The 144,179-nt window shown below is 44.6% G+C and overlaps 3 protein-coding genes across 25 annotated transcripts; 1 reads left to right on the top strand and 2 right to left on the bottom strand.

Moving 5' to 3' along the window:
* Positions 1-6,345: 6,345 nt before the first annotated feature.
* Positions 6,346-8,709, bottom strand: LOC118387999 (growth arrest and DNA damage-inducible protein GADD45 gamma-like). The gene is made up of 3 exons (XM_035776863.2): positions 7,726-8,709; positions 7,406-7,613; positions 6,346-7,288 (listed from the first exon to the last, which is right to left on the bottom strand). The coding sequence occupies exons 1-3, from the start codon at positions 7,866-7,868 to the stop codon at positions 7,175-7,177; spliced, it is 465 nt and encodes a 154-aa protein (XP_035632756.2). The 5' UTR covers positions 7,869-8,709; the 3' UTR covers positions 6,346-7,174.
* A 3,392-nt stretch (positions 8,710-12,101) lies between these two features.
* On the top strand, positions 12,102-14,114 carry LOC118387498 (growth arrest and DNA damage-inducible protein GADD45 gamma-like). Its single transcript, XM_035775919.2, has 3 exons — positions 12,102-12,729; positions 12,858-13,065; positions 13,183-14,114. The coding sequence occupies exons 1-3, from the start codon at positions 12,629-12,631 to the stop codon at positions 13,294-13,296; spliced, it is 423 nt and encodes a 140-aa protein (XP_035631812.1). The 5' UTR covers positions 12,102-12,628; the 3' UTR covers positions 13,297-14,114.
* Positions 14,115-76,421: 62,307 nt separating this feature from the next.
* Positions 76,422-139,879, bottom strand: LOC118387500 (ephrin-A5b-like). 23 transcript variants are annotated; one of them, XM_052459910.1, is made up of 7 exons: positions 138,772-139,879; positions 89,287-89,579; positions 81,065-81,130; positions 80,844-80,927; positions 78,494-80,545; positions 78,150-78,447; positions 76,422-78,011 (listed from the first exon to the last, which is right to left on the bottom strand). In XM_052459910.1, exons 1-5 carry the CDS (start codon positions 138,879-138,881, stop codon positions 80,421-80,423), a joined length of 678 nt encoding a protein of 225 aa, XP_052315870.1. In that variant the 5' UTR covers positions 138,882-139,879; the 3' UTR covers positions 76,422-78,011; positions 78,150-78,447; positions 78,494-80,420. The 23 variants fall into 23 exon arrangements, with proteins under 23 accessions (XP_052315870.1, XP_052315872.1, XP_052315875.1 ...); XM_052459912.1 differs by having other exon boundaries at positions 76,422-77,965; XM_052459915.1 differs by having other exon boundaries at positions 76,422-77,919.
* Positions 139,880-144,179: the final 4,300 nt, after the last annotated feature.

Here is a 144,179-nt window from a genome sequence, read left to right as displayed (position 1 = left end):
AGTATATCCAAATTGCCATCATACAAACTGAGGCAGCAGACTTTGTGAAAATTAATATTTGTTTCTCAAAACTTTCTCAAAATTCTCAAAACTTTTGGCCACTACTGTAGACCTTACAGTGAGTGAAATGCTTAAACTTAAACTTTCTTTGTAATACATCAAATGTTGAGCAACTATTATAATAGTATAATTCAGTTATGTCATCATACTATTGACAATTGGGTTCTCAAGGTGACTTGATACCGTATTATATTTCCTTTCCACAGTCAGTTCCTTTCCATTACCTGCCATGCCCTGAGTAGCAGTAAGGATGCCAGGGGGCCAGTACCAGATGTCCTCCAGGAGGCCGTGCCCCAGGCTCTATAGCCTGTCAGTCAGCTCAGAAGGTGGGCAGGACGAGGAGGGGGCCGACCCTCCCCAACGCCTCACCCCCCTGGAAAGCCTCACCGCCGAAATGTGTCAGGATGAGTGGATCATCAAGGAGCTGATCGTGGGCCGTAGGATTGGCTTCTACAAGGTCCGTGGTGAGATCGGATATGGAACCTTTTCCCGCGTCAAAATGGCCTTCCCCGTCCTCACCAAAGGTAAAGGTCACACTGCTGACCATACAGAACTTCATCAACATCTTGGATGAATGTATCATCCATGTAATGATGATAACAGCAAAGCAATTCATTAGTGTGTCTGTGAAACCACCACAGTAAAGCATGTTGAAACTGAATTGAGGAAAACACCTGTCTCAAGTTATCCAACTTCTGACTCTCTTCTTCTCACCCCCAGACAAGGTGGCCATCAAGGTGCTGGATAAGACGCGGCTGGATGTTTAGGTCCAGAGGCTACTCTCCAGGGAGATCTCCTGTCTGGAGGCCCTGCAGCCTTCTAATGTTTTGCGTCTTTATGAGGTGGTGGAGTCCCACAGCCGCCTCTACCTGGTGATGGAGTACTCTGGGGGAGGGGACCTCCATACACACATCTGCTCCGATGGTAGGCTGTCAGAAGCAGAGGCCAAGATCACCTTCGCACAAATCCTGTCCGCCATCAAACACATGGTCAGTAATATTCAATTTAAATCACATATAGAATCAGCAATATGATCACAGGTCTTAATAAAGTCCAGTTCAGAATTCAAATTCAAGTGGTGCCACCTGTCCCCCTCAACCCTCTGCGCCTGGCAGATGCAGAGCCTGGAGAGCTGGATGATGATGAGGCGGAGATCAGAGCCTCCCTGGAGGAGCTGGGTGTCAACATGGAACATATACGCAACAACCAGGGCAAGGTCAGCCACAGCCCCATCACCGGACTTTACCGCATCCTATTACACCGCGCCCAGAAGAGGTGTGGCACAGAGACTGTGCCTGTGATCAGAGGGTTGATCCAGGATCCTAAGAAAGAGGGCCTCCTAGCCTCCAGAGGTCTGATGCACTTCTCCAAGTTATGTGTCCTTCAGTAAGTGACCAGCCTGGACATGGGTCCTAATATAAGCCTGCTTTAATCCATTGAACATTCACTCAGCATCATACAGCCACAAATGTTCTATTGAACTTGAATATGGACATTTGTGGTAACACACAGGTACTGAAACATTGGCCTGAGGGACTAATGTCTTTAACAGGTATTTGTGTTATTTTGTTATCTATTGTTTTATATCAACTCAGCATTGCTTATTCTGTTTTTCTATGATCTACTATTGTCTACTGTACACTGCTGTGTTATATTTCTTACATTGCTATTGCACTGTTGCTGAAGAGTTTGCAAGTAGAGCATTTCACTGTTTTGTTTACATCTACTGTGTTCTGTGCACATGACGAATACGCTTTGATTTGAAGTAAGATTGTTATAATACAATAATATAATCCGTTTAGCACACACTTTATTCCTTGGTCATTGTATCTTGTGTTTTCGTTATATGTTTGGGTAGGCCAGGGTGTGACTATCCTGGGTTTATAGCCCTGTTGTATTTCGTATTGGGGTTTGTATGAAATGGGAGTGTGTATTATTAGGGGTGTGTCTAGTTAGGCTTGGCTGCCTATTCGATTCCAATTGGAGTCAGCTGATTCTCGTTGTCTCGGATTGGGAACCGTATTTAGGCAGCCTGAGTGGTTGTTTGCTGGGTGATTGTACCTGTCTCTGTGTTAGTCACCAGATAGGCTGTACTTAGTTTCACTCGTTTGTTGTTTTTGTATTTTCAGTTATTTCATTTACCGCATTATCTTCATTAAAAGTCATGAGTAACCTACACGCTGCATTTCGGTCTGACTCTCTTCAAACAACAGATGACAGAATCACCCACCATTCACAGACCGAGCAGCATGTGAACTGGCAGGATCTAAAGGAGGACGATGTGGGAAGAAATCCACAGGTGGGCGGGACCCAGAGCGAGTGCAGGAGCCCGCCTGGGATTCCCTACAGCAATGCGAAGAGGGCTATACACGTATGGAATCGAGAAGGAAAGCATTGCTATACAGAGCGAAAACCGAAGGTAACGGGAAAGCGCAGAGAGAGTGGCTGAGTCAGAGAATAGACCTGAGCCTACTCTCCTGTTGATCGTGAAGAGCAGTTGCAATGGGAGAGACTGCATCAATTGGAGATTTGGACATGGGAGGAGGAATTAGACGGTCAAGGACCCTGGGAGCAGCCGGGAGAATATCGCCTTCCCAAGGAGGAAATAGAGGCAGTTAAGCGGAGAGGCGCATGTATGAGGAGGCAGCACAGCGACGTGGTTGGAAACCGGAAAGTCACCCCAAAAAAATATTGGGGGGCTAAAAGGGAGAATAGTTATGCCAGGTAGTAAACCTGCGCATACTCCCTGTGCTCACCTTTGGGTTAGAGAGACCGAGCAGGCACCGTGTTATGCTATGGAGCGCACGGTGTTTCCAGTGAAGGGTGCAGAGCCAGCTGCGACACATACCAGCCCTTCTTATTGGCCGGGCTAGAGTGGGCATCGAGCCAGGTAAGCTTGGGCAGGCTCGGTGCTCAAGAGCTCCATTGCGCATGCACGGTCCGGTCTATCCAGAGCCACCTCTACACACCAGTCCTCCGAAAAGCAGCTCCCCGCACCAGGCTTCCTGTGCGTGTCCTCGCGCCAGTACCACCAGTTCCAGCACCACGCACCAGGCCTCCAGTGCGCCTCGCCTGTTCAGCGCAGCCAGTGCCTTTCTCCTCTCCTGCGCTGCCGGAGTCTCCTGTCTGTCCAGCGTCACCAGTGCTCCCAGTCGGCCCAGCGCGTCCAGTGCGCATCGCCTGTTCAGCACAGCCAGTGCTTTTCTCCCCTCCTGTGCTATCGGAGTCTCCAGCCTGTTCAGCGCAGCCAGAGCCTTTCTCCTCTCCTGCGCTGCCGGAGTCTCCTGTCTGTCCAGCGCCGCCAGTGCTCCCAGTCGGCCCAGCGCGTCCAGTGCGCCTCGCCTGTTTAGCGCAGCCAGAGCTTTTCTCCTCTCCTGCGCTGCCGGAGTCTCCTGTCTGCCCAGCGCCGCCAGTCGGCCCAGCGTCACCAGTCTGCCAGGATCCGCCAGAAGTGCCAGTCTGCCCAGCGCCGCCAGTGCCGCCAGTCTGCCCAGCGCCGCCAGTGCCGCCAGTCTGCCCAGCGCCGCCAGTGCTCCCAGTCTGCCCAGCGCCGCCAGTGCTCCCAGTCTGCCCAGCGCGCCGCTTTGCTCCCAGTCTGCCCAGCGCCGCCAGAACCGCCAGTCTGCCCAGCGCCGCCAAACCGCCAGTCCTGCCCAGCGCCGCCAGTGGCCAGTCTCTTCCTCTGCCAGACAACCAGTCTCTTCCAGATCTGCCAGACAACCAGTCTCTTCCAGATCTGCCAGACAACCAGTCTCTTCCAGATCTGCCAGACAACCAGTCTCTTCCAGATCTGCCAGACAACCAGTCTCTTCCAGATCTGCCAGACAACCAGTCTCTTCCAGATCTGCCAGACAACCAGTCTCTTCCAGATCTGCCAGACAACCAGTCTCTTCCAGATCTGCCCGACAACCAGTCTCTTCCAGATCTGCCCGACAACCAGTCTCTTCCAGATCTGCCCGACAACCAGTCTCTTCCAGATCTGCCCGACAACCAGTCTCTTCCAGATCTGCCCGACAACCAGTCTCTTCCAGATCTGCCCGTCTTCCAGATCTCTTCCAGATCTGCCCGACAACCAGTCTCTTCCAGATCTGTCTCTTCCAGATCTGCCCGACAACCAGTCTCTTCCAGATCTGCCCGTCCTCCCTAGATCTTCTAGATCGGCCAGACAACCTGAATCATCCAGGTCCACCAGCCAGCCAGGATTTACCGGAGCCTACTACCTGCCTGAGCTTCCTCTCAGTACTGAGCTTCCTCTCAGTACTGAGCTTGTTTCAGTACTAGGCTTCCTCTCTGTACTGGGCTCCCTCTCTGTACTGGGCTCCCTCTCTGTACTGGGCTCCCTCTCAGTACTGGGCTGCCCCTCTATCCTGAGCTGCCCCTCTATCCTGGCTGCCCCTCTGTCCTGAGCTGCCCCTCTGTCCCGAGCTGCCCCTCTGTCCCGAGCTGCCCCTCTGTCCCGAGCTGCCCCTCTGTCCCGAAGCTGCCCCTCTGTCCCGAGCTGCCCCTCTGTCCCGAGCTGCCCCTCTGTCCAGAAGCTGCCCCTCTGTCCCGAGCTGCCCCTCGGTCCCAGCTGCCCTCGGTCCCGAGCTGCCCCTCAGTTATGTGGGGATCAGGGTGAGGACTATTAGGCCATGGTCGGCGGAGAAGTGGATTATCCTAGGATTTCGAAGGGGAGGAACTAGGACATTTATGGAGTGGGGTCCACGACCCGGCCAGAACCGCCACCATGGACAGACGCCCACCCGGACCCTCCCTATGCTCTTGAGGTGCACTGAGTCCGCACCTTAGGGGGGTTCTGTCACGCCTTGGTCATTGTATCTTGTGTTTTTGTTATATGTTTGGGTAGGCCAGGGTGTGACATGGGTTTATATGTTGTATTTCGTATTGGGGTTTGTATTAATTGGGAGTGTGTATTATTAGGGGTGTGTCTAGTTAGGCTTGGCTGCCTGAGGCGATTTTAATGGAGTCAGCTGATTCTCGTTGTCTCGGATTGGGAACCGTATTTAGGCAGCCTGAGTGGTTGTATTTCGTGGGTGATTGTACCTGTCTCTGTGTTAGTCACCAGATAGGCTGTACTTAGTTTCACTCGTTTGTTGTTTTTGTATTTTCAGTTATTTCATGTACCGCATTATCTTCATTAAAAGTCATGAGTAACCTACACGCTGCATTTCGGTCTGACTCTCTTCAAATACATACGAACTTCGTTACACACTTTATTCAAAGCGACTTACAGTCATGCGTGCATATATTTTTCACGTAAGCCTATGGGTTGTCCCGGGAATCAAACCCACTATCCTGGTGTTGCAAGCCCTGTGTAATATGAAATAGGGGTATAAATGTTCCTGATGAAATGAGCCCCATCAAAGTGAATTTAAAAAGCAACCTTATGTGATATGTATACTTTTATTCATATCACAATAGACTGCATGAAATATGAAGAATGTGCTCAAAGAGTATTGCTTAAAGACACTCCTTGGTTGTTTGCTGAGATCATAGATCGTCTCTGAAATCCAGATGATTTTTTTGTCATTGTGATTTTTTGTTTAATCTGAGAGAAGATTGATTTTACACAGGTGCTTGTCTCTGTATTATATTTGACCACCAAATTGACCTTCTGCCATTGTGAATGTATTAATCCTTGAATACCTAAATATTTTCGAAATACACGCAGGCTTGTTTTGTTAATCTGAAACAGGTGTGTTTCAAATATAGGATAATGCCTATGCAATCAAATTTAGGGCTACTATCAAGTCTCTTTGTACGAAGTGCTTCCAAAAGCCAATGTCCTGCTCGACCCCATGTAAACAAAAGCCCACACCATCTGGCAGAGCAGCAGATGATAGCCAGACCCTATCCAAGCACCCAAACCAGTCTATACCGGTCCCCTTTGCACTCAAACTACCCTCGACTCCTCCTCCGTCCGACCCCAAACTGCAAAGAACGGCAGATGGCGCAGCGTGGCTATGGAGACATCTGCTGGTCCAGCGACGTTCATACAATAGACCCTCTGTGTGGACCGCTGGATGTGACAGCAGAGCGCGCGCAGCTATTGTGCGCCCCCTATACACATGCAGATCAGACGAGAGGAGGCGGATGGAATACAGAATTTTACTGAAGGGATAACAGTGAGCAGATGATAGACTTTAGCGCTTGCTATGCAAATTTTCCCAAAACCTTTGTCAACCCAATAACCTCCCCACATTCTGCCCGTCATAAGTAGGCCTACCGTCCAAACTTAATAAAGAAATTGAAAACACATGACAAAAAATATAATATGCAGTTTTATTAGGTTATTGTTTTTTTTCATAAACATTTCTTAAGTTAAACATTGAAAGCATTATAAATCAATGTCTTGTTTTTTTATTTGAAACATAATGAAATGTTCTTAAGTATAAACAGTGAGAACATTATAAGTTAATATATATATTTTTTTTTACAAAGTTAATAAACACATTCTAAAGTGAAACTCTTAGAGCATTATAAGTTGCCCAATTTATTAAATGTGTATTGGTTTTGACAGCGTTAAACGTTCTAAAGTCAAAACGTCAGAGCATTAGGCCTAGGAGCTAATACCTTTTCTTATATTTTTAAAGGGCTATTCTTTTTTTGCCATGATTACATTTCTAAAGTGAAACCTTTAGAGAATTAAGACTATTCTGGAAAGTGGGAAACATTTCGCTGAATGCAACGGTTGTTATTGCTGCTCAGCAAGAAGACATTTTAAAAAGTCCCTTTAAGAACGCTTCTTCTTGGCACCGCTTCTTCTCCTACTGCGCGTGCTTCAACTTGAGACGTTTGCTCTTTGGACCACAAAATGCAGAACTCGCTTCTCCTTTCTCTCCAAACCTCATCCGCACAATGAATGAGGGCCATCTTTGTCGCTCTCGTGGCATACCTGACCTCATTCACATAAAGAATGGAAGTCATCTTGGTATGGACCCGACAAGAGACAACGAATCGCGGGGGGCACTCGGGCCGGCCTCGCGCTGCCTGGATCGGAATCCTCCTCAGGAGTATCCAGGGATGAGAAACAGTGTCATCCTGTAAACGGATGAGTATTTCCTTATAGGTTGAAGGTTTACAGCATCTCAAGAGAGAAGAGTCAAGTCCCAGATCAGCGCTCAAGAAGGGTGATCTCTGGAACCCAGTCGTTCAGACTGTGGCTCTCCTCACAGAACAGGTGCAGCTTCCCCAGAGCAGCGTCCTCCCAAGAACCATCAGCTGGGTTCTGTTGACAAACAAAAGGGGAAAGGAACATTAGTCACACGGACACAATGAGCAGTTCATAACATTCTATATTATTCAATGTTTGAATTAAATCACTTGGAGTTGTAATATAACATACAGTGATAAGACAGCAGTGGGCATCTTCAAGCTGGCCAGTCTTGTCCCCAACAATCTCGGCCAGGCGCTGCATGTCGTTCACTCTGACAATGCTGATGTCGTTGTCAAAACAGAAAGACTGAATGAGGGTGAAGTGGATCTGGAGAGCAATGTCACACTCCCACTCCTCATCGGTGGCCAGAACGCAGAAAGACACGCTGTCTGGGTCACTGAAAGAAAAAATAGAAGCACCATAAGTATATAACAAAATGACTTCAAAATTATTAAAACATAGATAGAAATTATAAGTTTACATTAGCATTTCAAGAAACTCATACTTACACATTCATAACTTTAGCAGACTCGTAGACACCAACCGTCAGGCAGTCATTTTCTTTAGCAGAGAGCAAAACTTCCTCTAGTGCATTGCCGGTGCACTGGGCACGCTCAGCGAACTTCTGGATCAGAACTTCCTCAAGAGTCATGATGATGCAGAATATTTCAAAAGGAACTTCGTAAGTGAGAGGTAGTGTAGTCGGAGGATAAATCCGAAAAGATTGGTGAGTCTGAAGAGATTGTGCTGCGTTTTAATACCCTTGGGCTCGTGGCCCCTGTAAATACACAGCGCTCTGATTGGTTGACCCGAATGGTGCATTGGTATGCTAATGTCATTGTCCCACTCTAGCTCATGGCAGATTGATAGGGGTCATTACGGCTCGTCTTTTTCTGTGCAAGGCATGCTCTCCAACCGAAAATAAACTATGTTGCATTACGTTCATATGCATTTATAATATTTCTAATGTTATACATGTTAAAAATAGAGATTTGGGCTGTCATATTTTGCATTGCAAGTTTACTTGAGTTTTTATAGTTTCAAATGCCGCACTGATGCCAATGGCATCGAAAGATGCTTTAGGGGTATGCAATTGATCATTTATCAAATCAGACTACAGACTACTACTGAAACTAAACATCCAAAGATTGGCAATTGAATAATACAACTGCGTAAAGTGCATAAAAGTGCCCGAATTGTCTCTGATTAAGATTATGTAGGCTGATTTCAGTTTTAGGTGAAGGTGTCCGAACACCAACAATAGCATAGCATGGTGAAAATAAAGTGTGCATAAGACGCACCATCCCCCCTTTGGAGAAGGCAGGTGGCAATCCGTAGAACCTGATCAAAAACGGCCCCTATTGTGTCTGCAGCAACTCATATTATCACGCTCTCCATACAAATGCAAATTAACCGCGCGTGCCAGGACACCGTGTGTGCCTCACAATATGCACTGCTGGCCTATACTGACCACGTGATCGACATCAGCGGTCGGAACTCTCTGCATGGTTTTATTTATTTACTTTTGACACATGGACAAATGAAGAGCCATGCTTTTCCATAAAAGTAATTCTAAAAGTTGAGCAAGCCTATGCCCAAATCCAGATATTGCACAATTTATTAATGATCCTTTATTAGAATATAACTGTCAACAGGTAGCCTACGTTTAAAGAAACACATATACCTTACAGGCATATTTCAAGCCACTGCATTTGGACACTTTTATCGCATTTGGTGACATTTAAGGTGCATAAAATCATCTAGAATTGGTTTGAGTAATTCTATAATTCTAGAGGGTCAGTGATTGACTCAGCGCCATTGTTTGATGGATAGCAGCGCAGCAGATGGAGGATTGCTATGAGGACACCCCCTGTCACCCTGACTGACCCCGACCCCGAGGCGCGCTGCTCCTGTTGTCCCCGAGTCTTTACATTCACTGGACGAAAAAAAGTTTTGATCCAATTTAAATGTGAATAAAGCGAGCGTATGGTCAAAAGAGGCCACGAGCCTAAATTGCAGCACAGGGTTGAATCCTTCCGAAATGTTTGGAATAAAAACAAAAATATGCTGTTTTGATCAAACAAGGTTATTTTGCTACAAAACAAACTAATTGATTGTGGCAATCATTGGTTTATTATCAGGCTATCATTAGTTGAGAAGTTTAAATGGCTGATGCACGACAACAACCCATAGCTTGCATAGGTTAATGCACAACAGTTTACAAACATAACAGATTGAGTTCCTTGAATCAGAGTTTGATTCATCTGATAGCAGCTCAAAGACTAGGCTCTTTTTTTGGAAGGATCAACTCAGCATGGCAACAGGGCAGGCGCGTGGAAGTCGATATGCAACGCATTGTTCTTGAAGTAGCACATCTGTCGGACGGGGTCCCCCTCCCCAGTAGCGCTTGACAGGTGTTCCTGGCTCAAGTCATGGCTTGCTCGGGCGAATGACATGCTGCACGTTGAGCCATGACTCAAAACGTATTTGTGCAGATGCAAATTAGCCAAAGCACACAACCAGACAAATCATACTTTCCATTAGCAAATAGCAAACAACGTTCTATTCATTTAGTAGTGGCTGACTGCTGTAGCAATCATTTTGGTTCTTAGTAGCCTATACTAAATAATCAAATGGAGAATGGAAGATTAAGTTGGGTTTGTAACTTGCATGTTGAAACCCTGTGATCACAATGTAGGATGCTTTGTGTATACAATGCAATACAATAATATAGGGGAAGCAGTGAGACTATATTACATTCTCCAAGCTATTGTGTTTGCCTCTGTGCTTTTTAAATTAAAATCATAATCAAATCCAATTTTATTGGTCCATACACATATTTATCAGATGTTATTGCATGCTTGTTGTTATGTTCTGTTAATTACTGATGTCCCCTTTAAGGATGAAGCGCCCTCGGTCATGCGCAGTATTGTTCTATGTTATTCTGGTACTAACTAGTTTGAGTCTTTCTTATTACTTATCTTTCTTATCAGAGTCTTTCTTATTACATAAATAAGTACTAAGTGTTAAGACAGTGATCAGTGATCAGATGGGAACAGTAAAAGGCTTCACAGCAAAACTTGTACTAAGAGATGACGCAACCCCAAAATTCTGCAAAGCCAGATCTGTTCCATACTCCCTGAGACCAAAGGTGGAAGCGGAAATCGATCGCTTGCAGGATACAGGGATCCTGACGAAAGTGGACAGAAGCGAATGGGCCACACCCATAGTTCCTATTGTGAAGAAAGGCGGGTCTGTTAGAATGTGTGGGGACTTCAAGGTAACTGTGAATCCAATGTTGCATGTGGACCAATACCCCCTACCACGCCTGGATGACATCTTTGCTGCACTAGCTGGTGGGAAACACTTCAGTAAAATCGATCTGAAACAGGCTTACCTGCAGCTACCGGTTGAAGAGAGTTCCAAACAGTACCTGACAATAAACACACACAAAGGTCTATACAGGTATAACCGCCTGGTGTTTGGCATTGCATCAGCCCCAGCCATTTGGCAACAAACTATTGACCAGATTTTGCAAGGAATCCCAGGAACCCAGTGTATCCTGGATGACATGATCATAACAGGACGCACCGACAAAGAGCACCTGGCTAACCTGGAAGAGGTCCTGAAAAGACTGAAAGAGTATGGTCTACAGGCAAACTTAAAGAAGTGTGAGTTTTTCAAAGACAAGATTGTCTTCTGTGGACATGAGATTGACTGTAATGGTTTGCACAAAACACAGGACAAAATCGAGGCAGTGGTACAGGCACCACGACCACAAAATATCACAGAAGTGAGATCTTTCACGGGACTGATCAATTACTACAGAAGATTCCTCCCAAACCTTTCAGCAGTACTCCAGCCTCTAAATCAGCTCCTGGAAAAGAATAGGACATGGCGGTGGACAGAGCAATGTGAAAATGCATTTCTGGAGGCAAAACGGCTCATAACATCTGAACAGGTCCTGATGCATTACGACCCTGAAATGCCAGTGAAGTTGGCTTGTGATGCGTCCCCTTATGGATTAGGGGCAGTCCTTTCACACACACTGAAAGATGGGTCAGAGAGGCCAGTTGCATTTGCGTCACGAACATTGAATGATGCAGAGAAAAACTACTCACAAATCGACAAAGAAGCACTGGCACTGGTGTGGGGCATCAAGAAATTCCACGCATACCTATATGGCAAGCGTTTCACACTGGTTACAGATCACCAGCCGTTGCTTCCATTTTCAGTCCAAAGAAAGGCATTCCGGCAATGTTAGCAGCCAGGTTACAGCAATACGCCCTGTTCCTTGCCAGTCACATGTATACATGTGTACATGCCTATATACATCAGAAATGGGTAAAACAGTATGAAACATTATTAAAGTGACCAGTGTTCAATTATTGAAGTGTATATGTATGCAGGACAGCAGGCTCTACGGTGAGTACCCAGGTGGTAGCCGGCTAGTGACCATGACTAAGTTCAGGACAGGGTACTGCGTGGAGGCCTGATAGCGGTGGCTATTTATCAGTCTGATTATCTATTTAGTAACGCGCTCTAACAATTTCTTATTCTGAGACAAACTTTTTATGCTGTCTATGCATAATAGCAGCAGCAAGTCATTGTCCATTATGCATTGCGGGTGCAGAATTACGTCTGCTTTTATCATGCAGCAGTAGTTTTCTTTGTTGACCCCTCACCTTCCCCCACAGACAGATGGGATCTTGTTGCTATGGAGAGAGATACAGGCATCTGCAGATGCCACGCGCCTGAAGTGAGCCCTGCAAAGCTGCGACGCATGCCATAATCGGATGCAAATAGAAACGTTGGGCCAATTCTGTTCTCCAATAAATGCCTATTCAGTTATCTGGATATTAAAGTAAGTAACACAATAATATTTTGCGTCTAAATAAATTTAGATTTCCAGAAATCTTTCTGACTACATAAAGTTGGTATATATACATACTCTATTTGAATCATGAAGGGTGCATCAGAAAAATGGAACAAATGTAGAAAATAACGCTGTAGCGATATCTTTATGTAGTTTGGAAGCCCTTAGTGTTACACTTGGATATGGTTGTGGATTTAACAGTAGGTTAATAACCTCATCATTCAAACCGACCCTGCACGAGTCTGAATTCATTAATCCAGTACATCGGATGAAGGTCAGGGAGTTTCGTTTTTGATCCATTCAATCGAAACTGCCCTGTCCTTTCTTCAATAGTTTTGTCTATAGACACGCGCCTGCTAGGGCGGGTCACTCGTGCATTGTCGCCCAGCAGCCAATCACAGAACGCGTGTGTGCCGGGGTCTTGCCTATAAATATGATCTGTTTCTCACAAACAGCACAAACATACTGCACTTCTGTTTTATCCTCATCAACATCTTCTCAATTGAGCTCTACAAACGTAAATATCTATCTTCAAGATGGAAGCTATTGGCAAATCTCTGAAGGAAGCTCTCAAGTCAGCCCAGTGTGAGGATCGCCTCACTGTTGGTGTTTATGAGAGTGCCAAAATAATGAATGAGTAAGTATTTTATCTACTAAACGTGTGCTTTATTTATACCTTTCTTGACATTTACTCATTTACTGACACAATTGTGTTATTTTATGATAATATTAACCAATGAAAGTACATTTTTTCTATCTCAACAGTGACCCAGACAGCGTGTCTCTCTGTGTTCTGGCCACCGATGAGGAGTGGGAGTGTGACATTGCTCTCCAGATCCACTTCACCCTCATCCAGTCTTTCTGTTTTGACAACGACATCAGCATCGTCAGAGTGAACGACATGCAGCGCCTGGCCGAGATTGTTGGGGACAAGACTGGCCAGCTTGAAGATGCCCACTGCTGTCTTATCACTGTATGTTATATTACAACTCCAAGTGATTTAATTCAAACATTGAATAATATAGAATGTTATGAACTGCTCATTGTGTCCATGTGACTAATGTTCCTTTCCCCTTTTGTTTGTCAACAGAACCCAGCTGATGGTTCTTGGGAGGACGCTGCTCTGGGGAAGCTGCACCTGTTCTGTGAGGAGAGCCACAGTCTGAACGACTGGGTTCCAGAGATCACCCTTCTTGAGCGCTGATCTGGGACTTGACTCTTCTCTCTTGAGATGCTGTTAACCTTCAACCTAAAAGGAAATACTCATCCGTTTACAGGATGACACTGTTTCTCATCCCTGGATACTCCTGAGGAGGATTCCATTCCAGGCAGCGCGAGGCCGGCCCGAGTGGCCCCCACGATTCGTTGTCTCTTGTCCGGTCCATACCAAGATGACTTCCATTCTTTATGTGAATGGGGTCAGGTATGCCATGAGAGCGACAAAAATGGCCCTCATTCTTTGTGCGGATGAGGTTTGGAGAGAAAGGAGAAGTGAGTTCTGCATCTTGTGGTCCGAAGAGCAAACGTCTCACGTTGAAGCACTCGCAGTAGGAGAAGAAGCGGTGCCAAGAAGAAGTGTTCTTAAAAAGGGACTTTTTAAAATGTCTTCTTGCTGAACAGGATAACGCCGTTGCATAACGCCGTTGCATTCAGCGATATACTTCCCACTTTCCAGAATTGTCTTAATTCTCTAAAGGTTTCACTTTAGATGATTTAAATATGACAAAAACAAAAAACAGAAATACATTTTTTTTAAATGTACTTAGAATACTCTAAAGGTTTAACTTTAGACCTTTAACATGAGATTTATTAACATTTTTATGAAAGATTATTTCAGTTGTTATTATCGAAAATTTTACAATATTGAACTCCTGATTATGTCAACAACTAAAAAGAAAGATATATTACATTTGTTGTTCTCTAAAATGTTTTGCTGTTGAATTCTTGATTATGTCAAAAAATAAGAAAGAAGATACATGAATAAATACATTTGTTATTTTCTAAAGGTTTTCGCTTTAGACATTTCTTGTACAACAAAAATATTAATAAAAAGTTGAATGTAAATCTTGGGTCTTGAATGTTCTATACATACTAGACACACATTTAAGTGTGGTAACAAATCAGTCTCCCATCCAGCATTTGTAAATAAACATTAGCTCTTACACACTGTTTGGTGCTCTTACCAGTACCCAACACTTGTACATCCCATAGGCCTGATGTACTGTGGTCTATCCTAATTGCCACCTGTCATCATGGCCTGTCATAGCCATGTGTGTGCAGTGTCGTTGTTTACAAACTACTGCCCCTGCAGGCCCATGTCTATTCTAACCTCTTGAAGCATCTACCTGTGAGAGGCATATCACTGTGTTTACAGCATCCCAGGTTCAGTTGAAGGGATGTTAGCCCTAACTCTCAGACCTCTCCTCCACCAACATACAGAGCTTCAGTGATGGGAAGTAGTGAACTACATGGTGTTCAACTAGTTGTTTAATTACATTTGGCTTTATCTTGGTGGTAGTTGAACTAAATTGAAATCTTGGTCGTGTTTTCAGTAGTTCATTACTTTGTGCCAGTGTAGCGATGTAGCTAACTACCTGAACTACCTTATACTTTTATTTTCAAAAATAACAGAAAATATGGGTAAAGTAGGCAAGATGTACATTCTTTTTTAGCATCTGACCTGCCTAACTCTCACTTGAAACAGTTTTTGTGTTTAATAAGCTAAATGACAGATTAAACTCTGACTCCTGAGTGAGCTGCTCTTGCGTTTTGTAGTCTGCCATTTCAGATTTAAATCAAAATGTTCACAAAGTAGTTTGGATTTCGTGAACTACTTTTACAAATAAACTTTAGTTAAGTAAACTATATGTTTGTTAAGGGTAGCTTTAGTGTAGTGTATCTTGTTCCAGTGTGAAGTAAACTATATTGTTCAGAGTAGCTTCCCCAACACTGAAGAGCTTGAGTCTGTGCCTTAAGACCCACCACCACACACAGCTTAGTAGCATATACAGTATAGCAGTACAGGAGAACAATTGGAGTTTCTGTCCACTAATCAAATGGCAGGTAACGAGAGTGATTGATCATTAATACATTGATTATATATTGTCACTTGATGTCCTTAGCCACTTAAGAGTTGAGATATGGTTGAATGCCTTAATCATTGTCTCATATGGTAATTAGGCACATCTATTTACATTGAATTCATCATCAAATTTCCTGACAGTGTTTTATGATGATGGTGCATAGCATTCACACCTACTTCCAATTGCATGTTGCAGCAGGATTAGGATTATAGTTATTTTGGTGCTGTGAACTATAGTTTGCACCTGATTCTAACTTCTATGGTCAAGGTGTGTTTAGGTGTTGTGCCTCAAATCAGTCCTGTGTGTAGACTGCTGCATGTGGTAGCTTTCCATTTTTGGGGAAGCTACTCTTGAAATAAAGTTTACCAGGTGTAACAGTATAACTTTAGTCTGTCCCCTCGCCCATACCCGGGCCATTTCACATCGGCACCCCCCTTTTGACCTCCTCCTTTTCCGCAGCAACCAGTGATCCAGGTCAACAGCATCAATGTAACAGTATAACTTTAGACCGTCCCCTCACCCATACCCGGGCGCGAACCAGGGACCCTCTGCACACATCAACAACAGTCACCCACGAAGCATCGTTACCCATCGCTCCACAAAAGCCACGGCCCTTGCAGAGCAAGGGGAACCACTACTTCAAGGTCTCAGAGCAAGTGATGTCACCAATTGAAACGCTATTAGCGTGTATCACTGCTAACTAGCTAGCCGTTTCACATCGATTACACAAGCTACCAATTTCTTAACGTTGGAAGTAATTTAGCCTATTAAACTCAAAAACTGTTTCAAGTGAGAATTAGGCAGGTCTGAGGCCGAAAAAGAAAGGAAATCTTGCCTACTTTATACGTATTTTCTGTTATTTTTGCAAAAAAAAATGTAGACTGTAGTTCCAGTAGTTAGCTACACTGCTACCTGGCAACAACTACTGAAAACACTACCAAGATTTCAGTTTAGGTCAACTACTACCAAGCTACAGCCAAATGTAATCACATGTAGTTCACTACTCTCCATCACTGGTAGATTTAGAGGCAGTGGATGGAGGATAGGGGTGTTGCTAAATGTCTTTTGAAGATTCATCCAGATCAAGGGTTCTACTTTTTTTGTGCGCTGCCTCATGAGTCTCCTGGCCATAGCTGTGACACTTCCTGGGATTCAAACCATGGTTGTAGTGACACCTCACATACTGTGATGCAGTGCTTTAGACTGCTGTGCCACTCAGGAGGCCAGGTTATACTTTTGTACTGGAGTGTTGATGTGTGGTAGAGGAACCTTTGGTTGTTATTAGCTGACTTATCTATTAAGTTCACTCCTGACCTATGTGCCAGTGTGCTGCCAAATGCCTGCACCACAAAAAGACATGTGCAGTCCATGTGGTGTGTCTGCTTGAAACATTCAGCTGTCACTCTCAAATAAGGAGCAACATATCCTACGGGTGTTTTATGCAATAGTATAAGAGTGACTGAGTAGCTTACGGAAACACCTGAAGATGACACAGAATTACAAGACCACTCCTATATAGTCATTACTCCATGCACAGGTTTGTATGTCACAGATGAACAAAAGAAACAAGAAATATATAAACCTTTTCACTGTGCTCTTTTGCTCTTGCCACATGCCATTTGTGAATAGCTGTCTTTCATTTGAAGTTCAGAACATGGCTTTTTGCTTTTGGAAATAAACTGTGAAGTCATTCTGATCCAGCATGCTTCATGTCATTCATAAGTATTGTGCCTCTCTGTAGTAGTCAACAGTTGCCCCAGCCCTCATGCCCCAACTCTGACCCTCCAGATCTGAATACCCCTCCTCTCCATCTCCTCCCCCTTCAGTAGCACTCCAATCTGACCTCCAGATCTGAATACCCCTCCTCTCCATCTCCTCGCCCTTCAGTAGCACTCCAATCTGACCTCCAGATCTGCGGCCCTGCACTGAGCTGACAAGTGCAGCCATGAAATCAGCCCCCCAGAATGGTTTGTTTAATTAGTGACCAAGCGCAGTGTGTGTCAGTGTGCAGCAGGCGCTATTGTTCCCCTTCAGACAGCGAACGCCTGCAGACTACAAACCCAACCGAACCCCCCAAAACCTACAACCAATACCACAAATATGCCCGGCAATCAGACCACAAACACTGATTCCATCTGCTTCCCCACATAATGAGACAGAAGAGGGAGGAGAGAGGAAAGACAAGGGGAATAAAGAGGGGTAGGGCACTGTGCCTGGCACAAGCCAGCTCTCATTCATCCATTCAACCCCTTCCCCCATCTTTACCACTAACCCCCCCATTGAATAAACAATACAGAGTGTCCTTGCAGGAGAAAATCAGAACATAACTGTAGTAGGAATAGTAGGCTGCTTTGTCCACATATCTGCACGGAGAGAGAGATTGAAGCCCAATGCAATGTTAATAGCAATATCCCCATGAGGTTCATGCACTCATATGAAAGCATGTGCTCTGCAGCTATTCATCCCAACAGGGCTGGTGCTCTCTCCATCTTTCTATCTCTGCACTCCACAGCTGCTCTGATATGTGCAGTGTATATGTGTGGAGGGGGGGTGGCAGAGGATACTTTAATTGCCTTGTGTCACAATATTTCATTATCTGTCCCCCTTCCACCCAACCCCGGTTGCCCCCCGTCTCCGCCCGTTTTACAAGGGCTCTGTTCCAACCACATGGCTCTACTCAAGTGTCTTTTCAACACTAACGGCCCCCTCTCTCTCTTCATAGTGAGCTGAAGATGCCCCAGGAGCAGCAGATGGTGCTGAGGGAGGGGGGTGTGACATCTTCCACTGCCCCTAGTCTGCAGTACTAGTGAGTTTCTGTTTGGTTCTATTTTTAGGGACAGTCAATTAAATGATTTGATTGGAATTATTAAATGGTCAATGAATGACTGCCTTTTAACTTGATAATCTTAATCCCATGGACTACAGCTCTCTCATTGCACGTGGTGCATTACTCAGGGGCTCCCGAGTGGCGCAGTGGTCTGAGGTACTGCATCTGAATGCATAGAGGCATCACTACAGTCCCTGGTTTGAATCCAGGCTGAATCACATCCAGCTGTGATTGGGAGTCCCATAAGGCGGTGCCAAGCATTGCCGGGGTAGACTGTCCCTGTAAATAAGAATTTGTTCTTAACTGACTTGCCTAGTTAAATAAAGGTGAAAATATTTTTTGCTTGCCTTGTGCATTTAGAGCATCACAACAGAGTGTAAACATTGCATCCTCTTGCCAAGTTGTTCATCCTGATTTGAATGATGTGGGTAAAGCTTCCCATAGAATCCAAAGTGTGTTGGGGAAGTATCAAAGGAATAATCCTGTTTCTGAAGTGTTACCTTGGGACTCAATGTGTTTTTTACTGCCATGGTGGTGGTTGTGATGAAACTAGTTGTGTCTGGAGGGATATTCGATTCAGCTGGCTTTTTCTGTAGTGATATGTTGTCCTCTAGTCTGCTGGCTATGCTAATATCACTCCTTACAAACCTGCTGCTGGGGTCAGAGGACCAGAGGTCAGGACCCTAACCAATAAACGTGTGCACACACAAGTACACACACAAACTCTCGCATATGCGCATGTACACACACACATACACACATATACACACAGACACTTTTCCCTGCCTACTCAGCTATTCATATGCATGTCACCAGTGGTTGGCTTTATCTCATATCCTCTTTGAATTCATGATTAATCTGATAATTAAAGATATGCTAAATCCTCGAATTATGTACTGTGTATAATACTGGTCAGCTGCATGACTGCATCACTATAATTTTTATAAAAACGATTTATCCTTATCTTGCTTGCCTGTGCTTGAAATTCTTCCTAATTTACTGGGTTGTACTGTATATCCAAACACCGCTATCTCCCAGACAGAGCAGAATTGCAGCAGGTGGCAGGTGAATGCATTGGTTAAGTGAGTATGTGTGTATGTTACAGTGTATTCAGTACCAATATCAGTGTACGGGTGTGTTTATGAGTGTGTGATGCCGGTGTGCGTGTTTATGTGGTGGGGTTTCTAGTTTGGTCATGTTTGCTGTAACCATGGAGCCCAGTGCTGACATGTTGTCAACTGTTGCCAAAACATGGCTCTTCAACCAGACAATCCTGAGGCAAATCTGAAGCCCCCACCCCCACACACACACGCGTACACTCACTCCTGAACCCCCCTATCCCCTCTTGTAACTCTCCTCAGCTCTATATATGCTGTGTGTGTGTGTGTGTGTGTGTGTGTGTGTGTGTGTGTGTGTGTGTGTGTGTGTGCAGTGTTGGGTGTGGGTGGGTGGGAGGGGAGGGGTCTGTAAGGATTTGCTGAGGAGGCTGGGCTTGCCAGCTGTGCTCTGAGTGCTGCCTGAGGGGCTCCCGGAGGGAGGGGTTGGTCTTGGCCCACATTAGATGGCTAATGTGGTTGTAGGCCCCTCTCCCAAAAACAAAACAAAGATCAGCCACCACTCTTACACCCTCGTCAAAGGGTAGGGTGCGGAAGAGGGGCATTGCACAAAGGTGCATTGATACCCACCTTTTGTTTCAGTTCTGAAAGAATGGTGAGGTCCAGGAGCAGCTGCCGTGGCTGCAGAGGAGATTTGAGACGGTCCTTTTCACAAACACAAAGTCTAGACCAGAGTGTGCAGGGTGGAGGGGTGCAGGGAAGGAGGAAGAGGGGGTAGAGTAGAGGGCGGGTGGGTGGGGGATGTATGTACAAAACGAAAGGCACACTTTGCCAGGACAATGTGGGCTCTCCATTGAAAGGAGAGAGGGGGAGCAGAGGGATGGGTGGAGCTGCTAGTATGGGTTGGGTTGGAAGAGAAAGAGCCTTTAAGGATGGTAGGCATTAAGGGGAGCCCATCAGTCACAGCACAAAGGATTCCCAGAGGAAAGCCATATGGGAGCAGGCATCTCATCTGTTCAAGGATCACTATCACTAGTCTAGTAGAGGCAGGCCTTTACTCACCAACAGCAGCTCAACCCCTGCACCCACTGCACTCCTCAGCCATAACCAATACCACTGGTTCTGATTGGAAATGGATGAAGTGTTTCTCTGCTCTTAGTAAAGCTTCTCTTCAATTAGTTGAGCTATCATGTACCTTTAGTTGGTGATTCGTTGTTTTAATTGCCTCCCTTCATTTTAAGTCTTGTAGTATTCTTAAAAAGTAATGAAAGTCAGTTGTAATTTTTCCTCTTTTGATATTTTAAGTGTTGTACCCCATGCAGATCTATATGGATACAGTAGACAGTTAACTGTCCCTGAGCTTAGCGACATTGATTTGGATCTTTAGATAAATTAAATGTAAAATGTGTATTAACCTGTATATTTTACACTATTAGGAATACATTGAGGAATGACCTATCTGTTTCCTGAGTATATAAAAGTTATTTTGTTTTCAGTATACTGCTCAAACAAACTCAATAATATCCAGGAGAATGTTGAAAACACAGTTCTATTTTCTAAATCAAATCAAATCACTCAGTGCACAATAAACGTTTACAAACTGGTCACGCACTGTAAGTTCAGACTCAAGAAAACGCACCACCATTCAATGATTATACACCTGCCTTCCTGACTAGCTCTGAGATGTGTGTGATCTGCCATCTGGTGAAAATAATCAAGTACTGCAGATATTACTATTGCCAAATCCACTTTGCTGCTTCCCTCTTGTGTTGAATCAGAGAGCTGTCATTGGCTACAACTGACTACAGGGTAAAAGCGCTATCTAGTGGACAAAAACAACACCTAATTTAATTTAGAATTAAATTACTGCTCAGCTAAACCGCTATACTGTATTCATTGCATTTACACAGCTTCAGTTCGTTTACAGAACATTAACCATGATAATTCACATAGATTTTTCTATTGTGTTATTGACTGTACATTTGTTTATATGTAACTCTGTGTTATTGTTTTTGTCGCACTGCTTTGCTTTATCTTGTAAATGACAACTTGTTCTCAACTGGCCTACCTGGTTAAATAAATAAATAAAAAATAAAAAAAATGTAAGGACCAATTATCATATTGTATATAGTAGATCAAGTTAGGGTCATTTCAATGTGACCCTGACACATTTGGTTATATGATGAGCTCAGAGATGGTAAGGAGAAGAAGAGTGATTTCTCATGTCAACAGCTCATCAGTAAGCTATAAAAATAAGTAAAGAGAGTCGCACACTCTATATAAATAAACTCCAAGTAATTTATTGTGTAAAACACCAACGTTTCGCCTTCACTGTGCCTTCTTCAGGGTGATGTCATGAATGCTTGAACCAGGTTGTGTAGACAAACAGTGCAATTAGTGCAACCAATGACAATAGTGAGGGGTGTGTCATTATTAGGTTGATTAGAATTAATTGAGTGAAACTGTTAAAAGACAATAGTTTACAGCATATACAGTGGGGCAAAAAAGTATTTAGTCAGCCACCAATTGTACAAGTTCTCCCACTTAAAAAGATGAGAGAGTAATTTTCATCATAGGTACACTTCAACTATGACAGACAAAATGAGAAAACAATTCCAGAAAATCACATTGTAGGATTTTTAATGAATTTATTTGCAAATTATGGTGGAAAACAAGTATTTGGTCAATAACAAAAGTTTATCTCAATACTTTGTTATATACCCTTTGTTGGCCAAACATTTTCTGTAAGTCTTCATATGGTTTTCACACACTGTTGCTGGTATTTTGGCCCATTCCTCCATGCAGATCTCCTCTAGAGCAGTGATGTTTTGGGGTTGTTGCTGGGCAACACAGACTTTCAACTCCCTCCAAAGATTTTCTATGGGGTTGCCCGGCTAGCCAGATAGCCCGGCTAGCCAATGTGCGGGAGCACTGGTTTGTCAGGCCAATTGAGGTAGTATCTACATGAGTGAATAGTTAAAGTGACTATGCATATATGATAAACAGAGAGTAGCAGCAGCGTAAAAAAGGGGGTTGTGTGTGTGTGGGGGGGGTGCTCACAATGCAGATAGTGCGGGAGTTCAGGAGTTTTATGTCTTGGGGGTAAAAACTGTTGAGAAGCTTTCCTAGGACACCGCCTAGTGTAGAGGTCCTGGATGGCAGGCAGCTTAGCCCCAGTGATGTACTGGGCCGTACGTACTATCCTCTGTAGTGCCTTGCGGTCGGAGGCCGAGCAATTGCCGTACCAGGCAGTGATGCAACCAGATGTTGCAGCTGTTGAACCATTTGAGGATCTTAGGACCCATGCCAAATCTTTTGAGGGGGAATTGGCATTGTTGTGCACTCTTCACGATGTCTTGGTGTGTTTGGACCATTCTAGTTTGTTGGTGATGTGGACACCAAGGAACTTGAAGCTCTCAACCTGCCCACCACAGCCCGGTCGATGAGAATGGGGGTGTGCTCGGTCCTCCTTTTCCTGTAGTCCACAATCATCTCTTTAGTTTTGGTTACGTTGAGGGAGAGGTTGTTATTCTGGCACCATCCAGCCAGGTCTCTGACCTCCTCCCTATAGGCTGTCTCGTCGTTGTTGGTGATCAGGCCTACCACTGTTGTGTCGTCTTCAAACTTAATGATGGTGTTGGAGTCGTGCCTGGCCATGCAGTCGTGGGTGAACAGGAAGTACAGGAGGGGACTGAGCACGCACCCCTGGGGGGCTCCAGTGTTGAGGATCAGCACATTTCTACATTTAACATGGTCGAATTTATTGTCCAATGATTGCACATTGACGAGTAATATTGACGGTAAACGGCAGCTTTCCCACTCGCCTTCTGCGGGTCCTCACGAGGCATCCCGCTCCGTGTCCTTTGTACCTGCATCTCTTCCTCTTGCAAATAACGGGGATATTGGCCCTGTCGGGTGTTTGGAGAATGTCCTGTGTGTCTTGCTTGTTGAAGAAAGATTCTTCATCTAATCCAAGGTGAGTGATCGCTGTCCTGATATCCAGAAGTTATTTTTTTGCTGAAAGATACGGTTGCAGAAACATTTTGGACAAAATAAATTACAACCAACACAAAAAAAAGACATAATAGCACAATTGGTTGGGCTGCTGCATTTCTTCTGGTGCCATTTTATACTATGTGTTGTTATGTGTTGTTTTAATTGTCTTTTCGTTTGTCCTACACATGCTTTCTCACATGAACAGGTGATGAGATAGATTACTCCCTTTGTCTAGCATGAGATGATCCCCCGAACATGGATTTCTTTTTACCTGTATATGGGTGTCTGGAGAAGGATGTTGTTGTAGTGCTATTGCACTGTGCGTATGAGCCACATTTGTAGTTCCCATTTGTAATGGGTGTCAAGAGTGTCTGAGTGGGCTCAGGGGGCAGGTCAGATCTCAGTAAGCTATCCCCAAACAGCTCATCAGTAACATTAGACTGCCTGAAGGCACATTGGACAGGAAATGTCAGAACAGGACACTTCCTGTGTCAAATGGACCATCCCCAGTGAGGAGGAGGAACGGGTGGGTTTTCCACAATGTTGTTTACAGAGACAATACTACAGGCCTGTGGTTTTAGCTCTGAGAGACTGACTATGTTACAGGAAGACAAGGTAAACCATACAGCATAGTTGCTTGCTAGGATGAAAAGATGGAGAAGATGGATGAATCTGAATATTGATGAGAACTATATGTGGAAAAATATATTTATACAGATTAGTCTAAGGCAGAGGAGAAATGTGATTGATGTGTTTGATGCCTGAATCCCACAAAGGGCTAGAAGAAGTCAAGTTTGACTCTTCACCTGTGCCAAATACTCACGGCCATACTGCCTAACATGAAAGATGTAAATGTGATTGGCTAACTTTCCTATTATTTTTCTGTCCACAATTCTTCTGAAGTCAGTCCAGGAGCGCATCTCTTTGCAAATGTATGTGTGCAGCTCAGACACAAATTAAAGCTTACATCACTGTGTGCGTATCATCACGATCATACCTCAAGTAAGTTTTTTGGGCAGTTCAAGGCATTCCAATGCGCTGACTATAATGCTATAGAAGAGAGAGAACCTCAGTAATTCATCACATTCCTCATCATTGCAGAGGGAGGAGAAGACGACCTGAGGTTGCTCTTAGGGGTGTTTCTGTGTCTGAACTGCATCACCATTAGATGGATGTATTTCACTCTGGGCTTATGTCCACCCCAGTTCCCACGCCAACACACGGCTCAGTAGCGACCCTCTCCTCCTTCACAGTCCCTCTGCTCCGCAGATAGACCCAATGGAAGTCATTTCAGAGAGAATTAACACAGGAGGCTAATACTTCCACAGAGCAAATTGGATTTCTGCGCTTGGCTGCCTCCTGAGTATCACTGTATTACAGAAGACCAAAGTTGCTCTCCTCCTGGTCAGAAAGTGGACACATGAGACTAGATCATGACATTTTACCACAATTTATCACTTACATGCTTAGAAAAAGGGTTCCAAAATGAATCTTTGACTTTCCCCCCATAGGAGAACCCTTTTTTTGTTCCATGTAGAACCCCTTTGGGTTCTCCTATGGGGTCAGCCAAAGAACCCTTTTAGGTTCTAGATAATAGTTTTTTTCTAAGAGTGTAATGTGCAAGTGGTCTCAGGCTGTATCCAGCTTACAAGGTGTCGACTGGCCAAACCAGCCAATGGTCACTCTCTCGTCCCAGTCTACAGTATTGGCATTCTGATTTTGTTTAATGGGAAATGAAGCCTCTGGCCCTCATAACACTGTGTGTGTGTGTGTGTGTGTGTGTGTGTGTGTGTGTGTGTGTGTGTGTGTGTGTGTGTGTGTGTGTGTGTGTGTGTGTGTGTGTGTGTGTGTGTGTGTGTGTGTGTGTGTGTGTGTGTGTGTGTGTGTGTGTGTGTGTGTGTGTGCACATGCTAACTCTGTAAATGATCCTCTGGGAAGTCGTTTTTCCTGTCTTTGTCATTCATTTCTATAATTCTCAAAATTCACGCATAATCAAATAAATTAGCCTTTATGCTAATTCCTTATGGCTCAATTATGTTAAAATCGTGGTTTGACTGACAGACTTAATTACAGTCATAATGTTGGCTGAGATATTACCAGCAAATGACTCTGTAATGGATATGAAAGCCTGGTTCCCTCTAGATGAAGACAGGCTGGGATGAGTAAATACACTTTGATGTGTTTGCAGTGATGAGCTGCCTGTGCCCCAAAGCAGTGATAAGACACCACAGAGGTCAGTGCTGAATGAACTAGCTGAAATAGCTCAAACTAAGGATTTGATTTGATGTGCGCAGAAAGACAAGGAAGATAATTTACCCTAAAATGTTTTTTCTGTGTTAGGTAATACTGAGTCATCAGACGAATCGTGTCCAGTCCCATATATCAACATATATAGTTTATTTGTTTACATATCATCCTACTTATGTAAAGGTCCAACTGTAGTACTTACTGTACTTTCCAAGCCCTTTATAAGGTTTTCCCCTTATAGGATAACAGTAACGTTACTACTAGTGTTAGTCCATTCACGAAGATGACAACACCATTTCATTTGTCTCTTTAATTCCATACAATCCCTCATGTCAAAAATGTAACTGATGTTACCCTATAGAATAACATGAATGTGACAACACCTATTTATAAAGTCTGTCTGGTTAAGTGCCTTCAGAATTTGTTGCAGTAAAGTGCCTTTTCCCTTCTCCATTGTAATATCTAGCATTGTTCTGTTAGTATACTGTAGTGTTCTTGGCATTGCATTGAGACCTATGATGAATGTATTCAAAACAAATGTAAAGTCATTGCATATTTTATGCTCCTCAGATGAATCACACAGTGATGGTCTGTTAGCATGATAGTGAAACACAACCCGTCATTTGCAGTGAGGAATGATGCTCAACAGTGGTATTTGGACAACTGCAGGGGGTAATAAATTCATCCAGTGACACAAACACATTAGTTCAACTCTTTCATCACATTCTCAAACAAGGTAGCGTCCTCCTCTCCTGCGGTGTGGATGACAGTAAATACCAGTCTCTCTCTCTCTCCCCCCCCCTCTCTCTCCAGACCAACCACCCTATTTTCATTTTTGTCTTAAGTAACCTTCTGTCTTATGTAACCCTACCAAACGTGACATATCTTACTAATTGAGTATCCCGGATTTACATTTACTATGTTACATCTAGTCTATGAGACCAGGCTGGTCTCTCTAACAACTCATATACTAACTACCCTTCTCCTCCTGAACAGGATATGAATCAACAGTCTCTACTGTGCTGCTGCCTCGCTCCTGATAACTCCGTCCAATTAGATCACACAGGGAACACACAGCCAAAAGCCAGCTCTTCTCTAAAGGTGACAAATATGACAATTACCTGCTGCTGCTGCTCGTGGCTTATTGGCTGATCCATCATGGCACTAATGTTAGGTGACGACAAGGCATATTGGGAACACCTAGATGAATGCATCACTCTGTACTTCAATAAAGGACTGTATACCTGTTTTATTGGAGAATTACCTTGGTTATACAATATAACATTTGTTGTAAGTTGCCTTTATTATGTGCTTACGCCTCTGGCCCTCATAGGTGCAGGGGGTTATGATGACTAGCCGTTTAGAATTATTTCTCTCTCTCTCTCTCTCTCTCTCTCACTCACTCACTCACTCACTCACTCTCAGAATGTGTACTGCATTCATCCAATGAGGGTTGGACATGTTGTTGCATGTGTGGAGTCCATGTGTGGTGTCAGAAAACCATCCAGGGAAAATAAACTTCATGTCCGGGTATGTTTTGATATGAGTGGATGAGTACAGGAGGCATAGGTAGAGAGAGATATATGTATGCCAAAATATACATAGGGTTTTCAGTTACTTTAGTTAGTCTTATAGCAGCCAGTAAGATGATCAGAGGACTCCATTCCATTGAGAGGCCAGATTACATAACACACACGTAAATGCGGAATATAAAACATCTCAGTCTACAGAAAACTGAATCCTTAAAACATAATAGATTTGAAATGATATAGTTCCATAAATCACAAGAACCACACAGAACTAAAAACACACAAGCCACAGCATATACACTCCTTCCTAGCCCTTTCCTGCAGTCAAATGACCTAGTGGCGTCATGGGTGGAATGTTCATATTTTTCATAATTTCATAATTAATAAACATTATTTTTTTAAACACTCTGAAAATCCTGTGATTCTATGTCAAACTGTTTTGTTATATTTCAAGCTTCTGTGATGTATATAAAGTGTAATATTGGGATGAAAACTGAAAATATAATACATTTAAACTCTATATCTGACATGGTACAGGTGTCTTCTTTTTTGTAAGCCCATAACCATGTGTGTAAGGTGTATACGTTTGTTTCAACTTAGATTTGTTTAAGACTACTAAGAAACACTCGATGTGACCCTGATTTAGTCCACTGCAGTAAAAGGTTAATGAGCTGTGGGACAGAATAGCCGACTACGTATATGTGGTCCTCCCTGCGTCCACAGAACTAAAAAACTCTTCTAATATTTTTGTGGACTTTTATTCTTCTTGTCAGTCTGTTAACAGGATTAGAGAATCCAGGACAAACATGTTTATTGGCATAGATTAAAGCACTGGCATGAGAAGGGGGGATTATTGTACTCTGAGCTCTAATATTCACCAAGGTTACACACAGACATGTGTCAGTGATTGTAGGCCCACAATATTTACATAATAAAAAAACAGACAATGAACAACCAACCCATCGGTTGCTGGGACCAATTAGAACGGTTAAAATGTGTTTGTGTTTCAAAAATTGTTGGGGATGTACTCCGTCGGCATGACGTAGCGTTTGGCTGGAGCAAGGAGTCTAGCTAGCCTGGCAAGGTGATGTACATCGGGGAGCTGATAAACTGGGCGAGTACAACTACAGGTAAGGAGTGAAGTTCAAGTTGGAATATGGGAACTATCTTCCAGCATGTACACTTTATCAGAGTGAGTCTTTTCTGTATTTATCTGCATATACTTGGAGAGAGTGACTTTCCCTGTCATTGACTGTTTGATAAGAGTGAGACAATGAATGCATACAGACCTGTCATTGGCCTCTATTAGGCTACTATTTAGTGACTGCATTTTATCAAGCAGTGATATCCCCAGTTGTTGGAGAGTAGCTCAATCTTGACATAGACTTTTTATTATTTAATTTCATATTGACATAATGACAAAAAATAAGTTGGCCACTTGTTTCTGGCAGCATATGGACCTCTATATCAACATATTTTTGTACCATATCTGACTCCTTCCAGATGAGCCCCCCTGACTCCTGCAAGATGGACCTTGACCTATGAGTAATATAACTTGTCACTCAAAACCCAAGTAGACTAAAATAGAACATCATTAGTTCTTAATTCTGAGGTAACTGAAATAGATGAGGGTTAATCCTTTTGATTTGTTTACGTTCGGAATCAAGGAGACCACAGAGTTAGCTAAATCTGTGAATCATTCAGACAAGGATTGATATCCATTCATACGAGTTGGGTATTAGATAAAGTAATGGATGAGCTAGAAATATGGTATGGATTTCTTTACCCACATGCACTGGGTGATTCATTCATCTGGTACATTGGCTGCTGTAACGGTTTTCGTCCTTCTCTTCTGAGGAGGAGTAGGAAGGATCGGACCAATATGCAGCGTGGTAAGTGTTTGTCATATTTTTAATTAAAACTGAACACTACACAAAGTGAAAACGAAACAGTTCCGTGTGGAAAAACACAGACACAGAAAATAATCACCCACAACCAAAATGGGGAAAACAGGCTACCTAAGTATGATTCTCAATCAGAGACAACGATCGACAGCTGCCTCTGATTGAAAACCATACAGAAATACAACATAGAAAAAAGAACATTGACTACCCACCCCAACTCACACCCTGACCAAACTAACACAAAGACATAATAAAGGAACTATGTTCAGAACGTGACAGTAACCCCCCCAAAGGTGCGGACACCGGCCACAAAACCTGAACCTATAAGCGATGGTCTGGGTGGGCGTCTGTCTGCGGTGGCGGCTCTGGCACGGGACGTGGACCCCACTCCACCGTAGTCTTGGCCCACTTAAGTGGCGCCTTTGGAGCAGCGACCCTCGCCGCCGACCTCGGACTGGGGACCCTTGCAGCGGGCCCCGAATAGATGGGAGACTCGGGCAGCGCCGGAATGAAGGGCGACTCCGGCAGCGGCGTGGTGAAGGGCGACTCCGGCAGCTCCTGACTGACGGGCGGCTCCGGCAGCTCCTGACTGACGGGAGGCTCCGGCAGCTCAGGACAGAGGGGCGGCTCTGGCAGCTCAGGATGGGCGGGCGGCTCTGGCAGTTCAGGACAGACGGGCGGCTCTGGCAGCTAAGGACTGACGGGCGACTCCGGCAGCTCCTGACTGACGGGCAGCTCCGGCAGCTCAGGACGGACGGGCGGCTCCGGCAGCTCAGGACGGACGGGCGGCTCTGGCAGCTCAGGACGGACAGGTGGCTCTGGCAACGCTGGACAGGAGGGAGACTCTGGAAGCGCTGGACAGGAGGGAGACTCTGGAAGCGCTGGACAGGAGGGAGACTCTGGAAGCGCTGGACAGGAGGGAGAGTCTGGAAGCGCTGGACAGGAGGGAGACTCTGGAAGCGCTGGACAGGAGGGAGACTCTGGAAGCGCTGGACAGGAGGGAGACTCTGGAAGCGCTGGACAGGAGGGAGCACCTGGAGGGAGGAGACGGAGAGACAGCCTGGTGCTGTGGGGCTGCCACCGGAGGCCTGGTGCGTGGAGGAGGCACCGGATGGACCGGACCGTGGAGGCGCACTGGAGGTCTTGAGCACCGAGCCTGCACAACCTGTCCTGGCTGGATACCCGGCAAGTGCAGCGGGTTGGAACAGACTGCACTGGGCTGTGCTGGTGAACCGGGGACACCGTGCGTAGGGCTGATGTCATATAACCCGGGCCGAGGAGACGCACTGGAGATCAGATGCTTCATAGCTCCTGGCTCGATGCCCACTCTAGCCCAGCTGATACGAGGAGCTGCGATGTAGCGCACCGGGCTATACCTGCGCACTGGGGACATCGTGCGCCTCACGGCATAACACGGTGCCTGCCCGGTCCACCTCTCTCCACGTTGGCTCAGGTCTCCAACCTGACTTAGACACACTCCCCGTGTGCCTCCCCCAATAATTGTTTGGGCTTGCCTCTCGTTCCTGATGCTTCATAGCTCCTGGCTCGATGCCCACTGCCGTGCTAACTCCTCATAATGCCACCGCTCTGCTTTGGCTGCCTGTGCCCAGGGTCCCTTTCCGTCCAAAATCTCCTCCCATGTCAAGAACCCTCTGCTCCTGCTTACCACGCTGCTTGGTCCGGTTGTGGTGGGTGATTCTGTAACGGTTTTCATCCTCCTCTTCTGAGGAGGAGTAGGAAGGATCGGACCAATATGCAGCATGGTAAGTGTTCGTCATATTTTTCATTAAAACTGAACACTACACAAAATTAAAACGAAACAGTTCCGTGTGGAAAAACACAGACACAGAAAATAATCACCCACAACCAAAATGGGGAAAACAGGCTACCTAAGTATGATTCTCAATCAGAGACAACGACATCGACAGCTGCCTCTGATTGAGAACCATACCAGGCCAAACACAGAAATACAACATAGAAAAAAGAACATAGACTTACCCACCCCAACTCACGCCCTGACCAAACTAACAAAAAATACATAATAAAGGAACTAATGTCAGAACATGACAGCTGAATGGGGCCTGAGTGACAAACCAAAACATTACACAAAATGAGATGTTTATCGGGCGTCATTTTAGAATCATATGTTCCAGATTTAATTCAAACTCGTTGGATCCATTTTTCTGAGAATGGATAATGAAAATGATAAAACTCATTTGTGATGGGATCAGTCAGATGCTGCAGTTTGCGAGGTCAGCCATAACTCAGACATTAAAGCACAGTAGGAGGGGATGTGCAAGAGGAGAAGAGACAGGAAATATTCTCCCATAGAGGAAATATAATTTATTTCTAAATGAAGAGAATGTTTTGTCCTCATTCACTCCTTATCTTCCTCATCATAATCTTTAATGTAAATTATATATTTTGTCATAATTACGATCATTATCATGCCCATTACTGTCATTATTACCCTCTTTATGGTCTTCACCATCTTTACCATCATCATCATCCTCCTCCAAAGTCTCCCTATAGGACACACAGAATGTTGAAGTACATGTAAATGTTAAGGTAACTTATAGAATACATGGTTATTTTGCAGTAACTGACCGAATAATGGAAATGTAGGCTTGGCGCTAATCTTTGTACTCTCTGTCACCTCCGGGTCTGCATGGGAAATGTCGCAGGAACACGTGGAAAACACAAAGGACAATGATTTAATGACCAGTACATACCTACTCCGAGGGCACAAAATTAATCTCTCTCTCTCTCTCACATACAGTATCCAGATAACTGATTACTATGTGTGATAGAATAATACTACTGTAGCCATCCTTGAATGAAAGCCTCGCTTGGTTCACCAACGACTTCTCTGATAAAGTTCAGTGTGTCAAATCGGAGGGCCTGTTGTCCGGGCCTCTGGCAGTCTCTAAGGGGGTGCCACAGGGCTCAATTCTTGGGCCGACTCTCTTCTCTGTATACATCAATGATGTCGCTCTTGCTGCTGATCCACCTCTCCCCAGACGACACCCTTCTGTATACTTCTGGCCCTTATTTGGACACTGTTAACAACCCTCCAGACGAGCTTCAATGCCATACAACTCTCCTTCCGTGGCCACCAACTTAAATGAAAGTAAAACTAAATGCATGCTCTTCAACCGATCGCTGCCTGCACCTGCCCGCCCGTCCAGCATCACTACTCTGGACGGTTCTGAATTAGAATATGTGGACAACTACAAATACCTAGGTGTCTGGTTAGACTGTAAACTCTCCTGCCAGACTCACATCAAACATCTCATGGCTTCCTATTTCGCAACAAAGCATGCTTCACTCATGCTGCGAAACATACCCTCGTAAAACTGACCATCCTACCGATCCTTGACTTCGGCGATGTCATTTATAAAATAACCTCCAATACCCTACTCAATAAATTGGATGCAGTCTATCACAGTGCCATCCGTTCTGTCGCCAAAGCCCCATATACTACCCACCACTGTGACCTGTACGCTCTCGTTGGCTGGCCCTCGCTTCATACTCGTCGCCAAACCCACTGGCTCCAGGTCATCTACAAGTCCCCCCTTTATCTTAGCTCGCTGGTCACCATAGCAGTACCCACCTGTAGCACGCGCTCCAGCAGGTATATCTCTCTGGTCACCCCCAAAACCAATTCTTCCTTTGGCCGCCTCTCCTTCCAGTTCTCTGCTGCCAATGACTGGAACGAACTACAAAAATCTCTGAAACTGGAAACACTTATCTCCCTCACTAGCTTTAACACCAGCTGTCAGAGCAGCTCACAGATTAATGCAAAGTACATAGCGCATCTATAATTTAGCCCAAACAACTATCTCTTCCCCTACTGTATTTATTTATTTATTTTGCTCCTTTGCACCCCATTATTTCTATTTCTACTTTGCACATTCTTCCACTGCAAATCTACCATTCCAGTGTTTTACTTGCTATATTGTATTTACTTTGCCATCATTTACCAAATAGAGGTATCTTCGCCATCTTTTACCAAATAGAGGTATCTTCTGTATACCATCCCTACACAACTGATTAGCTCAAACGCATTAAGAAGGAAAGAAATTCCACAAATTAACTTTTAATAAGGCACACCTGTTAATTAAAGGCATTCCAGGTGACTACCTCATGAAGCTGGTTTTGAGAATGCCAAGAGTGTGCAAAGCTGTCATCAAGGCAAAGGGTGGCTACTTTGAAGAATCTCAAATATAAAAATCTATTTTGATTTGTTTAACACTTTTTTGGTTACTACATGATTCCATATGTGCTATTTCATAGTTTTGATGTCTTCACTATTATTCTGCAATGTAGAAAACAGTAACAATAAAGAAAACCCCTTGAATGAGTAGGTGTGTCCAAACTTTTGACTGGTACTGTATATACTGTATATAATTTAGTTATACGATAAATATTACCCCACTAAAGAAACACTTGAGTAATTGAGGAATGCAAAGTATATTGAAAGCAGGTGCTTCCACACAGGTGTGGTTCCAGATTTAATTAAGCAATTTACATCCCATCATGCTTAGTTTGGGTCATGTGTATTTTGACCATTATTTTGGCTACCATGGCTATGCTCCAATCGGATGACAATGCCCCCATCAACAGGGCACGAGTGGTGACTGAATGGTTTGATGAGCATGAAAATGATGTAAACCACATGCCATGGTTATCTCAGTCACCAGATCTCAACCCAATTGAACACTTGTGGGAGATTCTGGAGCGGTACCTAAAACAGCGTTTTTCACCACCATAAACAAAACACCAAATTATGGAATTTCATGTGGATGAATGGTGTCACGTCCCTCCAGTAGATTTCCAGACACTTGTAGAATCTATGCCAAGGTGCATTGAAGCTGTTCTGGCACGTGGTGGCCCTACGCCCTATTAAGACACTTTATGTTGGTATTGCCTTTATTTTGTCATTTACCTGTATGTTGAGAAAAGTTCTTCCCAGAGAACATTATCAAACATCAAACACAAGCCCTAACAACCATGCTAAGGCTACATACATGTTTGTGGCCACACAGTGTCGGAACTAGAGTTTTATACATGGGGTGGCCAGGGGGTGGCCAAGGCTACTTCAGGGGGTCCATAGACCATGACAGAAAATGAGTGTGTAACCCTAACCTGGCATCTAAGGAGCATGAATGAATTATATGATTGCTGATTAGAGGTAGAAGTGATAATTCACTTAACCCTGAGTTCCTCAATGTGGCAGATAGTGAAGTAACCCTTTTGGACCACAATAAAATTCTTTAACATACTATGGACAGTCAGTGTCTCTACCTCGGAACTGCAACTCAATGTATTTCTAACAAACACACACACACACACACACACACACACACACACACACACACACACACACACACACACACACACACACACACACACACACACACACACACACACACACACACACACACACACACACACACACACACACACACACACACACACAGAGAGAGAGGGAGTACTGTACTCACATACTGGAGAGACTTGGGTCACTCTGTTTTCATGAATATATTATCTGGGTCTGTAAGTGTTAAACATCCTAAATATTTTCAGAAAATAAAGCTCAAGCACCAAGGAGATAAGATTGAAATGTTTGTAGCCCACAAATGCTTATTTACAAAAAAAATACATTTACAATAAATCACACTGCAATTTGACATAACAGGTATCAAGCAGAAATGGACATGAAATGTCCATCCATATTACAAACATACAGTATCATATTTATGCTCATATATATTATGTTAACTAACAGCAAAGACAAGTTTTGGAATTGGCCTAATCAAGACCAAATTAAATCTGTGTGACATGATTTTCTTTGGGTGAATCATTTTAGAATGTCAGTGTACTAGTTAGTACACAGTGCAGGTTTTAATCATGACCAGAAGGACCGCCTAAGTGCCAAATTATCCTAGGTAGATTGAAAATAGCAGAATTATGCGGTTCTGGTGAGAACTGGCTAAATGTTTCACAAACTCATACATGTTGAGGGAGCGTGCCCTTCTTGACTCAACACTGAGAATTCCGAGATGACTTAACCTGTGATCAACCATTGTTGTCCTAAGGTGGATTTTTATAATTTTTTCTCTTGCAAGAAGCACTGCTGACTGGTGTAACAACAGAAATCTTACAAAGTTGAAATAGCTCATGAAAGACCTATGTATAAGGTTCTAGAAACACAACAAAGTCAATGAGAGTAGATGGTCTGTCCCTTCCACCTTTCACTCCCCTATCAAGAAGCCTCTTGGTTTGATGAACCTCATGTTTGAGGTCCTCTAAATCTGACTCAAAGGTCTGAGCAAAGGCAAACAGAGGCGCCTCACTAAAAACTGTTGTACTTTTAGGGTTGAGAGACTGGACCCCTTGCATTATCTCACAATTCTTCTTTGAAAAATGCCCCTGCTGCACAGCTGTGAGACTGTCAAGCACCTGATGAAAGATAGCTGTTTGGAAGCTCTCACCATCACTTTGGTCACTATTTTTCTGTGCTACACTGCTCATCATCAATGAGTTGTGAATTCTTAAGCTTGTTTTAGGCTTGTCTTTTACACACTGTTTGTACACTTGTTTTGCAGTGCTCTGCAATCTCTTCAACCTCTTTCCATAGTTCTCCAAAGTAAACCTCACTTCTGTAGTCCTGTAATGTGTCTGTAAGGGCTCCTACTAGATCCAGAGCCCTTGCTAGGTCAAGAGAGCTTGATAGGAGCAAGTCAGAAAGACATTTGGCATCACCAAGCACTTTACAAAAGGTAACCAAAAGCCCTCTGAAATGTACATTTTTCTGAGAACAAAGGCCCCTTGCCTCCACTGATCTATCACCACTATTTTCAAGTGTGATATCCTGTAGCGCTCTCAGAACTGCTGGAAGCCTGTCCCTCAGATTACGGCATGCCATGTATCTGCATGCCCACCTTACATCAGTAAATCTCCGTAGTTCCCTGGGCTGCTGCTGTGGATACAGCTCTTTCTGAACTGCAAGCCACTTGAGATGAACGTACAAGCCAGATACAAAGTTATTAAGCTTCTGCAGGAGAGTAAAAAAGTGAACTGCCTCAGGCACTGATTTTACAGCATCGACAAGAAACAATTTCAAACAATGTGCATTACAGTGTTCATAAAATGCTAATCTTGCACTGTTTTTAATCCGTGCAGACACAACAGAATGCTTTCCAGTCATGACGGATGCACCGTCATAGCTTTGCCCCACAAGATTATTTCTCTAGTCCAAACCATGTTTTTCAAGACAATCAATTATCATTTTGTTAGACCTGCTGCATCTAAGCTTTCAGCTGACTGAAAGTGTAAAAGCTTCCGTGGATGGCCCCGTTGTAATAGCACCTCACGACTAAAGACATCAATTATTTTTTCTTTAAATCTTTGATTTCATCGGCAATTAGACTAAAAACTTCACATTCTTTTACTTCTCTTATTTCACTTTGTACCGTCTCAGCTAAGCCCTTAAGAAGTTCGTTCTGGATTTGGTGGCTTGTGTACTCAGCATTGCCAAATGCTATCATCCTTTTTCTATATGAATCGGTCATGCATTGCTGTTTCTTCTAAGATTGTACAAAAAATGTCCCTTGTTGTGAGAGTCATCAGACTCCCGATGACCTCTCTGCGCTTTATTTTGAGTGGCAGTTAATAGGAGCACATCTGCAGTTGTTTTAATGTAAGTACAGTTTCCCTCCACTTTCTTTTTCCCGTCCTCCTTTATGACATCTAACATTTATGAGTTGCTGTCAATATCCCTTTTATGCTGATTCCAAGCATACATAGCAGGGATATGATGCTCTGCTTTCGAATGGAGCTTAAACCCAGGATCTTTAAACAGCGCCTTTTTCCAGTTACAAAAAACCTGACTGTGATGTGAAGGCAGATTCAGGTGTATTGAACAGAGAAACCTGACTGTGATGTGAAGGCAGATTCAGGTGTATTGAACAGAGAAACCTGACTGTGATGTGAAGGCAGATTCAGGTGTATTGAACAGAGAAACCTGACTGTGATGTGAAGGCAGATTCAGGTGTATTGAACAGAGAAACCTGACTGTGATGTGAAGGCAGATTCAGGTGTATTGAACAGAGAAACCTGACTGTGATGTGAAGGCAGATTCAGGTGTATTGAACAGAGAAACCTGACTGTGATGTGAAGGCAGATTCAGGTGTATTGAACAGAGAAACCTGACTGTGATGTGAAGGCAGATTCAGGTGTATTGAACAGAGAAACCTGACTGTGATGTGAAGGCAGATTCAGGTGTATTGAACAGAGAAACCTGACTGTGATGTGAAGGCAGATTCAGGTGTATTGCAGAAAAAAATGCCTACATGCGAAACAATAAGTCGACTCTTGACTTACAGAATATTCAAGCCATGAATTGTCCTTATACCAGGAGCTTTTGAAATACCTTTTCCTAGTACCATCCTCTGGGAAATGTTTTCAAACATGGATGTTTTCAAAATTAGATCTTGAATGACTGAAATACACGTTAAATAATGTGTCATATCTCTATGGAAATGTATAATTATGTGATCCACAAGATTATATACTAACAGCTGCTAACTAAAATGTGTAGTTTAAAGTATAGGCCTGTCCTACCGTTGGATCCTTCTGGAACAGCATATCTGGTGCTTGATGCAGTTGGGAGGGACTTGATGACACCTCCTGGCAGCTCTGGCTCACTGTCTTGCTCAGAGTCAGAGGTCTCTCTGTCATCCCTTGATACATCTATTACATTAAAATAATATAATAACCATTAGTGTATAATCACAATAAAATGCCACAGCCATCAAAACAAGAACACACATGAATCAACAACCAATATTTTAAAGTGAGGCTTAATCTGACAAAATCATCTATTACAAACTGAAGCTAAACTTAAATTCTGAACTGGACATGTGACTGACTGCCTGGTAGATGCTCTGGTGGTGGTAGACTGGGTCCTTGTGAAGTCTGACCACACTGACTCTGACTAGCCTCAGGTAGGGAGTTGTTCTGGGGTCTGTTTGCACCTGATCTGCCTGTTTGTGCTTCTTTAAAAATAAGTCTCTCCCTTTCTTTTCATGTTGAATTGACCCTATGCAAAAATAAGACAGTCTATGGTTACATCTAAGCATCCAATTACCCTTATTTTAGTCCAATCTCAATCTTAATTACAAATCACATTATCATAAAAGTACCTTAAAATCAACTACCAGCCTAAGTTACTAGTTAGATCATGGCTAGCCCTACTTTGCAGTAAGTAACTTACGGCTATACATTTATTCCCCCTTACGATAGCAAACATTTTATCTGCAAATTGTGGTAATCTTTTCAGTAACATTAACAGATTGATAATAACAATTGTTCGATTTGAGTTCAAGTATGAAAATCTACCTGAGTTAATGGATTTCAAATTTCTGAATGTTAACTTGCTGAACACTGACAGCTGTAGCCTACTAGTTAACCCACATTAGCTAAACATTCGTATACTGTAACTTAAGACACTGCACTGTATATGCGTGTATTACTAGCCCATATGTAAACATAATGTTAGGCTTTCTTATCTGATTAACTGTCTATTAATGGAGCCAAGGGTCTAACGTTAACTTACACAGAGACTCAACTTTCGTAAAAGCTGTTCAGGAAACCTAAACCCGATGCTAAACTTTAAAACTTACTTCAAATATGATGCTTTCACCAATCGCGAAAAGAGCTTGTAGAGCCGTGGAAATATTCTCTCTTCTTCTTCTGTATGTTCTTCTTATTCTTATGTATCTCGCAACCAACATTATTCTCTCTTCTTCTTCTGTATGTTCTTATGTATCTCGCAACCAACATTAATATTCTCTCTTCCTCGTCCTTGATTTGAAAACTTCTAAATAAACGCTACCTTCAACAAGAGGTGAAATGAGATGTCAATCAACATCAAACTGCCACCCCGGGGTGGCAAATCAGATGTCAAGGGTGTCCAGTGCCTCCCCGGAGACCCCTCTGGCTACGCCCCTGCCTCCACAGCCCCTAAAATTGGTTGTGAAGGTCAAATGATCTTGTATTTCTGCTCACCAGTCGCTATTAAATGGCCGTGACAGCCATAAGATACAACAATAGTTTCATTCTGGAGTTGTTTTCATACGTTTCTGATAAACGTTTTTCTCCCATAGTGTGTGTTAATGTTCACCTAAGGAGTCTGTACCCAGGAGCATACCAGACAATATGTGACAATAAGTATATACTGTAAATGTTCCCTCGTTTCATTTTAACCAGACCTCGCTAGACTGTTTATAAGCTTTTAAACATATTATGACTGGGCCTGACTCAAAACATGTTTTTTTTTTATCAGCTAACACAGTTGAGTGGCATTCCTGTGAAACGTTATTCTTCCTTTTGGAAGTTCACTCTCGGTCTACCTGGAAAGTGTTTTTTCCAAATTCTGGGAATGACCAGAGATACATGATCCCATTCCAGGCATTTTGTGATCTTCCCAGCCAAAATTAAGCTCTTGTTTTATGGATAAATAAGGGCCAGGCTAGCTCCACGGGATCACAGGAAACATGATTTGAGTTAGTTATTCGCAGGAAGAGAGGACATAGATACTGCTGGGGATATATGATAAGAGTAGAAATAACATTTATGAGGAAGAGCTAACCATACCGTACATTGTCAAAACCCTGCATAAATCAAGACAGATAAACGGTGTGTATTTGATCTGAATGGAGAGCGATTCTTGTGCTATAAACATGACAGTGATATCATATGAGCTTATAACCTAAAGTATGATAAATCATGGATCTATAGGGAAATGCATATTCATCATACAAAGTCAACTCTATCAGCAATTCAGATAAAGGGAGTTATTTTCATTACTATTCGTATGTGAGCAAGGGCCTCCAGGGCCCTTATACACCAGACCTGTGAGGGTTCCCTTGTCACGACCCTTTACTGTGACCCTCATTGCTTACCACTTCATGTCAGATATTTTCCCACCACTCATGACCCGCTCACCCTGCCAGGATGACCTCGATGGTCATTTTGACGTGACCGCTCGCACCTCACTTAATCGAAACCTAACCTTAGTTCAAAGGTCAAAGTCATTTTGATGATTCCCTCTTTTTGGTATTTGGAATATAAACACTTTCCATGCCTTTCTCATGACAACAGATGACAATAAACAAATTATTAAATGGAAATGGAACACAAACCTTGTGAAAATTGTAATTTGCAGATAAGGATCAAGTGTTTAAGTTTTACCATTGTTAAGATTGCAGGTGAAGTGTGTGTTCACAGGTCATTTCGTGGTTTACACATGGTCAAATAAACATCAAGTTGTAAAAGTGTGACCATTTTACCTTCATTTCCTCAGAGTTGACCACCAAAGTCAAACATGGACTAGACATTTTTTATGATTCCAGTACGCACTTCCCTTGTGAGTTTCATATAGACATGCATACTTGTGCAACTAAATCTTAATGACTATGCATGATGAATATTTCCTGAAAGGAAGGATGTAAGAGAACTCTCGTTTAACGAGGCATTGTGTAGTTTAAGTGTCAAACAAATCACCTCTCTGACCGACCACCAAATAGAAGACTCAGGAGATGTATGTACAAACATACAGTTGAAGTCGGAAGTTTACATACACTTAGGTTGAGTCCCAAGTCATTAAAATTTGTTTTCAACCACTCCACAAATTTCTTGTTAATAACAAACTATAGTTTTGGTAAGTCGGTTAGGACATCTACTTTGTGCATGACACAAGTAATTTTTCCAACAATTGTTTACAGACAGATTATTTCACTTATAATTCACTGTATCACAATTCCAGTGGGTCAGAAGTTTACATACACTAAGTTGACTGTGCCTTCAAACAGCTTGGAAAATTCCTGAAAATATCATGGCTTCAGAAGCTTCTGAGCTTCTAATTTACATAATTTGAGTCAATTTGAGTCAATTGGAGGTGTACCTGTAGATGCATTTCAAGGCCTACCTTCAAACTCAGTGCCTCTTTGCTTGACATCATGGGATAATCAAAAGAAATCAGCCAAGACCTCAGAAAAAAACTGAAGTCTGGTTCATCCTTGGGAGCAATTTCCAAACGCCTGAAGGTACCATGTTCATCTGTACAAACAATAGTACGCAAGTATAAACACCATGGGACCACGCAGCCATCATACCACTCAGGAAGGAGACATGTTCTGTGTCCTAGAGATGAACGTACTTTGGTGCAAAGTGCAAATCAATCCCAGAAGAACCGCAAAGGACCTTGTGAAGATGCTGGAGGAAACAGGTACAAAAGTATCTATATCCACAGTAAAACGAGTCCTATATCGACATAACTTGAAAGGCCGCTTAGCAAGGAAGAAGCCACTGCTCCAAAACCTCCATAAAATAGCCAGACTACGGTTTGCAACTGCACATGGGGACAAAGATCGTACTTTTTGGACAAATGTCCTCTGGTTTGATTAAACAGAAATAGAACTGTTTGGCCATAATGACCATCGTTATGTTTGGAGGAAAAAGGGGGAGGCTTGCAAGCCGAAGAACACCATCCCAACCATGAAGCACGGGGGTGGAAGCATCATGTTGTGGGGGTGATTTGCTGCAGGAGGGACTGGTGCACTTCACAAAATAGATGGCGTCATGAGGCAGGAAAATTATGTGGATACATTGAAGCAACATCTCAAGACATCAGTCAGGAAGTTAAAGCTTGTTCGCAAATGGGTCTTCCAAATGGACAATGAGACCAATCATACTTCCAAAGTCGTGGAAAAATGTCTTCAGGACAACAAAGTCAATGTACTGGAGTGGCCATCCAAAGCTCTGACCTCAATCCCATAGAACATTTGTGGGCAGAACTGAAAAAGTGTGTGCGAGCAAGGAGGCCTACAAACCTGACTCAGTTACACCAGCTAAGGTCAGAAGGAATAGGCCAAAATTGTGGGAAGCTTGTGGAAGGCTACCCAAAACGTTTGACCCAAGTAAAACAATTTAAAGGCAATGCTAACAAATACTAATTGAGTGTATGTAAACTTCTGACCCACTGGGAATGTGATGAAAGAAATAAAAGCAGAAAGAAATCATTGTCTCTTCTATTATTCTGACATTTCACATTCTTAAAATAAAGTGGTGAACCTAACTGACCTAAGGGATTATTGTTAGGATTAAATGTCAGGAATTGTGAAAAACTGAGTTTAAATGTATTTAGCTAAGGTGTATGTAAATCTTCGACTTCAACTGTACCTCCAGACTTACATATACTGTAGTTCTACTATACATCTGTAAGTAATGTACTTTGTAGCCCTTTCCTGCAGTCAAATTACCTTGTGGCCCCATGAGTGGAATGTCATTAATATTATTCATAATTTCATAATTAATCAACTTTTTTTTACACCGAAAATCGGGTGTCAAGCAGTTTTGTTATATTTCAGTCTTCTGTGATGTATATAAAGTGAAATATTTGAATGTATACTTTTATTTCAAAATAGATTTGTTTATGACTACTAAGAAACACTATGTGACCCTGATTTAGCCCACTTAAGAGTTCATTACACTGATTCACAGGTCTTTTCAATGGTACACTTTTGCTTGTATTAGACTGTTTCAGTGTACATGTTCAATCCACATGACAGCTATTCATCCACACCATGGCTTGTTCTGTAATATGAATATTCACATGTTAGGTTCTGTAGGCCATTACAAGAACCCTACCCACCCCAATCAAACTAAACATTGAGTTTAGGAGCCCACGTGCTGATGGATTTTGTTTTTGTACATGCAAAAGGTCATTTGAAATACTATAATCAAGCGACTATGACCATATCTGTGATTGTTGGTGTTGTTGTTAGAAGGCAGAGCTCTCCACTGTAGCAAACCTGAGCAGCCTATATTTAGAGGAACAGCATTGTGGTAAAAGAGTGATAAATAGTCTTAGCGAGGACTTATTTCATGGGGCAGGAAATAGCAGGAAAAAGCTAAACGTTGAAGACTGTAATTATCCTTGGGGATAGATCACTCAACACAGGACAGGAAATGGATGGCACATGTATCATGGAAAAGCAACATGTTGAATTATACAGCCTATATTTCACATCGTAATGCTAATGTACTCATGCCCAGTCTTTTGCTCGGACATTAGAGTCATGTAGCCATGGAGTCGTGTAGCCATCTTTGGTGTCACATCAGCTGCAGATTGATATTATGGTTTTACAGCAGGATCTACACTGGAGGACGTGATCTATTACTCAGCCAGGAGAGGGCGCCTTTCTTTATCAATCAGAATGATCCCAAACAAATCAAATCAAATTGTATTTCTCACATGCGCCGGATAGGTGTAGACCTTACACGGAAATTGTAAGGGTTTTCCTGTGGTGAAGGAGAAGCGGACCAAAATGCAGCGTGGTTATATTGATGTTTAATAAAAACAGATAAACACAAACACTACAAAACAATAAATGTGGAAAACCAAAAACACAAAACCCAACACAAAACAGGCTACCTAAATATGGTTCCCAATCAGAGACAATGACTAACACCTGCCTCTGATTGAGAACCATATCAGGCCAAACATAGAAATAGACAAACCAGACACACAACATAGAATGCCCACCCAGCTCACGTCCTGACCAACACTCAAGCAAGGAAAACACATACGAACGATGGTGAGAACGTGACAGAAATGCTTAATTACAAGCCTTTAACCAACAATGAAAGAAAAAATAAGAAAAAAATAGATAAGTACATTGCTTTTAAATAAAAGCAACAAATGATTAAACAGCTGCAGTAAAATAACAATAACGAGGCTTTATACAGGGGGTAACGGTGCAGAGTAAATGTGCGGGGCACCGGTTAGTCGAGGTAATTGAGGGAATATGTGCATGTAGGTAGAGTTAAAGTGACTACACATAGATAATAAACAGAGAGTAGAAGCAGTGTAAAAGAGGGGAGGGGCAATGCAAATAAACTGGGAAGCCCTTTGATTAGCTGATTAGCAGGAGTCTTATGTCTTGGGTTTAGAAGCTGTTAAAAATCCTTTAGGACATAGACTTGGCGCTCCGGTACCGCTTGCCAAGCGATAGTAGAGAGAACAGTCTATGACTGGGTTGGCTGCAGTCTTTGACAATCGTTTTGGGCCTTCCGCCTTGTGTAGAGGTCCTGGATGGCAGGAAGCTTGGCCCCAGTGATGTACTGGGCCGTACGCACTACCCTCTGTAGAGCCTTGCGGTCGGAGGCCGAGTAATTGCCATACCAGGCAGTGATGCAACCAGTGCTCTCGATGTTGCAGCTGTAGCACCTATTGAGGATCTGAGGACCCATGCCAAATCTTTTCAGTCTCCTGAGGGGGAATAGGTTTTGTCTTGCCCTCTTCATGACTGTCTTAGTATGTTTGGACCATGATAGTTTGTTGGTGATGTGGACACCAAGGAACTTGAAGCTCTCAACCTTCTCCACTACAGCCCGGTCGATGAGAATGGGGGAGTGCTCAGTCCTCCTTTTCCTGTAGTCCTCAATCATCTCATTTTTCTTGATCACGTTGAGGGAGAGGTTGTTGTCCTGGCACCACACGACCAGGTCTCTGACCTCCTCCCTATAGGCTGTCTCATCGCTGTCGGTTAACAGGCCTACCACTGTTGTGTCATTGGCAAACTTGATGATGGTGGTGGAGTTGTGCCTGGTCATGCAGTCATGTGTGAACAGGGAGTAAAGGAGGGGACTGAGCACGCACCCCTGAGGGGCCCCCGTGTTGAGGATCAGCGTGGCGGATGTATTGTTATCTACCTTTACCACCTGGGGGCAGTCCGTCAGGAAGTTCACGATCCAGTTGCAGAGGGATGTGTTTAGTCCCAGGGACCTTTGAGGGCACTATGGTGTTGAATGCTGAGCTGTAGTCACTGAATAGCATTCTCATTTAGGTGTTCCTTTTGTCCAGGTGGGAAAGGGCAGTGTGAGTGCAATAGAGATTACATCATCTGTGGATCTGTTGGGGTGGTATGCAAATAAGAGTAGGTCTAGGGTTTCTGGGATGGTGGTGTTGATGTGAGCCATGACCAGACTTTCAAAGCAAATCATGGCTTCAGACATGAGTGCTACGGGTCAGTAATCATTTAGGCAGGTTACCTTCATGTTATTGGGCACAGGGACTATGGTGGACTGCTTGAAACATGTTGGTATTACAGACTTAATCAGGGAAAGGTTGAAAATGTCAGTGAAGACACTTGCCAGTTCGTCAACGCATGCTCGGAGTACCACGTTCTGGTAATCTATCTGGCTCTGCGGCCTTGTGAATGTTGACATGTTAAAAGTCTTACTAACATCAGCCATGGAGAGTGTGATCACACAGTCATCCGGAACAGCTGATGCTCTCATGCATGTTTCAGTGTTACTTGCCTCGAAGCGAGCACAGAAGTAATTTAGCTCATCTGGCATGCTCGTGTCACTGGGCAGCTTGTGGCTGTGCTTCCCTCTGTAGCCTGTAATAGTTTGTAAGCCCTGCCACATTCAACGAGCGTCGAAGCCGGTGTATTTCGATTCAATTTTGGTCCTGTATTAACGCTTTGCCTGTTTGATGGTTTGTCGGTGGGGATAGCCAGATTTCTTGTAAGCTTCCGGGTTAGAGTCCCGAACCTTGAAAGGGCCAGCTCTACCCTTTAGCTCAGTGCGGATGTTGCCTGTAATTCATGGCTTCTGGTTGGGGTATGTACATATGGTCACTGTGGGGACGATGTCATCAATGATGAAGCCAGTGACTGATGTGGTATACTCCTCAATGCCATCGGAAGAATCCCGGAACATATTCCAGTCTGTGCTAGCAAAACAGTCCTGTAGCTTAGCTTTTGCTTCATCTGACCACTTTTTTATCGACCAAGTCACTGCTTTAGCTTTTGCTTGTAAGCAGGAATCATGGAATTATGGTCATATTTGCCAAATGGAGGGCGAAGGAGAGCTTTGTACACGTCTCTGTGTGTGGAATAAAGGTGGTCTAGAGTTATTTTCCCTCTGTTTGCACATTTAACATTCTGGTAGAAATGAGGTAAAACGCATCCTGCATTAAAGTCCCCAGCCACTAGGAGTGCCGCCTCTGGATGAGCGTTTTCCTGTTTGCTTATGGCTGTATACAGCTCATTGAGCGCGGTCTAATAATAGATGAAAACTCTCTTGGTAAATAGTGTGGTCTGCAGCTTATCATCAGATTCTCTTACCTCGGGCGAGGAAAACTTAAAGACTTCCTTAGATTTCGTGCACCAGCTGTTGTTGACAAATATACATAGATCGCCACCCCTTGTCAAATCAAATCAAATCAAATCGAATCTTACCAGAGGCCGCTGTTCTATCCTGACGAAAATGCGTACATCCTGCCAGTTGCATGTTATTCATGTCGTCATTCAGCCATGACTCGGTGAAACACTAGATATTACAGTTTTTAATGTCCCATTGGTAGGTTATACATGATTGTCTATTGTATTATCCATTGATTTTACGTTGACTAATAGGACTGATGGTAAAGGGAGATTACCCACTTGCCAACAGATCCTTACAAGGCACCCAGACCTTCGTCCTCGATATCTCAGTCTTTCTCCTGCGAATGACGGGGATGAGGGCCTTGTCGGGCATCTGAAGTAAATCCTTTGTGTCCGACTCGTTAAAGAAAAAGTATTCCTTCAGTACGGGGTGAGTAATCACTGTCCTAATATCTAGAAGCTCTTTTCGTTCAAAATACACAATGGCAGAAACATTATCTACAAAATAAGTTACAAATAACGCAAAAAAAAACACACACAATATCACAATTGGTTAGGGGATCGTAAAACAGCAGCTATCTCCTCAAGTGCCATTATCTGCCAAATACCACTGCCACCTACCTACATTGTCTGTGTTATAAGTGGTAAAAAGCTTGGGCCCTGCAATTGTTATTTCGGTCCAAAGGCCATAAGGGGTATTTTCTCAGCAAATCTGTTGATCTGTGTGAGTGTGTGTGTGTGTGTGTGTGTGTGTGTGTGTGTGTGTGTGTGTGTGTGTGTGTGTGTGTGTGTGTGTGTGTGTGTGTGTGTGTGTGTGTGTGTGTGTGTGTGTGTGTGTGTGTGTGTGTGTGTGTGTGTGTGTGTGTGTGTGTGTGTGTGTGTGTAAGAGAGAGAGAGCAGCCTAAGTAATGTGAGCTGTTAGGGTTAGCTTTGTGTTTGGCCATTGTCGCTCTGAAGTAAATATGAAAATAAAGCTCTTCACAGGAAGACCCTAATTAGTCTGTCACACCCTGCTTACCATGGAGGTTTTTGTCCTCCTCTTTCGTTCTCCCCCTGTCAGGCGCGGTCACAAGTGTCAGATTTAATCTGGCACAGGGGTCGACTGAGCCCTGAGGTGTGTGAAGAAACCCATACTTTTTGACACTTTGGTGTGCGTGTGCGTGCATGTATGTGACTGTGTGTGTGATGGATAGACCAGAAAGAGTGAGGGATGTTGGGTAGCTAAACGGAAACAACCTGCTAAATTCAATGAAACACCATAGAGGAACTCATCTTCTTCCCCGAAAAAATATAAGGTTTGTCTAAATCTGTGCATTACCATTGTAAATAATTGTCTAATTCTTTCTGGATAGTTTCTTGTCTGTTGTTTCACAAACTGAATCTAATTACAGGTGTCACCATCAGTCAGGGCCCTAGACAGGACAGATGATGTAGAGATCTGGGGGATTGATTAGTTGTTTTCAGTGAGATCACATTTATTACCCATAAGACAGACAGACCAACAGAATCCATCACTCACTCCCCAAATGAGGCTCACCGTCCCCATATCCTGCTATAACGTACACGTAAAGCCTTAAAGGTACACTACAGGGGAAATGGGGTTTTATCAATGACCAGACTGCACGTCTAGGGGGTAGGGTCAGGGCCAGGAGAGGAGTATGGAGTTTGGGATAATATGACATAAGAAGCATGATAAACAATCACTTGTGTATGTCACAGGGTCCAAAGCAACAACAAAACATATTTAAAACATTTTGGGTGACATATGCCAAGTCCCAATCCAGAGCCCTGTTGACCTCCCCTGGGTGACAGGGGTAAGTGATGGGGGTGAGGCCGTAAGGGGTTGGGGGCAATGGCTCCCTCTCAAGGTTACAGGGGGCAGGGTGTGGGGCAGGGCTCCAATCTCACCCCAACAGGTCCGGTACTGAAGGGGGATGGGTGAGAAGGTGTGGACACAGCATGTTGCTACATTCTTTTTATAGGCTCAAATTGTAACCAGTGATCTAACCATATAAATAGAATCATGATTGTATTTCTGTGGATCTAAACATGCTGGATAAAACCATAGTTCTCCCTGTTGATGATCAAGCACAATGTTCTATTTTGACCAGCCCTTGGTCCTATTAACATCGTCTCGAGAGTAAACTATTCATTTTTGTTGCAATAATCAACGTTTTAATGCATTCTCCTTCCTTTTCACATGAGACTTCCTCCGTCCATCCTGGACCAATAAGATCAACTGTATGAACATACACTACCTTGACCTGTTCATAATCAATGCCCATCACATTAGAGACGTACACTGAGTATACCAAACATTAGGAACACCTTCCTAATATTGAGTTGCAACCCCACCTTTTGCCCTCAGAACAGCCTCAATTTGTCAGGGCATGGATTCTACAAGTTGTCGAACGCGTTCCACAGGGATGCTGGCCCATGTTGACTCCAATGCTTCCCACAGTTTGGTCAAGTTGGCTGGATGTCCTTTGGGTGGTAGACCATTCTTGATACACACGGGAAACTGTTGAGCATGAAAAACCCAGCAGCGTTGCAGTTCTTGACACAAACCAGTGAACCTGGCACATGTCATGGAAAGAGCAGGTGTTCTTAATGTTTTGTTGATGTGTCTTACTTATGATATCCAGCATGCAGAGATGTGCTAGCCCCGGTCCTGAGGGGATCAGTAATCGTCTGGAATAACTTCCAATTAATGAACCAGATGGTATTTTCACAGTAACACCTGGGATGTCCTGGCACTCACAGCCCAACAATTAATTTCACTTACAGTAATATTTCAAAGTGTGTTAGCCCCTACATCACAGTGTCTTGTTTTTGTACACCGGTTATATGAAAGCTGATAGATAGGTGCAAGGGTATTTCTAATACTCTGTTTGATCCGGCTAGCCTCGTTTTTTGGCGTGTCTGGCATGTTTTTTCCCCTGTAATCCTGTTGAAAGACACAACTGTCTGCGATGACTTCCAGCGAACCATAGGGCACAAAATGGAAATAGCAAAATTACATTTTTTTGGGGTGCATATATCTTAATATGCAGCTCGAGCCCTGCAGTGGGGAGCTGCAGTGGCTGGCCCAGTGCACGGGATCAATTGTGTTAGCTGGGCAAATACAGTGATATGACAGGAATACAGATGGAGTTAGAGCGAAATTGTAGTTTTGGTCTTCTACTCATATTCATTATTTTGTCTCCTGTAAAATGAGCAATTGCTCTTAAGCCTACTCAATTTGTCGATTACATTGGTATGTACCTATGAGAATGAACACTATTATGTTGCAGTTTACTTATAAGGGCCTTTATGTCATTTAATTCATTGTACTGTATGTAGTTGAGAGCAAAGTGAAGGAGGTACACTTAGAAAAAGGGTTCCAATGGGGTTCTTCAGCTGCCCCTATTTTGTTTCCAGCTAGAATCCTTTTTCTTTTCCAGGTAGAACTATTTTGGGTTCCATATAGAACCCTCAGTGGAAAGGGATGTACATGGAACCCAAAAGGGTTCTACCTGGAACCGAAAAGGTCCTATCTGGAACCAAAAGGAGTTCTTCAAAGGATTCTCCTATGGGAACAGCCGAAAAACGCTTTTACGTTCAAGATAGTACCTTTTTTTCTAAGAGTGTACGTACTGTATGTTCTAGAAAACAGAACACCACTAACTGGCCTACATTTTATGGATGATTGACACTGTGTATGTCACAGGCGGTCAGATTGATTGGAGATAGGGGAAATGACCTCAGTATGGGTAGTATGTCAAAAACATTATAGACCAGAGAATATGGTGGAGCAAATGATCGGATGGAGCTCCCAGCCACAACGTTGAGGTTAGCCACTTCACTGTGAACTCTAGGGAGCCCTGCTGCATGTTCCCCAACCCATGGTGATTTAAGATCATCTGGCAGAGCACTGTGGGACAGTTTAGGAGGATACTATGGGAGAGTCTTGGACGACAATGTAATATCCCTCTCTGAAAAAAGGTCCACAGAAGAGGTTTCAGCAGGAAATGGAGAATGAGTTTATGATGAGAACATCCTCCTGGCTTCTTCTCCTCATAACATCATTAAAGTTCTCCTTTGATATGAATCTCAGTCAGGGTCACCCAGCACCGTCAATTTGATTTGTCTAATACCAGCCCTCCTACAGATGGCCTTAAGTATGTCTGTAATGGAACAGGGCAGGGGAAGGGGATGACGAGCCTGACATTTCAGTGATTAGGTTGTGCTCTAGAGTATGACTGGAATCCAACCATTTTCACCACAGCAACATGATAGAAAGTTGGAACAGATGACTTACCTAAAGGTGATAGCGGTATAATCAGAGGTCTTATGAAAAGTAATCTCCCACAAAGGATAATAGCTGGCTTTTAAGGTGATAGGCTGAATGATTGCATTAACTTTTCTCACACAACCACAGGCTTTTGAATGTATTACATTCACAATTTTATATAGCACGATGTCTTTGCAATTATATTATGTTCATTGTTGTGCAGAAAATGTGATCTCAAAACAGATTGATTAATAACTATGGACTATGAGTATTTTTCATGAGTTTTTCATCACCCACATACAGTAACGTAACTTACAGGCAATAGAAAACAAGAAACTAGTATTGTCAGCATGGAGGGCACATGCACACAGCTCTTTACTTTCCTGTTCATATTGAAACAAACTTAGAGGCTGAATGATGTTATTAGTAGCTTGCTCTGGTAAGGATGAGGTTACTGTTGATCTAAGATGACCTCTGTCCATTAAATCATTATTAACCAACATAATGCAACAGGTGATCACATGTGACCAATCCAGTGTCTGATGACCAAATATTGGTTGCCTCTGAGTGTCCAATAATTGATAGCTCTGGCTTTCCGTAAAGAGTGGTTAGTGTGCTGCGGCTTCCATAGGCTCGAAACCAATGGAAACATGAGCTAAAGGAGCGTATGAGTCATTGAAGGACACAATATGTCCACGGACCGGTCATATGAGAGGCAGAGGAACCATTAGACGTCAACTCTGTTTCTCCGTATTTCACTCCTGAACATATTAGAGGGACATTAGAGGGACACTCCCAGGGTGGGAGGGAGGGAGGGAAGAAGTCAAGCTTTTTTCTCTACATTTATTTGTCCACTGTGGCACAACACAATACTGAACTTATCTGTACTTAATACAAGGACACTCAAATCTGACCTTTAAGTGATGTCCATCAAGCCTGTTTGTTTTGTTGAAATCGAGGCACAAAGATATGCATCTTGAGTACATGGATTTCCTTTGGTGCATTATTTAAAATGTTATGTTATGTACTAACTACATCCGTGTGACTCTGAAGAAGAGTCTGAGGATGTCCAGGTCTGTCTTCAGTGTCCCTAAGTGGTCCTAAGTGGTCCTAAGTCTGGCTCTGCAGGCACCATGCAGTGAAGCATGCTGGGAACCTGAAGCTTGGAGATTTTAATTAGAGAATGGTAAATAATATTGCCATTTAACTGACTTACTGTGACTGTACGGGGGGATGCCCAGCCTTTCAACAGTTGGAAAAAGTTTCTTGATTTAGTGGTTGGTTACACGTTTTTAATTGTGAGGATTGGCAAAGGAAGTTGACATCTTAAAATGCATTTGCATAATTCTGTAATTAAGTATTTTCCAGTGGATCCATTTATGACTGAACACTTAGGATTCATCTAATGAAGAATGAAGCTCTGAATTGGAAGTTGATACTTGCTTCTTACGAAAATTAACTGCTTTAATTCCAGTGCAGGGAAAATGCACTCATGTGGTCCAGAGATTGTTCTGAAAGCCCCACAATCTAGACCTCTCAGCATTTTGTGTGGCATCACATTTCTCCCATTGCCACTCATTTCTCATCAATTTATGGAAATGCAACACATCATGAACATCTGGCAAATCAACATGGAAGATTGACTCAGAGTTAGGCTATTTATGAAAATGCTTTGCAGAGAGACCATTTGTATTAAAGATGGATGGCCATTTATTAGAGGGCATTTGTTTCAAGTGCATTTCAGTAATTTAGCAGTCAATCTTATCCAGAGCGACTTACAGGAGCAATTAGGGTTCAGTGTCTTGCTCAAAGGGACATTGACAGATTGTTCACCTAGTTGGCTCAGGGATTCAAACCAGCAACCTTTCAGTTACTGACCCTATGCTGTTAACCGCTAGGTTACCTGCCACCCACGCATTTTCCACAACACTGAAGCTTTTCTGAATGTTTCACTGCCAAGGCCTCCTCATAAAATGTAGGCCTACTAAGCACATTGCTCCTTGAAGACTGGAGTGTTCATATATTATTCGTGAACCCCAATTGCAATCACAAGACTTTCTCAGAAAGCAATGCTTCCTTGTGCTCTGAAGGGTTTAGGCTCGATGAATAGTCACCTGGAACATCGTTATTGATCTCTTGAAGTTTTACTGGCATATGCCTATTAATTTAGAAATGATTCAAGCTTGGATCTTGTAAAAAAGAAAATAAATAATGACTAATCTATGAGTCATTCCTCTACTTACACACCTCATTGTGAGTGTTTTGTTACTACCTGCTCCTCTTCAGCCTGTGAACCTAATGATTCAAGCACTAGAACTCCCCACTGGGCGCACAACATAATTTCAATGTGGAGAATTTAGTCATATTTAGTTGAGACATTGATCAATGAGATTAAATCCCATATGTACCCATTACACAGCCAGAAGTTAGTTGAAATGTCCAATGTGTTATCACTATGCATTCAACCATGTAAAAGCACAACAAAATTCCAATGAAAAAACAATGTTTGATTTTTCATTTAGTTGTCACCCAAATGTCTATCGCTGCGCTATCACTCATTTAAAAGACAGAAAAGTTCAAATGGGAATACAATGTCTGATATTTTGTTTATATATACACAACAGATTAATGTGTTATCACTGTGCTTCATCTAATAGCAGAACCAAATTACCTGGATTGTGCAGATTATTACAGCAATTGTGAAGATCTTCACAGAGCAGCGATGAACTATCTTGGATATACACCTTTTATAAGATGAATGTATAATGTTTAATAAGAAGATATGTATAGTTACAGTAACCAAAGAATGTGACCATGTATGTCTTACTCCTTTTAAGGTTGAATGTTACATTCGCTTGCAAGATAGCCTTAACTTGATTTACTGAATTATTTACTGTATTATTTACTGTAATACAAAATGAATAACCAGAGCTTGAAACCCTAGTCCTATTGTACTGTCTATTTTTTGTTGAATTCTAGGTTGAATTGAAACAATAGCTGTTGATGACTTGGCAAATGCTACATAGTTGATATTTGAGTTGATATTGCTTTAGTGTGATTAAGTTTAATTGGAGTTAGGATTTAAGCCTTTGAGATGTTTTGGTGTATAAAGCCATAGTATGACATGAAGACTAGACCGGCATGTTGATTTTGTCCACCCACACCACTAGCGATCAGGACACGCATGTCACGACTTCCTCTGAAGGTGGCTCCTCTCCCTGTTCGGGCGGCGCTCGGCGGTCGTCGTCACCGGTCTACTAGCTGCCACCGATTCCTTTTTCTTTTCTGTTGGTTTTGTCTTGATTGTTTTCACCTGTTCCGCCCCCCAGCACTCCCGCTCCAACACCCATGGAGTTAGGGGGTGCTGCATCTAGGGGAACCAGAGGAGGAGTCTCCTTCTGCATCAGTTGTGGTCAGAGAGGGCACACTGCCGATCGGTGCTGGAGGATCTCGTCTGGGAGTTGAGAGGGCAGGCAGAGCACTGCTCGGACACCCCAGGTGAGTCAGCACCAGACTCACTCAGAGCTCCCTGTTGGTCACAAGTTCATACTCATCTCTTTTCCTGAGTTTTCTCCCTCTTTCCAGCATAAGGCGCTAGTCGATTCAGGTACAGCTGGGAGTTTTATGGACCATGTGCTCGCTCATAGATTAGGGATTCCGCTGGTGCAGATAGGCCAACCCTTCCCCGTGCACTCCCTAGATAGTCGACCGTTAGGGTCAGGACTGGTGAGGGAGGCCATGGTTCCACTGGACATGGTAACGCAGGGGGTCATAGGGAGCGAGCGGATTAGTCTCTTCCTCATTGATTCTCCTGCGTTTCCAGTCGTGCTGGGGATTCCCTGGCTATTCACAATCCTAAGATTTAATGGAAACAGGGGGCTCTAAAGGGGTGGTCAGAGGAGTGTTCAGGTAAGTGTATAGGAGTTTCCGTCGGTGCAACGATGGTGGAGAGTCCAGACCAGGTTTCAACTGTGCGCATTCCCTCAGAATATGCCGATTTGGCTATCGCTTTCTGTAAAAAGAGGGCGACCCAATTACCACCTCATCGACGAGGGGATTGCGCGATAAACCTCCAAGTAAACGCAGCACTTCCCAGGAGTACTCGCTGTCACAGGAGGAGACAGTGGCTATGGAGACATATGTCACTGAATCTCTGGGACAGGGGTACATTCGCCTTCCACGTCACCCGTCTCCTCGATTTTCATTTTTGTGAAGAAGAAGGAGGAAGGTCTGTGTCCATGCATTGATTATAGAGGTCTAAATTCCATCACAGTGAGGTTTAATTACCCGCTACCTCTCATCGCTACAGCGGTGGAATCATTTCACGGAGCGCGCTTTTTCACAAAACTGGATCTCAGGAGCACGTATATCTTGGTGCGTATCCGGGAGGGAGATGAGTGGAAGACTGCGTTTAGTATCACATCTGGCCATTATGAGTACCTCGTCATGCTGTATGGGTTGTAGAATGCTCCAGGCGTCTTTCAATCCTTCGTTGACGAGATTCTCAGTGACCTGCATGGGCAGGGTGTGGTGGTTTATATCGAGGACATTCTGATCTATTCCGCCACACGCGCCGCGCATGTGTCTCTGGTGCACAGGGTACTTGGGCAACTGTTGGAGCATGACCTGTACGTCAAGGCTGAGAAATGTGTGTTCTCCAAACAAGCCGTCTCTTTCCTGGGGTATCAAATTTCCATATATGGGGTGATGATGGAGTGTGACCACGTTGCAGCCGTGCGTAATTACATGACTCCGACCACGGTAAAGGAGGTGCAGCGGTTCTTAGGGTTCCGGGGATTTGGCCAGGTGGCTGCTCCCATTACCTCACTGTTGAAGAGGGGGCCGGTGCGTTTGCGGTGTTCAAGGGGGCGGGCAGAGCTTTTAGTCATCTGAAGGTGCTGTTTACCGATGCTCCCGTATTGGCTCATCCGGACCCCTCTTTGGCATTCATAGTGGAGGTGGACGGGTCCGAGGCTGGGGTTGGAGCCGTGCTATCACAGCGCTCAGGCAAGCCACCGAAGCTCTCGGTTCGGTGGAGCGAAAATATGATGTGGGGGCCCGGGAGTTGCTGGCTGTGGTAAAAGCTCTGAAGGTGTGGAGACATTGGCTTGAGGGGGCTAAACACCCTTTTCTCAACTGGACTGACCACCGTAATCTGGAGTACATCCGGGCAGCGAGGAGACTGAATCCTCGCCAGGCAAGGTGGCCATGTTTTTCACCAGATTTCGGTTCACCATCTCCTGTAGACCAGGTTCCCTTAACACTAAGGCCAACAAGCTGTATCAACTCTATGATACCTAGAAGCGGTCCATCGATCCTACACCCATACTTCCGGCCTCACGTCTGGTGGCACCGGTGGTATGGGAGGTGGAAGTGGACATCGAGCGGGCATCACGGTTAGAACCCGCGTCACCACAGTGTCCACCGGCCCGGAAGTACGTGCCGCTTGGTGTTCGTGACAAATTGATCCGGTGGGCCCACACACTACCCTCTTCGGGTCATCCTTTAGTGAAGGACGTGAGGTTTTATGTCTCCTCCTGTTCGGTGTGCTCTCAGAGTAAGCCTCCTAGACACCTGCCTAGAGGGAAGTTACAGCCCCTCCCCGTTCCACAACGGCCTTGGTCACATCTCACGGTGGACTTCCTCACCGACTTTCCCCCGTCCCAGGGGAACACCACGATCCTGGTCGTGGTGGATCGGTTTTCGAAGTCCTGCCGTCTCCTCCCTTTGCCCCTACGGGGTGCCTGAGGACATTGTTTCTGATCAGGGTCCCCAGTTCACGTTCCGGGTTTGGAGGGCGTTCATGGAGCATCTGGGGGTCTCGATCAGCCTTACCTCAGGTTGTCACCCCGAGAGCAATAGGAAGGTGGAGTGAACCAGGATGTGGGTAGGTTTATGAGGTCGTATTGCCAGGACCGGCCAGGAGAATGGGCGAGGTAAGTCCCATGGGCGGAAGTGGCCCAAAACTCACTCCGCCACTCCTCCACGGACTTGTCGCCTTTCCAGTGCGTGTTGGGCTACCAGCCGGTCCTGGCACTGTGGCATCAGAGAGAGACCGGGGCTCCTGCGGTGGAGGATTGGGTGCAGCGCTCAAAAGAAACCTGTAGAGCCGTCCAGGAATCGCCCAAAAGGGCGGGTGGGCGGCAGAAGGTGTATGCTGACCGCCAACGCAGTGAGGCCCCCGTGTTCGGGTCTGGCTCTCGACTTGAAACCTGCCCCTCCGCCTGGGAGCTGGGGCCGCGGTGTGTGGGGCCATTCAAAGTCCTGAGGAGGATAAACGAGGTGTGTTATAGGTTACAGCTCCGTCCTTACTATCGCATTAACCCCTCGTTTCATGTGTCTCTCCTCAGGCCGGTGGTAGCTGGTCCCCTGCAGGAAGGGGGGGGGGGGTACTGTCACGATTTCCACCAAAGGTGGCTCCTCTCCCTGTTTGGGTGGCACTCGTCGTCACCGGTCTACTAGCTGCCACCGATTCCTTTTTATTTTATTTTGGTTTTGCCTTGATTGTTTTTACCTGTACCTTATTTGTTGTTAATTCAGGGCTATTTAAACTTCCAGGGCCCGCCTGCTTTTGTGCGGGATTATTCCCCTCTGTCAGTGGTAGATTTTTGTTTTGCTTATACGTATTTTTTTGCTGTTCGTTATTTTCCCTGGTTTTGGGGGACTTAACTGTTTATTGGTCATTTTGCCTGTATGTTGGCTAGACTCTGAATAAATAAGTCTACATTGGAAGCTTTGCTCTCTGCGCCTGACTCCACACCCACCACTCCTAGCTTTCGTCACAACACAGGTTGAAATAAAAAACAAACATTTATGACAATTTAGCTAGCTAGCTTGAAGTTGCTAGCTAATTTGTCCTGGGAGATAAACATTGGATTGTTATTTTACCTGTAATGCACAACATCCTATACTTCGTCAATTAATCAACAGATAAATGGGTAAACTGAGTTTGCTTCTAGTAATCTCTCCTCCTTCAGGTTTCTTATTTTTCTTTGGACTGTATATGGTGGTTGGCACCAACTTTAAGGTCCATTACCACCACCAACTGGACTGGAGTGTGGACCTCAGTTCATCTTTCAATCACCCACCATGGTATATGCTCCTAAAAACCTATGAGGAGATGGGAGAGGCGGGACTTGCAGTGCATCAAGTGTCACAAATAGAACCAAGTTCTATTTTAGCGCCTGGCTACGCAGACGCTCTTGAAGCGTGCGAGTAGTGTGGATGCAATGACTTAATAACATGTATGTGTACATTTATTTTGCAACTCGAATGGACGTAACTCAAGCGGGTGTAACGCGAGCGCTGTGGTGAGCATGTGGAAGAGAGACGTGTTGCGGTATTAGTGAGCATGTTTGGGAAAGTGTTTGTGTACCCCTGTGACCTGAAATCAATGATGTGCTATCTGGCTCAACTGCAAGAGGAAGTGTCCCCAAGAGCTATTGAACCCAGACGATAAGAGCCAGTGGCCCCAAGAGCTATTGAACCCAGACGATAGGAGCCAGTGGCCCCAAGAGCTATTGAACCCAGATGAGAAGAGGAAGTGGCCCCAAGAGCTATTGAACCCAGATGAGAAGAGGAAGTGGCCCCAAGATATATTGAACCCAGACGAGAAGAGGAAGTGGCCCAAAGAGCTATTGAACCCAGATGAGAAGAGGAAGTGGCCCCAAGATCTATTGAACCCAGACGAGAAGAGGAAGTGGCCCCAAGAGCTAATGAACCCAGAAGAGTAGAGGAAGTGGCCCCAAGATCTATTGAACCCAGATGAGAAGAGGAAGTGGCCCCAAGATCTATTGAACCCAGAAGAGAAGGGGAAGTGGCCCCAAGAGCTATTGAACCCAAACGAGATGAGGAAGTGGCCCCAAGAGCTATTGAACCCAGACAAGAAGAGGAAGTGGCCCCAAGAGCTATTGAACCCAGACGAGAAGAGGAAGTGGCCCCAAGATCTATTGAACCCAGATGAGAAGAGGAAGTGGCCCCAAGATCTATTGAACCCAGATGAGAAGAGGAAGTGGCCCCAAGATCTATTGAACCCAGACGAGAAGAGGAAGTGGTCCAAGGGATATTGAAACTATTGAAATGACTGAAAAGGTCTTCAAATCAAATCAAATCAAATTTATTTATATAGCCCTTCGTACATCAGCTGATATCTCAAAGTGCTGTACAGAAACCCAGCCTAAAACCCCAAACAACAAGCAATGCAGGTGTAGAAGCACGGTGGCTAGGAAAAACTCCCTAGAAAGGCCAAAACCTAGGAAGAAACCTAGAGAGGAACCAGGCTATGTGGGTTGGCCAGTCCTCTTCTGGCTGTGCCGGGTGGAGATTATAACAGAACATGGCCAAGATGTTCAAATGTTCATGAATGACCAGCATGGTCGAATAATAACAAGGCAGAACAGTTGAAACTGGAGCAGCAGCACAGTCAAGTGGACCAGGGACAGCAAGGAGTCATCATGTCAGGTAGTCCTGGGGCACGGTCCTAGGGCTCAGGTCCTCCGAGAGAGAGAAAGAAAGAAAGAAAGAGAGAATTAGAGAGAGCATATGTGGGGTGGCCCGTCCTCTTCTGGCTGTGCCGGGTGGAGATTATAACAGAACATGGCCAAGATGTTCAAATGTTCATAAATGACCAGCATGGTCGAATAATAGTAAGGCAGAACAGTTGAAACTGGAGCAGCAGCATGGCCAGGTGGACTGGGGACAGCAAGGAGTCATCATGTCAGGTAGTCCTGGGGCATGGTCCTAGGGCTCAGGTCCTCCGAGAGAGAGAAAGAAAGAAGGAGAGAATTAGAGAATGCACACTTAGATTCACACAGGACACCGAATTAGGACAGGAGAAGTACTCCAGATATAACAAACTGACCCTAGCCCCCCGACACAAACTACTGCAGCATAAATACTGGAGGCTGAGACAGGAGGGGACAGGAGACACTGTGGCCCCATCCGAGGACACCCCCGGACAGGGCCAAACAGGAAGGATATAACCCCACCCACTTTGCCAAAGCACAGCCCCCACACCACTAGAGGGATATCTTCAACCACCAACTTACCATCCTGAGACAAGGCTGAGTATAGCCCACAAAGATCTCCGCCACGGCACAGCCCAAGTGGGGGGGTGCCAACCCAGACAGGATGACCACAACAGTGAATCAACCCACTCAGGTGACGCACCCCATCCAGGGACGGCATGAGAGAGCCCCAGTAAGCCAGTGACTCAGCCCCTGTAATAGGGTTAGAGGCAGAGAATCCCAGTGGAAAGAGGGGAACCGGCCAGGCAGAGACAGCAAGGGCGGTTCGTTGCTCCAGAGCCTTTCCGTTCACCCTCCCACTCCTGGGCCAGACTACACTCAATCATATGACCCACTGAAGAGATGCGTCTTCAGTAAAGACTTAAAGGTTGAGACCGAGTTTGCTTCTCTGACATGGGTAGGCAGACCGTTCCATAAAAATGGAGCTCTATAGGAGAAAGCCCTGCCTCCAGCTGTTTGCTTAGAAATTCTAGGGACAATTAGGAGGCCTGCGTCTTGTGACCGTAGTGTACGTGTAGGTATGTACGGCAGGACCAAATCAGAGAGATAGGTAGGAGCAAGCCCATGTAATGCTTTGTAGTTTAGCAGTAAAACCTTAAAATCAGCCCTTGCTTTGACAGGAAGCCAGTGTAGAGAGGCTAGCACTGGAGTAATATGATCAAATTTTTTGGTTCTAGTCAGGATTCTAGCAGCCGTATTTAGCACTAACTGAAGTTTATTTAGTGCTTTATCCGGGTAGCCGGAAAGTAGAGCATTGCAGTAGTCTAACCTAGACCTAGAAGTGACAAAAGCATGGATTAATTTTTCTGCATCATTTTTGGACAGAAAGTTTCAGATTTTTGCAATATTACGTAGATGGAAAAAAGCTGTCCTCGAAATGGTCTTGATATGTTCTTCAAAAGAGAGATCAGGGTCCAGAGTAACGCCGAGGTCCTTCACAGTTTTATTTGAGACGACTGTACAACCATTAAGATTAATTGTCAGATTCAACAGAAGATCTCTTTGTTTCTTGGGACCTAGAACAAGCATCTCTGTTTTGTCCGAGTTTAATAGTAGAAAGTTTGCAGCCATCCACTTCCTTATGTCTGAAACACATGCTTCTAGCGAGGGCAATTTTGGGGCTTCACCATGTTTCATTGAAATGTACAGCTGTGTGTCATCCGCATAGCAGTGAAAGTTAACATTATGTTTTCGAATAACATCCCCAAGAGGTAAAATGTATAGTGAAAACAATAGTGGTCCTAAAACGGAACCTTGAGGAACACCGAAACTTACAGTTGATTTGTCAGAGGACAAACCATTCACAGAGACAAACTGATATCTTTCCGACAGATAAGATCTGAACCAGGCCAGAACATGTCCGTGTAGACCAATTTGGGTTTCCAATCTCTCCAAAAGAATGTGGTGATCGATGGTATCAAAAGCAGCACTAAGGTCTAGGAGCACGAGGACAGATGCAGAGCCTCGGTCCGATGCCATTAAAATGTCATTTACCACCTTCACAAGTGCCGTCTCAGTGCTATGATGGGGTCTAAAACCAGACTGAAGCATTTCGTATACATTGTTTGTCTTCAGGAAAGCAATGAGTTGCTGCGCAACAGCCTTCTCTAAAATTTTTGAGAGGAATGGAAGATTCGATATATATATATTTTCTGGGTCAAGGTTTGGCTTTTTCAAGAGAGGCTTTATTACTGCCACTTTTAGTGAGTTTGGTACACATCCAGTGGATAGAGAGCCATTTATTATGTTCAACATAGGAGGGCCAAGCACAGGAAGCAGCTCTTTCAGTAGTTTAGTTGGAATAGGGTCCAGTATGCAGCTTGAAGGTTTAGAGGCCATGATTATTTTCATCATTGTGTCAAGAGATATAGTACTAAAACACTTGAGCGTCTCTCTTGATCCTAGGTCCTGGCAGAGTTGTGCAGACTCAGGACAACTGAGGTTTGGAGGAATACGCAGGTTTAAAGAGGAGTCCGTAATTTGCTTTCTAATAATCATAATCTTTTCCTCAAAGAAGTTCATGAATTTATCACTGCTAAAGTGAAAGTCATCCTCTCTTGGGGAGTGCTGCTTTTTAGTTAGCTTTGCGACAGTATCAAAAGGAATTTCGGATTGTTCTTATTTTCCTCAATTAAGTTAGAAAAATAGGATGATCGAGCAGCAGTAAGGGCTCTTCGGTACTGCACGGTACCATCTTTCCAAGCTAGTCGGAAGACTTCCAGTTTGGTGTGGCGCTATTTCCGTTCCAATTTTCTGAAGCTTGCTTCAGAGCTCGGGTATTTTCTGTGTACCAGGGAGCTAGTTTCTTATGAGAAATGTTTTTAGTTTTTAGGGGTGCAACTGCATCTAGGGTATTGCGCAAGATTAAATTGAGATCCTCAGTTAGGTGGTTAACTGATTTTTGTCCTCTGGCGTCCTTGGGTAGGCAGAGGGAGTCTGGAAGGGCATCAAGGAATCTTTGTGTTGTCTGTGAATTTATAGCACGAGCTTTGATGGTCCTTGGTTGGGGTCTGAGCAGATTATTTGTTGCAATTGCAAACGTAATAAAATGGTGGTCCGATAGTCCAGGATTATGAGGAAAAACATTAAGATCCACAACATTTATTTCATGGGACAAAACTAGGTCCAACTAGGTCCAGCGTATTTCTTCCGGGTTGGAGCGAGCGGTCGCATTCGCACTTCGGTCCGCAGGTAGTATTACTTTTCATTACTTTTCATTACATTTCATTATAGTACAACGGTTTGATTTGTCTAATCTTAGCAATTTCTTCTTAGCTAGCTACATAGCCGTCTTTGTTTCAAAGATAATTGCGTAATTATCGTATTTCGTCGTCCTAACGTAGTCTACTGCAGCTAGCCACATAGCTAACGTCCACCGTATAGCAGCACCGTAGAAACTATTACACTCAACGGAACGACTTGATTAGTGTAGTGTCAACAACGCAGCCACTGCCAGCTAGCCTACTTCAGCAGTACTGTATCATTTTAATAATTTTAGTCAATAAGATTCTTGCTACGTAAGTTTAACTTTCTGAACATTCGAGACGTGTAGTCCACTTGTCATTCCAATCTCCTTGCATTAGCGTAGCCTCTTCTGTAGCCTGTCAACTATGTGTCTGTCTATCCCTGTTCTCTCCTCTCTGCACAGACCATACAAACGCTCCACACCGCGTGGCCGCGGCCACCCTAATCTGGTGGTCCCAGCGCGCATGACCCACGTGGAGTTCCAGGTCTCCGGTAGCCTCTGGAACTGCCGATCTGCGGCCAACAAGGCAGAGTTCATCTCAGCTTATGCCTCCCTCCAGTCCCTCGACTTCTTGGCACTGACGGAAACATGGATCACCACAGATAACACTGCTACTCCTACTGCTCTCTCCTCGTCCGCCCACGTGTTCTCGCACACCCCGAGAGCTTCTGGTCAGCGGCGTGGTGGCACCGGGATCCTCATCTCTCCCAAGTGGTCATTCTCTCTTTCTCCCCTTACCCATCTGTCTATCGCCTCCTTTGAATTCCACGCTGTCACAGTTACCAGCCCTTTCAAGCTTAACATCCTTATCATTTATCGCCCTCCAGGTTCCCTCGGAGAGTTCATCAATGAGCTTGATGCCTTGATAAGCTCCTTTCCTGAGGACGGCTCACCTCTCACAGTTCTGGGCGACTTTAACCTCCCCACGTCTACCTTTGACTCATTCCTCTCTGCCTCCTTCTTTCCACTCCTCTCCTCTTTTGACCTCACCCTCTCACCTTCCCCCTACTCACAAGGGAGGCAATACGCTCGACCTCATCTTTACTAGATGCTGTTCTTCCACTAACCCCATTGCAACTCCCCTCCAAGTCTCCGACCACTACCTTGTATCCTTTTCCCTCTCGCTCTCATCCAACACTTCCCACACTGCCCCTACTCGGATGGTATCGCACCGTCCCAACCTTCGCTCTCTCTCCCCCGCTACTCTCTCCTCTTCCATCCTATCATCTCTTCCCTCTGCTCAAACCTTCTCCAACCTATCTCCTGATTCTGCCTCCTCAACCCTCCTCTCCTCCCTTTCTGCATCCTTTGACTCTCTATGTCCCCTATCCTCCGGGCCGGCTCGGTCCTCCCCTCCCGCTCCGTGGCTCGACGACTCATTGCGAGCTCACAGAACAGGGCTCCGGGCAGCCGAGCGGAAATGGAGGAAAACTCGCCTCCCTGCGGACCTGGCATCCTTTCACTCCCTCCTCTCTACATTTTCCTCCTCTGTCTCTGCTGCTAAAGCCACTTTCTACCACTCTAAATTCCAAGCATCTGCCTCTAACCCTAGGAAGCTCTTTGCCACCTTCTCCTCCCTCCTGAATCCCCCCCCCCCTCCTTCCTCTCTGCAGATGACTTCGTCGACCATTTTGAAAAGAAGGTCGACGACATCCGATCCTCGTTTGCTAAGTCAAACGACACCGCTGGTTCTGCTCACACTGCCCTACCCTGTGCTCTGACCTCTTTCTCCCCTCTCTCTCCAGATGAAATCTCGCGTCTTGTGACGGCCGGCCGCCCAACAACCTGTCCGCTTGACCCTGTCCCCTCCTCTCTTCTCCAGACCATTTCCGGAGACCTTCTCCCTTACCTCACCTCGCTCATCAACTCATCCCTGACCGCTGGCTACGTCCCTTCCGTCCTCAAGAGATCGAGAGTTGCACCCCTTCTGAAAAAAACCTACACTCGATCCCTCCGATGTCAACAACTACAGACCAGTATCCCTTCTTTCTTTTCTCTCCAAAACTCTTGAACGTGCCGTCCTTGGCCAGCTCTACCGCTATCTCTTTCAGAATGACCTTCTTGATCCAAATCAGTCAGGTTTCAAGACTAGTCATTCAACTGAGACTGCTCTTCTCTGCATCACGGAGGCGCTCCGCACTGCTAAAGCTAACTCTCTCTCCTCTGCTCTCATCCTTCTAGACCTATCGGCTGCCTTCGATACTGTGAACCATCAGATCCTCCTCTCCACCCTCTCCGAGTTGGGCATCTCCGCGCGGCCCACGCTTGATTGCGTCCTACCTGACAGGTCGCTCCTACCAGGTGGCGTGGCGAGAATCTGTCTCCTCACCACGCGCTCTCACCACTGGTGTCCCCCAGGGCTCTGTTCTAGGCCCTCTCCTATTCTCGCTATACACCAAGTCACTTGGCTCTGTCATAACCTCACATGGTCTCTCCTATCATTGCTATGCAGACGACACACAATTAATCTTCTCCTTTCCCCCTTCTGATGACCGGGTGGCGAATCGCATCTCTGCATGTCTGGCAGACATATCAGTGTGGATGACGGATCACCACCTCAAGCTGAACTCGGCAAGACGGAGCTGCTCTTCCTCCCGGGAAGGACTGCCCGTTCCATGATCTCGCCATCACGGTTGACAACTCCACTGTGTCCTCCTCCCAGAGCGCTAAGAACCTTGGCGTGATCCTGGACAACACCCTGTCGTTCTCAACTAACATCAAGGCGGTGGCCCGTTCCTGTAGGTTCATGCTCTACAACATCCGCAGAGTACGACCCTGCCTCACACAGGAAGCGGCGCAGGTCCTAATCCAGGCACTTGTCATCTCCCGTCTGGATTACTGCAACTCGCTGTTGGCTGGGCTCCCTGCCTGTGCCATTAAACCCCTACAACTCATCCAGAACGCCACAGCCCGTCTGGTGTTCAACCTTCCCAAGTTCTCGCACGTCACCCCGCTCCTCCGCTCTCTCCACTGGCTTCCAGTTGAAGCTCGCATCCGCTACAAGACCATGGTGCTTGCCTACGGAGCTGTGAGGGGAACGGCACCTCAGTACCTCCAGGCTCTGATCAGGCCCTACACCCAAACAAGGGCACTGCGTTCATCCACCTCTGGCCTGCTCGCCTCCCTACCACTGAGGAAGTACAGTTCCCGCTCAGCCCAGTCAAAACTGTTCGCTGCTCTGGCCCCCAATGGTGGAACAAACTCCTCACGACGCCAGGACAGCGGAGTCAATCACCACCTTCCGGAGACACCTGAAACCCCACCTCTTTAAGGAATACCTAGGATAGGATAAGTAATCCTTCTCACCCCCCGCCCTAAAAGATTTAGATGCACTATTGTAAAGTGGCTGTTCCACTGGATGTCATAAGGTGAATGCACCAATTTGTAAGTCGCTCTGGATAAGAGCGTCTGCTAAATGACTTAAATGTAAATGTAAATGTGACAGTGAGTGGGTCCAGGGCATGTTGGACAAAACCCACTGAGTCGATGATGGCTCCGAAAGCCTTTTGGAGTGGGTCTGTGGACTTTTCCATGTGAATATTAAAGTCACCAAAGATTAGAATATTATCTGCTATGACTACAAGGTCCGATAGGAATTCAGGGAACTCAGTGAGAAACGCTGTATATGGCCCAGGAGGCCTGTAAACAGTAGCTATAAAAAGTGATTGAGTAGGCTGCATAGATTTCATGACTAGAAGCTCAAAACATGAAAACATCATTTTTTTTTTGTAAATTGAAATTTGCTATCGTAAATGTTAGCAACACCTCCGCCTTTGCGGGATGCACGAGGGATATGGTCACTAGTGTAGCCAGGAGGTGAGGCCTCATTTAAAACAGTAAATTCATCAGGCTTAAGCCATGTTTCAGTCAGGCCAATCACATCAAGATTGTGATCAGTGATTAGTTCATTGACTATAATTGCCTTTGAAGTAAGGGATCTAAACATTAAGTAGCCCTATTTTGAGATGTGAGGTATCATGATCTCTTTCAGTAATGACAGGAATGGAGGTGGTCTTTATCCTAGTGAGATTGCTAAGGCGAACACTGCCATGTTTAGTTTTGCCCAACCTAGGTCGAGGCACAGACACGGTCTCAATGGTGATAGCTGAGCTGACTACACTGACTGTGCTAGTGGCAGACTCCACTATGCTGGCAGGCTGGCTAACAGCCTGCTGCCTGGCCTGCACCCTATTTCATTGTGGAGCTAGAGGAGTTAGAGCCCTGTCTATGTTGGTAGATAAGATGAGAGCACCCCTCCAGCTAGGATGGAGTCCGTCACTCCTCAGCAGGCCAGGCTTGGTCCTGTTTGTGGGTGAGTCCCAGAAAGAGGGCCAATTATCTACAAATTCTATCTTTTGGGAGGGGCAGAAAACAGTTTTCAACCAGCGATTGAGTTGTGAGACTCTGCTGTAGAGCTCATCACTCCCCCTAACTGGGAGGGGGCCAGAGACAATTACTCGATGCCGACACATCTTTCTAGCTGATATGCACGCAGAAGCTATGTTGCGCCTGGTGATCTCTGACTGTTTCATCCTAACATCGTTGGTGCCGACGTGGATAACAATATCTCTATACTCTCTACACTCGCCAGTTTTAGCTTTAGCCAGCACCATCTTCAGATTAGCCTTAACGTCGGTAGCCCTGCCCCCTGGTAAACAGTGTATGATCGCTGGATGATTAGTTTTAAGTCTAAAACTGCGGGTAATGGAGTCGCCAATGACTAGAGTTTTCAATTTGTCAGAGCTAATGGTGGGAAGCTTCGGCGTCTCAGACCCCGTAACGGGAGGAGTAGAGACCAGAGAAGACTCGGCCTCTGACTCCGACCCGCTGCTTAATGGGGAAAACCGGTTGAAAGTTTCTGTCGGCTGAATGAGCGACACCGGTTGAGCTTTCCTACAGCATTTCCTTCCAGAAACCGTGAGAAAGTTGTCCGGCTGCGGGGACTGTGCCACGGGATTTATACTACTATCTGTACTTACTGGTGGCACAGACGCGGTTTCATCCTTTCCTACACTGAAATTACCCTTGCCTAACGATTGCGTCTGAAGCTGGGATTGTAGCACAGCTATCCTCGCCGTAAGGCGAGTACAGCGACTACAAATAGTAGGCATCATGTTAATGTTACTACTTAGCTTCGGCTGTTGGAGGTCCTGACGAATCGTGTCCAGATAAAGCGTCCGGAGTGAAAAAGTTGAGGAAAAAATAAATAAATATATGAACGGTAATTAAAAAGTGAAAACCGTAAAGTTGTCAGGTAGCAAAATAGGTTGGCAACAAAACGCACAGCAACTCGAAAACAAGCCTGCAAGTCTTATATCAGAAAACTACTGAAGTATATCATTGTATGGGCGTGGGTGAGCTTTGCTTGGATATGAGAGAGCTGTGTCTCTCGAGAGGTACATACAGTGCCTTGCGAAAGTATTCGGCCCCCTTGAACTTTGCGACCTTTTGCCACATTTCAGGCTTCAAACATAAAGATATAAAACTGTATTTTTTTGTGAAGAATCAACAACAAGTGGGACACAATCATGAAGTGGAACGACATTTATTGGATATTTCAAACTTTTTGAACAAATCAAAAACTGAAAAATTGGGCGTGCAAAATTATTCAGCCCCCTTAAGTTAATACTTTGTAGCGCCACCTTTTGCTGCGATTACAGCTGTAAGTCGCTTGGGGTATGTCTCTATCAGTTTTGCACATCGAGAGAATGAAATTTTTTCCCATTCCTCCTTGCAAAACAGCTCGAGCTCAGTGAGGTTGGATGGAGAGCATTTGTGAACAGCAGTTTTCAGTTCTTTCCACAGATTCTCGATTGGATTCAGGTCTGGACTTTGACTTGGCCATTCTAACACCTGGATATGTTTATTTTTGAACCATTCCATTGTAGATTTTGCTTTATGTTTTGGATCATTGTCTTGTTGGAAGACAAATCTCCGTCCCAGTCTCGGGTCTTTTGCAGACTCCATCAGGTTTTCTTCCAGGATGGTCCTGTATTTGGCTCCATCCATCTTCCCATCCATTTTAACCATCTTCCCTGTCCCTGCTGATGAAAATCAGGCCCAAACCATGATGCTGCCACCACCATGTTTGACAGTGGGGATGGTATGTTCAGGGTGATGAGCTGTGTTGCTTTTACGCCAAACATAACCTTTTGCATTGTTGCCAAAAAGTTCAATTTTGGTTTCATTTGACCAGAGCACCTTCTTCCACATGTTTGGTGTGTCTCCCAGGTGGCTTGTGGCAAACTTTAAACAACACTTTTTATGGATATCTTTAAGAAATGGCTTTCTTCTTGCCACTCTTCCATAAAGGCCAGATTTGTGCAATATACGACTGATTGTTGTCCTATGGACAGAGTCTCCCACCTCAGCTGTAGATCTCTGCAGTTCATCCAGAGTGATCATGGGCCTCTTGGCTGCATCTCTGATCAGTCTTCTCCTTGTATGAGCTGAAAGTTTAGAGGGACGGCCAGGTCTTGGTAGATTTGCAGTGGTCTGATACTCCTTCCATTTCAATATTATCGCTTGCACAGTGCTCCTTGGGATGTTTAAAGCTTGGGAAATCTTTTTGTATCCAAATCCGGCTTTAAACTTCTTCACAACAGTATCTCGGACCTGCCTGGTGTGTTCCTTGTTCTTCATGATGCTCTCTGCGCTTTTAACGGACCTCTGAGACTATCACAGTGCAGGTGCATTTATACGGAGACTTGATTACACACAGGTGGATTGTATTTATCATCATTAGTCATTTAGGTCAACATTGGATCATTCAGAGATCCTCACTGAACTTCTGGAGAGAGTTTGCTGCACTGAAAGTAAAGGGGCTGAATAATTTTGCACGCCCAATTTTTCAGTTTTTGATTTGTTCAAAAAGTTTGAAATATCCAATAAATGTCGTTCCACTTCATGATTGTGTCCCACTTGTTGTTGATTCTTCACAAAAAAATACAGTTTTATATCTTTATGTTTGAAGCCTGAAATGTGGCAAAAGGTCGCAAAGTTCAAGGGGGCCGAATACTTTCTTAAGGCACTGTATACAATTGCACCACTCGAGGGGCGCATATTCAGCCATTGCGTCTTTGGTAGTAAACAATTTAACTTCATTCTGAGTTGACTCTGTTCTTGGCAATACGTTGATTGCATATTGAATTAGACTTATCAAATGCTAAAGTTTGGTCACATTTCATTTGCAATGTTTAACCTACCCTTTGGAATGACTTCGATACCAACAGTGAATCTATTTAGTTTTTAAGTGGAGATCTCTAAACAATCATTCTCATTATAGCACATTGGTCATAGTCAGTGACAAATATCATAGCTAAACAGGCTGGGCTTAGTTAAAACCCTGAATAGGAGACCAAAGGGTAGCTGTAGATGCTGCCCAGCCTATAGTTTTTCATGATAGTGGATATAACGTTGAACATCTCTGATGTTGTTTTAGAGGTGCAAATTCAACATATTTATGCAAGGTTGGTCTATGTTAAAATGTAGTTACCATGACAACATAATCCTGTTGTTGAAATTATACACTCAAAACTACAGTTTGTCAAATCCAATGTATTTTCCACGTAGATTCCACGTCACAACACGTTGACAAATTATGTTGAAACAAAGTTGATTAAACCAGGTTGTGCCCAGTTGGTCTGACACACTAATAAACAGCAGTGTGAATAGAGAGCTCCTTGTGATTACAGTATAACCCTGCCTTTTAAACTGTTTTCGTAAACAGTCAAAGTGATATCCTGCCTCCACTGCTGATGAATTGCCACATTCATGAATCTGTAGATTGAAGGGTTCAGCCAAATCCTGTCAATCATGCATTCAGAAATGCAAGCTAACTGTCTGCAGCAGAGCACTTCCGCAGGTTCAGAGGGTCTAAATGGGAGGGTAGAATGAACCTTCAGCATAATGGGATTCTTAAGGCTTCACTTCCCCAGGTGGGTCACTTTTGTGGTGACTAAGCTGATGATAGCTGGAGTTTAGACAGATGCACGGTGCTCAGTGGACTCAGTGATATGTCTACATTTCCATGAACAATGTTGACACCTGCAGTCAGCGGATGGCTATATAGAAGGGTGATTTACCATCCCTCTAAAAACTCAAAGGGCTGTGGAAGCAGGGAGAGAATGAAGCCGGTGCGTTCCTGTGCCGAGGTGAGAGCCATTCTCAAGAGATGGCATAACAAGCTGCGGCCGCCTGCGACCGTAGCCGCGATATCCGCCCATTAAACAGAAACCCCGAGTTCGCCATCGTTAAGAAGCAGCTGTGTTTGCGTGGGTCAGGACTGACAAAGCGCTGGCTGGCTTCTGATAAGCTAATTTTGAAAGGCTCATTATGTCTGATAAAGACTCACATAAATCACAGAGCAGCGCTGACCTGCGGCCGGCCTCAGACGTTTGGCAGGGGAAGCAGGGGGGAACTCTCAACGGGGCTGACTCGGAACGCCTCACATCTCATTACGTTTCTTTCTTGACAGAGTTCCAGCCGCATCTTTGATTCGATGAAGGGTTCCAGCTTTACATACCAGTTCTATTCTGTTCTGTGAGTCTAGATAAAAGGAAGCTGAGAATGTTATGATACAGAATCTCCTGATTGTGGTGGGTGGATGTGTTCCTTGTTGACATGAAAGACTACGATAAAGACCTGTGTAGGAGTTGGACAACCATTAGTGCAAACATACCGGCCAGATAAAAAGAAGTAATAGACAGTTAACTAGGTCTAGCCTTTCCTTGATCTAAAAAAATAAGGATGGTGGTTTGAGTTCCTTCACAGTTCTTCTGCAGTTTAACCTCTGTAACTTTCCACTGACATGTTCCCTCTCAATGGCATAGACCACATACTGCAGATCATTTACTGTTCTCATGTATGAGAGAACATTGGACTGAGGATAGAGAACACTGATGAATGGAGTATTCATGCACTATCACTAGATATGAAACACTGGCTTTATTTGCTTTCTCCTGAGTTTTGTCCATCTGAAGGCTGCACCCTATTGGCAGTAGTACCACTGGTATGAGCCCAGAGAAAGATATTAACTGGCTCATTAGAAAACATGCTGGGAGAGGAAGCCATAACTGGCTCGAAGTACAACATGAGACTTGACTCATTGAGTTATATATCTGATTATTTACTAATGGTCTGTTTCCTGAACAGATACAAATGGATCCGGTTGACTTCTGTTACTGGGTTTTATTCACCACTGAAACATGTTTTATCACAGTGCTGTGAATTGTGAATGGGCATAAAACAGTTGGCTGTTTCCCTACTTGTGCTGTAAAAAGAGGGCGAAAAGAAATATAGTGGAAAACTAAATGTACCGAAGCCTCTGTCTTAGTCATCATTCTTGTGGAAAACCAAAGTGTTTCCCTAATGCCAGAGTTGTGGTGAGTGGGAGAGAGGGTAGCCTTTGTGTGGGAATATTAGTGTAAGGATGTGTATGACCTTTGACCCCTACACACTGACTGGGTACCAGAAAGCCAACAGCCTCCAACTGCTCCTTAACACTCCTCCTCTCTTCTTTCACTAATGGGACATGTCAACATTACGGCAGAACTTTGACATGCCTTGTTATTCTTAAACATGCCTAATTTCTGCCTGGCACATTTGTAGCCAAGACAAATATTCTCTTTCACTCGCCTCTGTGAGTTTAGATTATCGAGGAGGTTTTGACAAGGTATGGAAAAAGCATTGTCAGACAGAAAGCATATGCTGTGTGTACATTGCTCCAACCCAGCTGAGGGAGCTCAGATCTGGACAATGCCTATATTGCAGAGGAAAGACTAAAAGTATCATTGTGTCTACCCAGTATTATATAACACCTGGCTTTTCCTACCTTCTCCTTTCCACCTTTTCAGCAACTGTGTTCATAGGTAAATGGTCATATTTGGGGTCTGAGGGAAGAACTGTTACTGTCTCATTTATAACATTTGAGTCATTTAACAAACACTCTTATCCAGAACAACTTACAGTCCTGAGTGCATACATGTTTGTACTGGTCTCCTGTGGGAATCAAACCCACAACCCTGGCATTGCAGGCGTCATGATGCAGGACCCTGTATGACCCAGTAGTTCTCTCAGTAACAACACATCTCATTGGCTGTGTCCATAACTCCCGACCTGCTCCCAGCATGCACTGGAAGTTGTGCCTGTGAGTAGCAATGGGTGAGTAATGAACCATAGTCAGTCATCTGTCAAACCCTACAGCCTCTGTCTGCTAGCCACAACACCCTTCTGGACCACAGCTCACATGGAAACTCTGTGTGTCACTTCTGAACATGCATTTTGGTCAGGTGTCACCAAACTGTAAAGCCATGCTAATTAACTGAGCAATAAAATCATTCACCCTAATTAACAAAGGACTGGCCTATAAAAGGAGGGAATGTCAAACACTGGGAGATCACTGGATTTCTGCACACAAAGGAAGGAATGCAAAGTGTGTGTGTGCGTGTGTGTGTGTGTGTGTGTGTGTGTGTGTGTGTGTGTGTGTGTGTGTGTGTGTGTGTGTGTGTGTGTGTGTGTGTGTGTGTGTGTGTGTGTGTGTGTGTGTGTGTGTGTGTGTGTGTGTGTGTGTGTGTGTGTACCTACTGTATATATTATCAGTCAGTAAAGAGAATATCTACCCCTTAACAAGACAGTATAATCTGTGCTCTGCCATTTAACAACTGAATCACTGTTAATTTACCATCTTTTTGACTCTCTCTTTTCTCACACAGACACAAGCACTACAGACTGGCTCCGATACTTAAACTCTGTCTGACACATACCGCTGACTGTCCCATTTACCTTTGTTCTAATTCTGCAGAGCAGAGACTGTGGCTGTTTCCTCCGTGAATTTGTGTGTTGTTGAGCTGTTCTGTCCTGTCTGTGAGCCGGCTCCTGGGATGTGTGTGTGAGTGTATAGTGGGCCAGGTGGCCCCTTGGGGCCCGAGGCTGCTGAGAACACCTGCTGCTGTAGCCTAGAGGACTCTGCTATCCCAAGTGCCCGAGCTTGTGTAAAGCAAGTTGTTTGTGGTCTTGTTATGTTATTATCCCACAATGCAAAGCAAAAGTGGAATCATACTGGGAGCAGAAACTCCTCATGACCCATCAGTACTGCCCAGAGCACTGTAGGATGACTTTCACAATCTAATACATGTGATGTTACTACAGAAGTTGAACTATCTCCCCTGTTAAAGTGGGAACTTCCAAGAATTAAAACGTTCCACGCCTGAAGTAATGCCTTATCACAGGTACGTAGGAGAATTAACCATTCTAGTTCAAAGTGAAAACATTTCAGCAATTCTCATCGATCAGAAAAAGAGGCCATTCTTCACTTGTTCAATTATTTTTCTTGTCCAGACCTACATGTGTCTGTCTGGATTATAGATTTAGGTCTCCAGTCAATCTGAGAAATGTATTCTCTGTTTTCTCTGTTTTCTCTTGCTCTGTCTCTCTCCTCAGAAATCCCATTCAGCTCAGGGCCATCTCTGCCATTGAGAGAAGTGGGAGATGAATACCCCATCTAATTTATAGAGTTTTGAGTAGAGTTCCAGATGGCCTATATAAAACTGAATACAGTACCACTTCATTTCAGTAATAGGGCCTAAGATTAGCCACTGAGCCATTGTGAAGTCTATTATCTAACGTCCAGTAAGCTGTCCCTAGCCAAGTACAGTACGGCGGTAGGATTTCTGAGGATGATTTGAAAACAGGCTTTCTCATCATGGGAGTTTCCTGTCACTCAGCCATAGGGGGCAAACGTTTTGTCTTCTAAAGAGATGATACCATCTTTTGGCTACTGGTTTCACATCTTATTCCTGGACCATTCTTTTTCCTATGTCAGTCAGAGTGAGAATCCCATCTGCTTAAACCATTAGCCAAATTGAAGAGGACAGAATTAAAGTTTGAAAATTAAGTGTCTAGAATTAAAGTAGATATTATAAGCTTCCCCGGTGAGATCAAATTAAGTAGCCATGTGAGGCGTGACAGTGATATGAGGCGGAAACAAGAATATCAGGAATTAGAAGACATCTAATGTAAATCTTACCACTCAGTTAATTATGTTTCACATAAACAAAGTTTGAATTTGTTCATCAAATCCCATTTTGCTCTCAAGATACAGTGTATCTGTAACTGGATCCCTCAAAAGACATACTTCAATCAGAACATCCAGCTGCTAACTATTGAGAACATGCTCCTATATGCATGGTTAATGAATACTTTCCATAAGTCTCTCCTTCATCTATGCAGGATGCAGATCTCTAGTCTTAAGCAGCTGACCTTCCATTGCTGACTGTGTAGATCCAACAAAGCTGTGATATCATGGTGCCCCACGGTTATCGGCCAGACTAAACATCAGGCAGACAGACTACAGTACGCTTCCTGTTGTTGACATTTCTCAAGGCGGCAGGTTTTCCTTGCGACTGAGTTAATGAACGTGATGCTCCCGAATGTCGCAGCGGTCTAAGGCACTGCATCTCAGTGCAAGAGGCGCCACTACAGTCCCTGGTTCGAATCCAGGCTGTATCACATCCGGCGTGATTGAGAGTCCCATAGGGCGGCGCACAATTGGCCCAGCATCATCGAGGGTAGGCTGTCATTGTAAATAAGAATTTGTTCTTAACTGACTTGCTTAGTTAAATAAAGGTTAAATGCGCTCATACCTCCCGCTAAGGCATCTGTTGGGTGAGATTCACCACAGATGGAGAAAGACAGAAAACAGCTTCTAGGCTTTCATTTCAAAGAAAGATGATCCAGCTATACCACCTCTCATCTTTTTCCTCTCTCTCTCTGTGTCTGTATCTGAGGTGGTTTATATTTAATAACACATTAATAGTAATCCAATCTTACACTGATCATGTAAAATTAAGTACGACACACTCCCATGGGTGGAAACATATCCCTCGCATTCATCACTGGAGCTTCATTGTCAGAAGTTGATCCACAGAACAGACATAAATCTCTCTGCCAAATCCCGTTGAAGAGAACAGGGCAATTTACTCATCTCAACCAGAGAGAGGATGGATATGGAAAGTGATTATACTTCACCTGACCCTCCACAACGCAATACAGAGCTATTTGGAGTCTGGGTTACTGTACACACTGTACAGACATTCATGAGCGAGGATAACCCTTATCCATTGTTTACTAAAAGTAAATTACATTCTGTGAGTTAGCATACCAGACCACAGTGCTGGCTGAGAATTGCAGTGTGGATGCCACCCTCAGGAATATGATGAAGTGTGGTCATGGGCTTAGGTGTCACTGGATTAGGAGAGGAAGAAAGGGTCAAAGAAACCAATGGGCCTCTCGAGTGGCGCAGTGGTCTAAGGCACTGCATCGCACTATAGATCCAGGTTCGATTCCAGGCTGTGTTGCAGCCAGCCGTGACTGGGAGACCAATTAGGTGGTGCACAATTGGCCCAGCATTGTTTGGGTTAGGGGAGGCTTTGGCCGGCCGGGTTGTCCTTGTTCCAAGGCTCTCTAGCGACTCCTGTGGCAGTCCGGGCACATGCACACTGACATGGTTGCCAGGTGTACAGTGTTTCCTCTGACACATTGGTGAGGCTGGCTTCCAGGTTAAGTGGGCGTTGTGTCCAGAAGCAGTGCAGCTTGGAGGGATTGTGTTTCGGGGGACGCATGACTCTTGACCTTCGCCTCTCCCGAGTCCATACGGGAGTTGCAGCAATGGGACAAGACTGTAATTACCAATTGGGGAGAAAATGGGGTGTAAAAAAAGATATACATTAAAAAACTATTCACAGGTCTTCTGCCTCAATCTTGTATACTGTTGTTCAACTGTGTCTTGTTGTTGAAGACAAAACACATGATCGTTATAATGATTCTCTCTTGATTGAAAACTCTCTGTTCTTTTTCTTTAGTTGTTGTTTGGTTCCCAGTGTCTCTATTAGGATGTAGCCTAAATGTCTGATAAGGTCTCTGAAGCTCTCACTTGTATTGTAATTGGCAGAGATATCAGAACATGAACTACACTGCTGTTTGGCAAAGAGCTTCAGTGTCAAAACCACGGTCTGCTCTCATGAGAGAGAGGGGGGGTGAGAGACAGCACAGAGAAAGCAAGGGTAGTGAGAGCGAAGCCTAGCAGCTTTTGGCAGAGATCCTAGGAAATCACTCAACACATTGCAGGTTCAAGCATGATTGTTTGAAGTTGTGTTGTTTTTCTATTTGTGAATTAATTTCAGATAATAGAGTGACAGCTGTTCAGTAGTGGGGCGTGTAATTAAACAACTTTGTATGCCTAATGCATACTGCTAATTGACAGTTGTTGTCATCTCTTCAATTTTTGTCAAAGAGCAATGAACAAAAGCTTGGCATCTATTGGATTTTCCATCCATTAGGCAAAACAGTTGGGATTCAATTTACATAAAAAGGAAAAGATAATACAAATGAGAGACACAATAATTACAACAATGACAAATAACTTTTATTAAATCTTTTTTTGTAGTTAGTCATAGCTGCTCCAACACAATTGTGTATTTACAAATAATGGCCTTCGTATGAAATACAGTACATTTGCAGAACATTCTGGTGAAGAGAGTTGGACCGGGGAGAGAGGGAGGAGTTACAACAGTCTGGGGAGGTGAGGACGATAGGGCTGGGATAACAGACAGTCACTGGGGACAGGGACAGAGAACAGGGACAGACAACAGGGACAGAGGACAGGGACAGAGGACAGGGACAGACAACAGGGACAGAGGACAGGGACAGAGGACAGGGACAGAGGACATAGGAGGGCACAGTGGTGTCAGGTTCAGGCTACATGGCTACAGTAGCAGGTGCCAGGTGAAAAGCTCCTCCTAAAAGACTCAATTCACCCTGTAACACAACTGCATCTCATACTGTACATCAACTTTTGAATGGAAAATTACACAAGTTAACTGATTCATGACATTGTGATATGGACAGAAAACCAACACTTGACAAGCTTTACAAAATCTCCTGAATTCAGATAACAACATGGTGCTGCTGACTACTGAAGCTTCCTCTGAAACCATTGTAGTGAAGATTAAGAGGGACCACAGACAAACTAAGCATGTACAGGGACTCAAAACATTAGGCGCCTAAACCACATTTCAGATGCAAATACTACTAAGCTCTGGTCAAAAGAGGAGGGCGATGGGAGTGCAGTATGGTTCTTGGATGAGCATGGATGGATATAGTGCACTTCCAATAGTAGAGCCCTTAACTTGGGCACTTCAACCTCCACACACACACTATAACATTGATATGTGAAAACCTTACACAAAAGATATGGACTGTAACATTGATCATGTTTCTCCTACTAAAAGATATTAAACAAATGTAATCAACAGTTTTTCATATCCAACATTGACTTGATTCTCTCACTAACAGCATTAACAATGTGTCTTTGTTAACTGCGTTGTCCTTCTAAGCGGTGTGAGATCCACTGCTCTAACACTACGTTATATGAGACTACAGCTGGATACACAGTATCCATGAGACAAGCTGATCCGTGTTTCCCAACATTGACTGGCTGAAGTGAATGATGTCAGTCACAATGAATTTCAGCTTTTCTTATTTAAAGACTTGTTCAAACTGAATCCCACACTTGCAGCCAACAGAGGCAGAGGCTAATGTATTTCTCAGTGATAGTCCATCCCCTTTACAAAGGATGTGAGTTGGTGTCAGTACACTAAATAGACTGTGTATCAGACAGTGGAGGGAAATATTTACCGTGTTCCTGTGTTTGAGAAGCCCACTATTGATCTCAGCTGGCCTTTTCTCTCTCCTCATTACTCATTCCAGTCCTCTGGTGGTAAAAATTACCTCTGGGCTGAACAGGACACCTCTCTCTCCCTGCTAGTGAACCTATCCAGAGGCTGAACAGGACACCTCTCTCTCCCTGCTAGTGAACCTATCCAGAGGCTGAACAGGACACCTCTCTCTCCCTGCTAGTGAACCTATCCAGAGGCTGAACAGGACACCTCTCTCTCCCTGCTAGTGAACCTATCCAGAGGCTGAACAGGACACCTCTCTCTCCCTGCTAGTGAACCTATCCAGAGGCTGAACAGGACACCTCTCTCTCCCTGCTAGTGAACCTATCCAGAGGCTGAACAGGACACCTCTCTCTCCCTGCTAGTGAACCTATTCAGAGGCTGAACAGGACACCTCTCTCTCCCTGCTTGTGAACCTATCCAGAGGCTGAACAGGACACCTCTCTCTCCCTGCTAGTGAACCTATCCAGAGGCTGAACAGGACACCTCTCTCTCCCTGCTAGTGAACCTATCCAGAGGCTGAACAGGACACCTCTCTCTCCCTGCTAGTGAACCTATCCAGAGGCTGAACAGGACACCTCTCTCTCCCTGCTAGTGAACCTATCCAGAGGCTGAACAGGACACCTCTCTCTCCCTGCTAGTGAACCTATCCAGAGGCTGAACAGGACACCTCTCTCTCCCTGCTAGTGAACCTATTCAGAGGCTGAACAGGACACCTCTCTCTCCCTGCTTGTGAACCTATCCAGAGGCTGAACAGGACACCTCTCTCTCCCTGCTAGTGAACCTATCCAGAGGCTGAACAGGACACCTCTCTCTCCCTGCTAGTGAACCTATCCAGAGGCTGAACAGGACACCTCTCTCTCCCTGCTAGTGAACCTATCCAGAGGCTGAACAGGACACCTCTCTTCCTCACTCTCTCTCATCTCTCGTTCTCCCTCCTGGTGGTCGATTTTTCTCATTCCAGAAATAACTAGCGCATGGCCCCCCAGCATGTGGTCTGCTTGGACACCGCTCCTCACGACATCAAAGACACGGCTAAATCACACTAGAGCTGCAGCTGCTACAGATGAAACCAACGTTGCCACAACCTACCTTCAACTTTTGGAGAAACGTTGGACCTGTTGGAACGTGTGGGTTGATCATCACTGAATGGTCGCTAACCTATCAATATCAATGAAGGTTTTTGTTGTTTGCTTGGGGAAAAACTCAAGAATATTACTAAGAACATAATTGAAACTAATCGTACTAGTTATAGAGTCATCCCTGAACTTTTTGTTTATGTACAGTACATAATTGTAGTTTTGTAGAGGTTATGACAATGTTGAAAAGAAGTAGTGGATGGTAATATGGGCTGACTTGTTAGGACACATACAGTTTGTGATTACTGTTACAGGGAAGAAACAGTTATAACACACATTCTTACACCCTGATACAACATCCAAATATGTCCTCTTCCCTGAACTCTGTTAGATAAAAACAATCCAATTCCATTTTGTGTCCAAGCCCAGATATTACATGTGTATGAAATATAACTACACCTTTCCAAAATAAAAAGAGAGACTGGTGCTTTTAAGTGGTGGGATGTTTTGGGCTTGTCTCTGCACTAGTTACAGTGACTGAACCAGAACAATCAGAAAAGGGAAAGAGCACAAGGACTCAACAATAAATAGGAAAATACATTTGCCTGACAAAATACCATATCAACTCCCAGGCTCCTCGCAAATATACACCCGTGTTGCTTGCTAAATTTGAATTATGTGATTCATTTAAAAAATACATGAATTGATCACTAATTCCCCTAAAAGGACACAAATTGCTAAACATGAGTGCTTCTTTTTTTCCGGTTCAGCTAAGATCGTTCACTCCCAGTCTCTGAACCATCAAATCCAACCCCCATCTCATGAACTTCTAATGGACTCTTCAAAGGCAAGAAAATAACAGAGCCCCCTCCCCTTGGCAACAGGACTTCTCCAAGCAACAACCATGGCTCTGGATCCTTGATTCACCATTGATTGACCAGCGTGCCTTGTCCTCATTTGATTGGCCAGTATGTCTTGGCCACATTTGATTGGCCAGTATTCCTTTGCTTCATTGCCATTGGCTGATCTGATCAGTCACAAGCCATCTTCAAATGATCATAGTTATTCGCTGTAAGACTTCATCATATTCTCAATCAAAGTCATTTGGGGGCTTGAAAAAAAGTTATTTTTAGTAGTTCTTGTTCTGTTGTTTCATCTTGCAAAAGATATGGTGGGACCACAGAAGAGAGAGTGATTGTGTGTGTGAGTGTGTGTGTGTGTGTGTGTGTGTGTGTGTGTGTGTGTGTGTGTGTGTGTGTGTGTGTGTGTGTGTGTGTGTGTGTGTGTGTGTGTGAGACGTGAGAGAGAGAGAGAGAGAGAGAGAGAGAGAGAGAGAAATGATGGTGACAGCAAATTCACTGGGATACTATGACCTTCAAATATTAACATCTACAGGAAAGTAAAATGACAAAATGAGAGTCAAAAAGGCTTTTGGCATCTTAACTCCCCAAAGCAAAGTTTATAAAAAGGTCTTCCCCCTTAGAAGTCCACCTCTCCCCGGCACTCAGACTGCCTTTTAAAAAGTGCACCTTGGGGGTTGTATGGTCCAGTCAGGTCCGCCCTGTCTAAAACCCTCAGGCTGGGCGCTATAAAGACAAGATGGCTGCACAGAGAACCAGGGCAGAGGTGACCAGCAGGCCAGTGGTCTGAACACGGCCCACCGAGTTGACGTCACCTCGGGACGGCTCGGCTGATTCGTGACTGGTATCATCTAGATGGAGGAAGAAAGGAGGGAGAGAGGAGGAGATAAGAATCCCTGAGACATCAAGAGATATCATCATTTAGCTGCAACGACTGAAACATTAATGTATGAAATGGAGTGGTGGCTTTGTCATTCCATCAACTTTCTATGTGACTGACTCATCCATTCAGCTGGTACAATGGGAAACTATGAGCCCCTTCGGAATTCTGTATTAGGAAATATCATTTGTCATACCCGGGTACACAGACACTCTCAAGCATGCAGGCAGACACGTACCCCTACACACAGTTTATGGAGTCTTACAAACCTCTTGGTTCTAGGGAATTGTCCACCCTCTCATTGACGTCAAAGACCCGATCGTGAACACTGACAGTTTTCACACAATTGTCTGCAACAAAAGGAAAGGTTGGGACGTGAACATTCACAGCGAGCCCAAGATTGATATTCAACTCTCACACAATTCATTTAAAGTTTTTTCACAGTTTGAAAGAAATAGAAAATAGAATGTTCTTTCAGAAATCCACTTACTTGCTGGTCTGACGAACACCTTCAGTCGAAGGCAACTTCTCCTTCCATTGTCAGCAACGGTGGAAGCTGTGAAAACAGTTCAGTTATGTTAGGAACAATGCTCATAGACATATACGTCAAACAGAGAGCTATCACACCCCAAACAAGGTGAAGATTCCACTGACTTGAAGGTTCTCAATGGATGCAATTTGTGATAAATGTAGCATACTGTCTGTCGATCAAACGCCTGAAACACATCTTTCTATTGGCTACTGAGCGAGGGCAACATCTGCACCTCAGACTTCCATTAGCTTCCAATAACAAAAACACATGCTCCCGAGTAACATCCACATCTGCTACTCAAACTTCCATTGGTTCAAAGAACAGTCTGCACCTGCTACTCAAACTTCTATTGGCTCCAAATGTCATCCACATCTGCAACACAGAAATCTATTGGCTCAGAGTAACATCACCATCTGCTATGAAGTATTTGATTGGTTGCAGAGACCATCAAAACCTGACACAGTTCTATTAGCAGTAAATTAGCACAACCCTGCTACACAGACGTCAACTCTAGATAACTGGAATATGACAGCTACTTCACTAAATCTCAGTGGTCACTTCGACTCAGGCCGCTCCAACTTCTGACCTGCAACAACTAGACAATGTCACCTAGGACATAGTCACCAAACAAGACTGCAGCGGTTTCATATTGTGTGATGTCTTGAGAAGCAATAGTTCTGAAGTCCCTATCACTCTTCTATACGGAAAGTAGGTTGTGACTGAGATCTTGTTCTTGTTGCTAGTTTGACTCTGACCTGTGCTTGTATTAATCTATAGAATGGCTCTGTTCTTCTCCCACCCCACCCAGACAGTGCTCTGTGGGCCTCTGTGTTCTGACCACATCATTTCCGGGCCTGCCTGGGGTCACAAGCTGCTCTCAATCTAGTCAAACCCCCACCAACCCCTCAGGGCACCATCATGCTGTGTGTGTGTGTGTCTCAGAGAAAGAGCGAGAGAGAGCGAGAGGCAGTTTGTCCTATAGACTATCCCATATGAGATTCTCTTCTTCAAGCAGCAGTCATCGAAATTGTTAAAAGGTTTTGAAAACAATTCTAAAAAAATACAACAGGACAATGGATGAAGATACTCCAAACGTTTAGAATTTAAAACATCTATCAGATATTGACAAAGCACATAACAAATCAAATCAAATTTATTTATATAGCCCTTCGTACATCAGCTGATATCTCAAAGTGCTGTACAGAAACCTCTGTAACACATTTTAACACATTTTACTTGTGCGGGCAAATAATGAGTTCAGGGATTTGTGGGAATCCAGGTATTCAATTTATTGTAAAAAAATATATATATTTGATAACCTGCAAAATCGGCAGTGTTTCCCACTTACAAAGCATGTAGAGGTCTCCAATTCTCATCTTAGGTACACTTCAACTGTGAGAGACGGAATCTAAAACAAAAATCCAGAAAATCACATTGTATGATTTTTAAGTAATGAATTAGCATTTTATTGCATGGCATAAGTATTTGATACATCAGAAAAGCAGAACTTAATATTTGGTACAGAAACCTCTGTTTGAAATTACAGAGATCTTTTTTTCCTGTAGTTCTTGACCAGGTTTGTACACACTGCAGCGGGGATTTTGGCACACTCCTCCATACAGACCTTCTCCAGATCCTTCAGGTTTCAGGGCTGTCGCTGGGCAATACGGACTTTCAGCTCCCTCCAAAGATTTTCTATTGAGTTCAGGTCTGGAGACTGTCTAGGCCACTCCAGGACTTTGAGATGCTTCTTACGGAGCCACTCCTTAGTTGCCCTGGCTGTGTGTTTCGGGTCGTTGTCATGCTGGAAGACCCAGTTACGACCCATCTTCAAAGCTCTTACTGAGGGAAGTAGGTTGTTGGCCAAGATCTCGCGATACATAGCCCCCTTCCATTCTCCCCTCAATACGGTGCAGTCGTCCTGTCCCCTTTGCAGAAAAGCATTCCAAAGAATGATGTTTCCACCTCCATGCTTCACGTTGGGATGATGTTCTTGGGGTTGTACTAATCCTTCTTCTTCCTCCAAACACGGCGAGTGGAGTTTAGACGAAAAAGCAACATTTTTATCTCATCAGACCACGTGACCTTCTCCCATTCCTCCTCTGGATCATCCAGATGGTCATTGGCAAACTTCAGATGGGCCTGGACATGCGCTGGCTTGAGCAGGGGGACCTTGCGTGCGCTGCAGAATTTGGATCCATGACGGCGTAGTGTGTTACTAATGGTTTTCTTTGAGACTGTGGTCCCAGCTCTCTTCAGGTCATTGACCAGGTCCTGCCATGTAGTTCTGGGCTGATCCCTCACCTTCCTCATGATCATTGATGCCCCACGAGGTGAGATCTTGCATGGAGCCCCAGACCGAGGGTGATTGACCTTCATCTTGAACGTCTTCCATTTTCTAATAATTGCGCCAACACTTGTTGCCTTCTCACCAAGCTGCTTGCCTATTGTCCTGTAGTCCATCCCAGCCTTGTGCAGGTCTACAATTTTATCCCTTATGTCCTTACACAGCTGTCTGGTCTTGGCCATTGTGGAGAGGTTGGAGTCTGTTTGATTGAGTGTGTGGACAGGTGTCTTTTATACAGGTAACGAGTTCAAACAGGTGCAGTTAATACAGGTAATGAGTGGAGAAGAGGAGGGCTTCTTAAAGAAAAACGAACAGGTCTGTGAGAGCCGGACTTCTTACTGGTTGGTAGGTGATCAAATACTTATGTCATGCAATAAAATGCAAATTAATTACTTAAAAATTATACAATGTGGTTTTCTGGATTTTTGTTTTAGATTCCGTCTCTCACAGTTGAAGTATAACTATGATAAAAAAATTACAGACCTCTACATGCTTTGTAAGTAGGAAAACCTGCAAAATCGGCAGTGTATCAAATACTTGTTCTCCCCACTGTATATACAATGTCTTATTGTATCAGGTATTTTTAAATATTTTGTGTTAATACAAAGAAAATGATATGTGCCTCATTTGCATAAATAATGTATTTGCATGCATTCATTCTAATCAAATGTTATTTGTTTTAAGAAAAATACATGTTATGAATGTATTTATTAAAATAAACTGAAGTTAAAAAAAATAAGAAAATAGAAAAATAACATATAATTAATGAGCAACAATAAAATAACAGTAACTAGGCTACATACAGGGGGTACTTCATTAACATCAAGGGGTGGAACAGGGCTGCAGCCACCAAACACCTGCTCTGTCTACCCTACCTGCTGTCTACCCTACCTTCTCTGTCTACCCTACCTGCTGTCTACCCTACCTTCTCTGTCTACCCTACCTGCTGTCTACCCTACCTTCTCTGTCTACCCTACCTGCGCTGTCTACCCTACCTGTACTCACCTGCACTGTCTACCCTACCTGTACTCACCTGCTCTGTCTAACCTACCTGTACTCACCTGCACTGTCTACCCTACCTGTACTCACCTGCACTGTCTACCCTACCTGCACTGTCTACCCTACCTGCACTGTCTACCCTACCTTCTCTGTCTACCCTACCTGCACTGTCTACCCTACCTGTACTCACCTGCACTGTCTACCCTACCTGCACTGTCTACCCTACCTTCACTGTCTACCCTACCTGTACTCACCTGCACTGTCTACCCTACCTGTACTCACCTGCTCTGTCTACCCTACCTTCTCTGTCTACCCTACCTGCACTGTCTACCCTACCTGTACTCACCTGCACTGTCTACCCTACCTGTACTCACCTGCTCTGTCTACACTACCTGTACTCACCTGCTCTGTCGACACTACCTGCTCTGTCTACCCTACCTGCTCTGTCTACCCTACCTGTACTCACCTGCTCTGTCTACCCTACCTGCTCTGTCTATCCTACCTGCACTCACCTGCTCTGTTTACCCTACCTGCTCTGTCTACCCTACCTGTACTCACCTGCTCTGTCTACCCTACCTGCTTGGTCTATCCTACCTGCACTTACCTGCTCTGTCTACCCTACCTGCTCTGTCTACCCTACCTGTACTCACCTGCTCTGTCTACCCTACCTGCACTCACCTGCACTGTCTACCCTACCCAAACTCACCTGCACTGTCTACCCTACCTGCACTCACCTGCACTGTCTACCCTACCTGCACTCATCTGCACTGTCTACCCTACCTGTTCTTACCTGCTCTGTCTACCCTACCCAAACTCACCTGCACTGTCTACCCTACCTGCACTCACCTGCACTGTCTACCCTACCTGTACTCACCTGCTCTGTCTACCCTACTTGCTCTGTCTACCCTACCTGTACTCACCTGCTCTGTCTACCCTACCTGCACTCACCTGCTCTGTCTACCCTACCTGTCACGTTCTGTTTGTGTTAATAGCAGTGTGTCAATAGCAGGATACCCTCGGATTAAAAATCAACACGCTTGGCTACATATTACACCTATCTATATATACTTTACATTGTTTGCGAGATCAGACATAATATCACTATAATCTGAGTATTCATTTTTGGAAGTTGCTTTCATTTCAGTGCATCTCATTTGTATGCATTTCAACTGTATTAAATTATTACTTTTTTAAATTCCACCCAATAAAATAAAGTAATCTTTCTTGTGATATAAGTGTTAAGATGGTGCATCATCTCCCTGACAAAGCTTTATTGTTCTCATAAATGCAACGGAAGACTGTATTCCATTGAGCCCATTTCAGCCATTACCGGTGTGTTTGGCAGGTGATTACAAACATTTCCGCAGTCGTTACGTTAATGGAAATAAACGACAGCCACACGCAAGACTATGAAGGAGTTGTAGGAGTGAAATGAAAGCAATAAATCCAGCGGGATTTAAGTGACAAGTGGATTTTGCACCCCTCAGACACATGAAATAGGCTGAAAAAGACAGATCCTCAGGTGGGTGGGTCGTTGCTACTTCTTCCCAGTGAATGATACTGGCAGTAAATTACAGATAAAAACTAGCCTTGTCAGTATTTCCACAGCGGAAGACTGGACTTCCCATTTCAAAGCACTTAGCGTGACTATGAAACAAGATAAAAATTGTCTTTAAAACTTGATGATGAGAGTTATATTGGCAGTGTGTTGGGGGAAAAAACAGCCAGGGGTGTCAATCATGACTCTTTTGTCTTCGTCAGCAAGTATCATGTAACTTACCTCACACCCCAACAGTGGCAGGCACACGGGCCAGACTGCACTAGCTCCCTTTCCATTCAGACAGACAGACAGACAGACAGACAGACAGACAGACAGGCAGGCAGGCAGGCAGGCAGGCAGGCAGGCAGGAAGGCAGGCAGGCAGGCAGGCAGGCAGGCAGGCAGGCAGGCAGGCAGACAGACAGACAGACAGACAGACAGACAGACAGACAGACAGACAGACAGACAGAGTCTGGGCTCCACAACACACACCACACAGCCAATAAACTGCTTTTCTACGACTCTGCCTCACGCGCTGCGACACTGGATCTGTGGTTAGTCATGCCATGCAGCCCAGCAGAGAATAAACTAGCAGGGCAGAATAGACAGACTGGAGGACAGTAAACCTAATGCAGACACTCAGAGTATACAAATAAAGTACAAATTCAGAAAACATCCTCTCATGAACACACACCATACTATGAATGTGCCGAAGATGCTCCCACATACACACTTTAAAAAACAAACATTTAACCTTTACTTAACTAGGCAAGTCAGTTAAGAACAAATTCTTATTTACAATGACGGCCTACACCAGCCAAACCCAGACAACGCTGGGCCAATTGTGCTCCATCCTATGGGACTCCCAATCACAGCCGGTTGTGATACAGCCTGGATTCAAACCAGGGTGTCTGTAGTGACACCTCTAGAACTGAGATGCAGTGCCTTAGACCACTGCACCACTCGGAAGCACAGACATACACAACACCAGACACACACAGACATACACAACACCAGACACATACAGACATACGCAACACCAGACACACACAGACATACACAACACCAGACACACACAGACATACACAACACCAGACACATACAGACATACGCAACACCAGACACACACAGACATACGCAACACCAGACACACACAGACATAAGCAACACCAGACACACACAGACATACGCAACACCAGACACACACAGACATACGCAACACCAGACACACACAGACATAAGCAACACCAGACACACACAGACATACACAACACCAGACACACACAGACATACACAACACCAGACACACACAGACATACACAACACCAGACACACACAGACATACACAACACCAGACAAAAGCTAGGGGCTCAGATGCCGTGTAACTTAAGTCTGAACAGGGTTCATCTCATTATCTATGTAGATCTTCAGACTGTATCTACGGAGCAGGACCTGGGCTTTTGAAGCCAGGGCTTTACAGCAGACAGTCATCCCCAGACACACAGGGAGAGCCAGACTCTCAACTGTCTCCCCAGAAAATTGGATTTCTATCCCCTGAGATTAGGATCAGACTTCCCTATTGGCTCTATTAGAAAAACATGCAGCCATAAGCCTGGGAGAAGCCCGGGTTCACATCCAGACATCAGGACAGGCTGAACTCTGACCCCCTCAGGCCACCCCTTCTGATCCCCCTGATGGCTTCCTGCAGGCGTCTGTCTGCCAGACGGACGGAGACCCAGAGCCAACCAACCGCAGGTGTCATCCATTTGATTTAACCTACCCGTTCCTCTCTTCTCCTGGGGGGTTAACTATCCACAGAGGGGACCAAGGGGTGTCTGTCTGTTGTTGGCGCTGAGTTGTTGACACCAGCACACATCAATTCCCATACATTTGACTTACTTGTTGCAAGTTCACAGCTCCATTGTCCAATAGTGTTAGAACATGTGCTAGTATCATCTAATAATGTAACTCTTTTGTTAAACTTGACAGATCAGACGCATGCAATGTGATACTGAAACGAATATCACATGGTTTATTGTGAGATATCCAGCCTTTCTGGAACTACATAGAGGGACAAGAGTTCAGAGGATGTTGGAGCAGATTAGTGTACACCTCAGTATGTTCCCCGGGTGTGATTACGTACACCTCTGTTTGTTATTTCATCTTCCTCTCAATGTTCTGGGTGAAAAACAGACTCTTTTCTGAGTGAATCTCTAACTGTCTAACAGTTGATCTCTAACTGTTGTCAAGGAGGGAAAAGCCTTTAGGCCGTGTGGCCTGTCTCTCTTTCTCTTTCGCTCTCCCTTAGTTTCACTGTAAAAGCCCTACTGTATATATACTTGATGGCTATTTAGACTTCTTGGCTCTCCTATCTGCACATTAAACAGTCTGATAGACATCCTAGGGTAAAGTCCATTACCTTCTCACAGATATACACAGAAGCACCACACCACGCTCTGTATATTCAATCCAGTAGAATAACATCCTAGGAGATTAGGCAAATCAGTAGATCATGTGTCTTTAAGGACTGGCGATTCGTCAGGCAGCTTGGGTCTGAGGCGTGCGGCTGAGGCCGGGGCTGATGCTACTCAGGAGTGAGCCTAAGTGAAGCCATCTCTGTAGGGGGAAGGAGACATACTGTATCCTAGCAGGCCACCCCTTGCTCTCCTATTTAGTCTCAGCTCTCTGCTCTGTAGGGCGCCGAGTCCTCTTGTAAAAACATGGCTTCAGATGCTTGTGTTCAAGAGGCCTTCTCACAAGCAGCAGAAAGCTGAGCCTGGCGAGTTTGTAACAAAGACTCTTCAGAGGGAGACCACGAGAACGGAGATGTTTTCACCTCTTTGCCAGGACTTGCAAAACAAAGTTCTACTTTGCTACTGTTTCCCCATTGTCAGTTCCATCGGATGGACTCAAAATAATGTTTTCTCACATCATACCCTTATATCATCTAAGTATGTTCTGCTCTGCCTAAGTAGACTGAGGTCACAAAATACTGTGTTAACTCTCCACTGATATCATAAATGTCTATACCATGCAGGATAACTGTGGTAGCCCTCTGTCTCTCTCTCTCTCTCTCTGCCTTTAAGCGAAGCTTTCACGTATCCCATATCATAGTACTGTAGTAGCAACAGCGTTAACTCAGTTTGTTGGGGCATGGTGCTTGCAACAGTAGAGCTGTTGGTTTTGATTCCCGCATGGAACATACTTTATACTGAATGCTTTTGTTAACTTGGTTTATTTGAATATAAGCATGTGCTAAATTACCATAAAGATGTCAATAATGAAATGTACTCACAGATGTAGTAGTACTCTCTGCCGGAGCGGAACTCGAAGCCCAGAGAGAAGGGGGTGAAGAGCTGGAACTTCTCGGAGAACTTCAGGGGTCCGTTGGGGGAGTGGGGCCTGTTACACTCCCAGCGTTTGAAGCCCTTGGCGGTGTGGTCACAGGAGCTGTAGCCGTCGTAGTTGACCATGTAGAGGACATAGCGCTCCATCCGCTCTTCAGGGACATAGTCCAGGTAGTGGGGACAGAAGACGTCCAGGTAGTCATTTATACACACGTCGATGTGGTAGTCACCCCGGTAGAACCTGAAAGGAAATCAGAGAGGTTCTGAGTAAGATTCTTCAGGACTACAACGTCTAATAGTAGTGATACTAACATGCATTTCCATGATTCTACCTTTCTGGACGTCATAAAACACTATAGGGCAGGTATAAGGCAAGGGCTTCATTGTGTAACTCTCATCTACTGTATCTAGTCATGTCAGATCAGTGATGTCTTCAAGAAGGGGCGTATCATAAGATGCATACTAAAAGTATGTGACCTAAAGCCCTAGACGAGAAAAAATGTAACCAGATGTGTCTGACAGAGACACTGCAGACCGATCTACAGAAGACACATCTACGTCCTACTATCTAGTTTTGTTTACAGAATCCCACCATGTCATTCTCAATCCTCTCACCGCTCTAGAGCGGGTGATCAAACCTCTCCTCTACCACCAGCCAAAAAGTATCTTACGACAGACTGCTAGTCAGTCATAAGCCACATATCAATGTTTGAGCTGGGCTGCGATGACTTATGAGAGTGCTGAAATTAAAGTCCCCCAGCGCCAAAGTCCAAATCCTCTGGTTAGCACGGGCCTTTGGCAGATTTAAGAGGATCCCCTCAAAAGAGGGAAATTTTCATTAGACCAATATGACATGCTGATGGAGGAGACCCGGTGGAATCTCTCTCAGCGCTGGGAAAAAAGTGTGTTTCTCAAGGCCCCAGAAACAGCCCCAACCAGATTCACATGGAGCTTCAGGGTAAACCGAGCGGCCCTCCAGAGGAAGGAGGACATCAGTCAGATATGCCAGGTATTCATTCCTGGGGAGTGATGCGATACACATATTCCCATAGGCCATATACGGTTGCATTTCTGATGCGTTTATTGGAGACAGATTGGTTTAGGTTGGCCAGCGCATCTCAGAGTCGCTAATGGCCGAGCTTGGTATCACTGACATACTGCGGATGTCTTCAATACTCCACCTCTGTTCATTGACACACTGGGGCCAGGGGAACAGGCTGGGGACCGTTACTGTGCATACTGTGCGGTGATGATTTGATACGGATGAACTCACTCGCGCTCTGTGGGAGGTTTCTCAATGTAAGGACTGAGATTCACTGACCGAGGAGCAGATCTTACACCCACCTAACAACCTCTTCAGGGGGAGAGAAGCAATCTGAACTGATTCAGGGTCAGGTGAGAGAGGAGGTTGCATTGGACGGCAGTGCAGCTGTTCCCACTGACACGTACATTTCCAGGCTTTAAGAGGCGTGAGGAGTATAAAGGTTGCTGTGTGTTGGCTGGGACCTGCTGGGAGTATCAGGTTGTCCTTATACGGATTGCAAATGTGCTGCAGGATTAGTGACTCTCCTACTGGGTTTGGTGCGGCCACAGAGGAGTGTGTGTGTGTGTGTGTGTGTGTGTGTGTGTGTGTGTGTGTGTGTGTGTGTGTGTGTGTGTGTGTGTGTGTGTGTGTGTGTGTGTGTGTGTGTGTGTGTGTGTGTGTGTGTGTGTGTGTGTGTGTGTGTGCGCGCGCGCGCATTCCATGTGTGTCATATAGTCTGTGTGAGATTGTGTCTTTGTGTGTGATTTGTCAGCTAAATTCTCATATTTTTCTCTAATTATAGCCTGGTCAAACATGAAACTGTAGCCTTGTTTTCTCTCTAATTATAGCCTGGTCAAACATGAAACTGAAGCCTTCTTTTCTCTCTCAAAGGCCCACTTTTCATGCTCCAGCTGAGTGCTGTGACTCCAGGCAGAAAAGCATGGCCTCAATCAGCCTCAGTTTCTTTGCCTTTCACTGATACCATAACTGACAGAGAGCAACCAAACCCCAGAGAGCCACTAGCGAGTACTGTATCACTTCCTCAGCGAGCGGCATTGTGGGATAGCCAGCTTGGTCTGTCCATCTCTCTAAGCTTGTAATGCTACCTTTCAACCTGTGTGTACCTTTAGCTGCTCTCACCTGCCACTCAAATCTGACCTGGGACCTGCCATAAAGATTAGCATGGATTAGAGAAGAGAGTTAGACTGAGAGGTGTGGGTGGTCACCATTCTGAAAGTGATGAGCAGACGATTTATGTCAGGGGAGGTAAGCAGGGACCACAGAGAGGATTACTCTGACCCTCCTAGAGACACCTGAGAAAGCTTTGTGACGGATAGTACCAAATATCAATCCACACTGAGCCATAATCCTGAACCATAATGCTAAAACATATGTCTCGGTCTGACACTCAATATCACCGCAAGTGTGAGTTTTCAATCTTTAAGTGAATGTCTTCAGACTACAGTAACGCTTCACAATGTACCGACAGAGCCCAATGGGGAAATCAGCATCAGGGTTTTGTCAGAGTTATTGTGTGAGTTCGCTCAAAGCCTCTCACAACGAACATCAATGTGGCAGACAAGGAAATAAAGAACTCTAGCTGTGAGGCTGACAACTCAAAAACTAATGACGTCATTAAGAAATCAACACCTTCGTTTGTTAAATTCATTCATGTGACGCGATGAGCCAATAGAGTTTAAAAAATGAAGACACACAAATCCTATATCTATCCGTCTTTGGGATTAATGATGCCTGATTGGCTGAATTACTCACAGCCACTTGTGGCTCAGTTGGTAGAGCATGGCGCTTGTAACGCCAGGGTAGTGGGTTCGATTCCCGGGACCACCCATACGTAGAATGTATGCACACATGACTGTAAGTCGCTTTGGATAAAAGCGTCAGCTAAATGGCATATATTATTATATATTATATTACTTAGACAGGCTCATGCATGATTCAGGCACTACCACTTTTAACAAAGCACTCTCATAACAATAATCCTTCTTTTCACTCCTCTCCTCCTCTCTTTCCCCTCTTCTCTTTCTCTCTGGTGACCAAACACAGGTAATGAATGGTTTGCACCCTGGTTCAGTGGAGGGGAGGATGAGAGGAGGGGAGGAGGGAGAGAGAAAGCCTTCCTGGTGTTTTCTATAATACATGATTACAGTGGTGTCAGAGCGAGGTCAAATTCCAATGGTTTTATAACAATAGGAGAAGAAAGGAGCCACTTTCCCTCCACAGACCACATGAAACCGCTGACCTGTTCCAAGCCACATAATGGAACAAACGACTAAATACAAACTAAGCGGTTGTGCGGGCAAATATTACGGGTTTCAACTGCACGTGTGTCTACACACACACACACACACACACACACACACACACACACACACACACACACACACACACACACACACACACACACACACACACACACACACACACACACACTCCGTAGTTCATGTCCCTGACCTTAGGGGGAGCTCTTTAGGTAGGTAATTACACCACTGTGGCTAACAGGCTAATGCATCTCTGGTCATTTGGCCCTGGGCACTGATGTCACCATATGGAGTCTATTTATCCCTCTGCCTGGTGTTTCCCCCTCTCCCTCAGGGCACCAGGCCTGACCTCCATCTACCTGGCAGATCATTCATAGCCCTGTGCCACCAACACCACCAGCACCAGCCATGGTGCAGACATCATTACCTCTACTGATCACACACATCTGTGCAGACACACGGACCGAGCTGTCTGCCAGGGTTCAGAGTCAGACTGGGCGTTGACAGCAAAAAGAGATGAGAAAAGAGAAAACTATCAAATAGACACTTTTCTCTTTTTTGTGGTACATTTCCCTGAGAACAAAACGTTTTGTCTGAGCTGTTCAGACAGGGACGAAAGTTATTGAGTTTTAGATTGAAAACACATGGCTGTTTGTGTGAGGTAGGTCCTACATGGCAAGAACATTACAATGTGTTACAGTCAGTAAAAGCAGGAGACAGAGTATTTAGAGTATGAGAGTGAGAACCAGAGTGAGAACCAGAGTGAGAACCAGCGTGAGAACCAGCGTGAGAACCAGAGTGGGAACCAGTGTGAACCACTGTGATTACCAGTGTGAGAACCAGAGTGTGAACCAGTGTGAGAACCAGTTTGAGAACCAGTGTGAACCAGTGTGAGAACCAGTGTGAGAACCAGTGTGAGAACCAGTGTGAGAATCAGTGTGAAACAGTGAGAACCAGAGTGAGAACGAGAGTGAGAACCAGTGTGCTAATGAGAGCGACAAAGAGAGAAAGAGAAGTTAACAGTGATTCTCAGCTGTTTTCTATGAATGACATAAGAAGTTAACTCACAGTACAGGACAGGTTAATGAATGATGATGCTATTCTGGTGGTCAAAGGGTGAAAGAGGCAGCACGTGGTGAGTGTCACTTAACACACACGCACGCACACCGCGGGGCTCGGTCACTCACTGCTTAACACCAGGGGCTGACAGTCAATACCATTACCCTCTGGTCTCAAGGCCGACCCTAACACAGGTTGCTATCACACTGACTTACGACAATGCTATGTTCTACCTCTTTTTACATGCGTGATGTGCTCAAACCCCAGGGCACACACACACACACACAGATCTCAGGGTGCTCTCTGTCTATCTCAGAAGCCACATAACTCAAGAGGCTCCAAGTCTTGTTAAAATAACCCCACAAAGAATGGCACACTCAGTACCTTGGACCAAACTACCAAGTGTAGCATATAGCCCTAGCCTAGGTCATAGAAACACAGACACCTAGATCTACAGCAGATAAAGACATTGATGGAGCGTGAGCTGGGAGCACTAATAGATGCCTGTCTAGATGGCTAGACGCTACCCATCATTATCAGACAATCCACTCCCATAGGACAGGAGAATATTGATCTGACATAAGAGCCAGGCGAGGGGTTAGAGGTCACTGACAGACCATTATTCAGCCAGGGCCTCAGTATTTGGCCAGTGTCTGAGTGAGGTGACGGGTATGACCCCGGGATCGTCCATCTTAGGAGCTGCTGAGTAGGTGGCGGTGCTGCTGAAGGAAGGAAGGTGAAGTTTAATATGGTGGATGGATGAGGCTTCACCTTAGAGCAAACAGAGCTGCCCAGCCCTCTCATTAAACACAAACTTGCACACACGCATGCATGCGGACATGAGCGCGCACAAACACACTCACACTCACACACACACATACGGTAATGGTATAAGCAGCAGGGATCTGTACAGGAAGGGTCTACCTCATCCCTTGTTTGACTATGGTGACCCTGACCCCCCTCACAGGCTTTGACATCTGACCCCTCTCTCCGGGGGCGATTTGAACCCCTGCACCGCCCTATCACTTTACTGCACCCCAGGGAACTCCAACCCGCCCTGCCCTGTGCCAAACCAACCCTGAACCCAGTATAGCAGGGAGGGGGCAGTGGTGAGAAAGAAAACCATAACGTCTGGAATCAATCACCCAACCATGACAAGGCTCCACAGCATTCACACACACCACAAGTCATCCAGTAGGGAGGTCTCACACAAATCATAGTTGGGTGAAATTGACTAAGGCGAGTGATAGTGTTCTGTGGGGAGATGGAAGAAAAGTAGGCTAAGTGCTTCTGTTGGATATTTGTTCTATTAAAGGTTGTATTCATATTGGTTGTATTCAAGGTTGGGAAATGAAGGGATATGACATCTTCTTGTGTTAGATGTAGCATGGGTACAGTGGAACCAGAGGGGACGGGTAGATGCCAGTGAGAGTGTGAGAGGGGGTGGTCTTTCCCCCATCTGTCCCCTCAACAAACACCAGCAGCCCCAGGAAAAACAGCACATGTAAAATCATGTAAGGGCTAAACATAGAATGTCTACTGAGTGCCAGGCATGCCAGTGCCAAGCCACAACACCTGGCCCCCTCAATCTCACCCCTCTAGGCCCCCTAACCCGCCCCTACTGACCCCCTCTCCTCGACACCAAATGTCTGTCAAAGCCTCCTCCATCAGTCCACAACCAGAGCCCCACGGATACATCCACATCCACACAAACCACCTTAAGGGGACCAAGCTCAGATTCACACATACCACCTTAAGGGGACCAAGCTCAGATTCACACATACCACCTTAAGGGGACCAAGCTCAGATTCACACATGCCACCTTAAGCGGACCAAGCTCAGATTCACACATACCACCTTAAGCGGACCAAGCTCAGATTCACACATACCACCTTAAGGGGACCAAGCTCAGATTCACACATGCCACCTTAAGGGGACCAAGCTCAGATTCACACATACCACCTTAAGGGGACCAAGCTCAGATTCACACATGCCACCTTAAGGGGACCAAGCTCAGATTCACACATACCACCTTAAGGGGACCAAGCTCAAATTAACAAATACCACCTTAAGAGGACCAAGCTCAAATGAACACATACCACCTTAATAGACAGTGTTTCACATTCACACCTTCTGCAGCATTACAAGTGTGTTCAAAAAGGTGTTTTTTTTTGTGTTTTTTTGCTAGCTACCTTAGTAGTATACATCCACATCCACCACACACACCACTCCAAGAGGACATATCTAGAACTCAGCCATTGTGACTTTTCAAAGGGCAAGTTCATCTTCACATTTCAGATGGATGTAAAATGCCAACCCATGGCTAGTATATACACAGTGGCCCATTAAAGAGTTTCATAGCCAAACGCTCACACAGGGAGTTTAGCGATGCAGCTCATATTGTTCTGAGCTCCAGACCAGAGGACATCAGGAACAAAGGCTGGTCCAGAACCACAGGCCAAGACCCAGTGGACCAGAGCAGCTCGCCCTGATATCATCGATGGACCAGCCCAGACATTACCAATACCAGCTGGTCACATAGCCCTATAGCACCTGCTCAGGCCTGGCTGAAGCCAACACTGACTCCTCCTCATACTCTGTGACCTTCAAACCTGATTCCAGATCAGCTCTTCCAGCCCCAATCCTAACACTGACCATTAAAAATACAGCAACAAATCTGATCCTGGGCAAGCTGTCTAAGGGCCAATACGAATCACATGTCACTGGCTGTTCATATCCATTTGTCCAAGGATTTGCAGTGTCTTTCTGATGATAGACGAGGTAATAACAGAGCGGGATAGCTTCTTTTGATAGATCACCTCTTGACAGGCCAGTTTCCATCCCAAAGAACACTGAGTCAGGCACTTCTCTGTCTGAGGTACGACGCCAGAGGAATAGAGACATACCGTAAAACAGATGCTCTGTCTCCCTCAGTCCATCCATCCACTTAGTGTTGGATCAGTGTATGTGTGTTTTTAAACCTGGCCTAGAAGTTTGGATCTCATCTCAGTATCGTCATGGACGGCAGAGTTGAGCACAGGTTAAAGAGCCTTCATTTAATCTGGGCATCGTTCCATCTATTCCCTACACGAAAGGAAAGCTGTTGGAAGATGTGTGTAGGCTATGTGTACAGGTGAGTGAGTGAGTGAGTGAGTGAGTGAGTGAGTGAGTGAGTGAGTGAGTGAGTGAGTGAGTGAGTGAGTGAGTGAGTGAGTGAGGGTGCGTGCGTGCTTGCTTGCGTGCGTGTATTCAGTGTGTGTGCACATTTTCGCATGTGTGAATGTGAATTCATATGTGTGGTGCAGACTCTCTGTGTATCTGCTGATAACAGTGCAGGACTGTGTGTTAAATCAAGCATTGCCAGCAGCAGCTGAATCCTCCTCTGCCTACTGCCTATCATTATCACTGTGTTCTAGTTAGCAGACTGTAGAGATTAGCCCCAGTCACTGAACCATGGGCCACCTCATTTACCACACCACTTGATGTAATTGTTATTGGAGTGGAGATACTACCCTGATGAGCAAACTGCTAACGCCACCTCTCCTCTCCTCTCACTTCCACATTGTCACTGAGTGTTCTTGCCTCAGAGAGAGAGGGGGGGTGAGAGAGAGAAAGAGAGAGAGAGAGAGAGAGAGAGAGAGAGAGAGAGAGAGAGAGAGAGAGAGAGAGAGAGAGAGAGAGAGAGAGAGAGAGAGAGCGTGCGGACTATAGTAATGCTTTAGACGAACACAGGTAAGATCATGGAACCCACTGGACCAAAACATTTTATCAACCTGTTTTGTTTGACGTAGATTTGACTGAAAATAAACCAAACCACCTTTGAAACTATATCATTGATTTTGTGGTTTGAAAAGACACATTTCACCCAGGCAGAAAGGGCCTTGTGTTGTGTGTCCCTGGGATTGTTCTGTGAGTCAGAGAGGACAGAGGTGCTTATTTTAGGTTTGCATGTTTCTGTGTAAAGCTGTCACTCGATTAGCGTACACATCTGTCCTTCCTTTCAGGAGCACAAGGTGAGCAGTGACCTGCGTAAGGACTATGGCTGAACGCTTCAGAACAGCAGTCTCGAAGACCACCGCATCCATGACCACCAACGAAATAGTATCTCCACATGCGTGTGCATGTGTGAGGGGTGGTGGGGGCAACGTTTAAAATCACTGTGAACCCACGTCAGTCAACATGTACGCGTTGAACACACAAGGCACTCATCGCACACCCAGGGACACACAGTGAACACTTGACATGCTCAAAACGTTGTAGAGAGTGTTCTATCCTTATAACAACACCCAATTACAACAACATGAAGGCTTTTCACCAGCCCATATGCACTGTATCCCTGTTATACTGATGCATAGGGACATAGTGGACATGTTCCATAGGGTTAGAGTCAATGGGTCTATCATCATACATAATAAGGATTTTAACAGAGAAAGATGACTCAATAGACTCCAATATCTTATTTAAAGGCCTATCAAGGTGGTCTTGATCATGTGACCTGACCATGAAAAACGCTGGCCATAAATCAAAACTAGAACAGTGTTATACATTTGACACCCCAGAAGGAGACTGGACTCTACAGCCACAGGTCAAGAGGTCATCATTAGGGTCTAATCCAGCATATCCCTGTTAGTAACCCTAACCCAGCCTATCCCTGTTAGTATCCCTAACCCAGCCTATCCCTGTTAGTAACCCGAACCCAGCCTATCCCTGTTAGTAACCCTAACCCAGCCTATCCCTGTTAGTATCCCTAACCCAGCCTATCCCTGTTAGTAACCCGAACCCAGCCTATCCCTGTTAGTAACCCTAACCCAGCCTATCCCTGTTTGTAACCCTAACCCAGCTTATCCCTGTTAGTAACCCTAACCCAGCCTATCCCTGTTAGTAACCCTAACCCAGCCTATCCCTGTTAGTAAACCTAACCCAGCCTATCCCTGTTAGTAACCCTAACCCAGCCTATCCCTGTTAGTAACCCTAACCCAGCCTATCCCTGTTAGTAACCCTAACCCAGCCTATCCCTGTTAGTAACCCTAACCCAGCCTATCCCTGTTAGTAACCCTAACCCAGCCTATCCCTGTTAGTAACCCTAACCCAGCCTATCCCTGTTAGTAACCCTAACCCAGCCTATCCCTGTTAGTAACCCTAACCCAGCCTATCCCTGTTAGTAACCCTAACCCAGCCTATCCCTGTTAGTAACCCTAACCCAGCCTATCCCTGTTAGTAACCCTAACCCAGCCTATCCCTGTTAGTAACCCTAACCCAGCCTATCCCTGTTAGTAACCCTAACCCAGCCTATCCCTGTTAGTAACCCTAACCCAGCCTATCCCTGTTAGTAACCCTAACCCAGCCTATATCCCTAACCCAGCCTATAGTAACCCTAGCCCAGCCTATCCCTGTTCGTAAACCTAACCCAGCCTATCCCTGTTAGTAACCCTAACCCAGCCTATCCCTGTTAGTAACCCTAACCCAGCCTATCCCTGTTAGTAACCCTAACCCAGCCTATCCCTGTTAGTAACCCTAACCCAGCCTATCCCTGTTAGTAACCCTAACCCAGCCTATCCCTGTTAGTAACCCTAACCCAGCCTATCCCTGTTAGTAACCCTAACCCAGCCTATCCCTGTTAGTAACCTTAACCCAGCCTATCCCTGTTAGTAACCCTAACCCAGCCTATCCCTGTTAGTAACCCTAACCCAGCCTATCCCTGTTAGTAACCCTAACCCAGCCTATCCCTGTTAGTAACCCTAACCCAGCCTATCCCTGTTAGTAACCCTAACCCAGCCTATCCCTGTTAGTAACCCTAACCCAGCCTATCCCTGTTAGTAACCCTAACCCAGCCTATCCCTGTTAGTAACCCTAACCCAGCCTATCCCTGTTAGTAACCCTAACCCAGCCAATCCCTGTTAGTAACCCTAACCCAGCCTATCCCTGTAAGTAACCATAACCCAGCCTATCCCTGTTAGTAACCCTAACCCAGCCTATCCCTGTTAGTAACCCTAACCCAGCCTATCCCTGTTAGTAACCCTAACCCAGCCTATCCCTGTTAGTAACCCTAACCCAGCCTATCCCTGTTAGTAACCCTAACCCAGCCTATCCCTGTTAGTAACCCTAACCCAGCCTATCCCTGTTAGTAACCCTAACCCAGAATAATCCACCTTTACAACGCTCCTCTCTCTCAGACAGCAGTGGGTGATAAGCCCTCAGGACAAATACACTCAGCTGGTCCACTCTACACACGATTACTGAACAAGCTGTGTTACTGGGAGAACACTCAATGGGGACAGGTAGGAGGATGTGGTATAATGTGTGTATAATGGGGTTGGACATGACCTGTGAGTGAGTGTTGAAGAGTAGCGGTTTGTAGGTGTAAGGGGTTGGATGATGGCTGTGTTGTGTTGTGTGAATTAATTATGATCTGTGTGTGCACATACATTTGTGTAAGAGGGGTAGTAGATGGGTGAGAGACAGGTTTGGGCTTGTTATACCTTTACAAAGCCAGCAGACCGTACCCTGGGACTGTATCAGGCCTGTCACAGGTAGACTGATGATTTTGCCTTTTCTCACAGTAGGTAAAGACTCTAATACCCATAATCCCCTAAATGATCTGACCTAGGTCAGGAGGGATAACACACATACACTCACACACACACGCACCAACGCAGGCAGGCAGGCAGGCAGGCACGCACTACAATGAGGAATAGAGAATTTGTCATGCAGAGGAAATGGAGAGGGACATTGTACATAGAAACATAGAGCTGGTTGGTTAGGGAAACAAGACTGATAAAGGCAAACAAGCAGTACTGCAAACCAAACAAGCCAGTCAGTACGATTCCATTCAAAAACCGCACACAGAAAGAGACAAACACGCACGCGCGCACAAACGCACGCACACACACACACACAAAGTAGGGTCTGGCACACAGTGTGCACTGCATTCCTCTGTGCATGCTGGCTCTTGTCCCTCCACACTTGTCACCGGGCGGTTCTGGCCCAGTGTGTTGGAGTTTCTGAAGAGCCTCTCACAGGCCTGTTAGCAGGCGAGGGGTGTCAGTGGACAACTCTGGCCTTGAGGACACACAGGAGGGGACCCTATGGCTGCCTTGGCCACTCCCGTATACAATACACACACATACACACAATACACACACATAAACACATGGGTCGCACACACACCCTGCAGGCTAAGGCTAAGACAGGCTGACTCCTTAGATATACACAGTTCTGTGGATCCTACATCAGATGAATCCTGTTTCTGGCCCAGTGTGTATACATCATGACCTCTGGTGCATCTTCCTAGGTACGTGCGTCTTCCTGTCCAGGGCTGGAGCTGTCTGAGTGAAGACAGACGGCTTGACGGGGGGACAGAGACGGACGCAGTCGCTGAAACTGAGACGTAGTATTTGGTTTGGGGCTTAGTTGGAAGAATAACAGTGCCCTTTCAACTCTTAACAGATGTGGAACAGGGCTTTCCACTGAGGCAGGCAGGACGTGGAGAGAGTGCAAAACTACAGTAGTGGGGATTTGACCTTATCCCTCCTCACCCCATTCTCACCTTCTAAAAACACATGAACATCTTTCTCTGTGTCTAACATCCTGTCTCTTCTCTGTTGCTTCTTTGTCTCTTCTCTGTCTTCCCTCTGTCTCTTCTGTCTTCCCTCTTTCTTCTCTGTCTCTTCTGTCTTCCCTCTTTCTTCTCTGTCTCTTCTCTGTATCTTTTCTGTATCTTCTCTGTATCTTCTCTGTCTCTTCTCGGTATCTTCTCTGTCTCTTCTCTGTCTCTTCTCTGTCTCTTCTCTGTCTCTTCTCTGTCTTCCCTCTTTCTTCTCTGTCTCTTCTCTGTATCTTTTCTGTATCTTCTGTGTCTTCTCTTCTCTTCTCTGTATCTTCTCTGTCTCTTCTCTGTCTCTTCTCTGGATCTTCTCTGTATATTCTCTGTATCTTCTCTGTATCTTCTCTGTATCTTCTCTGTCTCTTCTCTGTCTCTTCTCTGTCTCTTCTCTGTCTCTTCTCTGTCTCTTCTCTGTATCTTCTCTGTCTCTTCTCTGTATCTTCTCTGTCTCTTCTCTGTCTCTTCTCTGTCTCTTCTCTGTCTCTTCTCTGTCTCTTCTCTGTATCTTCTCTGTCTCTTCTCTGTATCTTCTCTGTCTCTTCTCTGTATCTTCTCTGTATCTTCTCTGTATCTTCTCTGTCTCTTCTCTGTCTCTTCTCTGTATCTTCTCTGTCTCTTCTCTGTATCTTCTCTGTCTCTTCTCTGTATCTTCTCTTCTCTGTATCTTCTCTGTCTCTTCTCTGTATCTTCTCTGTCTCTTCTCTGTCTCTTCTCTGTATCTTCTCTGTCTCTTCTCTTTATCTTCTCTGTCTCTTCTCTGTATCTTCTCTGTCTCTTCTCTGTCTCTTCTCTGTATCTTCTCTGTCTCTTCTCTTTATCTTCTCTGTCTCTTCTCTGTCTCTTCTCTGTCTCTTCTCTGTATCTTCTGTCTCTTCTCTTCTTCTCTGTATCTTCTCTGTCTCTTCTCTGTCTCTTCTCTGTATCTGCTCTGTCTCTTCTCTGTCTCTTCTCTATATATTGTCTGTCTCTTCTCTGTATATTTTCTGTCTCTTCTCTATCTTTTCTGTCTCATCTCTGTATATTTTCTGTCTCTTCTCTGTATCTTCTCTGTCTCTTCTCTGTATCTTTTCTGTCTCTTCTCTGTATCTTTTCTGTACCTTCTCTGTCTTCCCTCTGTCTCTTCTCTGTATCTTTCTGTCTTCTCTGTCTCCCCTCTCTTCTCTGTCTCTCTCTTTTCTATGTCTCTTCTCTGTATGTCTTCCTCTGTCTCCCCCTCTCTTCTCTGTCTTCCTCTCTTTTCTCTGTCTTCCCTCTGTCCCCCTCTCTTCTCTGTATCTTCTCTGTCTCTTCTCTGTATCTTCTCTGTATCTTTTCTGTATCTTCTCTTCTGTATCTTCTCTGTCTCTCTTCTCTGTATCTTCTCTGTCTCTTCTCTGTCTTCCTTCTCTTTTCTCTGTCTTCCCTCTGTCTCCCCCTCTCTTCTCTGTCTTCCCTCTCTTTTCTCTGTCTTCCTCTGTCTCCCCTCTCTTCTCTGTCTTCCCTCTCTTTTCTCTGTCTTCCTCTGTCTCCCCCTCTCTTTTTGTATCTTCTCTGTCTCTTCTCTGTCTTCTCTTCTTTTCTCTGTCTTCCCTCTGTCTAACCCCTCTCTTCTCTGTATCTTCTCTGTCTTCTCTCTCTTTTCCCTGTCTCCCCCTCTCTTCTCTGTCTCTTCTCTGTCTTTACCCTGTCTTCCTCTGTCTTCCCCCTCTCTTCTCTGTTCCTTCTGTCTTCCCTCTCTTTTCTCTGTCTTCCTCTGTCTCTGTCTTCCCTTTGTCTTCCCTCTGTCTCCCCTCTCTTCTCTGTCTTCTCTCTCTTCTTCTCTGTCTCTTCTCTGTCTCTTCTCTGTATCTTCCCTCTGTCTCCCCCTCTCTTCTCTGTATCTTCTCTGTCTCTTCTCTGTATCTTCTCTGTATCTTTTCTGTATCTTCTCTGTCTTCCCTCTGTCTCCCCCTCTCTTCTCTGTATCTTCTCTGTCTCCCCCTCTCTTCTCTGTCTCTTCTCTGTCTCTTCTCTGTCTTCCTTCTCTTTTCTCTGTCTTCCCTCTGTCTCCCCCTCTCTTCTCTGTCTTCCCTCTCTTTTCTCTGTCTTCCTCTGTCTCCCCCTCTCTTCTCTGTCTTCTCTCTCTTTTCTCTGTCTTCCCTCTGTCTCCCCCTCTCTCTTTTCTGTATCTTCTCTGTCTCTTCTCTGTCTCTTCTCTGTCTTTCTCTGTCTAACCCCTCTCTTCTCTGTCTTCTCTATCTCTTCTTTTCTCTGTCTCCCCCTCTCTTCTCTGTCTCTTCTCTGTCTTTTCCTGTCTTCCTCTGTCTTCCCCCTCTCTTCTCTGTTCCTTCTGTCTTCCCTCTCTTTTCTCTGTCTTCCCTCTGCCTCCCTCTCTTCTCTGTCTTCCCTCTGTCTTCCCTCTGTCTCCCCCTCTCTTCTCTGTCTTCTCTCTCTTTTCTCTGTCTTCCCTCTGCCTCCCCCTCTCTTCTCTGTCTCTTCTCTGTCTTCCCCCTCTCTTCTCTGTCTCTTCTCTGTCTCTTCTCTGTCTCTTCTCTGTATCTTCTGTCTCTTCTCTGTATCTTCTCTGTCTCTTCTCTGTCTCTTCTCTGTCTCTTCTCTGTATCTTCTCTGTCTCTTCTCTGTCTCTTCTCTGTCTCTTCTCTGTATCTTCTCTGTCTCTTCTCTGTCTCTTCTCTGTATCTTCTCTGTCTCTTCTCTGTCTCTTCTCTGTATCTTCTCTGTCTCTTCTCTGTATCTTCTCTGTCTCTTCTCTGTATCTTCTCTGTCTCTTCTCTGTCTCTTCTCTGTATCTTCTCTGTCTCTTCTCTGTATCTTCTCTGTCTCTTCTCTGTCTCTTCTCTGTATCTTCTCTGTCTCTTCTCTGTATCTTCTCTGTCTCTTCTCTGTATCTTCTCTGTATCTTCTCTGTCTTCCTCTGTCTCCCCCTCTCTTCTCTGTCTCTTCTCTGTATCTTCTCTGTATCTTTCTGTCTCTCTGTCTCCCCCTCTTTCTCTGTCTTCCCTCTCCTTTCTCTGTCTCCCCCTCTCTTCTCTGTCTTCCCTCTCTTTTCTCTGTCTTCCCTCTGTCTCCCCCTCTCTTTCTGTATCGTCTCTGTATCTTTTCTGTCTTCCTTCTCTTTTCTCTGTCTTCCCTCTGTCTCCCCCTCTCTTCTCTGTCTCTCTTTTCTCTGTCTTCTCTGTCTCTTTTCTCTGTCCCTCTGTCTCTGTATCTTCTCTGTATCTTTTCTGTATCTTCTCTGTCTTCCTCTGTCTCCCCCTCTCTTCTCTGTCTTCCCTCTTTTCTTCTCTGTATCTTCTCTGTCTTCTCTTCTGACTTCCTCTGTCTCCCCCTCTCTTCTCTGTCTTCCCTCTCTTTTCTCTGTCTTCCCTCTGTCTACCCCCCCTCTTCTCTGTATCTTCTCTGTCTCTTCTCTGTCTTCCCTCTGTCTTCCCTCTGTCTCACCTCTCTTCTCTGTCTCTTCTCTGTCTTCTCTCTTTTCCCTGTCTCCCCCTCTCTTCTCTGTCTCTTCTCTGTCTTTTCCTGTCTTCCCTCTGTCTTCCCCCTCTCTTCTCTGTCTCTTCTGTCTTCCCTCTCTTTTCTCTTCTCTCTTCTCTGTCTCTTCTCTGTCTCTTCTCTTCTCTGTCTCTTCTCTGTCTCTTATCTTTTCTCTTCTCTGTCTCTTCTCTCTGTATCTTCTCTGTATCTTTTCTGTCTTCCTTCTCTTTTCTCTGTCTTCCCTCTGTCTCCCCCTCTCTTCTCTGTCTTCCCTCTCTTTTCTCTGTCTCCCCCTCTCTCTGTCTTCTCTTTTTCTCTGTCTTCCTCTGTCTCCCTCTTCTTCTCTGTATCTTCTCTGTATCTTTTCTGTATCTTCTCTGTCTTCCCTCTGTCTCCCCCCTCTCTTCTCTGTATCTTTTTCTGTCTCCCCCTCTCTTCTCTGTATCTCTTCTCTGTATCTTCTCTGTCTCTTCTCTGTCTTCCTTCTCTTTTTCTCTGTCTTCCCTCTGTCTCCCCCTCTCTTCTCTGTCTTCCCTCTCTTTCTTCTGTCTCTTCTCTGTATCTTCTCTGTCTCTTCTCTGTCTTCCCTCTGTCTTCTCTGTCTCACCCCTCTCTTCTCTGTCTCTTCTCTGTCTCTTCTCTGTCTCTGTCTCTTCTCTGTCTCTTCTCTGTATCTTCTCTGTCTCTTCTCTGTCTCTTCTCTGTCTATTCTCTGTATCTTCTCTGTCTCTTCTCTGTATCTTCTCTGTCTCTTCTCTGTATCTTCTCTGTCTCTTCTCTGTCTCTTCTCTGTCTCTTCTCTGTCTCTTCTCTGTATCTTCTCTGTCTCTTCTCTGTATCTTTCTGTCTCTTCTCTGTCTCTTCTCTGTATCTTCTCTGTCTCTTCTCTTATCTTCTGTCTCTTCTCTGTATCTTTCTCTGTATCTTCTCTGTCTTCCCTCTGTCTCTCTCTTCTCTGTCTTCCCTCTTCTTCTCTGTCTCTTCTCTGTATCTTTTCTGTCTCTTCCCTCTGTCTCTTCTCTGTCTTCCTCTCCTTTCTCTGTCTTCTTCTCTGTCTTCCCTCTCTTTTCTCTGTCTTCCCTCTGTCTCCCCCTCTCTTCTCTGTATCTTCTCTGTCTCTTTTCTCTGTCTCTTCTCTGTCTTCCCTCTATTTTCTCTGTCTTCCTCTGTCTCCCCCTCTCTTCTCTGTATCTTCTCTGTATCTTTTCTGTATCTTCTCTGTCTTCCCTCTGTCTCTTCTCTGTCTTTTCTCTGTCTCCCCCTCTTCTCTGTCTTCCCTCTCTTTTCTCTGTCTTCCCTCTCTCCCCCTCTTCTCTGTATCTTCTCTGTCTCTTCTCTGTCTGTCTTTCTCTGTCTCCCCTCTCTCTTCTCTGTCTTCCCTCTCTTTTCTCTGTCTTCCCTCTGTCTAACCCCTCTCTTCTCTGTATCTTCTCTGTCTCTTCTCTGTCTTCCCTCTGTCTTCCCTCTGTCTGGACCCCTCTCTTCTCTGTCTCTTCTCTGTCTTCTCTCTTTTCCCTGTCTCCCCCTCTCTTCTCTGTCTCTTCTCTGTCTTTTCTCTGTCTTTTCTGTCTTCCCCTCTCTCTTCTCTGTCTCTTCTCTGTCTTCCCTCTGTCTTCCCCCCTCTCTTCTCTGTCTCTTCTCTGTCTCTTCTCTGTCTCTTCTCTGTATCTTCTCTGTCTCTTCTCTGTATCTTCTCTGTCTCTTCTTCTCTGTCTCTTCTCTGTCTTCCCTCTCTTTTCTCTGTCTTCCCTCTTCCCCTCTCTTCTCTGTATCTTCTCTGTATCTTTTCTGTCTTCCTTTTCTCTGTCTTCCCTCTGTCTCCCCTCTCTTCTCTGTCTCTCCCCTCTCTTCTCTGTCTTCCCTCTCTTTTCTCTTCCCTCTGTCTCCCCCTCTTCTCTGTATCTTCTCTGTATCTTTTCTGTCTGTCTTCTCTCTGTCTCCCCCTCTCTTCTCTGTCTTCCCTCTCTTTTCTCTGTCTCCCCCTTCTTCTGTCTTCCTCTCTTTTCTCTGTCTTCCTCTGTCTCCCCCTCTCTTCTCTGTATCTTCTCTGTCTCTTCTCTGTCTTCCTTCTCTTTTCTCTGTCTTCCCTCTGTCTCCCCCTCTCTTCTCTGTCTTCCCTCTCTTTTCTCTGTCTTCCCTCTGTCTAACCCCTCTCTTCTCTGTATCTTCTCTGTCTTCTCTGTCTTCCCTCTGTCTTCCCTCTGTCTCACCCTCTCTTCTCTGTCTTCTCTGTCTTCTCTTCTTTTCCCTGTCTCCCCCTCTCTTCTCTGTCTCTTCTCCTTTTCCCTGTCTTCCCTCTGTCTCCCCCTCTCTTCTCTGTCTCTTCTCTGTCTTCTCTCTCTTTTCTCTGTCTTCCCTCTGCCTCCCCCCTCTCTTCTCTGTCTCTTCTCTGTCTTCCCCCTCTCTTCTCTGTCTCTTCTCTGTCTTCCCTCTCTCTTCTCTGCCTTTCCTCTCTTTTCTCTGTCTTCCCTCTCTTTTCTCTGTATTCCCTCTGTCTCCCCCCTCTCTTCTCTGTCTTCTCTCTCTTTTCCCTGTCTTCCCTCTGTCTCTTCTGTCTTTTCTCTCGTTACATTCCCTGGCCCGACCTCCTCTTCTCTTTTTATTATCCCCTCTCGTCTGCCTTCATTCTTTTCTTCTACCTACATCCTTATCCCTGTCTCACTCAGCCTGTTCTTTTACACTTACATTCCTCTCAATTCCTTTTTACTCCTTCCTTCTTTTTTCTCTTTGTCTTTCTGTCACTCTCTGAAGCCATTCTGTGTCTCATTGATTGAAGAAGTCCTTATTGAATCCTGTGTGTGTGAGGGGGGGGGGGTTGTTTTCTGGGTACAAATAGAGGCGGAATCGAGAGGGGTTTAGGGATTCCAGGAGCATAGAGAGACCCTGGTGAAAGGTTACAGAACAGCTGTGTACACTCTGCCCAATTTCACTCTGGAAAAGATGGTGAGAGCGAGGGAGTGGAGAAAGAGAGAGACACATAGGAAAGGAAAGGGAAGAGGTTGGGGGAGAAAAGTTGACTGACGTTGCAAAATGCAGGGATCTTACCAAAAACAACTAATCATCCTAAAAACTTGGCAAGGTTCTTTTTTAAAGCAAGTTTGAAATATTGCTGATTGAGATTGCAAATTCAAAGAGATGGAAAAAGAGGCTGATCCGATGTAATCCTGTACAGTATATCTATCCCTGAGCTATGCTGATGAATATTTGTGTCCTAGTTGTGTATGTAATTTAGATGTTGAGTGGTGTTTCATCCCAGATACCTCTTTAAGAAGGGGATTCCCCCGTAAATGAGAGCCTTGTTTGGAGTAAACATGTTCTGTTGTTACCACTATCATCTTCCTCTTTCTGTCTCCTGCATGAAATAACACTGGAGATGAGAAAGCTGAGACACCTTTAGGCTGGCACCACATCTCATGTAGCAGTTGGAGCTTTGGACCAGTAACTGAAAAATCTGTAAATGTGCCCTTGAGCAAGGCACTTTACCATAATTTGCTCCAGGGGCCCGTACTACTATACCCTGTAAAACAACAAATTTCACTGCACCTATCCGGTGTACGTGACAATAAAACCATGATTTAATTAACACTCTACCATATCCAGATACAGGTCGCTAACACATTTACGCCCACTACAACCCAAATGTGGCTCTAAATCCTAGCAGAGATCAGAGATACTGTGACTGTACTGTAACTAACTGACAGTTTACCTGGACAGAGCAAGGGTAGGGAATGAGGATTAAATGTGTGTGTTGTCATAATAGCCTGGAAACTGTCAACACCATCCACTTACCACAGCCCAGCACTTCTCCATAATGTAGCCTGCTCTACCCTGAGTTTATCCCCAGCTCTGACTTTATCACCAACCCCCTGAGGGATGGAAGACAGGGCAGAGAAAGAACAAAGCCTCACTGTAACAGATCCAAGTGTGAATATTTCCCAAACAAACTCTGATGTGAGCGCGACCGCCCGCTCGCGGGAACTACAGCTACATGGTGGAGAAGTGCTGGGCTGTGGTAAGTGGATGGTGTTGACAGTTTACAGTATAGGGGATAATATTACACTCAATAAGATCTTAAATGCCCTCGAGTGGTTTCTGAAACACACAGGGCGTCACTGTTTATGCTTGGGTCGCCATGACACTACGCATGGACACTGTTAAGGGCGCACATCATGTGGTCGGAGGACAGAGAAAAAAAGGAATGAAGGAATGGAGAGATAGAGAGATGGATAAACGAGTGAGAGCGAAGGAATTGATGGCTTCCATATGATACAGGCATTCCGTCACCCATGTCATCATATCCTGCAAAAAGAAAGGGGGTTCTCTCTCTCTTATCTCTCTCTTCTCATTCTCTGTGTCTTGGTGGTTCTCAGTTGCACACCATGAGCTGTCAGGGCCAAATCCAGGCAACAGATCCAAAACAAATGGGTTTTGTCTGGCACACATGAGGGAGGGAGATATGCCTTATCTTAGCTTTAGTGGGGGCTTTAGGGACGCACTTCCAATCACACACAAGCTTCCCCAGCCCCGAGCCCTCAGCCCCGATCCCTCAGCCCCGATCCCTCAGCCCCGATCCCTCAGCCCCGAGCCGGAGGAGGAGCAGCTTCCAACCACTTTATCAGAGGAATGTGGGAATGTGGTCTGTGGAGGGTTGGGACGATAGAGGGATGGAAGAAAGGGAGAGAGGGACAGGGCTCACTGGGAGAGAGGGATCGGGGGTGGATGGAAGACCCCTGTGTGGTGACAGCCCCCCTCTCCCCCCCACACACCGCCCTACCTCCCCCTCTTCATATCCCATCACTCAAAGCATGCCCCAATGCTGGGACCCACAAACCACGCCCGTGACATAGAGCAGCTGTTTCAAGAAGAACAAATGCTCTCATAACACTCAGCTTGGAAAGAGCAACTATTAAGAGAGAGAGCGGAGGGAGAGAGAAAGAAAGAGAGAGAAAGGGAGAAAGAGAGAGTGAGACAGTTTGTCCTATAGACTATCCCCTATCCTGAGATTCTCTTCTTCAAGCAAAGTCGTCAAAATTGTTAAAAGGTTTTCAAAACAATTCTAAGAAATGCAAGAGGACAATGGATGAGGATACTCCAAAAGTATAGAATTTTAAAAATCCATCAGATATTGACAAAGCACATAACACATTTTACTCGCCCGGACAAATAATGAGTTGAGGTGAACCTGAATAATGAGTGAATAATGAGGTGAGAGGAGAACCTCTATACTGGTTTTTGTATGAGCCCTCCCTCTCTCCGCCCTGATCCCATTTTGGTTGATCTCTCTGCCTCTCATCCCTCATAATCCGTTATCCAAACAGCGAAGTGTAAGTATTGACACACGGCCACATTGTCTGTCTCTGCCCTGTCTGCCGGGGATTCACTTCCTAAACACATGCCTGAAGATAGAAGGTACGGACTGACTAGCCCGACACACACACACACACACTACACACACACACAGCCACACACACATTTACAGTTTGCAAATACCCACACACTCCCTGCACAGATGGAAACACATTCACAAACACATACACAGAGGTGTGCTCACAGCAGAGCCTCTACAGCGGCAGGACTGTGTGTTATTGTCCGAATTGGGATGTATTTCTCCTTTAGAATTCTGTTCCAGAGGCGTAAACAGGTCCTTTGATGATAAATGGCTCCCAAGGGGGCTACTGCTACTGTCTCTCTCTCTCTCTCTCTCTCTCTCTCTCTCTCTCTCTCTCTCTCTCTCTCTCTCTCTCTCTCTCTCTCTCTCTCTCTCTCTCTCTCTCTCTCTCTCTCTCTCTCTCTCTCTCTCTCTCTCTCTCTCTCTCTCTCTCTCTCTCTCTCTCTCTCTCTCTCTCTCTCTCTCCTCTCTGTCCGTTCCTGTAATGACCGTGCTGGTTGCTGGCACACGGGCCCTGCCCATCCATAACCACCCATCTGGCAGATCGAAACCATTGTGTGTGTGTGATATGGAACCATGTGTGTGAATGTGAGTGTGTGCGGTGCAACTTCACACCACACCTGCCACAAACACCAACGTCTGGCCTGTTAGCTCATCTCAACACGCCGTGTTCTGTGTGAGCCAGCGTGTCGTTGCTAATCCATACCATTAAGGGTTAGCTAGCGGTTATGGCGCTGCTGCTGTATTTACAACAGGATCCTCCACATGTGTAAATGGGAGCGGAAATTCACCACAGATGTTAGCCTTATGCATAGCCTACTGTAACAGTACTTAGCCATGGAGGCTTAAACCAGTGAGACCGATCATGTACAATTGGCCTATATTAGTAGGGCAAAATGATAGAAGAGTCATATGTATGCTAAAAAGAAATGCCACTAAGTCAGTGTGTCCAATTTAATTTCTGGAGAGCCACACATTTTGCAGGCTTTGACTCCAGCCCAGATTTACAGTAACACACCTGATTTCATTCATTGTTTTTGAGATTAAAGACCATGCTAATCACAATTAGCTTAATCAGTTGATTTAGTGCTGGGATGGAACAAAGGCCTGCACACACTGCAATTCTCAAGGACCCAAATAGCACCAGTAAAAAGACACTGAGACAATGGGAGCTATAACTCTTCTCTGACTGTTTGAGTGTCGTTATGGCAGGAGGTGCATTAGCTAAATGGAGAAGATGTACATACTGGAGCAGTAGCCCTAAATGAGCAGTAGCCTGACCCTTAACACACAGCACTCTGTAGAATCAACCCGGACTAATTCCACACAGCCCATAATAATCCCAGCAGGGTGATCAAATTGAGGTGACACCCAGGAACGTCCTAGCAATGACATATTGTCACACGCCATGAGATATGCCAAGGACTTCTGGGGACCAAATGTAATTAGTAGAGTCGAATGGTCAATGACTCACGTGGGCCATTCACTGTAAAAAGTAACTGCCTAACCATTTTTTTTAAAACATAGTAGTTGCTACTCAAACATCTCCAATGGTCAGTGGAATTAAAATCATAAAAATTGTAAAAATGGTAAAAACTCACATGTCAATAAGATTTATTATCACTTAATGTTTTTGAGTACTGTTAACAGATAGTAGGTTATTGAGTAAATATCACTTTCTTTATTTGTGTTCTGCTAATGGAAAGTTATTGAGTTTTTACAAGTTATGATTATTTAATATTTCAAATTTAATCTAAGTTGTTCTTACTTGATTCTTTTACGTTTTACATCTTTACTTAAAATAATAAGGTTGTAGTCAATCACATTGCCATTTGATTAAAAACAGTTGATTTATCTGTGTTGTACTGATATATAATTATTACATTTATGCAAATTATGAATACTTAATAGTGCCACGTGGCTGGGTTTTAAGAGGATTGTGGGTAATTCACAATTTTTTGACTTTATAATACTTTTACACAATATTGTATGCATGTTTGAAGAAAGAAAAGTATATTTCTAAAATGTCTAAAATTGATCATGATGAGCGTATATCAAAACTTTCGGGCAAATTGATGTTCAATATTGAGATAAGTCATTCCCACCGTCAACAAGGTGTGCAGCACTCTTAATGAGAGGTATATGTAGCATCCTGTAATGATCACAGCTCTACCTCCACTTACTGATAGAGGAATGAGTATTGTGCTCAACAATGCCTGCTAAGGTGGGTTAAAATACGAAATCTTCAAATACATAAAAATGTTAAACATTAAAGACAAACTATGCAGAAATGCTCTGCTATCCTGGTTGCTAAAATTCTAATAGTGTGCCGAATTTCAAGTTTATGTAACAAAACAGGCAAGAATAGTGTAGAGTGCCCGCGAGAAGGTTTTTTGCGGCCCCTGGGATGATCTTGATTTATTATTAGAACCGGCCCGCAGACCGCAGCAAGCCGGCAGCCCGCAGATCTTTTACACGCACCAATACTACATTTCCCACAATGCAACGGTGACGCACCGAGCAGTAGGCTGCTTCATTTCAATATTTATTGGCACAGCAGTTGTCAGCATCACAGTAAAATTAACTTTCAGATACCCATCAAAAATGGCAAAACGGAAGGTGGACACTGAGAACCGGGGTTTCAAACAAGGTGGGAGTCGGAGTATTTGTTCACGGAGGTAGCTGGAAAACCTGTGTGTCTTCTGTGTGGAGAAAGTGTGGCGGTACTGAAAGAGTATAATCTGAGACGACATTATGAAACGAAACACGCGGACAAAAACAAGAATATGGACATGGAACAAAGGCTACAAAAGGCAGAGGAATTAAAACGAGGCCTCAAATCTCGACAGGCTCTGTTCAAAAAAGCCAAATCACAAGGCCAGGCTGCTGTCAAGGCCAGTTTTATTTTGGCAGAAGAGATCGCTAAATCAGCCCGGCCATTTACGGAGGGGATTTCATCAAAAACTGCATGATTAAAGTTTGTGACGAAGTTTGCCCAGAAAAAAGGCAACTCTTTTTAAATGTGAGTCTGAGCAGAAACACCATTGCCGAGAGAGTAGACCAGTTGTTCATCAATCTAAAAGAGCAGCTTGTGAAAAAGGGAAAAGATTTCATTGCATATTCCTTGGCTGTGGATGAGAGCACCGACATTTCTGACATTGCCCAGTTGTCAATTTTCATCCGCGGAGTGGACTCCAGCCTAAGCGTGACAGAGGAGTTTTTGGCTTTACGTCCTATGCATGGCACAACTACGGGGCATGATTTGTATGAAGAGGTGTCAAGATGTGTAAATGAGATGGAGCTGCCTTGGGAAAAACTCGTGGGTTTGACAACCGACGGAGCACCTGCGAGTGTGTGGACACAGGAGCGGACTGGTGGCGAAGATACGGGAAAAGATGCCGACAGGTGAGCTGACAGCTTATCATTGTATCATACACCAGGAAGCGTTGTGCGGTAAAGCCTTGAAAATGGAGCATGTAATGAGCATCATCACGCGCACAGTTAACTTTATCAGAGCCAAAGGTTTGAATCACCGCCAGTTCAAGGCATTTCTGACGGAGTTAGAAACGGAGCATGGTGATTTGCCTTATCACACAGAGGTGCGATGGCTAAGCCAGGGAAAGGTGCTTCAAAGATGTTTCGAGCTTCGTGAGGAGATTTGTCTGTTCTTGGACAGCAAAGGGAAAGACACAACACAACTCCGAGACGAAATGTTTCTGTGTGAAATGGCTTTTCTGTGTGACATTACGAGTCATCTGAATGCAATGAACTTGCAGCTGCAGGGTCGGGATCGTGTCATCTCTGATATGTACAGTACAGTGAAGGCATTTAAAACCAAACTGACTCTGTGGGAGACGCAGATGCGGAAAGAAAATTTGAGCCACTTTCCCAGCTGCCAGACCATGAAAGAGAAGCTCTCTACCAGTGCGTTCCCGAGCGCACAGTTGGCTGATAAAATAGGTATGCTTGCCGCTGACTTTCGACGCCGATTTGCTGACTTTGAAGCACAAAAAAGCAGGTTGGAACTGCTCGGTAACCCATTTGCTGTTGACGTGGAAAGCTCACCACCAAACCTCCAAATGGAGTTGATTGACCTCCAATGCAATGATGCACTGAGGGCAAAATATGCGGCAGTGGGTGCTGCGGAACTCGCCCGTTTCCTCCCGACACAATGCCCCAGCTGCGCATCCAGGCTGCTCAAACGTTGTCTATGTTTGCTCAGCACATACCTGTGTGAACAACTGTTTTCTTTGATGAACTTGAACAAAACATCACACAGAAGTCGACTTACTGCTGAACACCTCCACTCAATTCTGAGGATTTCCTCAGCTCAGAGCCTTACCCCGAACATTGATGAACTTGTGGAAAAGATGGACACCACCAAGTATCACCCTCAACCTCAAACAAGTGAACATTACTGTGCAATCACATATTTAGAGTTTTTACTCAGTTCAAGTTTAAAAGTTAAAGTTTAATATTTGTTTTCACTGCATGTTACTTCTCCTTAAACAAAGTGTTGTTTTTGATTAATAGATTTTTGCACTTTATTTTATTGTATTTCAATCCAATTATATTTTAAAAATATTTCAGTTGAGTGGATGATAGAAAATTGCTATTATTGTTTTTTTCTTTGAAGTAAATTTAGCCCACTTTTGCTAAAATAGAAAATATAGGCTACTGATGGTGCCTTGAATACCGGTTTCTTTCATTTAATGTTCATGTTATGGGGATTTTTATATAAAGGAAATTTGTCTTTTGTGTCTGTTGAAAATTAAAGATTACTGACAGAGCCATAAGAAAATATTGCTTTATTTATCTGATCATATTGGAATATATTTGTTAGGTTTTCAGTAGGTTCAATTAGGTTCACTAGACTATATGCGTCATTTAAAAATGTTTCAATGAACATTCAACAGTCCGGCCCCGGCTTGTAGCTAAATTTTTTATTTGGCCCTCCGTCCATTTGACTTTGACACCCCTGGTGTAGAGTATCATTACCAAAAATATTGTGTTTTCAGCCGGTGAACAAAACCGAAAGTAAAAGATGCAAAAACAAACCTGAAGAATGGGAAGCATAGACACAGCGCACATAGAACATACAGTATCTACATTTTTTAAAAATCTTTATTTAACTAGGCAAGTCAGTTAAGAATCAATTATTATTTTCAATGACGGCCTGGGAACAGTGGGTTAACTGCCTTGTTCAGGGGCCGAACGACAGATTTTTTACCTTGCCAGCTCATGGATTTGATCTTGCAACCTTTCAGTTACTAGTCCAACTCTTTAACCACTATGCTACCTGCTGCTTCTTAGAATTACTTTCAAAGAGAATGACAGCTCTATAACACAGATTTCTATGTGAATTTGGCCGGGTCTCCCAAAAAGTTACATATTGCAGCTTTAAGACATGACCACTGGAAATGAATTATCAGAACTACTTATTACTCTGTTAGAGGACCCAGTGTCGTGGCCAAGACTGGGATCCTGAGTTTTTCCTAACCACAAGATCTAATTGAGAAAACCCAGGGCCTATGACTCTTGGTTAGAGCACTAGAAAACCAAAGAAAGAGGTCTGAAGTTCAGTGTTCTAACTGCCTCACACACAACCCACCAGCACTATCTGAGAGCTCACAGGTCAATGCATGGACCAAACCCATCACACCACGATCTGAGAGCTCACAGGTCAATGCATGGACCAAACCCATCACACCACGATCTGAGAGCTCACAGGTCAATGCATGGACCAAACCCATCACACCACGATCTGAGAGCGTGTGTGTGTGTGTGTGTGTGTGTGTGTGTGTGTGTGTGTGTGTGTGTGTGTGTGTGTGTGTGTGTGTGTGTGTGTGTGTGTGTGTGTGTGTGTGTGTGTGTGTGTGTGTGTGTGTGTGTGTGTGTGTGTGTGTGTGTGTGTGTGTGTGTGTGTGTGTGTGTGTGTGTGTGTGTGTGTGTGTGTGTGTGTGTGTGTGAGAAGAAGAGAAGAAGAAGAGAAGAAGAAGAAGAAGAAGAAGTCAAAGTTACTCCCTATGTCCACGCATCTCTGTTTGCGTATAAACAGAATACACACACCTACACACACTGTCTACACAGCCACACCAAGCATCAGAGCAATGATAAGAAACCTCTTACAGTATATCTCCCCGTTGTGTTCCCCAAGACTATAATGCAATGCAATACAAAATAAAACACTGACGTGAAACAGGAAAGGCATTTCAAATCAGCTCTTTACATGAGGAGGCAATCTGGGCTTATCCAGCCCAAATCCTTTCTGTCAACTGTTTTTTCCTTTGAGGTCAACACAATTCTGAAGGAACAAAGCACGGTATCTGTCAGAGTTCATCTGTTAACCTGGTCTGGGCTGATACTGTATTTACTATGGCCAACTGTCTCATGAGATTCCCTTTGAACTGTTTATAAAGCCTTTATAAAACACACATATATTTAAGAGCCAACCCAAGCCATTGTGATCCTTTTACAGATAGGATATGAGGTTGTCTCTAGGAGATGAGGTTGGACAAATTCCACAATCACATCGTGCCGTTAGAAACTAATCTCACATCAGCTTTGACTTCTGCCAGTGCCAACGTTCATCATTCTGAGGCTCAACAATAAACCTGGCGCCAGGCCAGTTATTAAGGGCATAAAGCAATAACATTAGTGAACCTAACCCCTAAGGATACCCTGGAACACAGAGGGGCAGTGCCATCCGATCCTGGAGCCGCCAGACTGTAAATCAGGAGGGCTGTGAGACGCTGATCCGGCCGTGAGACGAAGACGTGGCGAGACAGACAGGAACGCTGATCTCTGTCTCTAATAGCACAACAACACAGAGCCCCCGACTCCTCCAGTTCTCACGCGACTGACAAAAGGCCAGGCGTAAAGAGACAAACAGGGAGATCACACCAGGATTGACATAGTGGTGTACACACTAATTATCTCCGCGCCACGCTGGCAGGGACACAATGGGCTTTTCATAGCCGCCTCGTACACTACACACAGGAGACGCTGGTATCAGGGTCGGGACCGCTGGCATGTATCTGATACCCCCTTTGATCTAATGTGAGTGGTGCTCTGCCCCTAAATACTACACTACACAGAGAGGGGAGAGGGGGGAGAGAGAGGTGGCTGGCCTTGTTCGAGGGGTTGTGACTGTCACAGCGTGAAAGGGGGATGCTGAGTTTTGTTTGGGGGTTGACAGGCATGTTATGAAAAGACATTGCTGGTTTGTTCGGCAGTTGACATTCGCACAAAGAGAGGGCCAGAGGGGGCTTTGTTGTCTGTGTCCAATGATATGAGTGACATTCAGGACCTGGTCCACCGCCAAAGGGGAGAGGTCAGCAGGTTAGTGCCTGATGACATCACTTCTGACCTACAAATATGGCACTCACACTCTGAGATACGTTTCCAAATGATGCTCTAGTATGTACTTAACTTGTTCAACCAAACTGATTTTTTTTAAAGTATTCAAGATAAATGCATAATCTAAGCAACTATTTGTGTATAAAAACAACTACAAGGAAAATTGTGTTTAACTTACTCAATGTTCATAATATTTCCTTTCAACTTAAGAATTGTAAGTTCTTCCAACAAATTGCCATGTGGCTCATTTTTTTTAAGCTTGACAATACTTATATAAAATGTGGTTTGCATGTTTGAAGAACGAAAAGCACATTTGTATATTAGTATCAAACATTTTGTTATGCTATGCGGTGAAATGATTCATGATGAACGGATATCAAAACCGTCTGACAAATTGACTGATGAGACCACCCATTCTCACCATTAGTGCCTGGATACAGCCCTTAGCCGTGGTATATTGGCCAAATACCACAAACCCCTGAGGTGCCTAATTGCTACTGTAAATTGTTTGCCAATGTAATTAGAGCAGTAAAAATAAATGCTTTGTCATACCCGTGGTATACGGTCTGATATACCACAACTGTCAGCCATTCAGCATTCAGGGCTTGAACCACCCAGTTCATAATTAAATTTTAGCGTTTCACAAACAGTGTTATATTAAGTCCAGCATTAAAAAAGATGCTGTAGTAAGCCAAGATCCAAATGAATTTGAACAAATCCAAACCTGTTATTGTACATTAGATCTGATTAGTTACTTTCGTTGATCGTATCTTAGCCCGGTCTAGTCAGCATGTAAGAGCAGCCCTTAGCCGTGGTATATTGGCTTATTGCTTAAGTATATTATATGTAAAAATACATAATGTTGATGCAAATAGCTGACTCCATTTTGTAAAGTGGAGCAGTGCACACATACACACACCAACACACACACACACCAACACACACACACACCAACACACACACACACCCACACACACACACACACATGCACACACACGCACGCACGCACGCACGCACGCACGCACGCACGCACGCACGCACGCACGCACGCACGCACGCACGCACGCACGCACACACACACACACACACACACACACACACACACACACACACACACACACACACACACACACACACACACACACACACACACACACACACACACACACACACACACACGCACAGATACTCATGCTCATCTGTGTATACAACAGCGAGTTTAATGAATGACACCCTGCCAGCTGTATTTCTGTATCTGTTAACCAGAGGCTGATGGTTGTGATACGCTCATACTGTTCCATCACACACACCCAGATGGCTGGGATTGGGCCTAATCTAAAGGATTTTCTTCTCCTCCACAGGTGACCTAAACAACAGTCCACGCCAACATGAACACATCAGATGTAGAATATTTCAGATCAGACACTCAAATAGTGAACAACTTGGGTGGAGAGACATGTTGATAAAGGATGGGGTCTGGATTTGGAGAGCTCAGACTTTTTCCACTGTGGATAATTCAGGAAGTTAATAATGAATGTGTTTGTGACTGCAGACAAAATTGAGATGAAAAGATCTTGAGAACAAGCGAGAAAGAGACACACATACGTGTAGTTGGAAATATGAGGTTGGCATGCCTGCTCTCCTCCACTCTCCAGGTGTTCCTATCCCTCTCTTCTGTTCTCTTCTCCCTCCTGAGGTAACGTCGGTCCACGAGCGGACGTCCAGTAGGGCCCTGCTCAGCCTCGGAGTGCCACTGATTTAAAACCCCTCATCCATCTTGCCTTACACCCCGCAAAAATAGAAAACTGTTGATTTTATTTACTGCTCATGGAAAATAGCTGTCCGTGAGCCTCCAGCGCTAGGTAACCTGGGTTATCAGTGTGCAAGCATTAAGGGAAAGCACATGTTTGGCCTGACATGAGAAAGGCCTGCCAGGAGGAATGGAGAGACTGGGGGAGAAAGAATGGAGGAGTGCAGACTGGTTTCACTGGTCCCAGTCCAGCCAACTGCAGCCAGGCATGCCTCATTTCAAATGGCTGCTTCGCAGAATTTGACCAGTCTGAAAATAATTCAAGGTAAACGAGAAACACATTTTCTATGGTTTTTATTGGGTGTATAAAATACTGGGTGATAATAAAGAGAAGTTGGCTCAAGGAGATGGCTTTATGTTAGCTACAGATCTAGGGTCAGTTTCCCATCCGGTTCTCTCGCTTAAAGGACCATTAAGAAGGACTGAGGACAACAGAGAGAGAGAGGACTGAGAGGGGGTGACCCGGCATCCATCTCCCCCACCGCTTCAAAGTCTGGCACAAGAGACTCACACCACAAAGAGGGCTAATGAAAGAGTGTGTGTGTGTGTGTGTGTGTGTGTGTGTGTGTGTGTGTGTGTGTGTGTGTGTGTGTGTGTGTGTGTGTGTGTGTGTGTGTGTGTGTGTGTGTGTGTGTGTGTGTGTGTGTGTGTGTGTGTGTGTGTGTGTGTGTGTGTGTGTGTGTGTGTGTGCATGTCTGTGTGTGTGTGTGTGAAATCCTATCAATGTCACAAAGGTCACGCTTCCTCAAGATAACCCATGGAGATTGTTGTGGGCTCCTGGGGGATTTTTCTCCCTGTCTTCTTGTGATTAGGTGTCACGAGAATTTCCTTGGTGTAAAGACGAACCCTTTCATGGTGTGGGTTTCTCAGGATTTACTGGGCCATGTCTCAGGCCATTCAGCCCCATGCAAAGCAGGGTTGCAAAGCAAACTACACAATGTTCATTCATTCTACATTTGCACAAAGACAAATCCATATTTACCTAAGGAGGTGTTCTGCATCCTAATAGGTTTTTTGACCTGTTTTGGTTGTCAATGGGTGGATGGATGTGTTATTTCAAAGGAAACCAGGGCTGGTACAAGAGGCAACATGTGGCATTTACTGGTCACCATGATCGTGCTTATATTCAGAGTGTCCTGTTTGTGAAGACTTTTCAGGGACCAAAGTCAATGGTTCACACAGGACACGATGGCGCTGCAGTCGATTCCAAGATGGCGCTGCAGTAGGACGTTTGTATCTGTCTTTGTCTTATCCCTTGTCTTATCCCGTGTAAATAGCCTGTCTTTTTCATATATATCTTAATCTCACTTTCTATCTACAAACTAAATATACTTCCCTGAAACCCAACTCACACAGTGGTACGGTTCTACTATTTTTATTCCTTATAACTGAAACGTCCATATCAGGAGCTAGCCAGCTAACTAGCTACTAATCTTTGTTAGCCACGGCTAGCAGTCCTCACATTTTTTCCTGTCATCAGCCAGCCTTAGATCGGACAACACCTGGCAGTCTGCACAGGGCAAAATCAAACCAGAGCATATCGGACTTCTCTCTACCATATCACCGGATTCCTGCCGCTCTGGATCATTACACCGGATCATTACTCCGGATCATCGCAGCTAGCTATCTGCAAACGATTGGATACTTTTAGCTAATGCCTCTGTCCCGAAGCAAGCACCAGCTAGCCTTGAGCTAGTCTCGAGCTAGGCCCATATACCTGCTAATTCTAGGGCTACAATACCTCCTTTGACAATTGGCCTGGACCCTTTATTGTCCACACGGAGCCCCGCCGAACCATCACGACTGGACTGCCGACGTGATCGCCTGATGTGGTCTCAACAGGCTTTTCTGTTACGATGTCGCCGAAGAACCAGGTACTAGCCCCAGCCCGCCAGCTTTTCTGAACACTGTGTCCCTTGCTCACCTAGCATAGTAGTGAATACCGAACAGCACCCTGACTCACCTATTGCTGCTCTTTTAACCCTATGATCACTCGGCTACACAGCTGATGACCCCTGGACTGTTTCAATAACACAGTACCTCATTTTGTTTACCTGTCGGCCCCAGCCTTGAACTCAGGTCCTGTATGTACCTAACTGACCCACTATGTCCATTCATCGCCATTTACCTGTTTTTGTCTTAGCTCTGCTGATCAAAACCTCTGATTGCTTTATGCCTCTCTCTAATGTCAATATGCCTTGTCTACTGCTGTCTTGGCTAGTTTTTACTTTTTATTTCACTGTAGAGCCTTCAGTCCCATTCCAAATGCCTTAGATAGCTCTTCCGTCCCACCCCACACACATGCGGAGACCTCACCTGGCTTAACTTGTCCAGAGACGAAACCTCTCTTATCGTCACTCAACGCCTAGGTTTAACTCCACCGTACTCACATCCTACCATACCCTTGTCTGTACATTATGCCTTGAATCTATTCTACCACGCCCAGAAATCTGCTCTTTTTATTCTCTGTCCCCAACGCACTAGACGATCAGTTCTTATAGCCTTTAGCCGTACCCTTATCCTACTCCTCTTCTGTTCCTCTGGTGATGTAGAGGTTAACCCAGGCCCTGTAGCCCCCAGTTCCACTCCTATTCCCCAGGAACTATCATTTGTTGATTTCTGTAACCGTAAAATCCTTGGTTTCATGCATGTTAACATCGGAATAAATTAATCAAATGTATTTATAAAGCCCTTCTTACATCAGCTGATGTCTCAAAGTGCTGTACAGAAAGCTTCCTCCCTTCCTCCCGTTTGATTCACTGCTTTAGCACACTCCACCAACCCTGATGTCCTAGCCGTGTCTGAATCATGGCTTTGGAAGGCCACCAAAAATTCTTAAATTGGACACCATATGTGAATTAATTGCCTCCCATTTATCTTCAGAGTTTGTACTGTTAGGTGACCTAAACTGGGATATGCTTAACACCCCGGCTGTCCTACAATCTAAGATTGATGCCCTCAATCTCACACAAATTATCATGGAACCTACCAGGTACAACCCTAAATCCGTAAAGACGGGCACCCTCGTAGACATCATCCTGACCAACCTGCCCTCTGAATACACCTCTGCTGTCTTCAACCAAGATCTCAGCGATTCCTGCCTCATTGCCTGCGTCCGTAATGGGTCCGCGGTCAAACAACCACTCCTCATCATCAGTAGTAGCGATGAGACAAGATAGTAACTACTAAACAATTGGATACCACGAAATTGGGGAGAAAAAACTGCACTGAGGCTAACAAACACTGTTACCACCAATAAATCTACGATAATCGAGAATTTCAAAATTCATTTTTCTACGGCTGGCCATGCTTTCCACCTGATTATCCCTACCCCGGTCAACAGCTCTGCACCCCCCGCAGCAATTTGCCCAAGCCTCCCTCATTTCTCCTTTACCCAAATCCAGATAGCTGATGTTCTGAAAGAGCTGCAAAATCTGGACCCCTACAAATCAGTTGGGCTAGACAATCTGGACCCTCTCTTTCTAAAATTATCTGCCGCAATTGTTGCAACCCCTATTATTAGCCTGTTCAACCTCTCTTTTGTATCGTCTGAGATTCCCAAAGATTGGAAAGCTGCAGCGGTCATCCCCCTCTTCAAAGGGGGAGGCACTGTTTGAAAGCCAAGTTAACAAACAGATCACTGACCATTTTGAATCCCACCGTACCTTCTCTGCTATGCAATCTGGTTTCCGAGCTGGTCATAGGTGCACCTCAGCCACACTCAAGTTCCTAAATAATATCATAACCGCCATCGCCACCGCTGCAGATACTTACATTTCATCTGCCTGTGTGTGTGTGTGTGTGTGTGTGTGACTGAGGCTCTGCATAAATGTAATCTGTGAGCATCAGTCCTGGTTCTGAAACATAAAAACGAACTGAGCAGGGTCAGGAAATTTTAGAAGAAGTGATGGGGATTGTGGTGAGAGTGATGGAGTGAAATATTGAACTGGAAAGATAAAAGGAGGAATACAAGACAGAAAGCAGGGCTGACCAAGTGAGAGAGCGAGAGAGAGAGAGAGAGAGAGAGAGAGAGAGAGAGAGAGAGAGAGAGAGAGAGAGAGAGAGAGAGAGAGAGAGAGAGAGAGAGAGAGAGAGAGAGAGAGAGAGAGAGAGAGATCTAGGGAATGAGAGTGAGAGGAAGAGAGGACGACAGGACACTAGTGAGGAGGAGAGGAAGAGAGGAAGAGAGAGAGAGATCTAGGGAATGAGAGGAAGAGAGCGAGAGAGAGAGAGAGAGGGGTCTAGGGAATGAGGGTGAGAGGAATAGATGAGGACAGGACAGTAGTGCGGAAGAGAGAGTGAGAGAGAGCGAGAGAGGGAGAGAGAGAGAGAGAGAGAGAGAGAGAGAGAGAGAGAGAGAGAGATCTAGGGAATGAGGGTGAGAGGAAGAGATGAGGACAGGACAGTAGTGCGGAAGAGAGAGTGAGAGAGAGCGAGAGGGAGAGAGAGAGGTGGGATTTCCTCAGTGTGTGAAAAAGTCGGAACTGGTTGGAGCGGTTGTGGACTCTGCTACATCCCTCTCTGGCCTCCGATCCCAATCAGTCATAGCGACACTGGCTGTTTATTTATCCTGCTCCACAATGGTACTGAGCTGGCAACTCATGCCTGTTTACTTCACAGTAAGGCCACAAGCCCACACGGAGCGACCCTGCCCCTACACTGGGTTCCTTCCAATGAATGGACAAAGCCATCGATCATGTGACACCATATATTCCTATGTGGAGACTCAGTGGCGTCTCATGGAGGCATAAAATGCGCAGTTTGAGCTAATCCAGGAAGTGACATTGCAGACTAGCTCAGGACAGCACCCTCTCATTGTAATTCAAGTTACTCAAGTTAAAGGCCAACCGGGGTACTGCAGGCTGCCATTAGCAACTCAATTATCCTCAGTGATTTTTAAATAACCGGTTCAAGGAAATACATCTGGTGTATTAGAAACAATTATTGGTAGCATGATTGTCTTCAAAACCTTTTTTTATTGACATGATTGACCACAAAGATTGCAATTTTTCCATTCATGTGTTGTTATGTTTCTGGATGGCCAGATAGCTAGCAAGCAACAATGACAAGAAACTGCCATGTGGTGAATCGTAAGGGGCTCGTTTCAGCTTGTTGGATCTTGTTCTTGACAACATGTCTTGTTTTAAGGTGCTTGACTGATGTCACATCTATGCTAATATGGCAAAATAAATTCTTGCCAGCTCGCTAACCAACAACTGGAATGATGTATTTGAGAGACAAGTGCTCATTGTGCAACTTTATTTATTTTCAATAAACATTGGACTAAATATAGTTTACATATCAACAATCTAAGCCAACCCTGTCTGTTTTGCCTGATAGTTGTGCACGTGTTAGTCTTGTTGCTAAACAACCAACCCGTCTATAATGGGGGACCCTGTTTACTGCTAACAATGCCTGCTGTACCACAGTCGGCCTTGAACTACAGTGGATTCAATGAGAGTGGGCGTTCTCCCCTGTTTCCTTCCCTCAGACAAATGTACTGCTGCTGCTTATCCTAATATGACAGAATGACAAGCTAAATAAACAGAGTGATGTGATATAGAAATCCAAATAAATGCTGTGGTGTTTTACAGTGTAAACTTACATACATTGGAGTGGAGTGGGATTGTAGCCCCTTGGCGATGTGCTGAAACATACAGGCCGTGCCACTGAGAAAGGTGTCAGACCCCGTTAGAGGCCTTTGGCTGGACGCAGCTCAAGTACAACTTGGACAAAAGCGCTGCCTGTCTCCCCTCATTAAGTGATTTAAGTCCCATGTTCCCCGGTTCCTTTCATCGGCCGCCAAAGTGAACACACTTAAAAAACCCAACAAGAATGCCGGGCCGCGGAGATGAATAGAACGAGGGGGAAAGCTGGAAGTTAGGGCCAGGGAACTGGGTCTAAAGCTGAGAGGCTATGCTAGCCATGCCTATTAGCGTCCCCAGTACGGAGGACCATATGTGAATGAACGGTATGGGCCTACAAAACAGCCCCTCACTGGGAAAAGGAGTGGCCACTTAATCCATTAACAGTTTTCTCCCCACAGAACCAGATTTTCCCATGAAGGTTTGGTTTAGTAAAGTGCTGCTATTTCCACATTCCTTGCTAACGAGACAAGGTTGTCACGGGGGAGACTATACTGCTCAGCGCTCCGACCAGCCCCAGGGGAGTGCTGCATCAGTGGACTGGTGTCATAATTACATCGGATTAACATAACCTATTGGATATCACACAGTTAGCATATGTACTCTAAAAACACCATTACGGTGCTGTGGGATGTGAGTGAAGTCCCTGGGCTTGGGAGAAGGAATGTGGCCAGAGAGAGTACATTAGCATTTGCTAGTTGGGATGAGCTCTCTGGCAAACACAGCCTGTTTCAATTAGCACCTGAAAGACAGCAGGCTCCTCCGGGCCATTATGTCATCTGTTTGTGAACTCTCTAATTGGAGCGCTGTGGTAGGAAGGCCCCCTCTGTTCAGCACGGGCGGCCTCGCCAATGCCTGTTCTGCTCACCATGCTGCTGCTGCAGTACAGTCCTCTGATGTATATTGGTAGTACGAGCAATTATCTCCGAATGATCTGGGATGATCTGAGATCAGTTTGTCGAGGGAAGGGATATATTCAGTGCTGGTCAACACCTCACTAGAGAGTCAGTCTCTGACACATAAGGTGGAGAGGGATGATGCATAATACAGTGCAAAAAGCAGCACTTCCACATAGTTCTGTAAGTTTCCGTAGCGAAGTCTCTCCAGCAGAGGCCCTAGCTATCCTCTGTCGTCCTGACCTTTTCAAGTTGAGTTTATTGGTCTTTCAGCATTTTTACAGGTTCTTAATAACAGTTGTGATTAAAAACACTAAATTACTTTGCTGGTACAATAAGAAAACAACATTTTAAATAAATACAACAAATTTAAAGTGCTAAAAATGTCTAAGCAAAAATCTCAAATGCATTTTCAGACAGTCTCAGGGAGGGTTCCATAGTTCTACAGCCCACTGGGTGTGGCCACACCCGAGCAGCCAACCTCAGGCCCCTGACATTTCACCACAACCATGAGGTTAGAGAGAAACTCTTTCTTCCTCCTTACAAATAAGTGACTTTTAACTCTCCCCATGAAAACGGAGACAAATAATGAACATTTGGACTGGAGATATCACGTTCACTTTCACACGCATCAACTCCATTCTGAACCGTAACAAAAGACAACAAGAAAACATTGGTGGGGAGGTAATGGGAGTCAGGGTATGATGAAGCGCATTTCTCTTTGTCAGACGTGAGTAATGGGATGGGGGGGAGAGTAATGGCATACAAGTTGGGAAAATGTCTATGTGTGATGGCCATACAATGCATACTATCAGTCCTGTGGGGTCACACACAGAGGGAAGAAATGACATCAGATGTGAACTATAGCCATTCCAGCTGGGTCGGAGGTGGAGGGTTGAGGGGTGGAGAGTTGAGGGGTGGAGCTTTGAGGGGTGGGGGAGGAAGGCTGTGAAGTCTGAGACATCTTATCCCCTCTTCATATCTGATATCAGCCCAGGAGTGGGAGTCAGCATACAGTATGTGACAGACATCTGGACACCCGGGAGAGGAGGGGAGAGGAGGGAGAGATGGAGAGACAGTAAAAGAAAAGGGGGAGAGAGATATGGAGAGATAGGGATACATATAATTAATTAGAAAGAAAAGGGTAAAGGAAAGAAAGTGAGAAAAACCTGAGAGAGAGCACGGTGGTTGGGAACCTGTTTTCTATAACTGTCTCACATTTACACCATATTTCTTGGGCTAAGTGAGGGCAGCTGTGTGTGTGTGCATGTGCGTGTGTGTGTGTGCCACAGCACATGGTTACCATGCGGCATGGACACAATGCTGCGGATACTGATTTAAAATGATTGCTCCATGCCTTTCAGTGGTTATATGCCCCAAAATAAACTCTCACTATCATGCAGCAAAAATCCAACAGTGCATTAATGTCCTGCCTCCAATCAGGCATGGGTACAGATGGAACACAATTCACACCCCAATGTATCTGCCACAGTTTTGGTAATCAGGGCTGATCTTCCAATGAAAATGCAGCTCCTCTACGCCTCATTGGCTGTGGCAGGTTCTGGCTTAAACCTTATTGGTGAGTTTCTGGCTGATCACACCTCCCACTTCCATTGTCTTTGGGCTTCAATTTGCATAATTCCTATCCCTTACACTAGTTTCGAGGATGTGAAAAATAAATACTCTGGGATTTAAATTACAGGAACAATGGTAACCAAATGGAGGAGCCCATTAGACCAGCACAGGCAAGCACTGCAAGCCACACTGTCAGCTGAAACTGAACACCAACAAAACAAACAAACAAAATTATCTAAATCTATTATATATAAAGCCTTGATATATAAGGCTCTATCTCAAATATCTCAATATTTCCCTGAACAATTGAGATAAAAATCAGTTGGAGATGGTAAATCTTTAACTAATAGCAAAGGAGAATTGTAACCAGCAATATTAGGTCGGCCTACTATATTTCCTACCATGTTACTGGGTTGCTGGGCAAAATGTCAAATGAGCCTGCCTCCGTCATACTGTAGCTTGGTTGGTGGATGGTAAATGTGTGTGATGTGTTAGCCGGTGCACTTATTTGGCCCCTTGTGTATCGCGTGTCTAGACCTCACTAACAGAACCTCTGTGTTGGACCATGTGACTGACTAAAGTAGCAGTCACAAGACTTCAGCACCTAACAGACCAGGGGCCTTTTCAATCAATTCTCTTTTTAGTAGTAAAACACCCGTGGTTGGTACCAAGGTCCATTCAAGCACTGAAATGCCAACTTCCTATTTCTAAAACTACATTTTTCTCATAAACTGAGAGATAAATAACAATTACATTTCAAATGCACCATTCACATGACTGTGGTATATAATCATTCCACAATATCTGATTAGGGCCTCCTTTACACAACTTAGCAAATAACTAAATCAGCATGGGAATCAAAATTAAATTGTTTTTATTTATTTTATTACCTTTTTTATTTAACCTTTATTTAACTAGGCAAATTCTTATTTATAAAATGTTATATATCATTGATATAAAGTCTTTAAAACAATTCAAAGGTAATGTTTTGTATTGTCCACTTTTGTAACATTTTGCCTGGGCTTAACTGTACATTTCATTTGATTTATACCCACCACAAGACACTTATAAAAATGTATGTTACCAATAAAATGTCATCAGTATCTTCCTTAATGAATACTCTGTCATTTATATACATTTTAAATGTATATAAAAAATTATAATTGTGAACTATATTTAAAATGGTTGCATAAAGTTATCTTTCTCTTTTTTTAAATCCGTTAGTTTATAATAAGAAATAGTACTTATATTTTTGGGGAATGTAATTGTTGAAATATATCACAGTCCAATAATTTTTCTTTCGTATTTTTTTCTTCACTTTAGTGTATGCCTAAATTTAGTTTATGCTTCAGCCAAATGTCGTATAGCGAGTGCAAACCCTGATATTGGCATATTTTCCTCAGAAAATGTGATGACTAACATATGAAAACCATCAATTGTGGTAAATCCCACTAGAAGTATCATTCTATAAGCACTATCTGGGTTGGTCCATGTCTGGCCCTAAAAATCTCTGTCCAGAAGTGCACTTAAAGGCCATTGGGCCTGGGCTTTGGTCATTAAGATCATAAAATCCTGCTCATAAAGATGGTTTATTTTTTCCGGAGTGTGCTCACTGCTTAGGTTTACATCGGAAGTCTTTATGGCAGAGCGGTAATATTTCTGTCTCCAGACAGACCTGCCCATTGAGTTATTATGGAATACTGTAACTGGCCAAACCATAGCATGGCTCAGAGTTCATAACTGAAATATAAAAAGTATTTTTTTAACTCTAAGAAAGTGCTATAATATACAATCCCCTGAGAATCTAAGTAACATTTCTTAAAATATGCAGTAATAAATATACAGTACATTGCTTGCAGGTCTGATGGATTGATTCCATCAAATAGATGTTAGGATTTAATAAACACAACTAAATATAATTGCCTTGTTAGATCACTATTGTTCATATTCAAATTACATTTTGATGGAAATTAAATTGCTATCAATTTCTAACTACTAACTACTTTTTTCAATATTAAAAGATACGTTAATTTATCAATCGAAACCGAACGCTTGTTTGTTGATAAGAAAAATGTGCAGCCGGATGAAAAATGACTACATTATTTTTTATAAAAATGTATAGAACATAATTGTAATTCTCTCATACATCTATCTGGCACATCTGTTCTCTCTTGTCTGTCCCCTGGTATAGCGATACTAGTGGGAATGATACAGAGTGGTTTCAGGCTCTAACCGCAGCATCCTAACCAGGAACATGGGTATTTCAGATGGGTTTCAGGTGAAGTCCTGCAGCTTTTATTGCAGGTTTTTTGTCGTGAAAGGTAGTTGGCTGCTTTGAAGAGGGACGGGACAGGTAATCTGCGACCTGGCCTCTTTGTTTAACAGACAACAGAGGGTTGTTTGCCCATTAGTGTCTCTTTGTAGTTGCTTGTCTAGGTGTGATATACACCCTGTCACTGCTGCATCTACTAACTACGTGATGAGGGAACAAAGATGTTGGAGAGAATGCCTTGTGACTCAACGTACCACATAAATACCACAGTCCAGGCCTATTCAAATGACCACTAAAATGTTAAATTACTTCAATTATAACACATTTTATGTAACAAATGCCATGCTAGTCATTTTCTGCCTCAGTTTAATTTAGTCTGAGAAAGGGCTAATAAAACCTATTAATATCCTAGCACATAATCTGCAGACTGCGGACTAATAACTGCGGTCGGTTGTCTGATTCATGGGGAACATAGTATTCTGCTTCAGCGTAGACATCTTATTGGGGGGGGAGACGCTGAGCTGTGATTGGCTGGGGGGTGACATTTTGTGTTGACTCTGCGTGCCAAAGCGCAGGGACCTGTTACTCCAGATGCCCTCTCATCGTCCCCTCCAATGTTTGCAGCCCCACGCACGCGATCCCTCGCTCCGCCTGGCTGCACCCTCTCATCGCATTACTTCTGCTATTCTAACTCCTCCATCAATTATGCACTAGAATAACTGAGGGCCCTGGCGGAGCAAAGACATAAAGGGAGATCATCAGCCCAGGCGCTGCCAGCGTCTGCCCGCGTGTTCCCACTGTGTTGCCACGAAGAGTGATATGGGTGCCAGGCCGCCAGCTCAGCTAGGGCACAAGCAGCCATGGCATAGATACGGCTAGGCAAGCTAGGCTAGCTAGGGCACAAACACAACGTGCCTATGACACAAACACAGCCAAGCAATGACCATGTTGCCTCGAACATTGACTTATGGCTGAGCGAGACCCCTGGTTTGCGTCATTTTGTTGCCCCCCTCCTCACAGCCCCTAACCCCCTTTACCACAAGATTCAATTTCACTGTAAATTAATGTTGTAAAGCAATGCATTAAAATTGCAATATAAAAATGTATTTTATCATATCTAAAGCTGTTCATTGTGTCCTATGTATCTTCATGTTGAATTCAACAAGGGGTGGAGCCTGTTCACTAAGGGTCCCAGGATTTTCAACCGACTTTTGTTTCTTGGAAACAAAATGGAGTCTGATTTGGAGGGAAATGGCGGTCTTTGCTTCCCTCCCTGTCACAAGACACAGCTGAAAGTCAGGCAAGAGAAGAGAGCCACGCCTATGAAGACAGAACAAATCCTAGCAGTCTGAGATTTCAATCAACAGTGCTTAACTTAGGGTGATGGCAAAATCATATGATTTCATCGAAGTTGCTTATTAACTTCAAAGAAACATGGGGGGTGAGAAACCATGTATGAAGGATGGAGTGAGTCTAAATGTCGACCCCTCCATTAAAGTCACGGTGGTCCTGACCTGGATTTCTTCTGTTTTGCGTGTCCAGGCTCTACTGTGAGATCGCAAACAGCTTTTTAATATTTCAGGGTCCCAAAGCACCAAGCATGCTCAAATCCAACAGGAGGAAACTCCCTCTGTCTCCATGGGCCAGTAAGCCACACTAAAAGTCCCGCAAAGTGACAACAAGTTCATGAAAATAACACTGTTCTTTCCACACATCTAAATGTCACTTGTGGTTTTTGTATTGACTAAAAAAAATCACATTATCAATGCACTTTACCTAATTTGTCCACGGGTGCCTGAAATGACACAACTATGCTAAAGATTACGGCATACACTGACAACACCCTAGACATGTTCTGGAATGCTATGGAAAATTATGCTACAAGGGGGTGGCAGGTGGTCTAGGGGTTAAGAGCGTTGGGCCAGTAACTGAAAGGTTGCTGGTTTGAATCCCTGAGCCACCTAGGTGAATAATCTGTTGATGTGACCTTGAGCAAGGCACTTAATCCTAATTGCTCCTGTAAATTGTTCTGGATAAGAACATTGATAAATGTAAAGATATTATTACCTGCTTTGGTTTTTCTATTTAGGTTTGGACTTTAGCATGTATAGCTCTTCAGCACATAGGGCGCACCGATTGGTGTCACTTCGTTCGTCAGTATGTGTTACACCTGTGTTGGTTGCCATCTTGTTAGTGGGAAGGTGATTCACCTGTGCTGGCCCAGGTGCTATCTAAGAGTGGCTGGCCCAGGTGCTATCTAAGAGTGGCTGGCCCAGGTGCTATCTAAGAGTGGCTGGCCCAGGTGCTATCTAAGAGTGGCTGGCCCAGGTGCTATCTAAGAGTGGCTGGCCCAGGTGCTATCTAAGAGTGGCTGGCCCAGGTGCTATCTAAGAGTGGCTGGCCCAGGTGCTATCTAAGAGTGGCTGGCCCAGGTGCTATCTAAGAGTGGATGGCCCAGGTGCTATCTAAGAGTGGCTGGCCCAGGTGCTATCTAAGAGTGGCTGGCCCAGTGCCCCAGGTGTCTTGATGGATGTGGAGGTGCTCCCTATTTTTATTTATAGAAAAAAATTCCTTTGTCTGATTTCCCTGATGTTGTTTTGCTCCACCTTTTTGGTTTGTTTCCTGTCTTTAAATTTGGTGTGGGTTTTTCTTTTGTTTCCTTCTCCTTGGGCAAATTTGGTTGGCGCCCATGGTGGGTCTTAGATTCCACTTATTGTTGCTAGTCAACTTTCAGCGGACACTCCCATCAGAACCCCTCCTAAAACCACACCTGTTTTGTTTTGGTTGTTGGTCAGTGACTCTTTGTTAGTTCCACCTTCTGTTTGAGTGCCATTTTTGGGTTTTCTTGCTGAGGAACGTAACACTATCATCAGATTTCTTTTTTGAGTCTTATAAATAATGTCAATTAAAAAAAACATCTACTCTTCATCTACTCTGGTTTTAAAAAATCATGATTGGAAAAGTCTGATGCAATCACAGTAGAAATTCTGTAGAAGCAAAAGGTATTTTTTCCTCTCCAAAAGTTTGCCACCAATGACACAGGGAAACATTGCCTCATGGAGAGGGATATTATCTTTTTCCGTCATTTCAAAAGCCACATTGAACCAAATTAAGTTCCAGAAGCATTTCACGGATGCTTGGCTGTACCGTCACATTTGTTTTACATCGTGCATACTTTCCTTTCAATTTGGATTCATTTTGAATAGATTATACTAGGGTCTATATACAGCTCCGCGTGCCAATATGCTTGATTGGTGCCACTTGTGTGCCATAGACTGGGGAGACAGCCCTGCCATCGTCCCTCCCCATCAGTAGAACTGGGGGGATTCCAGCAACACTAAAACAGCCGTCATGGCTGACCACACCCTTCTGGAGCTATCTCAGACTGAGCACTACTTACAACAATCATTACTACCTAAAGACAGAGGATGAACCAGTCATCTCTGACTAACCTGGCTCTAGGTACTCCAGCTGCAGAGAGAACTGCTGTGCTCAGAGGGAGAGGAGACAGAACACAGAGGAGATCATTCCAATTCTCTTTCTGCCTTTCTCTCTCTCTCTATCCATCTTCCCCTGAATTGTACTCAGCCAATTTGTTCTATCCATTTATTTGATCCATTTGAAACCTGCAGTGCAACATACAGCCTTCATTTCCTTTATCTTAGGGAATGTTCTGTAATAGGAGGCACACAGTAGATAATACAGCTAACTGCAGTTTAAAGTGTTCAGACCTTACACTTTCTTTGTGGATTCTCTTTGTGGAGTCCATTTTCATTATCTTTGCCTTGGCCTGCTGTATAAAGTTATCTTTCATGGGCTTGTTCTGCAGATAGCCACTCACCACACTGATAGAGAGTGTGGTGCATAGAGGCCGTCAATACAGCAGCCTTCCCAGGCCACCGCTATACTGTCTGTCTGTCTGTCTGTCTGTCTGTCTGTCTGTCTGTCTGTCTGTCTGTCTGTCTGTCTGTTTGTCTGTCTGTCTGTCTGTCAGGAGGCCTTTTAGCAGCAGTTCCAGAGGCTTTACTGCAGTCATTAGGGGCTGGCCCTGATTAATGTGAATGGTCAGGCAGGCCCTGGCTTTCTGGGGGAAGGGTCCCACAGGAAGTGTTTTGTGTCTCCACACAAAGGGAGACTGACCTCTTAAGCCCCTTAGAGCCTCTCTGCTAATACCGTCACCGGTGCCTACAAAGACACAGGGATGCCATTTCACCACTCACATTTAAACAGCACACAAAAAGCCCAGTCGAGAGTTAAACCTTAAGAAACGGCAGAAAAGTGAACCTTGGAGCGCTGGAGTGAGACTTGGAGATTAGGGACTGGAGGGTTGGCTCTAATCCATTGGCTGACCCGCGCATATGAAATGGAGGATGCCGACTTGCTGAGCTATAACACCGATCGAGAATTAACTGAAAACAAGTTTACAGAAGCTGCTGAGAATGTGATCTATACAAATCTTAACAGAAACAGCATGGCAAACACCTTATATCCAAATCCAAAGGATTCATTGTGTGGCGCTATGAATATTGAGTGTTACATTTACATTTACATTTAAGTCATTTAGCAGACGCTCTTATGCTGTAAGGTAACAAAGAAATCCTTACCTACACACAGTAAACACAATAAATGTTCACCAACAAGACACCGACTTTAGTTGCTGTCAGTCAAACAGAGGCAGCCTTGTTAGTTTGAAAAGAGCAACAGAGGCAAGGCACCTCTCTCTCTGCGTGCAGGGTTGCAGAACAGTGGACCTGGCTGCTTTCTCCACAGGAGGACCATCTTCCTCTTCACAGAGGGACAGAATATATCACCTCACTCTCTGACGCCAAGACATCCCTGAGAAGATGGCTGCAACATGCCTGTCTCCATCCGCAGGCTAAGCCGGGGCAGGGGTGGAAATACGGGTTTTGACCTCATGCAGGGGACCCATGGCATGGCCACTGTTTCCCTGTGTAACCCTGTGACCCCTCTCCGGAAGCTTCTGTTAACCCTGTGACTGTGTGCCCCTTCCCCTTCGCCTCGTAACATATTCACCCTCACAATAGTCCGTCACAAGTAACTCTCTCTCTCTGCCACTCACCTCTCCTCCCTCTTTCTGTCTGTCTCTCTCTAAGAGCATGCTGGGCATGGGCCGCTGAGTATGATAGGAACAATAGTGTCCTTTCACACTGTCCGAGCCAGGGCTGGGAGAGGGCTGCGGTCCTGAGACCCAGTCAATATTTGGACTCGGCTGCTTTTATATGTCCGTTTTTAATCCAAGCGGAACCACGCAGCAGGGAGCCGAGAAAAGGCTGAGGGGGAAAAGCGAGGGTAAACACTCTGAACAATGCAGACGGAGCAACTCTCAATGCCACTGGGAAACTATCACAACATCAACTTGCCACAAACTGAAAAATGGTGTATTGTTTCTTAAGTGGAGATTAAAAATGAGCCGGAATAGAGAAAGCAAACGGCCATGATCATTTCGCTCAGTGGAGAACTATCTGTGTCTGTCAGGGCAAGGATGTTATGAGGTAGAAAGAGATGCCACGGAGGCATTTTCACATTTCTGAGGTGTCCGCTAAAGGACTGCAGAATCAAATCAGAGTATATCTACATCCAACAATTTCCTCAGAAAAGGACGAGCACTTTTGATCACTTTTGATAGTTACCACAGCTACCAGAGTAGTTGACCACAAGGCAAATAGATGAAAGTATTTTGATTGTCTTCAACAGAAATATGTCACATCTGTTGTAGAAAGCTTTGAGGGGCATTATCGGAGCTTAAACTGCAGCCCCTGGGGTGACAGTGCTCTTGTAGAATGCTGGAATCCCTCTCCCCAGCTGTCAGGTCGTTAGTCCCACCCCAATGAGGCTCTTTGATGAGGAAGGGTATCGGTTTCCATGGCATCGGAGACACAAACAGCAGGAAGATTAGGGACGGAACTCAGCCCTGATTCTTCACTGATCCCACCTATCAGCAACAAATAAACACCTTCGCCACGGCGATGGGTGCATGTGTCCCAAATGGAGCATGACGGTTTTAATGAAGTAACTATCAAACTTAATACAGGCCAGGTGGGGAATTGTCTAATGCCAACTGATTAATGGGCAATAAGCCGATCATTTACTTTATTTACTCATCTTGTTGTTAATTACACATGTATGAACAGAGTATTACTGAAGAAAATGCATGAGTGGCCCCTCAACCCTGTATTACCTACATTTACACAGCATTCACACATGTATGTTTTTTATTTGGTTATTTTTATTTAACCTTTATTTGTGTTAACCAACATCCATTCAAAGACCCGTCTCTTCCCATCCTTAAAAGACATTATATTATGTCTTCTTTAGCTAATTACTACTAATATAGCACATATTTTAAAGATGGGCATTTCAAATGATGCTGTCTTTAAATCAAATCATTTTCAAATAACAAGTCAAACACTCTCACTTATAATATTCATTGTGGCTCAGTGGTTTTATGTCTCCTCAACCAGATTGTGTGTCATTCAAGCACTTCATTTTTTTTAATTAAGGAGATTATAATGACTTGAGCGCCTCACTGTCACTAATTGAGGAATTTGTACCTCCAAGCATGACTGAATCATCATCATAGTTAAACTCCTGCTCCATTGCTTTTGAATCCCACTGTTTGAGTGAATCAACTAAGTGCATCAGAATGTTGAGGTTTTGGGAGGAAAATAGGAATAATGTTTATTAAGCTTGCAACAAACTTGACACCATTATCAACCTACATGTGTTTGAGACAATATAAAATACGTGAAAATGTCTTCACCATTTCCATTTTTCACGAGTCACTTCCCATTTCAATTCCAGAGTCCCTGTAGGGGATTTCATGAATGGCTGAGTATGGACTGCAGGACTACTGCATTGGGTGCTGTTTTTCTCCTGTGGTCATAAAAAAAGCCTCATCTGGAAGTTGTGACTATACCCCAGCAGGCTGCGAGCTCTGATGGCTGAGTATGGTTACATTACCCAGCAGGGGCCAGGGGCCCAAGGTCTAACACAGAGTATGGTTACATTATACGGCAGGGCCAGGGGCCCCTGAGTCTTTGCATGGTGCACGGTTACATTATACTGCGGGGTCGGGTTTGGATTAGGCCCCTGAATAAGAAAAAGGAGACAGTCATTTAGTTACTTATTTATTTACCCGAGGAGCGCTATTCTCCTCAGACAAAACCCAGGCAGGGTGCCGTTGCATGGCCGTCACAGAGCCTCAGAGGAGAGGTAGGTTCTGCCCCAGCTTTAACCCTAACTACAGTCCCCTCTGTGCTGCTCTGTGATGGTTATCCCAGGGCCAGTTTGGTTACCGCAGAGTGTGTGACCTCAACATGTGTGTATCTCTCCCAGGAGCATGCACCACGCTGGGTCTGGGCCACTGCTGAAATACCCCTCTGTGTTCCCCTCATTGTCTGTCACACACTGGGTGTGGGGGGAGCAGGGACGGGGGGCATGGCAACGGAGGAGCAGGACTTGGGACGTTGGGAAGCTTTTCCTTTTTTTTTAGGCAGGAGCTATAGGAATGAGCTGAGGCCACTATGGGAGTATATCAAAGATGTTATCTGTTTCAGGAAAAGAGCCGCCACACTTGCGTTTATATCTCACCTGTTCCCTTTCTTTTTAATTTAACTAGGCAAGTCAGTTAAGAACCTATTTTTATTTACAATGATAGCCTAGGAACAGTGGGTGAACTTCCTTGTTCAGGGGCAGAACGACAGATTTGTACCTAGTCAGCTCGGGGATTCGAGCTAGCAACCTTTCGGTTATTGGCCCAACGCTCTAACCACTAGGCTACTTGCCGTCTCCTAACTAGTTCATTGCACCCACTTTACCTCAGAGTTACCACAGAAAGACAAACAAGTACAGCATCATCTGTTGACTCTGTGCAATGCAAATCACCCCAAAGGACCAGTTTCTTCTTCCCAAGTAAAAACAAACTATTTAGAGGAGTCATGTCGATACTATAGCTGTCAGGAAAAATCTGATCAGGTACAATGGTGGTGATGTGTTAAGTATGACACAAAACAAAGTGATACACTCATTCTACAAACTATTTTCTAAGGTGCAAGTCATCCAATGTGAATAACTGTTGAGTTACCAGAGCTGTAGGGTTGATGGGATTAGAAATTCACAATTAAGCACCTCTGTCAAATAGAAGTCACATCTGCCCATTCATTACAGTGGGTCATTCCAGCTATTATGAAGCCATTGCTTTACCCTTGTGAACACACTAATTGGCAACTTTAACTAATTAGAATAAAATAGAAACGGCAGATGGCAACCTAACCTACTACTAAATATTTTGTGAATTTTATTGTAGAACGAAATGCAAAGGCTTCAATTACATGTTATAAGCACACACAAGCTTGCAGTTTATGTGCGTCATAAGCAAAACGCCTTATATTTTTCCAAGTCAAACTGGCAGATAATATTTAATTTCATTCAAGGAAACATTTTAGATGTTTAACGCTTCATATGTACAGCCATCGGTTTAATCGACACTGGGATAGAGTCGCAGAGAATTCTAACAGAAATTAACAGAATAATTTTCCTACTGCCGACGCACTAAAAGTGGACGCGGTAACAATCCGCCACAGCAACACATAATATCTTAAATTATCACACGAACATTCGATTTATCTCATTAAAGAGATAAGACACGTAATGTTCCATTAGTAAAATTATAGCTAAGGATGCCTACAAGGAAAACCCTTTTCGGCGCATTCAGCAGAACCAGGATAATATTATCTATGGATAATCATTCTGGTGTATTTACAGTAGAGGATATAAAACACTATTGATGAGAAGCGTTGTTTTTTTTAGATAACATGTATGTCACCCAACATACAATTTTTGTAGATTATTGCCGATAAAATGTATGTTTATAGGCTATTGCCAAGTGACCATTGATCAATGAATCATAATGAAATGCTGTTACAAATGTCATATATGGTCCAGGGGCCATCCACCTCTAACCTATGTCAACAATGAAGTTGATGCCACATGAAGTTGGTGACCCGTGGCCCGTCCTTGACACAATTTGCGATTACGCATGAGACTCACCTGGGGTTGGTCCGGTTCCAGTAGACGGCATAGCGGTCGGACACCACCTTGGACGCCGGCTCTTGGCCATATGCACACATCCATAACACCAGGGAAACGAACAGGATCATCTCCACCTGCGCCAAAGTCCCTCTCGATGCAGCGTCTCGCGCGATAGAATTATTCGAATGAACAGACAGAATGAAATGATATTCCCATCTGAAGGCTTTTAAATTATAATTGCCTTATATCTCAGTTGATTCCTCTCTGGTTATAACGAACTGATTGGATTACTTCGCGAGGAAGTTATTGTGCTGAAGCTTGAATTGGCATTTGGAAAAAGTTCAGTATTTGCATTCAGTTTTAGAAAAGCACAATCAGTTTTTTGTGGAATACAAAATAATTGCAATCGGTTAAAAAAAATTGCTGCAATATTAGTTGAGGGTCCGTTTGAAATAAATATTATTTCAGTCAATGCTCGTATAATGTATTCATAGCAACAAGCGCATCCTCTTCAAACGCAGATGTGGAATGCCACAAATATTAAACACATGAATTTAGAGCCTTAAAAAAGGTATCCTTCAGTAGGTCTACCATGAATAGCCTTTTAAACACAATGAGGAATAATGATCTCCTCCGAACAACTCTTATTTGCGCACTAATAGTTTCTGCAACTATAGGTTACGCGGCTATATAATTGCTGATATTAAAGGTAATAATAACAGGGTAGTCCATGCATAAATCTGTTCAATTGTTCTAGAACTTTGGAATAATAAGTAACTCCAAAGAACCTGTGCGCTACAGACAGTTCCTTGTCTTCCTTGACGTCCTCCCTCGGATCTGTGTCCGTGTCTTCGGCGTTGTCGCTGGATTGTCACGGCTGGATAACTAGGATCAGCTCTTTCCTTACTCGGACCGGAGTCATTCAAATGTGCCGTGGCATAAAACGAGTTTATAAAAACCTCAGCATGGACGGAGATACTTCGATGTGTCGCATGAAACGAGGCAAATGTAAGCAGGCTCGGTGGAAAGTCGTATAGTTCGGCCTGAAGAAAACCAAGTCAGCGCAGCGCCGGCTCGGCCATGCATGCATGCTTCCCCACTGTGCGTTCGCGGGTACGGTTTCAGGCTTGCGCACAGTCTCATTGGTTTGAAATGTGAATGATGGGCGTTTCGCTTACAAAAACAACATCCCTCCTCATGAGGAGGTACATCTGCTTCCTCAAGCGACAGATCATTTATTTCACAAGGTAGACCTACTAGGTATTAGGGCCACGGATCCTAAACGAGATAAGAACGATCTGATATTAGCTCTGCTCTGTATGTCGGTTTACAGGTTTACACCTTTCACCGAGGTCCATACTGTCTTTACGCACACAAAGTATTTTGAAATCAACAATGTTTTGCATTATCCAGAATTGTGGAAAATGATGCTACAACTAACCACTGAATCCTTATTGCCCACGACTGTCTAGTATCATCCATTGAGCTCCAGGAGTTGATTTACTACAGTTTTTGATCCTATTCAATTCCATGAGGTATGCCACTGTGTGTCTGCATTACTTACCCAAATATTTGTTAATGTTTGCCTACTACGCATTCAAAATTCAAACATTGGGCAAGGGCATTTGCTTAAATGTTTCTGTCTTGTAGATTTTGTAGCCTGTCAAACTGGTTCGCCATCTTATCGGTTTGCGCCCTTGACATGCTTTACGCACTAGCCTTTCAATGTTTATTGGCGCCCCGCAGTGGAGATAAGGAGAAGCGCTTCCTGGATAGCAGAAAGGTAGGTTATAAATTAAGTAATTAGATCATAGACCAGGTAAACAAAACGCATTTGATATGTGTTCTATATTATTTGATCAAGATGACTATTTTAGGTATAACATCATAGGCCTGTAGTAGGGCCTATTGTTAAGGTATTTTCTTGTTATTGTAGTAACATGCCATCTGAGAGACAGCATGAGGTCCATTAAGGCAGTACTAGACACAGGAGGGTCTGGTGTGTCAAAGATAATTCCTAGTATAACCAGTACCACGAAGGAACCTCATCTCAAAGCCTGGATAGTCAACTAGAACAGTATGCAGTCATTAATCGTTCAGGATCAAGAATATCTCAACATTCCTAACCCTCAAAACAGTCATTAACTCTTGAGTACCATTAACTACTGAGAACCATTATCATGTCCAGTGTTCCAGCTGGAATTGAATTTAGCTCTTTCATAGTCACATGCACTTTCCAAGGCTGAGATCCCACTCACACATGTTGCCCGATAATAAGGCAAACACTATATTTTTGCAGAATAAATAGCCTGTAAACAAATACACAAGACATGACAGTGGCATATTGAGGAAATCTAAGAAGGGACTTTTATGTACAAACTATTAGCACAATCACACAGGACAATTTGTGTAATATGGTCCTCTTTGGATTGTGTTTAACTCACACCGTTTTTGTTTGGTTGACCAGTCTGGCTATATGACCAGTCTGGCTATATGACCAGTCTGGCTATATGACCAGTCTGGCTATATGACCAGTCTGGCTAAATGACCAGTCTGGCTATATGACCAGTCTGGCTAAATGACCAGTCTGGCTAAATGACCAGTCTGGCTATATGACCAGTCTGGCTATATGACCAGTCTGGCTAAATGACCAGTCTGGCTATATGACCAGTCTGGCTAAATGACCAGTCTGGCTATATAACCAGTCTGGCTAAATGACCAGTCTGGCTATATAACCAGTCTGGCTAAATGACCAGTCTGGCTATATAACCAGTCTGGCTAAATGACCAGTCTGGCTATATGACCAGTCTGGCTATATAACCAGTCTGGCTAAATGACCAGTCTGGCTATATAACCAGTCTGGCTAAATGACCAGTCTGGCTATATAACCAGTCTGGCTAAATGACCAGTCTGGCTAAATGACCAGTCTGGCTATATGACCAGTCTGGCTATATGACCAGTCTGGCTAAATGGCCAGTCTGGCTATATGACCAGTCTGGCTAAATTACCAGTCTGGCTATATGACCAGTCTGGCTATATGACCAGTCTGGCTATATGACCAGTCTGGCTATATGACCAGTCTGGCTAAATGACCAGTCTGGCTATATGACCAGTCCGGCTAAATGACCAGTCCGGCTAAATGACCAGTCTGGCTATATGACCAGTCTGGCTAAATAACCAGTCTGGCTATATGACCAGTCTGGATATATGACCAGCCTGGCTATATGACCAGTCTGGCTAAATGACAAGTCTGGTTATATGACCAGTCTGGCTAAATGACCAGTCTGGCTAAATGACCAGTCTGGGTATATGACCAGTCTGGCTAAATGACCAGTCTGGCTAAATGACCAGTCTGGCTAAATGACCAGTCTGGCTATATGACCAGTCTGGCTAAATGACCAGTCTGGCTATATGACCAGTCTGGCTATATGACCAGTCTGGATATATGACCAGTCTGGCTATATGACCAGTCTGGCTAAATGACCAGTCTGGCTATATGACTAGTCTGGCTATATGACCAGTCTGGCTAAATGACCAGTCTGGCTATATGACTAGTCTGGATATATGACCAGTCTGGCTATATGACCAGTCTGGCTAAATGACCAGTCTGGCTATATGACTAGTCTGGATATATGACCAGTCTGGCTATATGGCCAGTCTGGCTAAATGACCAGTCTGGATATATGACCAGTCTGGATACATGACCAGTCTGGGTATATGTGATGCGTATGTATTGGTCACACCAACAGGCCCAGCCTCTCACCCAAATAGACTAATCCAAGCCTTAACCACCTCATCATCCCCCTATAGCGCTTGTCCTTCTTCATTCACACCCCATTTACACCCCATATACATCCATGTTACCAGAGACAATGGACTCATTATAAATTAGGGTCAGGGCTGCAGTATGCAATGATACACAGCGTCGTGTTCTAATGTCCTCTCTTTCTCATGATCTTGCGTGGCTGCCTCTGTCACACACACAAAGAAATGTGATCTCTGCCTGTCTCCACATATGAACTACATGTACATATCACACACACAGAGGGAGAAGGAGGAGATTGGATCTGCCTTGCACAACTGACAGAGATTGCACACAAAGGGCAGCGATGGGGAAAGGGTTTTGTTTTGACCTTTTTTTCTGTGGATTATAAATATTCCTCGTAGCCCATTGCTATCCAATGTGTGTTTTGTTGTAATACACTCATAATGCCCCTAGAGTCCTATTCCATTAGCAAGGGATAAGCAGGCAGTAATCACATTGTAGCTGTGTATAAAACCAGATTCCCCCAACACATTTCATATCCTCTGATAATCTCCACTGTAATGGTTATGAATTCACTGAGGGACATCTCCCTGTTCACCAATTGGTGGGTATTGAAGATGTTTGACACAGCATAGAGCTGGGTTACCCTGAGTTTGGTTTACTGCTGTGTTGTTCTTGCCTGGCTAATACCTGGAGAGTCATTACAAAGGATGGTCATATGATCTATGCTAGAAACTGAATGATGAATGGAAATGTTTCTGTCTTTTCGTTTCTTTCTTTCTTTCTCTCTCTTACATTTTTGTCTTCGCCTCTTTCCCCCCTTTCTCTCCTCCTCTTTCCGTGTCATACTAATGCTAGCTCCTCATGGAAAAGTAAATGTTTATATCTCCCCCGGTGGAGCAGTTTATTTCTTGATCTCTCCCCATCACTCCTCTGTCTAAAACTCCACTGTGACCCATTCCAGCTGGCCACCCAGCTCATACAAGACTATAGCAGAGGTAAGACGACAGATAGCCTCTAATGAGAGAGAGAGAGAGAGAGAGAGAGAGAGAGAGAGAGAGAGAGAGGCTGAAAATACACAAGTGGGAGAGTAACAAAAGTTCAGAGAGAGAGAGGATTGTATATGAGATGCAAGCTATGGGAGGTCTGATCCATTCATGTTGAGCTGGCACTTACAGGTCTGTGTGTGGCACCTAGGTGAACTCTTTTCTATAAATGACCTCTGGAATACAAACATACACACACAAACACACACACAAACACACATGCCTTGCATGTTTATGGACAAAATAATAACTTCATTCCATACATGTTTTCATAAGTGATGGTTCCCTGATCCAAGGTCAGTAATGCCCGTGAGCCACTACTGCTTTGCTGTTTAAAGTCACTGTAAAGAAAATTAGGACTGCTGACATTGGAATGCCAGCTATTTCAGTGGGGGAAGTTCTCACCAAATTTATACATTTCCAGATTTCTACATTGGAGAGTAAGAGTGGGTCAGAGCCAATCAGCCTCAAGCAGTCACATATCACATAGTAGAATAATTTGATTTGTTCATCATTGTTATATGCTTTGTAAACAACAGGTGTAGGCTAACAGTGAAATGCTTACTTACGGGCCCTTCCCAACAATGCAGAGAGAATAAAACAATAAATAATCC

This window comes from Oncorhynchus keta, chromosome 13 (genome assembly GCF_023373465.1).
Source record: "Oncorhynchus keta strain PuntledgeMale-10-30-2019 chromosome 13, Oket_V2, whole genome shotgun sequence".
Classification (NCBI taxonomy): domain Eukaryota; kingdom Metazoa; phylum Chordata; class Actinopteri; order Salmoniformes; family Salmonidae; genus Oncorhynchus; species Oncorhynchus keta.
The sequence above is the reverse complement of the archived record's forward strand: the minus strand, read 5'-3'. Positions and strand labels throughout refer to the sequence as shown.

Bases quoted from the DNA above. Each gene is read 5' to 3' on its own strand.
- LOC118387500 (XM_052459918.1), bottom strand. From the start codon at position 138,881: ATGATCCTGTTCGTTTCCCTGGTGTTATGGATGTGTGCATATGGCCAA. The intron at 80,928-81,064 runs GTAAGTGGATTT...TTCCTTTTGTTG, and splicing joins GGTGTTCGTCAGACCAGCAA to CAGACAATTGTGTGAAAACT. The intron at 80,546-80,843 runs GTTTGTAAGACT...TCCTCCATCTAG, and splicing joins CAATTCCCTAGAACCAAGAG to ATGATACCAGTCACGAATCA.
- LOC118387999 (XM_035776863.2), bottom strand. From the start codon at position 7,868: ATGACTCTTGAGGAAGTTCTGATCCAGAAGTTCGCTGAGCGTGCCCAG. The intron at 7,614-7,725 runs GTAAGTATGAGT...TTTTTCTTTCAG, and splicing joins TCTGCTAAAGTTATGAATGT to TGACCCAGACAGCGTGTCTT. The intron at 7,289-7,405 runs GTATGTTATATT...GTTTGTCAACAG, and splicing joins CCCACTGCTGTCTTATCACT to AACCCAGCTGATGGTTCTTG.
- LOC118387498 (XM_035775919.2), top strand. From the start codon at position 12,629: ATGGAAGCTATTGGCAAATCTCTGAAGGAAGCTCTCAAGTCAGCCCAG. The intron at 12,730-12,857 runs GTAAGTATTTTA...CTATCTCAACAG, and splicing joins AGTGCCAAAATAATGAATGA to TGACCCAGACAGCGTGTCTC. The intron at 13,066-13,182 runs GTATGTTATATT...GTTTGTCAACAG, and splicing joins CCCACTGCTGTCTTATCACT to AACCCAGCTGATGGTTCTTG.